The sequence below is a fragment of the Lygodium microphyllum genome, chromosome 21 (genome assembly GCF_053477565.2).
Source record: "Lygodium microphyllum isolate KBCC chromosome 21, Lygodium_microphyllum_v1.1.10, whole genome shotgun sequence".
In the NCBI taxonomy this organism is placed as follows: Eukaryota; Viridiplantae; Streptophyta; class Polypodiopsida; order Schizaeales; family Lygodiaceae; genus Lygodium; species Lygodium microphyllum.
Window position 1 is genome coordinate 48,238,138 of NC_141155.1, and position 144,179 is coordinate 48,382,316.

The window sequence follows — 144,179 nt, forward strand, 5'->3', positions numbered from 1 at the left end:
GATAAACCTGACGTGAAAGTCAGTAACAAATTTGTAAAAGTGGGGGGATTCTATAGGTTTAAGTGGTGGTGATGCTTTATAACAAATGATTGTTTTGTTGCAGCAACAACAACAACAACAATTGTTGTTACAACAGCAGATGCAAACTCGCTAGGAAGCATAAATAATTGATTCCTTAGTTGTGAATGCATTATAGGCAGTGGGACAGGAATTGAAGCTATTTAAGGGTCAAAATGTTTCGGCCTTCATTTAGTTATATGAAGATAAGATGTTGTTTCATGGGGTACCATAGTATGCATGGAGTTGATATTTCTCCCATTCGGCCATGCTATTGAGATTCCCATGTTCAACTAAGTCCAAGGTTTCCCATGGGGAGCTGAACCTAGGGACGATGGTGATAGGAATTTATAAGTATGATACTCTTCCAAATGATAAGGTAAAATATGTTGAGAGATCGAGCTCCACTCGCGATATGCCAGGGTGATCGTTGTGCATTTATGTCACCGACTTGTCAGTTTTGCAGATGCGGTTGGTACACCACCCATGAATAATAGCTACATGACAGCTATCCTTATCTACTCTAGTTCGTGGCTCAGTTAGTATGCCACCTTAGTTAGTTGAGTTTGGTTTGAGACCCATATGTAGGGTTCTTCTATTTCTTTGTATTAGAGTTCTTTTGGCTTACACAACTAAGAAGAGGAAAACTGTTTTCAGCCTCCACCCTTGTGTGTATTCCCCCATTATGCAAGCAAGAAAGCTACAAGTGAGACTCCTTCCTTCTCTCCCACAATCTTGATATGGTATCAAAGCCTTGTTCGTGGTAAGGAGCTCAAGAAAGCAAGCCAAGCTCGCGGTGTTCTGGTAAGAGGAGCAGCGTTGCTTTCATTTTCTATTTTGGGAGCAGATCTCTACAGGTAGCACAGCTGGAAATTGCAAGAGTGCATTGTCTCAGGTTGAGACGCCCTTTGCGGTGAAGCAAGAGGGCAGTATATGCTGCGGGTAAGGGGCTTTAGCCCTTGGTGACCCTATTTTTTTTATTTGAGGCCATTTCCGGGCCTGTTTTGGAGGCGAAAGTTTTCTGCACGCACTCAGGAAAAGACCCTATTTTATGCTGTGCGACCACTGTTCTACAGGTCGGTGAAAAGCTACTGTAGAAATTGCATCATATGCTTGTGCGCAGAGACATTGGGAGTTACAGAATCATCCTTGGTTCCTGTATATGCAAAATCGTCACTAGGAAGTGACTGTGTGGTCAAATACCACTTTCGCCAGTTTTGCAGATTTGCCCTTGTGAGGGTGAAGCTGTGTTTTTTGTAGTGACAGAATTTTTTGCAGTGTTCTGTAATGGCGTCTGATTCTCTCTCACACATTGTAACTGAAAAGCTTGACAAGAACAACTTCCAAGCATGGAAGTTTAGAATGACGAATTTCCTTATGGGAAAAGGATATTGGGAATTTGTTGCAGGAAATGAAGAAGAACCAGTTCTTCCTGATGTTCCCAATCAACAGCAAATGCAGGCATTCAAATCATGGCATGAGAGAGCCAGGAAAGTTATGTACTGGTTGTCTATCAGTATTTCAGACTCTATGATTGTGCATATTCAGGATGCAAGTACGCCAAAGGAGGCATGGGATACTTTGTCAAAAATGTATAGCACAAATACGCAAGCCAGGAAAATGCAGCTCAAGCAAGAGTTGCATAATGTGCAAAGAGAAAGTATGAGCATCAATGACTATCACATGAAGGTGAAGAAGATTGCAGATGCACTTGCTTCCATTGGGTCGCCAGTGGAAGATGATGATTTAGTTTCTGTGACCTTGAATGGTCTAGGAAAGGATTATGCACAATTTCGGACATCCATTTTAGTTCGTGAAAGATTTCTTGATTTTGAGGAGTTGATTGCTCTTCTAATTTCTGAGGAGCAAAGAAATGGTGGTGCATCTTCTTCAGGAGAAACTTCAAAAGAAACTGTCTTCTACTCAAATGCTGGAAGAGGTAGAGGCAGAGATAGAGGAGGCCGATTTGGAGGCCGTGGTAGAAATCAGAATATGCAGCAAACTCAAGAAAACCAGTCCTATGGAGGAGGACGTGGTAACTCTAGAGGCAGGGGGAGCCAAAGAGGTCGTGGTGGATGGCAAAGAGGCCAAAATGCAAACAGTAATGTTGAATACTACTACTGTGGTAAAATGGGTCATATGGCTAAAGACTGCTATAAAAAGCAGAATGACATCATGAATGGAAAACTGCAACAAGGGAATTATGCATCTTCTAGTAGACAGGGTGATGACAGAAATGAGCATTTGTTTATGGTGCAGCAAATGAACAATTCTGTGACAAGTGCAGAAGAAAGCAATGATGTATGGTATATTGACTTAGGTGCATCAAACCACATGACAAGTCATGCAGAATGGATGGAGGATGCAAGGAAAATGGAAAAACTAGGATTTGTGGAGACTGGTGATGATACTGCACATCCTATTGTGCATATTGGAAAAATTCCTTTGTCTATGCAGGATGGGAAAAAGAAATACCTGTCCGATGTATTTCATGTCCCGAATATCACCAAGAATCTGGTTTCTGTTGGTCAAATGGTTAAGCAGGGCTTGCAGGTCAGATTTAATCCTCATGGATGCTTTGTTGAGGATATAAAAAATAAAGGTCGCTTGATAGCAAAAGGAAAGAAGAAGGGCAGAATGTTTACGTTGGATGCAGACATGTCTGAATTAAGTGCAGCAATGTTTGCACATGGAACCGGTGTAGTTACTGATATTGATATCTGGCATAAACGCATTGGTCATGTTAATGTACAACGACTTAAATCAATGCAGGCCCAAAATATTGTTGCAGGATTGCCTAGATTCAAGGTTACAAAAATGCATAAGGTATGTGAAGCCTGTCAGTTTGGAAAACAGGCAAGGAAACCATTTCCTAGACATGTTCAAGAGAGTAAGAAGCCATTGGAATTAATCCACTCTGATGTGTGGACTACTAAAGCTGCATCTCTTGGAGGCTGTCATTATTTTGTCACTTTTATTGATGACTATAGCAGAAAAGTTTGGGTGTATTTAATGAAAAAGAAAAGTGAAGTTTTTGGGCATTTCAAAACTCTTAAAGCTATGGTTGAAAAAGAAACAGCACGCCTGCAAATAAAATGCCTAAGTTCAGATGGAGGGGGAGAGTACCTCTCAAATGAGTTTGCAAGGTTCCTGCAGGAGCATGGCATAAAGCAGCAATATTCATGCAGTCATACCCCACAACAAAAAGGAATTGCAGAAAGGAAAAACAGGCATATTGGAGAGGTATCTCGCGCCATGCTCAACGAAAAAGACTTGCCAGATTTTTACTGGGCTGAAGCAGTTGCTACAGTAGTCTATATAATGAACATGACTCCCACTGCAGCAATACATGGGATGACTCCAGAGGAGAGGTATACTGGTAGAAAACCAGATATTCACATTTGAAAATTTTTTGTTGCATTGCCTATGTACATGTGCCAGATGAGTTGAGATCCAAGTTGGATCCAAAAGCTGAGAAGTGCATCTTTATTGGTTACTCTCTGCAGCAAAAAGGGTATAGATGCTATAACCCTTCTACTCGTAAGTTTACAGTGAGCAGAGATGTTTTTTTTGATGAGATGAGTAGCTAGTATAAACCAGTAAATGTGATTGATGATGTAGATGCACAAAACGGTAATGCTGCACAGAATTCTCAACAGCAGTCACAAGATATTAGTGGACCTGGAGCGTCCTCTAGCACTAGTTCACATTCTTCGCCATGGACAGGCAGATTGAGATCAGGAGAATCTTCTCAAGGCAGTGCAAATAGTGGTATGCAGGTGTCACGAAAAGGAAAAGAGAAGGTAGATCAGCCCATGTTTGATGTGAATGCACGTCACTCTTATGTGGATGGTGAATCTAGTGGCTCAGAACAGAGCATTGATGATGAGTTGGGTATTCCTTCTATTGTTACACCTGGAGTAAGGAAGACCAGGGATGTTTTGAGAGCACCTGGGAGTGAACCTACTTTGCGCAAGTCAACCAGAGTTAAGTATCCTGTGGATAGGCTGAAATATGATGGATTTACAGCCATTCACTATGCATATATGGTCAAAGTGATACAGGAACCAGAACCCACTTCTTTTGAGCAAGCCATGGGAAAAGAAAAATGGGAGAAAGCCATGGATGAAGAAATGGATGCCTTGGAAGCAAATGCTACATGGGAATTGGTACCTTTGCCTAAAGGTAAGAATGCAATTGGATGTAAGTGGGTTTATAAGGTAAAGCACAATGCAGATGGTTCTGTGAACAGATACAAGGCAAGATTAGTAGTCAAGGGGTATGCACAAACATATGGCATTGACTATGAAGAAACATTCAGTCCGGTTGTAAGGATGGCAATCGTAAGAGCAGTCATTGCTATGGCTGCATCAAAGGAATGGTCTTTACATCAGATGGATGTAAAGAATGCCTTCTTGCATGGTAATTTGCAAGAAGAGGTATATATGGAGCAGCCACCAGGTTATGTGCATGCTGTTCATCCTGAGTTTGTTTGCAGGTTGAAGAAAGCATTGTATGGCTTGAAGCAAGCACCTAGAGCATGGTCTGACAAGATAGGACAATATCTTGTCACTATTGGCTTTCAGATTTCCAAGGCAGATTTCTCACTTTATGTGAGAAAAACAGAGAAAGGTATTATGCTACTTGTCATTTATGTTGATGATTTGATTATGACAGGTGACAGTGATGAAGATATCCTTCATGTGAAAATGCTATTGAAGCAGAAGTTTGAGATGAAGGATTTGGGAGAGCTGCGTTATTTCTTGGGCATTGAGGTGATTAAATCACCAAGTGGGATACAGCTCTTGCAGAGGCAGTATGGATTGGACATGCTGTCCAAATATGGGATGACAGGCTGTAAGCCTATTTCAGTTCCTTTGGAGCAGAATGTGAAGCTGAGCGCAGATGCAGGTGAGCTTTTGGAAGACCCTACTATGTACAGACGCATAGTAGGAAGTTTGATTTATATGACTATTACCAGGCTAGATTTGAGCTATGATGTTGGATTGGTAAGTCAGTTTATGCAGGCTCCAAGGAAATTGCATTTGGATACGGCTAGACGCATACTCAGGTATGTGAAGTCCACATTGCAGTATGGACTATTTTATGAGACTAGGGTTCAGATACAGTTGCATGGATACACTGATGTTGATTGGGCTAGTAGCATTTCTGATAGACGATCTACCAGTGGATATGTGTTCTCTTTTGGGAGTGCTGCAGTCACTTGGAGCAGCAAGAAACAGCCTACAGTTGCCTTATCCAGCACAGAGGCTGAGTACAGGGGTGCAGCAATGGCTGCATGTGAGGTAGCTTGGTTGCATAAGCTACTTTATGATATGCATCAGCCTACAGATGGGCCAATTGTCATTTATTGTGACAACATGAGTAATATACACTTGGCAAATAACCCAGTCTATCATGCTAGAACAAAGCACATTGAGGTGCATTATCACTATGTGTGAGAGAGGGTTTTACTAGGTCTTATTGATCTAGTTTATGTCAGCACAGAGGATCAGGTAGCTAACATATTTACGAAGGCATTGGGCGCAGAGAAGCTGCGCACGTTCAGAGACCTGCTTGGTGTGCAGGAATTGGGATTGAGCTCGAGGGGGAGTATTGAGAGATCGAGCTCCACTCGTGATATGCCAGGGTGACCGTTGTGCATTTATGTCACTGACTTGTCAGTTTTGCAGATGCGGTTGGTACACCGCCCATGAATAATAGCTACATGATAGCTATCCTTATCTACTCTAGTTCGTGGCTCAGTTAGTATGCCACCTTAGTTAGTTGAGTTTGGTTTGAGACCCATATATAGGGTTCTTCTATTTCTTTGTATTAGAGTTCTTTTGGCTTACACAACTAAGAAGAGGAAAACTGTTTTCAGCCTCCACCCTTGTGTGTATTCCCCCATTGTGGAAGCAAGAAAGCTACAAGTGAGACTCCTTCCTTCTCTCCCACAATCTTGACAAAATATATATATGCAAATTTTGTAATGAGTAATAAATGGGTGTATTATCAATATACAAAGTTTATTTCTCCCGATATAATAGGATCACCCTTACCGAGTGTGTAAAGCCAAAAATTTATGAGCTTCCAGAGTATCCCAATCTCCCAAAATCTTATCGATTCCTAGAGATGAAGGCCAAACCACCTTGTTTTATAATAAAGAAGTTATGGAGATACATTACTTAACACTTTTACTTTCTTATGATAATAAAAATATCTCTCTTTTTCTTTTGATGAATGTACTATGGTATTTCAAGATTTTGAACAAACTTATAATCAATTTATGGCATTCAAACTTATGTACAATACTGCTTGGCAATCCTTGAACATTGAGTTTCGAGAATCCATAATGACAATTCTTGAGAATATGGCAGACCCTCACTACACCTAAATCCAACAACGGGGTTGGTTTAGAGGAATGCCATGGAGAATAGCTCGCAACTTCTTCACAATCAACCTTAATCATACAAGGAACCTCAAGACCCGATCTCAAGAGAATTCGGTGGCTTGAAGAACTAAAACTAGTTTGATGTTTCTTATTTGAAGGGTAGAGGGTTAATGATACTATGACGATTAATGGGGAGAAAATGACCCTACATCGTTGAGTGTATGAGCAAGTCATCCAAATTATACCTCCTAACCGTTTAGTAGTCTATGGGAGATATGTCTGAAATGGATACTCTATCAGAGGATACCCTCCTTTAACCTAATGTTATAGAGCCTTAGAGATATATAAGAAACCCCCTTACTTTGTAAATGTACCATTACATGAAGTTCATGACTGATCTCCATTGTATTTCTTCTTTTGATAAATAAAGATTATCTTATTTTCTAAAGTTGACTAAGAGAGAGTAAGTACTGTAACTCTTGGAAAATCAAATCTAACATTCATCTTGTGTGGTAATCAAAATCGCCAACTAGTGTGAATTGATTAAACATACAAGGAACTCCAAGAGAAGAAGTTTCTTCTCAAGCAGACACCACCACCTAGTTTTAGCAATTGAAGGCTTGAAGGGAGAGGCAGCTTCAATTACCCCCGACTGTCTGCATGACCCTAACCAAGGGGGTTGTTAAACCGCGTGGGGAAAGTGGACCGAACCCGCCACGAGAGGTCTGTCCATTGAGCGCTACTTGGAGCAGGAGGACGCTTGGGTGCCAGGGGGGACTCTGGCCATAAATCCCTCGCCTTCCGCGCCCTGCACAAGAGGCTAACATGACTCGGGATTGAATCTCAAAGCCCACATACTAGTCTACGGATAGAAACTTGGATTGGTAATCCCTGTGGATTGCTAGATAGCCTTCGAGCAGATTGTGGATAAGCCTACGGGCTGGAATTTTTGTATTTCAAAGATAAATATGATAACCTGTTAATAAGGAACTTGTTTGACATTGTTTTTCTATGTCAAGTGATATGATTATGTGAAAGAATCAGTGCCTAACGAGCTAAATAAAGAAGCTGATTGATACATGTCCAACTAATGTATTAGGTAATTAAATAACTAGAACAACCCGTGAAAAGTGCGGAGGATGGGCCATAGGTCCGTCTTACGAATGGGTGTTCCTGGTTGGCCGGGAACTTTCTCAAATCACGATGGATAGTAGAAAGATCATCAAAGAACACGAACAACAAGTATGATTGATCCCAATTTACACTCTTTTAGGGGAACAGAATGGGACTATGCCTTATGGCAAAGAGGTTGAGCTTTGCATCCCTCTCGTTTCCCATTCTCCTTGAACCAAGTGCAGCGTGAATCCACTTCGGACCTGGCGTTTCTGCGTAATGTAGTTCACTTGGGTCCGACGCTAGTTGTCATTAGGAAATGACCAATAAGGAAAACCCTAATTCAGGTCGATCCTAAGTGGGAATTGTTGAGAGAGAGAGAGAGAGAGTACAAGAGAGATACACAAGACATGCTCCCAAAGAATGATTCATATTGATGTAGAGTTAGTATATATAGGTGAGACCCAAGTCAAGTGAGAGATGATATATATAGTTGTAACATCCCCACTCAAACAAAGGTCTCTGGCTGCGAGTGAAAAAACCCTTGGGGAGAACAAGGGAAAATCCCGAGCCCCTACACATACCTACGATACAAAAATGATTTACTATAAAGTTTTCTTGAATACAATGATACATGCCTCAATGAGTGAGACAAGAACTTGGAACAATACCAAGTGCATGTCTTAATGAGCTAAAGCGAGCTTCACTAAGAGCTTTTGTGAAGATGTCTGCAACCATTTGATCACTGGGACAATGCTCAACCATAATGGAACCTTTCTTGACTTCATGTCGAGCATAATGATAATGAATAGCAATATGCTTTGATTTACTATGTTGTATATAGTCTTTGGTAAGACTAATAGCACTTTGGTTATCACATCGACGAGGTGTACTAGATGATGAAGGATGCCCCAAATCTGCAAGTAGTTGTCGAAGCCAAACTAGCTCGCGAGCTGCTAATGATGCAGCAACATATTCGGCCTCAGTTGTAGAAACCGCAACACATCATTGTTTCTTGCTGGACCAAGAAACCAAACATCCATTTACAAAGAAACAATTCCCACTTCTAGATCGCATGGATAAGTGTGAACTTGCCCAATCAGCATCTGTATATCCAATAAGATCAAGAGAAGTTGAAGAAGATAAAGAAGAATCCTCTTGACGACGATAAATAAGACCAAATTCCTTAATACCCTTGAGGTACTTAAGAATACGTTTTGCAGCACTCCAATGAATAGTGGAAGGGGAAGAAAGATACTGTCCCAAAAAATTAGCTGCAAATAAAATATCTAGTCTTGTGTTTAAACCAATAAATTGAAGACAACCAACAAGATTAGCAAAAGTTTGATGAATGGTTGATTCTTCATTGCGTGTTGTAGATGTACCCTTGGTAGAGCTTGAAAGAATGGGAGTGTTGGCAGAGTGCGCATTTGTCAACCCAAACTTCTTAACAATATCATTAATAAACTTTGTCTGGCGAAGAAGAAGAATGCCTTGTTGTCAGTGTCGTTGAACTTGAATACCCAAACAAGAATGTATCTCACCAAGATCCACCATTTCAAATGCAGTTGATAAAAGCTTCTTCATAGCATCCAAGAAAGCAATATTATTTGACAGAATAGTATCATCAACATATAGAGCAAGAATAATAAAATATTTATCCTCCCTTTTGATGTAAAGATTTGGGTCAGCAAAACATGCAACAAAACCTTTAGATGTGAGGAACTGATCTATCTTAATATACCAAGCACGAGAGGCTTGCTTCAATCCATATAATGCACGATGAAGCTGGCATACAAGATGCTCCTTTCCTGCAATCATAAAACCTTCAGATTGCTCCATATAGATTTCTTCTTCAAGATCTCCATTGAGAAAAGTCGTTTTAACATCAATTTGGTGAATTTCTAGATCAAATAGTGTTGCAAAAGCCAAAATCATACGAACAGTTGTGGAGCGCACAACGGGAGAAAATGTTTCTTGATAATATACTCTTGCAATATGTGAGTAACCTTTTGCAACAAATCGTGCTTTGAACTTATCAAACAAGCCATCAACTTTGGTCTTGGTTTTATAAACCCATTTACATTTGATAGGAACACGATTTGGGGGGAGTTCAGTAAGAATCCATGTACCTTTGGAGATTAAAGAATCGTACTCAGTTTGCATAGCTTCTTGCCATTGATCTCTTTGAGACAAATTGATAGCTTCCATATACGATATTGGATCCTCTTGGACAGACATAGCATCATCAAAGACATCATATTTAATAGAATAGAATCCATGCTCTATCTCAATAGGAAGATCGACATAGATCTCCAAATTTTCATCAATCTTCTTTGGAGGTGAAGGAGGTTTATGATCATCAGAATTAGTAGAATCACAAAGCAAGTAAGGAAATGCACTAAGCAAAGACTGTGTATCATCTGAAACATCTGACGACCATGTGCCACCCATAGTCTTCTCATCAAATATAGCATCACGACTAATGATAACCTTTTAAGTAGAAGGATCATAAAATTTGTAACCTTTGGAATGATCTGAATAACCAAGAAAAATAATCTTCAAACCTGGAGGATCCAACTTATGTCGAGTGTCCTTGGGCACATGAATATAAGCAATGCAGCCAAATATGCAAAAGTGAGATACTGAAGGTGTCTTCCCTGTCCAGATTGTTATAGGAATTTTATGAGCAGGTGCAGTAATTGGAAGATGATTTTGAATAAAAACGGCTGTTAGAAGTGCTTCAGTCCAAAACTTTGGAGACAAACCAGAGTGTATAAGCATGCAACGTATAGCATTAAGAATAGTGCAATTTTTGCGCTCAGCAACACCATTTTGCTGAGGAGAATAAGGAACTGTAAACTCATGATGAATACCTTGATCCTTACAAAAGTCATCAAATAGATTGGATACATATTCACTGCCATTGTCACTGTGAAGCGTCTTTATAGAAAATCCAGTTTGAAGCTCCACACTTATCTTGTATTGTTTAAATATAGATAAAGCCTTAGACTTATGTCGAAGAAGATAGACATGTGTGTACCATGAGAAATCATCAATGAAAGTTATAAAATATCGATATTGAGACTTTGAGGCAGGAAAAGGACCGCAAATATCGGTATGAACCAAATCCAAAAAAGCATAGGAATGTGATGAAGTAGAAGTGTCGAAAGGCGAACGATGGTGTTTTCCAAGTGCACAGTACTCGCATATTTGCATACGTGGATGAGATTTAAGATCCATACCTTGCACAAGACCATGACGATGAAGATCAAGAATTTTGGCAAAATCAGAGTGTGCAAATCGTTGATGCCATAATTTGCAATCTGCATCTCCAGGGGCAGTAACAACATTTGCAACTGTATCGTTCAATGATAGCTCAAATAGATTACCATGTCGAGGAGCCACTGCTATAGTATGCCCGTCTTTCTCTATACGACATTGATTATGATCAAAGCCAACAAACAAACCAAGATCAACTAGATGAGCAACAGAAAGAAGATTTCTTTGCAAATCTGGAACATGAAGAACTCCTCTTAATATTCTAGTGGATGAAACAGTCCCCAAATATAAATCACCCACTCCTTTGACTTGACAAGTTGTATCATCTGCAAGGTAAACAAACTTCTTGATAGGAAGAGAATGATAATTGTGAAGCCACTGCGACTGGTATGTCATGTTTCCAGTGGCACCTGAATCAACGATGAATAGAGAACCATCATGAACATGAAGTACCTTTTCTGGAGAGATATCATGATGGACGAAATTGAGCTCCTGATGAGTATGATCATCATCAGTTGTAGTTTGTTGAACAATATAAGCTCGAGAACGTTCTTCATCATATCTGCGTTTATAACAACGACGAGATGGATGATCTGTATGTGCACAATAATCATAAGGAGGAAAACTTTTGGACGAGCGAGGTTGCTTTGTAGTAACTCCATGCTCCTCATCATATTGACGTGCCCAGCAATCAGAAGCCACATGGCCTTTCTTATCACAATAAGAACAATGTTTGTTAGGATAAGCAAGACGAGAAGATTTATTACCTTGATTAGGGCATCCACCCTACTGAAAACGTGAAGCGGGACGCTTGCGAGCAACAAAAGCAGCATCAAAATCCCCTTGTTCGCGAGTGACCAAAACAGCATCAGATTTTTCCAAATGATGCTCATGACGTTGAGAATATTCAATAAGAGATATACATGCTTTGTCAAAGTGGATATCATCCTTGTTAGACAAAATAGTGATGATATTATCATATAAAGGATCTTTGATGGTATGAAGAAGTTGAGTAACAATCTGATTTTTAGCAACAGGAGCGCCGGCAGCACCAAGCTGATTGATAATGTCTTTAAAAGCCTCGATATGAGAGTGCATAGAAGTACCAACCTTATATTGAAGATTCTTTAAACAAGTTTGGAGATATAAAATTTCGATGACCGATTTCTTCTCAAACGTTGAGATAAGATACTCCCAAATAGCATGAGAGGTTTCCAGATGAAAGACATTCAACATAAGTGAGTCAAGAATTGCAGACAATATATAACAACGAGCTGCTTTGTCATGACGAATCCAATCAGTATGATCAATTTTCCATTGTTCAAATAATGGACCATCAGTAATCACAGAATTGTTATTCATCACATCAATAGGTTGAACTGGGCAAGACAGGTCAACCAAAACAATATCAAATAATTCATCACCTTCAAGAATTAGCATCATCTTTGCTTTCCACCCAGGAAAGCCTTGTCCTTGGAAGAAGGGAACCGAACGTTGGCCAGACGAATATCCATTAACAATTACGCAATTAGCCATGCCTGTATGTCGAGAGAAAACAAATAAGACAAGATCGCAGAATCTGCAAACCATGATCAAGACGAGCGTAGTTGAGATGCATGACAATCAAAATAGGGATATGCATGTAAGAACGACGAAAAGTATTGAGTGACTAAAAAGAAAGCCCGAAATAGAGAGGCGTAACGTGCAAGACGAGATGACGCATATAAGAAAAGTACTATTTCGGTCGAGTAAAGAACGTGAACGATAATCAAACATCGCTAAAAATAGCAAGATGTTTGCTTGTCGTAATCAACATCATTAATGAAGATGAGCAATTAACACACTGTAATTGGGGATTAACGAGCTATAATTAGAATTACAGTTTTAAATAAAGAATCTCAGATTCGAGCAGAATTGCTGTCTTGAATCTTGAACTGTTATAACTTTTGATCCAGAACTCCGATTGACAAGCGATTTTGACAGCATTCGAGAGCACAACGAGAGCTACGCACCTGGACAAGTACTTCTAATACTTCTAATTTGAACAAGTAATACTTCTAATTAACTAATACTTCTAATTTGAGAGAGAGACAAAATTAACTAATACTTCTAATTTGAACAAGTTCATGTATCAAATCATCACTTGTGCAAAGAATTCAATCAAGTATAAACAATGAAACAACTTATCTTCCTTGTTGTTGCTACGCATCCGTAGCTCTGATACCATGTTGAGAGAGAGAGAGAGTACGAGAGAGATACACAAGACATGCTCCCAAAGAATGATTCATATTGATGTAGAGTCAGTATATACAGGTGAGACCCAAGTCAAGTGAGAGATAATATATATAGTTGTAACAGGAATGGCCGGAATACTTCCGCTATGTGGCTAAGTGGAAAGCCCTAGATCGCAAACCCCATAACATTCCATGGGAGTGCCGGGCAGAGCTTTCTAGACATCCTTTCCGATGGACTGCTAAGATGTGTCCTGAAGATACAAGTGGATACGTTACAGTTGGTATCAGAGCGAACCAACGAAGAATTTATTTTTATAAAATCTTAATAAGATAAAGTAAAGCAAATGCTGCTGTCTGAATATTTCCTTACTTCCAATGTTGTCTTGCAGAACTATGAAGCATGGAACAGGTTCTTGGTATTTCGATTCATGTTTATGACCGTGATGCATTCCCCGCCTTACTGACAAAGGGTTGAGATGATGAACATCCTAGAGCGAATCTATAATCCATCGCCTTTGTACATGGAACGAAGATGGACGGGTGCATCAGGAATCTACTATATAGCTGCCCACCGGTTTGCTTATCTAAAAACCAACCTAAAGAGGATCAAGTGGTTGGAAGACTTGAAAGTCGTGAAGCTGTTTATTTTTGTGGAAGCTCATGTAAGCTCAACTTTACATATTCAAGGTCGAAGGGTTGAGATGAACTCATATGTATATGAGGAAGTAACCCGTGTGATCCCTGTCAATAGGATTAAAGTATTGGGGTGCCAAGAGAAGAATGGGTTCCAAAGGAAAGGATACCCTGAACTTCCAATGACTTACCGATTCCTGAAGATCCATGACCCGAAACCATACTATTATACAATTCCTATAGATAAATGTAATACAACATTGTTCTTCCCAAACTAAATGTAACAGTCACTACAAGGGTATACACATATAGCGATGCTAAGTAGCGACTTTTTTTTTGCGTCGGTATTAGCGTCGCTAGAAACATCGCTATTTGCGTCACTAAATAGCAATGCAAATAGCGATGTTTTTAGCGACAGAGATAGCGACGCTAATAGCGACGACTTACCGCAGTAACATTTTGCGGAAACCCAAACATTTCTTTCAAATGAGCGCACGAAGGCGGAGAGAAAGAGAAAGGGAGGTGAGCAAGAGAGGGAGGTGAGCAAGGAAGCAAGCCGCGAGCCGCACGCGAGGAGAGGAGTGTCTCCCGCACAAAGAGGTCGTGGAAGAAGAAGAGAGCACAACGGTATGCCCTGTTTTGGTTTCTTTACAATCTTTGTTTTGCTTTGCAATGTAGGTTAGAAAGTGTTGGTTTCTCTTCGATCTTTGTGTTGCTTTGTGTTGCTTTGCAATGTAGGTTAGGAAGTGTTGAAAGAGAGAGAAATGGAAGTGAGTGTTTTCAAATTTTTTCTTGAGTTGGTTTTTATTCTTTGTAATGTAGGTATGAAAATGTATGTATGTGAGCATAGATTAGAGCCGACCTCAAAGATAGATAAGTTTAGAGACGAACTCAAAGAGATATGTACGAAAATTTTAGAATCGTTATTAAATTATCATTCCATTACATCGTAGTCAAGATGTCTAGCACTCACAACCAACATGGTGGTGATCGTGAGGCTTGGCTCAATCAACGTGCCCCTCTGTCCATGCACGCACGTACTATATGACATGTAATTGATTTAAGTATAACAGTTTGGGGTTATCTTACAAGTTAGCTCCTTAACATCCTTTACAGGGTCAGGGCCATGTCGATACATTGCAGTCCACAGATCTCTTGCGTCCAGCAAGACGGGTTCGTCCGCGCTCGATACAAATGCCGTCCGAGATAACTAATTGTCTCATAGAAGGTGATAACTCTCAACCCCCTTCTATGGGTGAGAATGTTGGAGACATGGATGATCCTCCTGCTTTTTTGGAGCCCGAGTTAGAGGACATGATCGAATCATTACTTCCAACGGACTCGGAATCCCAAGATCCTTTAATTGCGGAGGCTGCCATTCCATTGTATGATGGGAGTCGGGTATCCCGTTTGAAGACACTTCTTGCATTGTTGAGCATACAAACAAAGTATGGATGGAGCGATGCGAGTGTGACAAAGCTATTCAGGTATATTATGATGTGTATGATTCTTTATTGAAAGCCATTAAAATGTGCTATGTAGTACTCTAATAACGTGCTTCATTGCAATTTGTAGAATATTAAAATCTTACATTTTGCCTACCCAAAACATGATGCCTGAGTCTCGTGATGATGCAAGACAAGTGCTACGAAATCTAGGCATGGATTATAATTGCATTCATGCTTGCCCCAATGATTGTGTTCTCTTCCGGGCAAAGTTTGAATTGTTGGCCAAATGTCCCAAGTGCGGTGCGGACAGGTATCAAAATGACTTGCAAGGACAGACTATTCCGCAGAAGGTTTTGAGGCACTTTCCGTGATACCGAGTGTTCGTCACATTTTTCGGACCAAGAGTTTTGCAAATTTGACTACATGGCATGCGGAAAATGTTAGCTATGTATAGTCTGTCTATATATAGCGCCCTAGGTCCCCTCTATATATTCCTATCATGTGTGCTCAGTTGACACACTTCTGGGGTTCCACTTCCGGTGTCTCATATCTCTCTTCTCTCCTCTCTTCCTTTCGTCTCTCATCTTCCTTGCAGTTTCCAACAGAAAATCGATCCATTGATGGTGTACAGCATACACCAGCTGACTCAGAAGCATGGCATCACATTGACGAGACTTTCCCTGACTTTGCAAAGGAGGCGAGGAATCTACAATTTGGTCTTGCCATGGATGGGGTAAATCCTTTTGGTCTACGTTCCACATCCTATAGTGTATGGCCCGTGGTCCTTGTTAACTACAATATACCGTCATGGCTTTCCACCAAGAAAGGACACCTTTTGCTCAGCTTGCTTGTGCCTAGACGATACAAAGTCAAGAATATGGATGTCTACCTCTCTCCACTGATTGATGAGCTAAAGGAGTTGTGGGAGGGAATTGTAGTGGAGGACGTAAGCAAACATATTGGTAGGCGATCCGCAACTATAAGGGCAATTCTTATGTGGACCATGCATGACTTTCCAGGTTATGGAGAATGCTCTAGTAAATCCTGTTTTCTTATTTTGCTAGTTTTCTTTGAGTGATGTTGGTGTTATGACATGCCTCATTGTACATGTGTGTTCTCAGGGCTAGTCATGTCAGGTTACCATGCATGCCCTCTGTGTGGACCAAGGTTGGATTCTCGTATGTCAAAATCTATGAAGAAGATGGTATTTGAGGGACATTGGGTTTTTTGCCAGAGGGTCATGTCATGAGAGAAGGATTTCTTGGTCACCCTCCTGCGAGAATGAACGCACTGAGATGGTTTGATCGCAGGATGGTGGACCAAGTCTTGCTTCCCTGTGGAATGCGATGCTTCTCAATTTTCTATGAGCTGACTTATTGGAAAAAACTATAAATTAACCACCTTTTAGATCCCATGCACATTTTTAAGAATGTGGATAGCTTGCTATGGGACCATGTAATATTTCCACGTGATCGTACCGTAAATATTAACCTTGCGCACGCCGTGTAAACCCTGTGCAAAGGGTATTTCTCGCATTTAAATTATTGACAATATAATATGTGACCCGCGCGCGTGAAATAGGATCCTCCGCTTTGGTAAATCAAGACCGGGAGATAAAAACCGCAAGAACCGCAAAAACACCCTCTTGGGAGGGGCAATTTAATTAAATTAATGCAAAAAAAATTTTTATTTATCCCTTCCCCCAACCGATGCATGGCTGGAGGAAAGGGAGTGTGGGGGGGAGGATGGCAAAGTGAGGGTTGCATGGGGAAGTTCTCCACGTGGGTGGAGACCCCCTTCCCCACCCCCAAGGCCTATAAAAACACCCCCCATCAAGGGGGTGTGCTTAGGAAGAGGAGCAGAGGAGACTCTGTGAGGAGGAGAGGAGACTCTGTGAGGAGGAGAGGCCGTGTGAAGGGAAGGCTGAGAGAGAGAGGGAAGGAAGAGGCTGGGGAGGAGGAACGTGGAGTCGCCTTGCTGCCGTCATGAAGGGAGGAAGCGCCGCCATCGTCAGGAGCCGCCGTGCAAGAGCCGCCAACACCTTCCCCAGTCCGCCGCTGCTGTCGCCCAGGCCGCCAGGCCGCTGACGCTGCCACCATTCTGTCCGCCACGTCGTCCACGACCCCCCTGCCCACATGGAGCTGAAGAAGCAGAAGCTTCTTTAAAGAAGCTTCTTTAGAAGCTTCCAAAGGGGGCCTCATTAACCCCTTTCCCACGACACTTTCCCACCCTTTTCCAAAGGCTCTTTCCCACCACCGTCCCGAAATACCCTTTCCACCACAATTCCGAATAGGTCATTAACACCCCTTTCCCGGGAATCGAAGAGGGCCATAAGGATCCCACTAGACCATCGGAAAAGGTCCCGTAATAAGTCTTTTAAAGGCCCTTCACCGCAAGCGACCTACCGTTAAAGAATCTTCCGCCTACGAGGAGAGGCAAAGGCCGGAGGGTTGCTCGTCAAGGCAAAACAATCCGTAGGCGACGAAAACGAATTCAGAAACCGAACCTACGTGTACGACGGCCCCGAAAAGATCCCAAGAGGCGACCCCGGGAGGCTCGATTCCGAATGTACAAGTGGACATCTCCCCGACTCCACAAGTCCAGGTTCTTCCGTGTTAATTCCGCATAAGGAAATGATTAGGCGCACTTAACCCATAAAAGGAAATTGCATTTTTCGCTTAAATTTCAAAGCATATGGAAATGGGAAAGAAATACATCTCTTGAACATTAGGTAAGATTGAAATTGTCATGAATTTGAACGATTAGAAGGTTAGAGGCATGCAGTTTTGGTACCGTTTCAAGGCAATGAGTCTAAACCTAGGCAAAGAAATGGAATTTATAAGTGCATTATCTTCGTCCTAGACATGCTAGAAATAAGCGTATACTGCACATTAGGTAACATACTTCTCGTAATGATTTCATAGAAAAAGGTTAGCACCATAAGGTATCATTCGGAAAGAATTAATAGGGTACTAAAGTGAACGTATGACTTGCAAATAGCTTGTAAGATGGAATAAATTAACACTAGTTTTGCATGAGTTTCATCAACTACTTCGTAGCTAGGAGAATGTTATAAATTGCGTAATCGTCATGGGAAAAATGTCATTCATTAAGAGCCGCAATTAGGAGTCAAAGCATAAGATGCCAAAGTGTAGACAACAAGGTTGTAGGTACGACTATTGATGTAAGACCTAGAAGGTCCTAGGAAAGTTAGTAGCCAGATTATCGTGCACCAAGGAAAGATAAAGTTATCATGGATCATGTGATGTGTAAAGGCAATGAATCGCATGATTACGCGTGTTGGTGTAGTTGTAAGTATTGTTACTCGTTAGATTTAGATTATTACCCTTGAGAAGGATTATCCTTGTCGCAAGACAAGCATAATTGAATTGATTAAGTAATCTAAACCACAAGGATTCGTATGGACATGACTGAGTCAATATGATAGGAATCCTAAGTGTTAACTAGGGTTTAGTGCAATAATAATTCAACCTAGCTTTAGGCAAATACCGTGAATCTAAAGATCCTACACACATTCACAAATTGTCGAAGCAATTGGATGTTCATGTATGAAATGATCTAAGGTTTTATCCTAAGGATCATTCGTCTTAATGATGGAACTCCGACAGATTTGCATATTCTAGAACCAGGGCCAACCTAATTAGGAATGGGTTGGGGGATACCCTAAAATCCTGTTACTCGATGGAGGTAAACTCCGTGATCGGGAAACGCTAAGCAACGGATAGAAGGATTCCGTGGAATAGATGCAATACTTGTGCACAAAGCCGCAACATTGTTGACAAGTTATTGAAAGAATTTAACTTATAAGAGGATGGGTAATCATCCTGTTACTCACTTTTCTTGGGGGATAACTGCCAAGGAAAAGGAAAGGTTAGGTGTTTGCCTTGAAGTAAATGACCAGACAATAAACTAAAGCGACATGGTCGCTGGATCCTGCCACAACAAAACCTAAGGTATTGGTAGGGTATGACCCTAACCCAAGAATGATAGGAATCTTGCCAAGTTGCAATTGATTCCGGATCGAATGAGGGTTGCATTCGGAGAAAAGGAGTCACTCCTTAACAGTTTGCAGCTAAACGACCATTGAAATTGATTGTGTTTGTAACAGTTTAGAAAGGACTGTTTGCATTGTTTGCTCAATGAACTAAAAGATGAGAATATATCTAAATACTTCAGGTTGAAGGCCTGACCTGAAGGGAGTGGCAACTTCAGTTACCCCCGACTGCCTGCCTGACCCTAACCAAGGGGGTTGTGAACCGCGCCGGGAACGTGGACCGAACCCGCCGTGAGAGGTCTCTCCGTTGAGTTCTACTTGGAGCAGGAGGACGCTTGGGTGCCAGGGGGGGCTCTGGCTGTAAATCCCTCGCCTTCCGGGTCCTGCACAAGAGACTAACGTGACTCGGGATTGGATCTCGAGGCCCGCATACTAGTCTACGGGCGGAAACTTGGGATAGTAATCACTGAAGGATTACTGGATAGCCTTCGGGCGGATTATGGATGCGCCTACGAGCGGGAACTCCTTGTATTTCAAAGATAAAAGGATATAACGATAATAAAGGAGTTGTTTGACATTGTTTTCTTTATGTCCTGTGATAAGATTACGTGAAGGAACCAGTGCTTAACAGGGCTAATCAAGGAAGCTGTTTGTATATGTCAAACTAATGTGGTAGGTAATTACATAACTAAAACAAACCGAGGAAAGTGCGGAGGATGGACCATGGGTCCATCCTATGGATGGGTGGTCCCGGTTAGCCAGGAACTTTTCTCAAAGTCTTCGACGAACAGAAGGTTGATCAACATCACTGAAACAAGTAATGAGAACGATGACTTGGAAGTACCGATTACCCGATTCAGGCTGTTTTAGGGGAACGGAATGGGACTATGCCTTTTGGCAGAGAGGTCGAGCCTTGCATCCCTCCTGTTTCCCATTCTCCTTGAACCAAGTGCAGCATGAATCCGCTTCAAACCTGGCGTTTCTGCGTAAAGTAGTTCGCTCGGGTCTGACGCTAGTTGTTGCTAGCTAATGACCAAACAGGGAAACCCAAATTCAGGTCGATCCTAAGTGGGAACGGCCAGGATACTTCCGCTACGTGGCAGACTCGGGAAGACCTAGATTGCAAAACCCGTAACATTCCATGGGAGTGCCGGGCGGAGTTTTCTAGACATCCTTTCCGATGGACTGCTAAGACGTGTCCTGAATGGTTCTAGTGGACACGTTACAGTTGGTATCAGAGCGAACCAACAAAGGATTTGTTTTTAGGAAATTTTAATAAAAAGAAGTAAAGCAAATGTTGTGTCCCAAACATTTCCTTACTTTGATTGCTGTCTTCCAGAATTATGAAGCATGGAACAAGTTCTTAGTGTTCCGAGTCATGTTTATGACCGCGATGCATTCCACGGATTATCGACAAAGGGTTGAGATGATGAACATCCTAGATCGCATTTACAATCCATCACTTGTGTACGTGGAATGGAGATGGATGGGTGTTACAGGGATCTATTACATAACTGCCTATCAACCTGCGTACCTTCAAATTAACTTGAAGAGAATCAAGTGGATGGAGGATTTGAAGATCGTAAAGCTGTTCGTTTTTATTGAGGCTCACGCAAACGCGACCCTACAGGTTGGAGGTCGAAGGGTTAACCAGAATAAGTATGTGTACGGAGAAGTAATTCAAAGAATCCCTGCCGACCGAATCAAGGTTTTGGGGCGTCGTGAGAAGAATGGATATCAAAGGAAAAGATACCCTAATCTTCCAATGAACTACCGATTCCTGAAGATCAATGACCCCAATCCGTACTACTACTCAGTTCCTGTAGCTGAATGCAATAATATCTTATTCTCCTCGAGTTAATGTATTAACTTGTTCCATCGGCCCAAGAAATAATTGTGCCCCGAAAGGGCTATGTTGATATGAATGGAATAAAACTTTTTCCCGATTGTCTTGACTATGAATATTGATAAAAGTAGTAAAGTAAATTGGTCACTTGGCTGAAGGAATACATGGACGTAGTTCTGAAGAGTTAACAGAACTTCCGCTTTAAAGAGAAGTAGATCTTGAGATCAAGCCAGTAATAGGAGCTGTGCCAATTGAGAAGGGAACCTATAGTATGTCTATATCGGAAGCAATTGAGTTGAAGGAACAACTCAAGCAACTGTTAAAACCAAGGTTACATCCGGCCTAGCAATTCACCATGGGGAGCTCCAGTCCTATTCCAGAAAAAGAAGATGGAACACTTCGACTATGTATTAATTACCGTGGGTTGAATCAATCAATAGTCAAGAACAAATATCATATTCCTAGAATAGATGAGCTTTTTGATCGCCTTCAAGATGCAAAGATCTTTTCCAAAATTGATCTCAGATCAGGCTACTATCAAATTAGGATCAAGGATGAGGATATTCCAAAAACGGCCTTCAATACAAGATATGGGCACTTTGAATTCTTGGTTATGTCATTCGGACTTACAAATGCACCTGCCACTTTCAATAGGTTAATGCAGGATATTTTTAGGCCATATCTTGATGATTTCGTACTTGTCTTCTTCGACGACATTTTAGTCTATTCTAAACAGGAAGAAGATCATGAACCTCAACTACGGATTGTTTTGGAGACAATGAGGTCTCATAAGCTGTATGCAAAAATGAAGAAGTGTGCATTCTTCAAACGTCAGATTGAATATCTAGGATTCATAGTATCATCAGAAGGAATATCAGTAGATCCAGCCAAAGTCAGAGTTGTGCTTGAATGGCCAATACCAGTATCTGTCAAAGAGATACGTAGTTTTCTTGGCTTGATAGGATGGTATAGGATCTTTATCAAAAACTATGCGTTGATTGCAAAACCCGTAACAATCCATGGGAGTGCCGGGCGGAGTTTTCTAGACATCCTTTCCGATGGACTGCTAAGACGTGTCCTGAATGGTTCTAGTGGACACGTTACAGACCACCTCACTGGGCAGCGAGACACACTAGGAGCGAGGATGGATTTGAAAGTAGTGGGAAAGATGGAACCATATTGGCCTGTAAGTGGCGTTGACAGTCGAGTGCAATTGCCCCGCACTCCTTGGGTTTTGTCTGGCAATGAAGTGCGATGAGTAAAGGTAAACATCAAGTCCTTTCGCACGCCGACTGGCCTAATGCGTTCTCTCAAGACAGCATTCACAAAGGATGACCAACTGACAGGACTCAAATCCCATGATTGGCATAAGATGTGTCAGGTATGTACGGTATGAGGCTACGTATGGCATGATTCTGCATATTAGATTTCAGAATCTCCATTTGTTTATACACAATATTAATTACATGGTTTTCACAGTTCGTATTGTCGATCGCAATCGCGGCGTCTCTGACATCGAAGGTACGGACAGCCATTTACAAATTGTCCGAATTGGTTCAGTTTGTCTCCCAAAAAGAGATTCACACATCATTGATTGAATCCGCGAAATGCATGGCAGTAGAGACTCCTTGTCTTTTGGAGAAGTATCTTCCCACTAGCATGCTCACGATACAAACCCATCTTCTAGTGCATATTGTAGATGAATTGCAGGTTGCAGGTCCAGTCCATAGTCGATGGATGTTTTTCCTTGAACGGTTCATGAAGACCTTAAAGGGATTTGTGTGACAATGGGCTCGTCCTGAGGGTAGCATGGCTGAAGGTTGGTTAGTGTCGGAGGCCTTGGTGTATATTTCTGAGTGGTTGTCAATTGTGGACCGGGACAAAGGCTTGATATGGTCACTTAAGGAGGATGATCATCTGAATGGAGATGTCCTAGTGGGAAACGGAATAGAGAAGAAGATGGACGCATCCATGGAGTCCAAGGTGAACCGATTTTGTATGCTACATAGCGCTACCATGGAGAAGTGGCTACAAAGGTATGAGGATGCTCGAGTTGAGCGAGAGTCTGTAAGATCTAACTTTCGACGGAGTATGCGGCAACGGCCCATTCGATATCTGAAGGGCTTAGAGGAGATGCCTCTACTCATGTCCACTAGATGGCTACATGAGGCCCTAACCAAAGCATCTCAAGATGGAGAAACAGTTACTGAAGAAGAGTGGGACTTCTCACGTGGATGAAATCCCAAGGTATGGATGCAATCCCAAGGTATGCAATCCCAAGAAATTACAATCTATATTGCAAATCGCAACAAATATACTTGTTCTTCTCCCAGTATAAGGTCCATAGTGCAGCATGGTCACATGGACGACATTTCAAAGTAGAGCACATCGATAAGTTACGCTCGACAATGGACTGTGGAGTGATGGCAACATTTGAGTAGGAAAGCTGATGACGTGCCACAGATCCAAACCATGTAGTTGCAGAGATGGAGTATTTCGGATGTTTACAGAGTATCCTTGCAGTGGACTATCGAAGTTTCTCCGTGAGCATATTTGATGTGCAATGGTTCAAGGTTACTCTCGAAGGAGTAGGTGCAATTGTTCGGCGAGGGCCAAGTGGCTTTGTTGAGATTGACTCAACGAAGAAGTGGACCGATTTGAGTGATACATTTGTTTTGCCAAATCACTGTGAGCAGGTGAGAGTCCCTAATACTTGACGCGCTGTAGCAATCTCAAAGTGGACTTTTATACTAATCGTAATCTGGATCAGGTCGTCTTTTTCCCTAATCTGCAACAACCTCAATGGTGGTATGTCATTCCCATGACATCTATCCCCATGTTTGCCAGAACCCCCATACCGATCATAGAAGAGACACCTTTAATAGTGGCAATGACAGAAGGCATACAAGAAACTAGGATGAACCGCCTGGAGGACGGCCAAGACATCTCACCTATGGAGATAGAGAATGTGTTTTTTGAAAATGAAGCAGAGTCCTCATTTTGTGGAGAATTTTGTATAGATCTCCCAGTGTATACTGAGCTATGTCAAGATGAGATTGTGAAACCCTAAACAAAAGTGACTCGATCAAAACGTTCCTCCCACTACAGCAATGCCACTTTGTGCAAATCGGTTAGGAGAGTTTGTATATTTTTGGAGTATGGTGTTTTGTATTATCTATTTTTTTATTATTTTAAAATAAAATCTTGCAAATTAAGTCTTAGTTGTATTATGTCTTGCAATTCATTATCTAATTGACTTATTTTTCCTTGTATATGCAGGTTTAGGATTTGGGCACGGACGACAAGATGAGTCGGGATTTTACAGATGACAACATTGACGCAATGCTAGCGCGTTTCTCATCGGAGCAGCTAGCACGGGTCAGAGATAGAGCCGATGCACAGCTTTCCCGTTCCACCTCAGCACGATCGGCAGAAGGTCCGATGCTTCGGTCTCCAGTAGACACAGTCGCAGGTCTCGCTTTGCTTTAGAGTCACGTAGTCGAGGAGGAGGTAGCTCCTATTGTGGGTATACAGATGCAGTCTCTCCCACTCACACTGCCACCAAGGAGTCGACACCATCTTTCACTGGCGGTGGCGGGTAAACGTCTACTGCTTCCACTCCTTCACGCACCCCACCGATCACCCCCACGGCCCGACAAGAAGTACACGAAACCCACTCTTCCAGGTATGTATTTTCGCATCTTTTTTCGTAGTAGCACTTATCAATTCAAGTTGTGTTTGACACATTTGTATTAATGTCATGAAAGTACCCTGTTGCAAAATCTTGCAGGTTACTCGTATCTCATAGATAAGGCCTTTGGCCATTTATACATGAATGATGATGGAAAAGCTGTCATCTCTAGGATACATGAGTTGTGCCAACAAGTATTTCGGCACAACATTACAAACAAGTGGAAGGAGATCCCAGATGCCAACAAGGAGTACATAATCGATACATTGTATCGAGAGTTCCCTCAGCCCTCTAGCAATGATAGATTTTTGAGAGGGTGGATGATGACGCGTATGCGTGACTATCAGTCGCATAGGCGGTCTGATGCACACGAAGCAGTCAAGCAGGGCAAATCAAAGCGGGAGTGGTTGGATACAGAGGACTGGATTAATCTCCAGGATGAGGCGACATCCACTCCAGACAAGTGGAAGTAGCAGAAGGATGCAGCAAAGGTGTGCTTGGACACAAGATCGGTGCATCACCATGGTAGCGGTGGCCACGCAACATTCCTAGCAAATTTCGTAAGTATTAATAGGGTAGAGTACTCTAATTTAATGACATCCATGTTGATGTATGTATTTCGAACATGAATCTCAAGTACGTTGTTTTTCAATGTTTGTGTGCCACAGCAAGGTTTTATGAATCGCGACCCGACTGCACTAGAGGTGACATACGGGGAGAAGCATGGCTTGAGTGCCCTGATCGAGAAGCTCTATGTTCGTGGGGGACCGGTAAGTAGTAATAAATATCATTTCTAATTTGAGAAATCTGTCATTATATGTCAGTTTGTATTTGGTACTCACAATTATATATGTATTTGTTGTTGCAGACTCCCTTCGATATGCCACTACAGCGAGAGGAGTTTTCTGATGCGGATGAGTCGTAGAGAGCATATTAGGCTACGTAGGATTACTCCCCATCTTGTATTATCTAAGGCCTTATGGCCTCTATTCTCCATATGTAATAGCAAAGTGTATATGATTCGGACTTCTATGTTGTAGCATGACTCCATATTTGCTTTGTCGCAGTAGCACTTCTCAATTTAAGTTTTGTTATTTTCTTTATCAATGCAGTGCACATTTGTGTTAATTAATGTCATGAAAGTACTTGTTTGCAAAGTCTTGTCATTATTTGGGATCGATTTCTAACTTCTTTGACAGCAGGAATTGTCTCTTAGCTCTGTGTGGCTCTAACTGTGGCAGGGCTATATCTGCAGCTCTGCCACAAAAAAAATTTATTCTCTGCAATCGTCGGTATCAATGTCAAAAAATAATTCTGCAATCATTGGTATTAGCATCAGAAATTCCTCTGTAACTGTAGCTATTTTCGTTGCTAATTTTGTCGGTATTAGTGTCGCTAAATAGCACGACAAAAATAGCGAGGCAAATAGCGATGGTTTTGTAGTGACGCTAATATCGACGATAGGGATATTTTTTATATATAAAGAAAACGTCATTATAGCATGTATATGTTGTAGTGAGTTGGCTTATCATCGCAAGAAATGTTGTATTCTGAAAGGGGCTATGCCCATATAAATGCAAATAAGACTTCCTTTTTATCAATGTCTGATTGTGCATTAGAATTTATAAAAAGTTAAGTGGTTAGATTGCTTGGTTGATAGCGGAATTGGAGATGTAATATAAATCAATAACGATTATCATGTAATAACATTAAGAAACCTTTATCCAAGCACAACCCCAGGTACAGGTTCCTAGTTCGCCTCCTACATCAAGTACTGTTGTAATCCAAGAGAAGAAGTTTCTTCTCAAGAAGATTAAGGCGCCCGAATTTGATGGGAGAGGTAGTTCCGTTCAAGCAGATACTGAAATTTGGATTGAATCCATGGAGGATTACTTCGAAGCGGTCGGTACTGCACCCGCCAATTAAGCTACACTCGCCAAGCTAAAGCTCACTGGCGAAGCCAGGCTTTGGTGGAAGCAATGGTGCAGGGATCAAGGGATCGCAGAAGGATCCGTTACCTGGGAGAAGTTGAAGAAAGCCGTGCAGGGAAGATACCTACCACCTGCATATCGCACACAGAAAATGAATGAGTTCTACGAGCTAAAACAGCTAGGACTCACCCTTGATGCATACTACTCTAAATTCGTCCCACTTTTAAAGTATGCACCACAGATGGACATGACACAACAGGTGTCCAAATTTTTTGATGGTTTAAGTCCCCCAGTAAATACCTGTCTCGAATCTATGCATCCATCAGATCTTCAGGACGCACTCATTCGAGCTATGCCTATAATTCAGGAGGTGCAATCTAGACCAAGGGGTAACAAAACCTAGTCTTATAATGACCCGAACAGAGGAGTATTTGGGCCTCAAATGAAGAGAGTTCAAGGTCATAATCAAGGATAAAGAAAGAAAGCAAGGACTAATAACGTCAACAACTTTGTTCCTACTCAAAGCAATGGCCAAGACCTCCATTGTTTCCACTGCAACGAGCCCAATCACTTTAAGAGGCAATGTCCCAAGCTTGGTGGAGGACATCGCCAAGCACCTTTCCAAGAAATGGGCCATGGTCAAGGAGCCGCTACCCGAGGCAAAGGAAAAACCGCCTGCGTTGCCAATAGGCAAATGTGCGAAGAAGAAGAAGAAGAAGATCCGACCATGGAAGCAGAGTTTGAAAGGGCAATAGTCCATGCTGCTCTACACAAGAAAGGCTTGAATCGCCAGTTCTCGATGATTCAGACACTGTCTGACTATCAAGCATTAGGAGAAATATGGACTCTCTTTTTTGCCCCTTAAGGGGTTTCTCTCGCCTCTCTCTCTCTAAAAAGAGATTCCAAAATAATATTATAAAAAGAGATCTTCTACAATCAAGCAAATCTCATTTTTGTGTTTTCAATAGATTTCACCTATTATTTTATTCCCAAACTGCAGGATAAGGTCACTTTTTCTCAAAATCCTCATAACTAAAAAAATACAATTCTATTTTTTCTAAAAACGTAGCCCATCATTCTTTAATGCCCTCATGACTCTTTAATGCCCTCTTTAGTGCCCTCATGACTTTTCAATCATTCTCATTCTCGCTTCTTAAAAGGGCGGAAGTTAAAAAACGATATAAAATGACGTACACATCATATTTTAAGATTATTTTTTTACCCAAAGACACCTTTTTGACTCGAGAGTTTCCTTGTAAATTTTCATCTTTTTTGGACAAGTATATACCAATTTCTGGGCATTTTTTCATTTCCTCAAAAAGCTCTAGTTTTGTCCCAAATTTTGTGCATTCTTCTCTTTCCCTCCAGAATATGGTTTCTTGCATACGAGTTCTTCTGAAGCAGCATTGAGGAGTAGTTTTGATACCATTTGTTGAAATCAAAGAATCTCTATCTACAACACACTCTACCCTGCTACAAGCCATCTTCCTCTTCAGAAATATGCAGTAAGAAATCTCCATCTTCAACAGTCTATACTACAAGCAATCCAGTGATAATGGAGGTATCTTTATTTTTTTAATCTTTGTGATGTTATTATTCTTCTCAATTGTTGTTCAGTCCTTAAGCATCAATTCATAGAGAGAGAGAGAGGGGGAGAGAGAGAGAGAGAGGGGGACAGAGAGAGAGAGGAGGGGAGAAGGGGGGGACAGAGAGGACTGTGTGAGATGAACAAAGAAAATAAGTGATTGAGTGACAGATAGTAAATTAGGGTAGAAGATAAGATGATGTTATTGTTTTCCACTAGCCAAGCTTCAGTATGAATGTGTTTAGGGTTTCCTTGATGAATTTTTGTTGAGAGAGAGAGAGAGAGAGAAAGAGAGAGAGAGAGAGAATATTTTGGATAGAACAGAAGATAAGATTTGATGCTAATTAGAGGTAGATTAAAAGCCAAGATTACAGGCTGATTAGGGGTTAATTAGGGTCTATCAAGACTGAAAGCAAGAGAAAGAGACAAGAACCAACTGGGTTTTAAAAAAAACATAGATATAGTGAATGAAAGGGGTGTAGTTCTGCGATTTGAATGTTAATCCAAGTTAACATTTGCATACTTTTTTTTTTGCAGAATGCGGGTGCAGGATGTACCAAGAGAAAGAGAGATATTCACTTTCAATTGGAGGATGAATATGCACCAATGTTCAAAAGAACTATGGAAAGAGATGATGCAATAAGATGCAGGATGCAACAAGAAAGAAATGCAGGGAAAAAAAATGTGGACCTTTGGGTTGATGGGTGCATTTATCCACCCGATCCACTCACTCGAAGGCCACCACAATTTGAAGGGCTTACATCATTTGTAAAGTTTGCTTGTGAAGGCAATGAAGGATTGTATGGATACACATGCAGACTTGTCACACAAGGATTAGCAGGGGCTCATCAAACCTTGACAAATATGCAGACAAGATTACAAGGGAATATGCAGTCTTTGATGGAAAAGGATAGATTATTGGCTGAGAAGGATAGAGAGAACCAGAACCTACAACAAGAAATGTCTGTCATTGAAGATGCTATGCATGCTACACACGTGCAGAATATGGACTTACAATCTAAAGTCAATGACTTGGAGAAGGAGAATCGAAACATAGAGAGGAAGCTCACAAAAACTTTGGAGATTGGGCCCACTTTAAAAACCAAAGAGGCACGTCAGCGTATCCGATCCGTTAAACCAATTGGCCAATTAGCCAAAGGAAGTGGACAATATCATAGACGGATATATGCTCAATCTACTACAATGAGAAATATGTTTCCTCATGTAGAGAATGATACTATTGCCACAGTCCTTAGCAAGAATATGGTCAAAAATGCATTGGAAAATCGTAAATTCAGGGACATTGTGGATGGTGTTGCTAGTGAACGTCTTAGGGATGTGAGCAACTTGTTTACTGCTACAGATGCTCAGGGATTTTGTGACAAGGTGGGAATGAGTTCTAAGTCATATAGTATGCTCTATCAACAATTGGATACAGGTTTTAAGCAAGTCTTCAATACTAAGCGAGTAATGCCTCTGCCAAAACCATTTCACGTGAAGAAGGCTCGAAAACAACTAAATGAGAAAGTTTTAGAACTAATTGGTGAGCCTACGCATCTGGAACACACACACATATTGAAGTATGGTTCCAAAGAAGTTGCCTTTGTATTGAGTGCATCCAACAACTTTGTATTGGATATATGTAGGGTTCAGATTGCTATGGTCAAGTTTTACAATATGTCTATGGAAGAATGTAGAGGCAAGCTTAAGTTTGTCCTCAAACTTGATGAGAGTGAGATTATCAAGGGGCAAAAACTTGAGCGTGTGAGTATAACACTTATGAATCGAGCATTGGATCCCAACATCGATGAAAAACATAATTTATACTTCAGTGTACAATCGAAGAATGAAATATGGTGGCTTGCAGCATTTGAAGTACCAAAGGAGGACCATGAAGTACTTAAAGTTTCTTTTAACCTCACTAATATACCCAGTGTTATTCAACAGCAAAATAATGGAGCAGTTTTACACGTTGAGGGGTTTGGGGACTATCAAGTTGAATGGCATCTTGCAGGTGATTTAAAAACATTGAAGTGTATGTTTGGTTTATCAAATGCAGCAAATGCAAAATTTCCATGCATATACTGCATGCAAACTAGGAAGAAAGGGAAAGATGGAAAGAAAGAATGGCTTGCCAAGGCAGGACAACAGGGTGCTCCTTCGACACGTGATCAGAAAGTCATGAGAAATGGAATGCTAATTCCAGTGGATCCAAACTGGCGCCCTATTTTGGAAATACCACTAACAAGGGTTCACTTTTGCACATTGCATTGTTTGGTTAGAATAATTGAGAAGCTAGTATATGAATATATATGCTTTGCATACAAGATGCAGCCCGTGTCAGAATCTGATGCTACATGCAAGAAGGTAGAACAAGTCCTCTCTAAAGTTGGATTGCACGGAGGCCAAGTAGAAATAAAAAAGGACGAGAAAAAATTGGGGAAGAGTGGAAATGTTCCTTGTAAACCATGCTTTGGTGGACCCAAGGCTAGGAAGTTTTTATCTCCACCTTGAGATGAGGAAGGCAATATACCAATAAAACAACCAGAGAAGTACGAAGCATGGAAAAAGTTGCACCTTGCTGTTTCAGATTGGAGCAATGGGGGACGAACGAGGATTGCGATGTCGTATTGCTGCGCATTCGAGGTGTGTAAACCACCCAAAAGTCGTGTGTGTGATTTGATACTTTGTACATACTTAGTTGTTATGTTTGCTCTTTTATTTTATGCTGAAGACGAAGAAGAACAAGGAGTTTTGGTAGACTGGTAACTCGAGATGCAATCTCATGGCTACACTTATTTCAAGATATGTCGATTATGGGCTTCGTGAGGATGTTTCTAACATCTACAACTGGATGTTCTATGTGTGAAATGGCAGTAGTATGGGCACAGAACCAATTGATCATGATGAGTCTGGAGAGCTTATCAAAGCGTATCCTAGCAAGATGTGCGAATGCCTTCCAAATCTGAATGGAGAGAGTGTTGTGGAGTGTGATCAAGTTTTTTCCATGCTCACAGTGACCTTTACAATAGGAGGGAAACATTTTGATCTTACGCTTGAGTAGTATATCTTGAAAGTTGGAGAGGGTAATGAAATGTAATGTGTTAGTGTATTTATGGGTCTGGATGTTTCTTCAAGGCCTCTATGGATTCTTGGAGATGTTTTTATGGGCATTTATCACACGGTTTTCGATTATGGAAAAACACGTGTAAGCTTTGCAAGGAAAGAGCTTTGTTTTGAATCGGAAAGGGGGGGGGGGGGGGAAAATGATACTCTGTGGCTAATTAGAGGAGAGCCCAAAAGGAGACGATTACGGGAACAGAGGAAGAAAATAGACGAATGATGAGAAAAATAGAGGAAGGGGGAAGAGGAAAAACACGCAGGAAAAACAGGGAAGGGAGCTTTTTCAATCAGAGAGGAAAATAAATGGTACTCTGCATGCCAGACGAGGAAAAAAATAGCTGGAAACGGAAGAGGAATCGTTGTGGGGAAGAAAGATTTCTCTGGGAAGGGGATTGAGGAGATAAGGAGGGAAGAAATGGAGTACTAACGCATCCAAGTGGAGGTATTCTCGGACCAGAAGATGGAATGCAGGAAAGAAGAAGGGTTCAGATCTTTTTTAGATCATCGATAGAGTGCAAGGTTCCAGAAAAACGTTTTGAGGAAGAGGAGCTGTACTGCTTTTGCGCTGCGATGAGTGGAGGGATTAAGACACCATCACCAATGCTTCAACTGAATTCTTGTGGTCACTTGTAGCTGCATTTTCCTTGAGGGAGGATAGATTGGAACAATGTTTGCTTTAACGACTACAATAGAGTGTGGAAAGACAAGTGATGAAACACATGCAGAGAACAAATTCTAAAGGTATATGTTTAGGATGAAGGTTCAGTCGTGAAAATCGTTTGTAGCAACAGGAAAGAAATTTGCAGATTGATCGGATATTGGAGGAATTCTGAGAAGGGAAGACAAAACAATTAGTTGCTTCGTTGCTGTGATGTTTGAAGTGGAATTGGAAGCCTTCGTTTGGGAGTCTCCCAGAGATTGGCCGCCATAGCTAAACGGAAAGATACGAATCGCACAGGATTTTGGAGGGAGCGATACTGCACACGCCACCGCCCATGCAAATTGCCATGTCCTGATAACACTTTTATTCTTACTGATCAATCGTCGGGAAGGAGTATCACAGATTCACACCTTCCCTTTTTGCCATTGTGTCGTCATCAGAAACCACAAACCACCGAACATCTGGCAGACTCAGTTTGAACATCTCCACAAGAATGCGTGCAATGCGGATTCCTGAGGGACTGCCTATAGGATGTGTAATACCCCATCTTGTAAAACATTTCATTGGAATCATACTTCTCAATATTCTCAGCAGGATATCAGTTAAAAAAAAAAAATTTGTGTCATCATCAGATGTTATCTGTGCAAAGAAGTGGCCGAGTGAAATGGCCTAGAGCTCTTTTAAAGAGGAATATGATCTAGAGAAGAGGAAAACTCAAGCCTCTAGGATTCGTGAGAAGTATCCTTACAGGATTCCTGTAATAGTTGAGAAAGCTGAAAGAAGTGACATTCCAGACATAAATAAGAAGAAGTACCTTGTACCAGTTGACCTTATTGTTGATCAATTTGTCTATGTTATTCGGAAGAGGATCAAATTAAATGCAGAGAAAGCAATCTTCATCCTTGTAGACAATGTTCTTCCGCCTACTGCTGCAATTATGTCGCCTATCTATGAGGAGCACAAAGATGAGGATGGCTTTCTTTAAGTTACATACAGTGGAGAGAACACCTTTGGGTTGTGCTGAAACTGTACATATGAAGAACATACAATGATGAGGGTGTTCGCAGGACATTGGAATCATAACATAACAGCATATTCTTGAATTCTTATCATCACCCATAAGTCCAAAACTTATCAAGGGAAAATTGCAAAGGATAGAACAACGATGGAAGATAAAGAGTTAATGGATTTTCTATTTTCTTTCCTGGATTCGGGGAGGATGAACTGAATGAACCGATTTCTTCATCTTGAACCCTTGTTTTGTTATTAATAGAAGTTAAACAAAGACTTGGCATCATTTTCTCATCTTGCTTACTTGCATGATGGATCTTCTATCCTGAAATTTATGAAGGACTTCTGAAGTTGCGACTTTGCTTTCGAAACCCTTCGACATCTTTGGTGAACCCGACGTGAAAGCATCGCAGAAATTTCAGGATGGGAGATACTTCAGCCTCTATTTCAGCTTCTTCTACAATTCTAGCTGCCTCTACTTCAACTCCATCAATGACTGCTGCGTCAAGTACTTCAACGGAGGATCTAAAGCAGATTTTGCAGAATATGTCCATGTATATGCAGCTCCAAAATCAACAAACACAATTGTATATGCAGCAGCAGCAACAATTGCATCAACAGCAGTTGTCTCAGCAAAGGCAACCCTATTCGGAGCAGGATAATGCAAACAGCGCGACTAAGGCTATTGAAGCAGTTGAGAATGAGAAAAAGCTATTTGACGGGCGTAATGTTTCAGCATATTTGAAGACATATGAGATCAAGATGGGGTTTTTCAGAGTTCCAGCTGGACTTATGAGTAAGTACTTCCTTCGTCTTGTCACACCTACTTTGAGGACAAAAGTGACTGATCTTTTTATTCAAAATACACATTGGCAAGATTTTAAGAAGGCCTTGAAAGAAGAATACTTCCTTGAGGACTTTGGTATGGCTACTCGGCGGTCATTCCGAGAGTGGGTCTACATGCCAAACAAAGGTCTCGCTGCTTCGGAGTTGATTCGAGAATTCGAAGAGAGGTATAGTCAGCTTGATGCCATTGAACAAAGAGCATTGGATGTTGAAAAAGTTGACCTTTTCTTGCAAGCTGCAGATCCTGCTCTTCAAGAAGAATTGGGTGAGCTTCTTGAGGATCGCACGAAGCCTATGGGTCTTAAAACTGATTGGCAGGATGCTCACGATGCAGTCTCGACTTTGACCAAGAGGAGGATATGGAAGACTCGCCTACAGAATGGTTCCATGCCACCTACACCATCATCAGCTCCTATGCCTACTTCTATCCCTGTTATTTCTTCTCCTCCTCAGCCAGTTTCTTGGCCTATGCCAGTGCCTACTATTTCCACTCCACCTATTCCTCCTGTTCCGCGACCGATGCCTACACCTTCTGCTCCAAAACCATCCACTCCATCGGTGCCTACCTCTCTTGATGACATAATCAAAGGCATCACAGATTTGACACTGGAGTCAGTCAAAGCGGAGTTGGTGGGAAAGTTGAAGGAGCAGTTTGCTTCGACTGCGCCTACTGCTTCTTCTAGCGCTCCTACTGCACCTAGGAATGCTCCTAATGCACCTAGGAGAGATCCGAGATGTATTTGGTGTGATAGTATGGAGCATCAGCATTGCAGGGATTGTGAATCTTTCCAGGATGCAAGGAGGCAGAATTTGGTATATTGGGGGCAAGATGGTAAGATTTGGTTGACTGAGACAGGAGCTCCACTTGCTACTAACTTTGGTAAAGGTGGAATGAAGAAGTTAGTGGAGGACATGGCTGCGCGTTGTCGTAGAGTTCACGCAAGGGCTGCAGAACACGGGGTTCAAGGTACAGCAATGGAAGAGACTAACAAGAAGAACTCAAAAATTTGATGCCAAAGTTCACTATATTCCTTGTCAAATGAGTTACAAGAAGTTCATGTTCAGAATAAACTGAAGTTTATCATAAACTGTTTCCATTCAGGTGTATGTTGACAGTTGCACTAGGAAGAAAAACATTCTTCACTTTAGCATGTTCATTCATGGCAGTTGCCCTGTTCTTCAATTCAGCATTTATTGTAGTGATCACCTCTTTCGTACATGAAAAGCAGTTACAACAAGTTGTTCATCCTTTGAGTTGTTTAGGAATGACACAAGATTGACAGCTAGTTGTGAGACATTGGCAAAAAACTCCTATTATGTAGCCACCAGCAAAGCTAATTGCAAGCTGTATAGTATCACAAATTCCATCTTATGTTGAATGGATTCATGGCTAAAGAAAAGGGAAATGTCACAGCTAAAAGTTCAAGGCATATGTAGCCGTTGTATCCTACTGTGACTGTGGAAATTAGTTGCTCCTGCTGCAATTTGTGACAGAACAGCTTCTACTTCTGTTCAATATTGAAAGGCTCTTTTCATGATGAAGACCCTAAGCACCTATGCCAACCATACTTTCAGGTTTCAAAATCTGCAGATGATTTCTCAAAGTCTGCGAATCTCATGGAATGCTCGATGCGCAATCATCACGGACAAAGCTTCCAGTTTGGAATTGATTAGGAGTATGTCTCCCTCTGGAATTTGAATCAAGAAGTCCCTTTTTCATGAGAGCTTTAGAGCCCAAAACCTCAATCTGCATTTCTTACTCTGTGACATCAAAACACCAGAATTTAGACGTTGTTTTCTGAATTGGATATAACCATCGATTTCTCTGCTAACCGCCAATGAAGCTTCCTCGCTATCTTCAAGACTGTCCGTTCTTTCATCATCCAATAGCTCGGCTAGAACACATCAAAATGCTGGTATCACTGGAGCAGAACTTCATTGGAACTGTCTATCTCCTTCATAGCAGACTTAATCAGATTGTTTACTTCAGGTGTTGCATGGCGTGATTAAGCATTGGCAAGAAAAAGGACAAGATGCTCCCATTGATTGTTTGCATTATCTCTTTCTTTGTGCCGAGACCAGTTGTTGTTGCCTTTCGTCATCTTCCTCCCGGAATTGTGCATACACATTGCCAACCTTCTTGAATTTGATAGAAAGGGCTGCTTTTTCCATCCGATTGACAGACAACACCCGTTAGAATTAGTCTCCGTCCTCTCCATCGAAAACCATCCCCTTTGTCTTTTTTCCCACAGGCGGCTCCTCACAGTTTCCCCCCCGTAATTTCCCCTTTTTCCATTATCTTCCGATTTTTGCTTTCCTCCTCCTTCATCATCATTTGCAAGCTCTCGTTATTCCTCTTTTATAGTGTTTGTCATCGGCTTTTCTTCAATTCTGCGTTATCATTGTTCCTCCTTCTATGCCTCTGAGAACGTGGAACATGCCCAACGGCCAAGCTGCTCTCATAACACTGTAATGTCCTCCGTACAAAACGAAGCAGCATGTCTTGATTTCATCTGCATTAGTCGAGAGCTCTTATCAGCATGTCTTGATCTCGTTTGCATCAGTCGATAGCTCTTATCATGCTCAATGATTGCAAGAGCTTGACGAATTGGTTTGTCCCCAAACTCCATATCCAACACACCTCGTGATGACAGAAGTCATGAGAAGAAGGCGAGTATCGTTCTGGGACATGACTGATGCATTCATTCTTCTTGAATTTGATAGATAGGAAATCAAGTTCGTGTTTTAGGCCGTCAAGAGTACAGTCTGGTTATGGTTCATAAAGCTGCTCAGGGCCGGCACCCTTTTACGTCAGACTGAGACTGCTCTGGGACATTGCGAAAAAACCTATCCTCCACCTTCAACCTGCATATTCCCTTCCGATTCACAGACGGCCCTCTGTTTTTAGTTTTTCCTTTCTTGTTCACTGCGTGTCACAGTGCCAAAAATATCCAAGGAGAAAATAGAGCCTCTCAGCATCATTTTTAGCCATCGAAATCAAAAACCATTTTCAGTATTGTATTTTATTCCAAAGTCCTCATGAGGACCACCTGGATTGTGACTTGCAGTCAAAATGAAAGCACCATAAGCTTTTTCACCATTAAAATCAGCTCTGTTCCTGATGACAGCTGAAACAGCTGGTGTTGACAGCAGCCCATTTTGCCCAACCCACACTTGGCTCACACCATTTGTTGCAGCAATCTTTATTATGATCTGAATCACTTCTTTCGAAAAGTATCGGCCGTCACCAGAGACAACAATTGTCGACCCTTTTACTTTTTCAGCAGGTAGTGCATTGATTGTTGCTTGCACAAAGTTGTGTAGATAATTTGGTTGCTTGAAAACAGTAACCTTTTTCCTCAACCCTGAAGTTCCTGGTTTTTGACCTTCATATCGAGATGTGTGGCATGTGGTGACCTTAAAGACTGTCATTGCACACGAAACTAGAACAAATAGCAACAGGACAAAGATCCTTTGGCATCAGTTTTTCATATTTCTCTAATACACACACATCATGCATCCAAACAAAATCATACACATGCACTAAGGGAATATGTACACTGGATGCAGATTATCGAAATGCTTCACACAAACAATGAATCACACGCAGAAAATAACACAAATGCACAACAAAAGAAATGGAGGTGTATACGACTCGAATGCGCAGCAGCACGACATCCACCCCCTCTGAACCTGCGCATCCTCCGGATGTGCCAACTATCCAGGATCATTCAAATCCACAAACAAGTCAAGTCCATCATCTATTTCTAGTAGACATGTTTCTCCATCAGCTTCATCATCTATGTTCTCTGTTTCTTCTGCTTGTCTTTCTTCTACCTGCTCTTCTTCTGTCAATGCTTCAAGTGCATATTCTTCATCTTCTCTTCTCTTGAAAATCTTGACTCGTTTTCCAGCAATAGGCACCCTCAATACTGTTCCATCTAATTCAACCAGCTCGTAGGTACCATTGTCAAAAACCTACTTCACTTCATACGGTCCAAACCATCTTTGAACCATTTTTCTCATGCTACTATGCTGATTTTCTAGACTACTGTCGTAGACTAGAACCCAATCTCCTTCTTTTATGGCTCTAGGCCTCAAGCGATGCCTCAAATCAAACCTGTCCTTATTTCTGAGATGGGCTGCCTTCAAACGATCAATTGCTAGCTGCACATCTTCTGTCCTTCTTTCTAGTTGACAAATCCGAAGGGCTAGCAGCTCTTCCCTTGATAAATTCTCATGCCACGGAAGAACACTCCAAGTGAGAGCACAAATTTCAGTAGGCATGACAGGTTTTTGCCCATATATCAACTCCGCAGGCATGTATCCAGTAGTCACACTATGTGTAGAGCGATCAGCCCATAATGCAAAAGGTAGGAATCTTGGCCAATCTCCAATCCGACCTCTACAAGCTTTTGCTAATGCTTTAACTATTGGCGGATGTCCTCTTTCACTTTTGCCATTTCCCTCTGGATTATAGGCAGTAGTAAGAGCCAATTTAATCCCAAGCCGTGAGAAGAATTCTCTAGCCTCATCTGCATCTAGCTCTCCACGATCAGCTATAATCTTGCCTATACATCCATACCTGCAAAATATTTCTTCCAACAAGAATTTACATACTGTAGTGGTGGTCTTCGTCCGCAAAGATCTGCCTTCAACATAGTTTGTAAGATCCTCCCTAGCCAATTAGACAAGATATCTCATCTGCCAAAGTCCCACTGGCAAAGTAACCAAGTCTACTACCCACTTATAATGCATACATAGTGGATAAGTCGGATGCAACTCATCACGATGTCGCACTAAAGAGTAAAGCTGGCAGTCCCTGCAAGTGTCTACAAAGTGAGAAAGATCTTTATACATCCCTTTCCACCAGTATCTTTCTTTGATTTTCTCATAGGTAGCCCACACACCTCTATGTCCAGCCCATGAGCTCTCATGAAACTCTCGCATAATCTGTATTTGCATCGCTACATCACAAACTACTCTCAAGGGCAAGCCTCCTCTCTTCTTTGGATGCTTCCAAAGAAAACCATCTTTCAAGAAATACCCATAAGCCTTCCTTCTGATTTTCTTGAATTCATCATCTGTCCAATCAGCTCTTCGAGTCAATGAACTTAGATACTGTCCAATTTGCAGCCACTCATCAACATAAAGTTCTTCAATAAAGGCTTCAACAATAGATACATGACAATCATGAACAAGGACAGAAGCAGCAAAATCTATCTCATCATCTTCTGCAAGCATTGACTCCTCATCCTCATATCTCGCTCTAGATAGCATGTCAGCAACTGGATTATCTTTCCCTGCTATGTGTCGAAATTCTGGATTCAATGATTTGATATAGGCAATCCATCGAAGCATCGCTATATCTAGAGTCAAACAACTAGTAATCATGCCAAGCAAAGGCAAACAATCTGTTTCCACAATAACTGAAGCTCCAATAAAATACCCTTTGTCACACTTCAGTGCAGTGACTACTCCCCACAACTCTCTTTTAATCTGCGGATATCTCCTCTGTCGCTCATTAAGAACTTTAGCTCCAAAGCGGATAGCATATCTATTTCCATCAGCATCATCCTGTCCCACAGCCCAACCTATGCCAATAGGGCTAGTATCAACTGTCAACATGATCGGCCGTCCACACTGATAATCCGCCTTGCGTAGAGTAGGAGCTGATTGCAACAGCTTCTTGAGCTTACGCATGGCTTTTGAATGCTTCTCATCCCAATGAAATTTATGCCCCTTTCGAAGCAGCTGATAGAGAACATCTGCTATATGAGCAAAATGAGGAATCCAAATCATGTAAAATACACAAGCTCCCACAAATCTCCGCACCTCTGAAGTAGTCGAGCAATACTCTATAATCATGTTTATGGCATCCACCTTTGCAGGAGAAGGCTTTTTGCCATAATATCCAACCATATGCCCAACTATGATGACTTCATTAACACCAAAGACAGATTTCAGCCCTGAAAGTGTCAAATTTACCTCCTCTAATCGTGTCAATATTTTCTCACAAGCAATCAAGTGGTCAGCCACAAACTGTCTACATCCACGCAAATCAAGACTTTCATTCTTTTCTTCTTCCCTTAATAGGCACATCATCTAGAAAAGGCATGGTATACTGCGGAATATAGTCTCGTAAAACTCTGTGCATAGCATTCATCATATGAGCAACTGAGTTTGTGGCACCTTGAGGCAAGGTACACATCCTCACAAGACCAATAGGTGTCCGCATAGTAGTAATATCCCTGCTTTCCAAGGCAAGCTGAAACTGATCATAACCTGAATACAAGTCACCTAGAGAATAGATGGCTCGTCCTGCAAAAGCCTCAGCAAATTCATCCACAACTGGACGTGTTCCCACATTCCTGATTGTCACTTTGTTCACGGGCTGCATATCCTGAATAAATCTCAAAGTACCATTCTTCTTTGGTATAGTAAACCCCCTGTTAGAATAGGGTGCAGAAGAGGGTTCCAAAATCCCCATTTTAATCTTCTCATTCAGCAACTCTATCAGCTTTGGCAAGTGTGCTTTAGGCACAGGTATAGGACGTATATTCCATGGTACATGAGGAACAGTGAAGATGACCATAGGTGCAACCAATTCAGGACTAATGCAACCAATTTCATGTGGAAAGAAAGCAAATGCCTTACCATGACGTCCAAGCATCTCTCTAAAACATTCTTTTTCCACTGGAAGCAAAAATTCATCATTTCCAATCTTCAATTCTGCAAGAGTTTTAGCTGTAAACTTATGTCCAATATTTGCAGGGTCCCTCAACATAGGCTGCTTCATAGCTTTTTCAATCTGTTCATCACTATCAGAAGGAAGCGAGCCTGCAACCGGCTTAACCTTCTTATCAACTGTTTTATATTTTGTGTCAACCTTGGCATCACTCAAGCACTCTTTTCTTTGCTGCAATTTCTGCAATTTTTCAGCAACTTTCAATTCTATTGACTGAAAATTTTCAGCCTTTTGCTCTATGGACTGCATAGGTGCAGCCTGAAACTCTGTATGCAGAAATTTTTCTGCATTCAACTCTGTTGGCTGAATGGATTCACCCCCATCGGCTCTATGGACTGCATAGATGCATCCTGAAACTCTGTATGCAGAAATTTCTCTGCATTCAACTCTGTTGGCTGAATGGATTCAGCCCTCTGCAATTCTGTTAGCTGATCAAGATCAGCCATAAATTCAATTTGCTGAGTTTTCTCAGCCTCTAACTCTGTTTGCAGCATAAAACCAGAAATTTCCTGAAACATATCCAAGGTTTGCACAGGTATGATCTTTGAACCCTTACATACATCAGTTTTCAGCATTGCTCTCATCTCAAACAATGTATCTGCATAAGACATCCCTTCATACAATCCATCTACATGCTCTTCTGCTTGCAAAATACCTGCATTCTTCAACTCTTTCTCCTTAGGCCAATGTACTGCCTGGCAGCTCTAGACAAATCTGAAATTTTCTGATAACTCACTGAACTATCTGAAGAAAAACCAACAAAATTATTGGAGAAAGACTGGCTGCCAGGAGGCGAGATCTCCTCTTTTCTCCGCTCTGTACCACTGGCGTCTCGCAAGACAGCGGTACCTAATGAAAATCCAACTCCTTCGCAGGTAGTGGTGCCTCACGCAAGGAGTCCCTGTTTCTCGGATGATTTACCCCAACAGTCATAAACTGAATAGCTCGCATACCATCTTTATTGCGTATCCGCGCATAAGCTGACCCGTCATCCATCACTTTCGTTTCCATTCTTGCTTCTGTAATGAAAGGCTGTCCAAGAATAATCGGATAAGAGCATGAATCCTGAACAAAGCAATGATAATCCTCTTCAACATTACCAATAGAAATTCTGATACTTGGACAAGCAGCATACATATCACCAGAAGTATTATTGGCGGCTCTCATGCGCCAGCCATGCTCTGCATCCATAGGCCACTTGCCACTCTCATAAACACCTCGAGCAATAAGATTAATCTCAGAACCATGATCAACTAAAGCGACCAATGGAATTTGTTTCTCTCCAATCCTTACCACTGTCTCAGTGGTTGCTCTAGCCCAATGACTTCGTGAAAAATGGCTGCGAGGAATGAGAATAGGGGTCTCATCATCTTCATACTACATAGGCTGCACTATTTTCTCCAATTGCGGATTAACAGAAGCATTCTCAACCATCACTGCATTATCATGCTCTTCCCCAAGAGCTCCATGCCACAATCCCTGTAAAGCAGGTCCTTCCATCGCATGTCGTTTCCTTCGCAAAAGATCTTGCATCTGATCCTGTATTTCTCTTCTAGCAATCCCAAGAGCTTCTCCAAGAGTAAAAGTAACTTCACTATTCAAAATTCTTTCATGAAAAATCTTACTCATATCCGTTTGCATTTCAAGATCTGACAAAAGCTTGAATCCTGGCTCTTTTCTTGGTTGCCTCTTTTCTTTCAACTTGGCTCCCATTGGTTGATCAGAACCTGTTTGAGCTGGAGAATTTGACATAGGTGGAGCTGTAACAGGTGGTGAAACAAAGTCACCCCCTCTAGTCTTTTTGGAGGAGCTAGGACCTTCCTCATCTCTTCTTCTCTTTTCCTCAACCATGGCATCTAAACCCTGCGTTTTAGCCATATAAGCAAAAATAGAATACCTATCAACAGGAGAATCCCATCCTGTTTCTCCTCGGATGCTGGAGCCCACACAAGTCATAGTAGATGCCTGAACTTTCCCTCTTCTCGCTATCTCCAAGGCAGAGGACCATAAAGCAGAGTCTCCATCAGATTTCTGCTCAAGCTGGACTCCAAAAGCTGAAGCATCTCCTCTAACACTCACATAAGCTGATCACACAGCCATATCATCAACAAGCTTCTTTATACCTCCCTTACCAAAGTTCGTGTCAAGAGGAGCGCCAGTCTCTGTCAGCCATATCTTCCCATCTTGTCCCCAGAACACTACATTCTTCTTACGTGCTGCCTGAAAAGCATCACAATCTCTGCAGTGTTGGTGCTCTGTACTATCACACCAAATACATCGTCGCCCTTTTCTTTGACCAGTTGGAAAAGCAGTCGCTAGAGCAGGCGCTACAGCAGGTACTGACATAAGTTGCTCCTTTAACTTACCAACTTCAGCTTTGATTGCTTCAATCGTCAAATCCGCCAAGCCTTTAATAACATCATCTACAGATAAGGGCACTGGAGCAGCAGGAACTGGTGGATTCACAGCAGGAGGAGTAGGCTTAGGCAAAGAAGTTGCAGCAGGGGTAGAAGAAGAAGTCTCCAAGGATTTTTCAGGAACTGATCCTGTGTTTCGATGCAATCTTACTCTCCTGCGCTGCTTCTTAACAAGAGCATTCACAGCATCAATGACATGTCTCCACTCAGTCTTTAAACCTGAATCAGTAGCTTGATCTTCCAAAAGATCATCCAACTTTTCCTATAAATCAGCATCTCCAGCTTGTAAAAATAACTCCACTTTCTATATCTCCAAAGCTTGTTGTTCAGTCCCATCCAACTGATCATATCGGCTTTCAAACTCTCGCAGAAGAGCGGTAACAGAAAGTCCCTTATTAGGCATAGAAACCCATGCTAAAAAATTCCTGCGATTCATAAGACCTGTATCTTCCAGGAAATATTCATCTTTTAATGCCTTCTTAAATTCAGCCCAACCTGCATGTGCTTCTTGAATTTCTGCAATTCGACCTTCAAGAGCGCGCACCACGATCCGCAAGAAGTAGCGGCTCCAAACATCTTGAGAAACCCCAAAAAAATTCATCTTTTCTTCATACAAATGCAGGTAAGTTGACACTTGCTGGCCATTAAACTGCTTCATCTCCTGTTGGACAGCTTTCAAGGCATCCATAGCATCACTGTCTCGTTTTGCATGAGCTTGCTGCTGCATATACATGGTAAATGACTGAAACAGGTTCTTCATGACATTATCATCTGTCATCTCTTCTTGCGAGTCTCCCATCTTGCTGAAAAGTGACGCAGCACTTTCACGTCGGGTTCACCAGAAATGTCGTAGAGTTCACGCAAGGGCTGCAGAACACGGGGTTCAAGGTACAGCAATGGAAGAGACTAACAAGAAGAACTCAAAAATTTGATGCCAAAGTTCACTATATTCCTTGTCAAATGAGTTACAAGAAGTTCATGTTCAGAATAAACTGAAGTTTATCATAAACTGTTTCCATTCAGGTGTATGTTGACAGTTGCACTAGGAAGAAAAACATTCTTCACTTCAGCATGTTCATTCATGGCAGTTGCCCTGTTCTTCAATTCAGCATTTGTTGTAGTGATCACCTCTTTTGTACATGAAAAGCAGTTACAACAAGTTGTTCATCCTTTGAGTTGTTTAGGAATGACACAAGATTGACAGCTAGTTGTGAGACATTGGCAAAAAACTCCTGTTATGTAGCCACCAGCAAAGCTAATTGCAAGCTGTATAGTATCACAAATTCCATCTTGTGTTGAATGGATTCATGGCTAAAGGAAAGGGCAATGTCACAGCTAAAAGTTCAAGGCATATGTAGCCGCTGTATCCTACTGTGACTGTGGAAATTAGTTGCTCCTGCTGCAATTTGTGACAGAACAGCTTCTACTTCTGTTCAATATTGAAAGGCTCTTTTCATGATGAAGACCCTAAGCACCTATGCCAACCATACTTTCAGGTTTCAGAATCTACAGATGATTTCTCAAAGTCTACGGATCTCATGGAATGCTCAATGCGCAGTCATCACGGACAAAGCTTCCAGTTTGGAATTGATTAGGAGTATGTCTCCCTCTGGAATTTGAATCAAGAAGTCCCTTTTTCACGAGAGCTTTAGAGCCCAAAACCTCAATCTGCATTTCTTACTCTGTGACATCAAAACACCATAATTTAGACGTTGTTTTTTGAATTGGATATAGCCATCGATTTCTCTGCTAACCGCCAATGAAGCTTCCTCACTGTCTTCAAGACTGTCCGTTCTTTCATCATCCAATAGCTCGGCTAGAACACATCATAATGCTGGTATCACCGGAGCAGAAATTCATTGGAGCTGTCTATGTCCTTCATAGCAGACTTAATCAGATTGTTTACTTCAGGTGTTGCATGGCGTGATTGAGCATTGGCAAGTAAAAGGACAAGATGCTCCCGTTGATTGTTTGCATTATCTCTTTCTTTGTGCCGAGACCAGTTGTTGTTGCCTTTCGTCATCTTCCTCCCGGAATTGTGCATACCCATTGCCAACCTTCTTGAATTTGATAGAAAGGGCTGCGTTTTTCCATCCGATTGACAGACAACACCCGTCAGAATTAGTCTCCGTCCTCTCCATCGAAAACCATCCCCTTTGTCTTTTTTCTCACAGGCGGCTCCTCACAGTTTCCCCCCCGTAATTTCCCATTTTTCCATTATCTTCCGATTTTTGCTTTCCTCCTCCTTCATCATCATTTGCAAGCTCTCGTTATTCCTCTTTTATAGTGTTTGCCGTCGGCTTTTCTTCAATTTTGCGTTATCATTGTTCCTCCTTCTATGCCTCTGAGAACGTGGAACGTGCCCAACGGCCAAGCTGCTCTCATAACACTGTAACGTCCTCCGTACAAAATGAAGCAGCATGTCTTGATTTCATCTACATTAGTCGAGAGCTCTTATCAGCATGTCTTGATCTCGTTTGCATCAGTCGAGAGCTCTTATCATGCTCAATGATTGCAAGAGCTTGACGAATTGGTTTGTCCCCAAACTCCATGTCCAGCACACCTCATGATGTCAGAAGTCATGAGAAGAAGGCGAGTATCATTCTGGGACATGACTGATGCATTCATTCTTCTTGAATTTGATAGATAGGAAATCAAGTTCGTGTTTTAGGCCGTCAAGAGTACAGTCTGGTTATGGTTCGTAAAGCTGCTCAGGGCCGGCACCCTTTTACGTCAGACTGAGACTGCTCTGGGACATTGCGAAAAAACCTATCCTCCACCTTCAACCTGCGTATTCCCTTCCGATTCACAGACGGCCCTCTGTTTTTAGTTTTTCCTTTCTTGTTCACTGCGTGTCACAGTGCCAAAAATATCCAAGGAGAAAATAGAGCCTGCCAGCATTATTTTTAGCCATCGAAATCAAAAACCATTTTCAGTATTGTATTTTATTCGAAAGTCCTCATGAGGACCACCTGGATTGTGACTTGCAGTCAAAATGAAAGCACCATAAGCTTTTTCACCATTAAAATCAGCTCTGTTCCTGATGACAACTGAAACAGCTGGTGTTGACAGCAGCCCATTTTGCCCAACCCACCCTTGGCTCACACCATTTGTTGCAGCAATCTTTATTATGATCTGAATCACTTCTTTCGAAAAGTATCGGTCGTCACCAGAGACAACAATTGTCGACCCTTTTACTTTTTCAGCAGGTAGTGCATTGATTGTTGCTTGCACAAAGTTGTGTAGATAATTTGGTTGCGTGAAAACAGTAACCTTTTTCCTCAACCCTAAAGTTCCTGGTTTTTTACCTTCATACCGAGATGTGTGGCATGTGGTGACCTTAAAGACTGTCATTGCACACGAAACTAGAACAAATAGCAGCAGGACAAAGATCCTTTGGCATCAGTTTTTCATATTTCTCTAATACACACACATCATGCATCCAAACAAAATCATACACATGCACTAAGGGAATATGTACACTGGATGCAGATTATCGAAATGCTTCACACAAACAATGAATCACACGCAGAAAATAACACAAATGCACAACAAAAGAAATGGAGGTGTATACGACTCGGATGCGCAGTAGCACGACAGCGTACTTCATATGTGACAGCTAGAGGTGATGCTTCTGCATATGGAGTACAGATTGAGAAGGGATCAGAGACTCAGTCCGCACTATGGACTTATGCTATGGAGACTGCAAACAAGGGGAAAATTCAGCAAACTGTTTTGACTAGTGCAGGCTCTAGCATCAGATCAGAGACAGGTTGGGACTCGCCTGTTGAAAGGTACTCTATTTATGCTTATTTGGCTAAATCTCATGGTGCAGATGTATTTGTTGAGGAGAAGCATAAGAGGGATGAAGAAAATCCAAGTGCAGCTAAGAAGACTAGAGGGGGTGAGTTTGTTACTCCACCTACTGTAGGACCATCTTCAAGACCAGGGCCAGATCGACAGATGGAGGATGCTCAAAAGAGAGAAAAGAGGCAAGAGCCTAGAGAGAGAAAGCAGCCAGGATTCAGATTGATGTTCGATATTGAGACATCTACAGATATGAAGAAAATCTTTAATGATAAGATACTTGGTAGCGAGGTGACTTTCACTATTTCTGAGATTTTGGGCATCTCAAAAAGAGAGTTTCAGGATCAGTTTCAGGAGGTCTTGAAGAGGAAAAGACATGCATTGTCTACCACTAATACACAGGGAGTTTTGATTGGGGAGTTGGATGAGGATGAGGATGAGGTTATGGTTGATAATGCTTCTGTTTTTCCGCAGGTAGAGAAGAGGGTTCAGCCTATGCATTATGCTGAAATTGATGAGCCTGTCATGATACCGCGTACTCACTTTTCGTGGAGCCATTAGGCTAGGGCAACTACAGAGACGATGGTAAAGATTGGAGAGAAACAGGTGCCTTATGTTGCATTGGTTGATCATGGTTTAGAGATTAATCTCATAGTTTGTGGAGTTTATGAGAGTAACAGATGGCCTATGGATGTAGAGCATGGGTGGTGTATGAGAGCCGCCAATAACACTGCAGGTGATTTGTATGCTGCCTGTCCTAGTGTCAGGGTTTCTATTGGTGATGTAGAGGAGGATTTTCATTTCTTTGTGCAGGATTCATGCTCTTATGCTATAATTCTTGGACAGCCATTCATTACAGAGATGCGCATGGAAACAAAGGTCATGGATGATGGATCTGCTTATGCACGGATTCGCAGTAAAGATGGTATGAGAGCAGTTCAGTTTATGACTGTATGTGTGAACCATGTTAGAAACAGGGATACTCTCAGAGATGCACCCTTGCCCACTGTGAGGGATTCGGGTTTTCATTAGGTACCGCCGTTTCGCGAGACGACGGTGGTACAGAGGAGAGGAGATTGGAGTTCTCGCCTCCTCGCAGCGGTGTTTTCTCCTCCGGTTTTGTTGGGATTTCAGCAAACAGTTCGATGAGTTATCAGAAGACTTCTAGGTTGCCTAGAGCTGCCAGGCAGTATATATGCAGGAAGGAGAAAATTTTGAAAAATGCAAGAATTTTAGAGGATGATGAGCACATAGATGGGATGTATGACAGTGTGATTTGTGCAGATACGATGACAGAGATGGGAGATATGCTGAAAACTGATATACTGAATTGTCACGGTAATGTATTAGTGTAGTCCGTGGACATGTTTCATGAAATTGCAGATTTTATGTCACAGATTGAGTCAGAGGCTGAGGTAACTTAGCAAAGAGTGTTGAGTGCTGAAGAAATTCAGCAAACAGAGTTTCCAGCTGGTTATGATCAGCTTTCAGAGATACAGAGGGCTGAAAATTTTCAGCCAACAGAGTTTACTGCTGAAATATTTCAGCATTCAGAGTTTGGGGCTGTTTCTATGCAGTCCATAGAGCAGAGGGCTGAGAATATTCAGCCATTGGAGTGCAGAATTGCTGATTTACAGCAAGGTTTATGTAATGCAGAAGAGCATAATGAAGCCAGGGTTGACACGAAATACAAAACTGTGGATAAGAAGGTGAAGCCGGTTGCTGTACTGCTTCCACCTGACAGTGATCAGCAAATAGAGAGGGCTGCTAAACAGCAAATTTTGAGGAATCCGGAGCATATTGGTCATAAATTTTCAGCAGAGACTCTTGCTGAATTGAAAATTGGAAATGGTAATTTCTTGTTACCCATAGAGAAGCAATGCTTTCAGGAGATGCTTGAGCGTCATGGAAGGGGATTTTCTTTTTTTCCGCATGAGATTGGATGTGTGAATCCTGATATTGTTGCTCCTATGGCCATTTTTACTATTCCTCATATCCCATGGAATCTCCGACCTATTCCAGTGCCTAAAGCACACTTGCCAAAGTTGATTGATTTATTGAATGAGAAAATCAGGATGGGAATCCTTGAGCCTTCATCTGCACCATACTCAAACAGGTGGTTTACAGTTCCAAACAAGAATGGTACTCTTCGATTTATTCAGGACATGCAGCCAGTGAACAGAGTTACTATCAGGAATGCTGGTATAGGTCCAGTTGTGGATGAGTTTGCAGAGGCATTTGCTGGACGTGCCATCTATTCTTTGGGTGATTTGTATTCAGGATATGATCAGTTTCAGCTGGCTTTGGAAAGCAGGGACATAACCACCATGAGAACTCCTATTGGGCTTGTCAGGATGTGTACCTTGCCTCAAGGTGCCACTAATTCTGTTGCGCATATGATGAATGCCATGCATAAGGTCCTTCGTGATTACATACCTCAGCTTACCATGCCTTTCTTGGATGATGTGCCCATTAAGGGGTGTGCAGAAGAAGAGAAGAATGAGAGTCTAAATGAGCAGGGATGCAGATACTTTGTGGCTGATCATATTTCAGCATGTGAGAAGATTTTGGCCAGGTTAGAAGAAGTGAACTTGACACTTTCAGGGCAAAAATCTGTTTTTGGAGTGAATGAGGTTGTCATTGTTGGACATATGTGTGGATATTATGGCAGAAAACCCTCACCTGATAAGGTGAATGCTATAGGCAAGATTGCGGAGTATTGTTCTACCACTTCAGAGGTACGGAGATTCATTGGTGCTTGTGTGTTTTATATGATTTGGATACCTCATTTTGCACACATAGCAGATTGTTTGTATCAGCTGCTTCGAAAGGGGCAGAAATTCTATTGGGATGAAGCCATACTAGAGCTATGCGGAAATTGAAGAAGTTATTGCAGAATGCTCCTACTCTCAGGAAAGCGGATTATAATTGTGAAAGGCCTATTGTATTGACAGTTGACACTAGTCCAATTGGCATAGGCTGGGCTATGGGTCAAGATGATGCAGATGGAAATAGGTATGCTATTCGGTTTGGGGCGAAAGTCCTAAACAAGAGACAGAGGAGATATCCGCAAATCAAGAGGGAGTTATTGGGGATTGTCACGGCTCTCAAATGTGACAAGGAGTACTTTATTGGAGCTTCAGTTGTGGTAGAGACAGATTGCTTGCCATTGATTGGTATGATTACGAGTTGCTCTACTCCGGATATAGCCATGTTGAGATGGATTGCATACATCAAGTCATTAAATCCGGAATTTAAACACATAGCAGGGAAGGATAATCCAGTGGTAGATATGTTGTCTAGAGCCAGATATGATGATGAGGAGACTCTACTTGCAGAAGAGGATGATGCAAAAATTTCAGCCACTATGGTTGATCATGTTTGTCATGTCTATGATATTGTGGCTTTTATAGAAGAACTTTATGTTGGAGATTGGTTGCAGATTGGCAGGTATCTTAGTACACTAAGCAAAAGAGATGAATGGACAGATGAAGAGTTTAAGAAGATCAGAAAGAAAGCCTATGGTTATTTTCTCAAGGATGGATTTCTTTGGAAGCATCCGAAGAAAAGAGGCGGATTACCTTTGCGGGTTGTCTGCGATAGAGAGACACAGTTACAGGTGATGAGGGAGTTTCATGAGAGTCCTTGGGCTGGTCATAGAGGAGTGTGGGCTACTTATGAGAAAATCAAGGAGAAATATTGGTGGAAAGGCATGTACAGAGATGTTTCTCACTTTGTTGAGACTTGCAGAGACTGCCAGATGTATTCAGTAGTGCGTCATCGAGATGAGCTTCATCCGACCTATCTGCTATGCATTCATTATAAGTGGGTAGTTGATTTGGTTACTATGCCTATGGGTCTATGGCAGATGAGATACATTGTTTTGGCTAGAGAGGATCTTACCAATCATGTTGAGGGTAGATCTTTGAGAACGAAGACCACTAGTGCAGTGTGTAAGTTCTTATTGGAGGAAATTTTCTGCAAGTATGGTTGTGTGGGTAAGATCACTGCGGATCGTGGTGAATTGGATGCAGATGAAGCTAGGGAGTTTTTCTCTCAGCTAGGAATCAAGTTGGCTCTAACCACAGCATATAATCCAGAGGGAAATGGGAAGAGTGAAAGAGGGCATCCGCCGATAGTGAAAGCATTAGCCAAAGTATGCAGAGGACGGATTGGAGAATGGCCGAGACTTTTACCATTTGCTTTGTGGGCTGATCGTACGACTCATAGTGTTACCACAGGATATATGCCTATAGAGTTGATGTATGGTCAGAAACTGGTTATGCCGACTGAGACTTGTGCTTTGACTTGGTCAGTTTTACCTTGGCAGGAGGATTTGACGAGAGAAGAGCTCTTAGCTCTTCGGATTCGACAGTTGGAGAGGAGACCAGAGGATATTCAGCTAGCTATTGACAGGTTGAAGGTTGCTAGACTAAGGAATAAGGACAGGTTTGATAGCAGGCCTCGTTTGCAGCCTAGAGCAATAGAAGAGGGAGATTGGGTATTGGTCTTTGATAGCAGCCTTGAAAATCAGCATACTGCACTTCGGAAGATGGTGAAAAGATGGTTTGGGCCATACATAGTCAGACATGTCTTTGATAATGCAACATATGAGCTGACAAAATTGGATGGGATAGTGCTTAGAGTGCCTATTGCTAGAAAAAGAATCAAGATTTTCAAGAAAAGGGATGATGAGGAATATGCATGGGAAGAATTTTCAAGAGAAGAACAACGAGAAGAAATTCCAATGGAAGAAACAGATGACATGACACCGGAAATGCATAACGAAGAGATTGATCTGTTTGTGGATCTTGATGATAATGATCATGGGTAGTTGGCCCATCCGGAGGATGTGCAGGATTAGAGGGGGTGGATGTCGTATTGCTGCGCATTCGAGGTGTGTAAACCACCCAAAAGTCGTGTGTGTGATTTGATACTTTGTACATACTTAGTTGTTATGTTTGCTCTTTTATTTTATGCTGAAGACGAAGAAGAACAAGGAGTTTTAGTAGACTGGTAACTCGAGATGCAATCTCATGGCTACACTTATTTCAAGATATGTCGATTATGAGCTTCGTGAGGATGTTTCTAACATCTACAACTGGATGTTCTATGTGTGAAATGGCAGTAGTATGGGCACAGAACCAATTGATCATGATGAGTCTAGAGAGCTTATCAAAGCGTATCCTAGTAAGATGTGCGAATGCCTTCCGAATCTGAATGGAGAGAGTGTTGTGGAGTGTGATCAAGTTTTTTCCATGCTCACAGTGACCTTTACGATAGGAGGGAAACATTTTGATCTTACGCTTGAGTAGTATATCTTGAAAGTTGGAGAGGGTAATGAAATGTAATGTGTTAGTGGGTTTATGGGTCCGGATGTTTCTTCAAGGCCTCTATGGATTCTTGGAGATGTTTTTATGGGCGTTTATCACACGGTTTTCGATTATGGAAAAACACGTGTAGGCTTTGCAAGGAAAGAGCTTTGTTTTGAATCGGAAAGGGGGGGAAAAAAAAGATGACACTCTGTGGCTAATTAGAGGAGATCCCAAAAGGAGACGATTACGGGAACAGAGGAAGAAAATAGACGAATGATAAGAAAAATAGAGGAAGGGGGAAGAGGAAAAACACGCAGGAAAAACAGGGAAGGGAGCTTTTTCAATCAGAGAGGAAAATAAATGGTACTCTGCGCTGGATGAGGAAAAAAATAGCTGGAAACGGAAGAGGAATCGTTGTGGGGAAGAAAGCTTTCTCTGGGAAGGGGATTGAGGAGATAAGGAGGGAAGAAATGGAGTACTAACGCATCCAAGTGGAGGTATTCTCGGACCAGAAGATGGAATGCAGGAAAGAAGAAGGGTTCAGATCTTTTTCAGATCATCGATAGAGTGCAAGGTTCCAGAAAAACGTTTTGAGGAAGAGGAGCTGTACTACTTTTGCGCTGCGATGAGTGGAGGGATTAAGACACCATCACCAATGCTTCAGCTGAATTCTTGTGGTCGCTTGTAGCTGCATTTTCCTTGAGGGAGGATAGATTGGAACAATGTTTGCTTTAATGACTACAATAGAGTGTGGAAAGACAAGTGATGAAACACATGCAGAGAACAAATTCTAAAGGTATATGTTTAGGATGAAGGTTCAGTCGTGAAAATCGTTTGTAGCAACAGGAAAGAAATTTGCAGATTGATCGGATATTGGAGGAATTCTGAGAAGGGAAGACGAAGCAATTAGTTGCTTCGTTGCTGTGATGTTTGAAGTGGATTGGAAGCCTTCGTTTGGGAGTCTCCCAGAGATTGGCCGCCATAGCTAAACGGAAAGATACGAATCGCACAGGATTTTGGAGGGAGCGATACTACACACGCCACCGCCCACGCAAATTGCCATGTCCTGATAACACTTTTATTCTTACTGATCAATCGTCGGGAAGGAGTATCACAGATTCACACCTTCCCTTTTTGCCATTGTGTCGTCATCAGCAACCACAAACCACCGAACATCTGGCAGACTCAGTCTGAACATCTCCACAAGAATGCGTGCAATGCGGATTCCTGAGGGACTGCCTATAGGATGTGTAATACCCCATCTTGTAAAACATTTCATTGGAATCATACTTGCTCAATATTCTCAACAGGTTATCAGTATAAAAAAAAAATTTGTGTCATCATCAGATGTTATCTGTGCAAAGAAGTGGCCGAGTGAAATGGCCTAGAGCTCTTTTAAAGAGGAATATGATCTAGAGAAGAGGAAAACTCAAGCCTCTAGGATTCGTGAGAAGTATCCTTACAGGATTCCTGTAATAGTTGAGAAAGCTGAAAGAAGTGACATTCCAGACATAAATAAGAAGAAGTACCTTGTACCAGTTGACCTTATTGTTGATCAATTTGTCTATGTTATTCGGAAGAGGATCAAATTAAATGCAGAGAAAGCAATCTTCATCCTTGTAGACAATGTTCTTCCGCCTACTGCTGCAATTATGTCGCCTATCTATGAGGAGCACAAAGATGAGGATGGCTTTCTTTAAGTTACATACAATGGAGAGAACACCTTTGGGTTGTGCTGAAACCGTACATATGAAGAACATACAATGATGAGGGTGTTCACAGGACATTGGAATCATAACATAACAGCATATTCTTGAATTCTTATCATCACCCATAAGTCCAAAACTTATCAAGGGAAAATTGCAAAGGCTAGAACAACGATGGAAGATAAAGAGTTAATGGATTTTCTATTTTCTTTCCTGGATTCGGGGAGGATGAACTGAATGAACCGATTTCTTCATCTTGAACCCTTGTTTTGTTATTAACAGAAGTTAAACAAAGACTTGGCATCATTTTCTCATCTTGCTTACTTGCATGATGGATCTTCTATCCTGAATTTTATGAAGGACTTCTGAAGTTGCAACTTTGCTTTCAAAACCCTTCGACAGCGAAGGCAGAAGTGTGGATACACCTAGATAGATTAGCAGCTCTCTTACAGAAGTTGGGGTTTATGGATGGTGATGCCAATGCATTTAAAGAGACAGCTGCTAAATTTCATAAGTCCATGGTGGAGGCATGGACTACAAATAGCATAACACACTACATGGTCAGTATTATCACCATTGCAAAAAAAAATCATCATTTCGAATTACTTTGTGTTTCTAATCTCTTTTCTTGTGCAGCATATACTTGAAGCACATGGTCCATACTTTGCAGATCAAGGAAGTTTGGTAATATGGTCAACTCAAGGCATGGAAATATCTCACTGGCAAGCTCGCTATGCTTTTCAAAAGGCAACTGATCATGGAGGTGGCATCAATGATTCCAATTCTATGAGGCAATTATTCCAATGGTGGTATAGGAGACTAGAGATACGATACGAGGAAAAAGAAAAGAAGTCCAAAACATCTCAATCAGAATCTATAAGTAGGGCAATATATGAAGTGAGAAAAGCAAGATATGAAAACAGCACAGCTAGACAACGGCACGCAAAATGGTTGGCAACCCAAGAGAGAGATGGCAAGAAATGGAGACCTAGATAAAGATAATAGTTTTGATGCATTTAGAGTCCACAAGAGAGCACAAGTCCCAAGGATATGACACATCAATACTCATATCTCTAACATGAGATGTCTTATAAATTTTCTTTAAAATTTCAAAGGTTTGTCAGTATATTTTTCAAAGTCGATTTCGAACTTTGTTTTTTAATTATGAAAAGTCGATTTTGAAATCCTAAGACAAAGATATGAAAATTCTAAACATTGGAACATTCATTGGCCTAGAGAGAGAGGGGGGGCATGAGGGGGGTGTCAGGAGATAGAGAGAGGTAGGGATGGGGTGGAGAAATGAAATGAAATGATAAATTTAAAATTCATTTACACCATAGTAAGTTTGAAAGTTTCGTATTTAAGTCGTCTCTCCTTTCATTTTTTCCCATTGCTCTCCACTCTACCCTCCACCTTTCTATCCTTCATCATCACAGCCATGGCACGTTCCAAGCTTCCTATCAAAAAGGCACCTGCGAGAGCAAGAGCTCAACACTCTTCCGAATCTAGTGAGCGTACTGTGAGTGACAAAGATCCCCTGGTGACCGATAACGGTGGCCCTACTGCAGCCAATAATGGTGGCGCTACTGTGGCCAACAATGGTGGCCCTAGTATGGTCGATAATGATGGTTCACCATTGTCCAGAAATGGTGGTCCACATGCTCCAGCTCCTCCACCTCCCACTACTGCTCCAGCTCGTAATACACGCCCTCCAACACATAAAAAGCAAAGATGGAGACCAGGCACAACTGCTCTACGCGAGATAAGGAAATTCCAGAAGAGTGCCGACTTGATTATTCCTAAGGCACCATTCTCCAGGTTGGTGCGAGAAATAGTGCAAGATCTACAGTCAGGGCATCATCATAAGTTCTTTTCGAGGAACCACGCAAGGAATGTGGGGCGATGGTCAAGCCAAGCCTTGCTTGCTCTCCAAGAAGCAGTTGAAAGCTACTTGATTGATCTAATGAGTGATGGTCAACTTTTAGCCATTCATGCCCAACATATCACTATTAAGCCCATAGATCTGGTTCTTGTTCGCAGGATCCGCAATAACAAGGATGCATTTAATCTTAATGTCAACAATATGCTTTGAGAAGCTACCTTGTAATTGGATCTATGTTTTTAGCTTAGGTTTGGTTGTAGATTGTAAGGAGCTTAGTTTTGGGTTATCTTTCCAGTAGACCTTCAAGTATTTGATAGTAGTGGCCTGCAAAATGGAGCTAAATTTTCCCTAGCTCTAGTTGTAATTGGTGCGATGCACTATCTACCGTGTATTTCATAGTTTCGCAATGCTAAATCCAATATGTGATATTCTATTTTTACCATGTTTCGCATTGTGTGAATTTTCAAGTTTCCAATTTTGTAAGTAGTTTTGTTGAGGATAAATTCAATGTGCAACCACGTACACATCAGTGATCAGTTGTACATGGGCCGATGCACTATATCCTTACTATATTTAGTGGTTTGGCAACAATATATCCGATATGCGATATTCCATTTTACCCATGATTTATTTTTTGTCAATTTTTAAGTTTCCAATGTTTCGCATTGCGAGGTTGACAATACATTTAATCTGCAGTTGCGCACACTCATTATCAATACATTTAATCTACAGTTGCGAGGTTGACAATATATTATCAGTGCAGTATAATGCAGTTAACGCATTTTCAAAAAAAGATTGAACCGTCAAATTTATAAATCGGAATCTGGTGAAACTTCACCCTCATGCTGGGCATTAGAAAACTTATTTATATTAAAAATGTGGCCCCATCAGAAGCCTCTGGGTCACCTGTCCGGAGGCTCGCGTCTGGGGCCCTGAATCTAGGGATTCAGGGCCCCAGACGCGAGCCTCCGGACAAGTGATCCAGAGGCTTCTGTTGGGGCCAAAAAAATTTTGGGTGGTTGATGTGTCCTTGAGGAGCCTATAGGTAAAATTTCATGTGAATCGGAGCATTGGTGATATTTTTCCTAAGCGTGGATTCATTAATTGAAATTTTAGGGTTTTTGAAAAGTTTGGCTATAAGTTTAAAGTTTCACCTCATTTTACACATTTCACTTTTGAGTTCTGAGTTCTCTCTCCTAGAAGACATGGTACGCACCAAGCAAGCGGCCTAGAGATACCCCCTAGAAATTCCATACAGTAGCCACGTCCTCCAGCTCCACCACCACCACCATGACGCCAGCATTGCAAGCGTCGATGGAAGCCAGGCACATTGGCTCTTCGCGAGATCTGCCACTACCAGAAGACCACTCACCTCCTGATACCGAAGGCTCCATTCCAGAAGTTGGTGCAGGAGATCATGGAGGGCATACTGATCAGGAACAACAGGAACCAATTTCCAGATACATCACGCGCGAAACAACCGGATCGCTGGACTGCCCAGGCCCTCCTCACACTACAAGAAGCTGCTGAAGCCTACCTCATCGACTTATTTGGAGACTCAATCTATGCAGCGGTGCATGCAAAGAGGGTCACTGTCACTGACAGGGATCTGCGGATAGTTAGGTTCTTTCGACGATGGAAAGATAGTCCTCGCGGAGGTCAGCAAGGATAGAGGTGTACAAACTCAAAAGCACATGGAATGTAGCTTCTGAAGACATTTTGTAAAGCCTTGGTTGTAATGGACCCCATGTAAAATTGTTATTAATACAAATACAAAGTTTTTGGCGCATCTTATTTTTGTTTAGTCGCTTGATATTTATTTTATTTACGTCGTTGAGTTATCGTTACATGCGTTCGAACAAATACATGTTGCGCATGAATTCGATAAAGCACTGTGTATTAAATTTAGGGTATGAATCGTGTTACGTATAAATTTGACAAATAAACGTAACATTCAAGTTAAAAAAACAGTAAATGACACGTATCACAAACTACATTGCACGCGAATCCAACAAACATCAGTTTTCATTACTTGAAGAGAAGATTACAAAGTGCAGTACATCAGTGATGCGATATCAGTAGGCAATAAGTACATCTATTCTCTCCTAGGCTTCTTGGAGCTAGGCTCCCCATGGTCAGAGCTATTCTTGATCATAGGCAACAATACATTTTGCCCCAATAGTTCCTGTCTAATGACAGTGGGGTCTTCAACACCGGCAACCATGCCACGATCCACCATGGAGAAAAGTGGGCCAGACCTAGTACTCGTGAATAAGTAGAGAAGCTTCGAACGTCGAAGCAACACTACTTTCTCCAGGCTGGAGTTGGTCGGGATGGTCTTAAAGGGCCCAGCCTTTGTTAGTGCCCTCAACTTCAAGAAGTTCTCGGCAAAAGCAGGGGAGCATGTCTTATGAAATACAATAATGTCGTTGACAAGCTGCCCAATGTACTCCTTCAATGCCAAGTCTTGCACCCTTCCTTGGCTACCAGATCGGCCACCCTGCCTAGATGAAAACTCATCTATATAGACAATCTCCTGCAACACACAAGTTCAATATCATACTCACTATGCATGGAGTGTGCTGAAAATATATAAATCATATTCATATGAAACTTAACCAGTAGGGCCTCTAGGGCATCGGGAGCAAACACATGTGTTTTTGTCGGGATCGGGCCCCCAGATGTGCCCTGGCCGGAGGCTCGCGTCTGGGGGCCTGAATCTGCAGATCTGGGGGCCCGATCCCGACAAAAACACATGTGTTTGCTCCCGATGCCCTAGAGGCCCTACTAGTTAAGTTTCATATGAAACCGAGAACATTACCTTCTCTGCATCATCTATCTGCCGCTGTAATGGAGCATCCAGATCTGCTCCTGCCACTGGGCTGCCCTCGTCTCTCTCTTGGGTAGGCACTGCATAGTCGGGTCGAGGACCAAAAAGGCTTTCCTGCAACCTCTCGAACTCCTCATCAGAGATCCGATACTGTGGCGCCGCATCCTCAATCTGCTCCTGGATGCTCACAATGGTAGAGATGTCATCGATGCTCGTGCCATCATAACGAGCCACCTCATCAACATGTGGTGGGGCATCCTGTAAATCAAAATCTATGAAATCACTAGTGCATCACGCACCATGATACAGTATAGTTCTTCTTCCATAAGCTCCAACAACTCTAGCACATCCTGCATGAGTAGATATTCCACCCCCTCGATGGTGATAGCATGGAGAGAAGAGAGGGGTGGCTCTTCGCTCGTGGGCATCTCATCAGGGCAGGGAGGTGGGTGCACAATGGCCAAGCTCTGTGCTGCCTCAACACTCAGATCGAGAGTGATCTCCTCAGGCTCCCTCTCAAAGTACTCTAATAGTGGCCGAGAGGGTGCGTCGATGTCCTCGTCATTGTCCTCTTGCACCTCAGTGCACATAACATATATGGCAAAGGCAGCATCCCTCTCAATGAGATCCATCGTGACCTGGTCCTGTGACGAGGTGGGCACTGCTCTAGCACGGAGATGTTGCCCCACATGCACCAGGGCTCGACTTATAACCTTTGCATGGCTGGATCCGGCACACAAACTATACAAAAAATCCATGGGAACCCACCTGAGAGTGGAGTCGGGAATAGAGCAAGTGAGAGGGTTCACTGCATCACAAAACGATGCTAGTATACTAGAGTCAGGGTCTACAGCGGAAAGCGAGCTCTCTAGACTCAAGGTCACGCAAAACCTAGGGTATATCTGGTCCCCTATGTGCGCATAGCATGTGGAACTGATCCATGCGGCGAAGGCGGGAGTGGTAGCCATGGCACACAAAGAGAGAAGGAATGAGAGCACAAGTGTAGGGAAGTGGAGAATGAAAGTGAAAATGAGTTTGGAGTTATAGCTTTTATGTGTCTAGGGTTTTAAATAAAGGTTCTTTATAAAGTTATTAACTCTAAAGTTTCAAATTAAAACTCTTACCTTAGTTTCTTTATTTCAGTACTTTAAAGTCACTATTAAAATTACTCATACAGACAAACGCTTCGTTCTACATTATTATATCCTCGAATATGTTTGGGTCGCTGAGTATATTCAAGTCTAACGAGAGAAAATATATAATTTTTTAAAGAAAATAAATCTAAAAGGACTTGAAATTCCCTTTGGATCCAATTTAATATTAAAATGTAAGAAACGAGCAGCAGAGATGCGCTACAATATATCATTGTGCAAAGACAATATTCTCTAGATTATAGACCTCTAACCTGCAATTTAATTATGATTTTTAACTGCATGATTGAGTAATTACAGTATGTATTATCGCACGCTTGGATCACAGTAAACTAAAATTTAAAGTACTCAGAAGTTCAAAAAAGGTATGTATTCGCTCTTTATAAAGTTTTTTTTACAAGGATTCCACTATCTCAAGGATATGTGGAGAAGCACATTGTTTACATGTCATGGATTGCTCACTACGAGTCCTGACTTTTCTATTATCTAACTTGAAATAGAAGTTGTAGAGGGGCTCACTGGACATTAATTGGATTTCTTGTCTCAGAAAATAAATGGGCCAATGACTCTCTGCACTGACTACGAAAGGATTATGACCACTCCACAAGATTACCACATCTACGAGCGCTGTATGTGTGTCATCTCGGATATCTTGATCCAAGCTGATCCACTCCCCTCGCAAAAGTCACCATCTTCTATATTGAAAGCGAATGCACAGAGTTTGTCTAGCAATGAAATACCTGTAATAAAAACAAAAATAATGGTAAGTGATCAATGCGACTAACATAACAATTCATCTAAGCGAGACCTATGTTAATTAAATCAAGGTATGCAAAGTAGTAAAAAAGTTTTACCTGAATGTAATATCAGATTGGTTGATCCTGCACTCAATCATCTCATCAAAATGTGTTCTTTTGACTTCCCAAGACTCACCCAATAGCTGACTCATCCATTCCTCGGATGGACACTTGCATTGATAAGTAATCTTTGTTTTCTTCAAAACATCACATGAACCAAACAAATGTGCAAACAATGAGAATGGAATAAACCAACTAAGATGCACATCTTTGGAGCCTGTGGTGGGTTTCATAGCACTATTGATGTCAGATTTTATCTTCGATTTTCAAGCTCCTGACAACTCCAAGCTACCAATGAACCATTCACCACTAGACAGCGGCGGCAATGGGACATGCTGCAATCTCTGGCTTTCTACCACATACAATGAATTATAAAAAAAGATATTTTGAGTGGCAAGTTGACTTGTAGAGGTATTATCATAGATCAAAGAACCTATCTCTTCATGCCAAACATGTATCTTGCCGCTTAAACATTCCACATTCTGCCATTCATGCAAAGTCGATGGATATAGAGCTGTCAATCAAACAAGAATGAATTAGAATACTGCAAAGACTTTTAAAAACAACTCTGATACAAAAGAATAATCAATGATAAAATTTAACAACTTACTGTTTTGTTTATAATTTGCAATGTTATTCTCGTCGTGTACAGAGATTTGTTTATGCGTATAAACATGTTGACAAAACACTTCCGTTACTGCACTTGTGCCATTAAACACTTTTCTGAACTCTAGAATTCTATCTTTCCAATGTTTGCTAGGGTTTGCAACATCCTTGCACTTGACCTTGAAACTCCCTCGAGTACTTGGGTGCATCAAAATCCAATCCAACTTATAATACTTATCACAAATCCAATTACCGCCATTATCTTTCCTGTTGAAGACCTCCACTGCAAGTATGCTACTGATATTTTTCCTCCGTGAAGACATCTGTAACAACCAAATACAAAAGTTACCTATCAACATGTGTATAATTTGTAAATGTTCTCTCCAAATGAAATTAAATTTAAATGGATCAATTTAAAAAAGAAACATTGTACCTGTAATTTCTTTCACAAAGATTCCTAGATATGTTGAACAAGAAGTTGACTTATAGCAAGACCATTGTTTCTTCACTAACAGATTCCTGTAGTACAAAAACAAAAGAAATATTGGGTCAACGCATACATATAACTTATATAGGCTTTGTCCAAATGCGTTGAAATTTAACCATGGAACAGTAGTAAAAAATGGCAATATACCTGTGGCTTTCTCTGCAAAAAATCCCAAAGATGTTGTAGAAGTTGAGTTCTTAATAAATCATTGTTCTTCACCCTCGGAGATTCTTGGAGTAAAAAAACAAAGAAAAGCTCAGTATGCATGTAACTTGTATACATTTTGTCTAAACGAGATAAAATTTAACAGTGGAGCAACAAAAAAACAAGACAATATACCTATAACTTTGTTTACAGAGAAACCCTAAGATGTTGAAGAAGAAATTGAGTATTCAAAATCCCAAAGATGTTGTAGAAGTTGAGTTCTTAATAAATCATTGTTCTTCACCCTAGGAGATTCTTGGAGTAAAAAAACAAAGGAAAGCTCAGTATGCATGTAACTTGTATACATTTTGTCTAAACGAGATAAAATTTAACAGTGGAGCAACAAAAAAACAAGACAATATACCTGTAACTTTTTTTACAGAGAAACCCTAAGATGTTGAAGAAGAAGTTGAGTGTTCAAAATCCCAAAGATGTTGTAGAAGTTGAGTTCTTAATAAATCATTGTTCTTCACCCTTGGAGATTCTTGGAGTAAAAAAACAAAGGAAAGCTCAGTATGCATGTAACTTGTATACATTTTGTCTAAACGAGATAAAATTTAACAGTGGAGCAACAAAAAAACAAGACAATATACCTGTAACTTTGTTTACAGAGAAACCCTAAGATGTTGAAGAAGAAGTTGAGTGTTCAAAATATCACTATTCTTGACTGTAAGAGACTCCTAGAGCATCAAAACAAAAGAAATTGCATGTCAGAGAATGCACATAACTTGCACAGGTTTTCTCCAAACGAGATAAAACTTTACCATAGAACATCTATGGAAGAGAAAAATATACCTGTAGAGTTTTGAGAAGAGAATCTTAGGGCTTTGGTAAAACAAGCTCTGCTCTCATAAAACACATGAAACTCTCTCTGTTCTTGTGCAAAGCAAATGAAATTTTACAGGGTTACAGACAGGGCAAGAAACAGTGAGGCTGTAAGATTTCGTCAGGAAAGAAGAAGCGGGGAAAGAGATATGACAAATTTGAGTTCCGCCTAAGAAAGAGGGGGAAACTGAAAAGGGGAGAAAAGAAAAGTCAAACATAAAAAATAAGAAAATGAAAATTCGAGGCACAAACTTCCAAGAAGTGACAGCTTTGTACTCCCCTTTTCCCTTATTTTATTGCTGAGGGAAGATTTGGTCCAAGATATGGCTAGAAGATTCATGTTACATGAATCTGGAATCCCAGCTCTCTCATTGGTTAGGCCTATATTTGTTTATTCACTCCTTAAGGGGAAAAAAAGAGAGTCCATATTTCTCCTAATGGTAAAAGTTTCAAGACCTTGATTGATTGTGGCAGTACACATTCCTTTATCTCACCAGCTTGTGCAAAAAGATTAGGAATAACCACAGTAGAAGCGCCTACCTTGCTTATGGAATTAGCAAATGGTTGTGAGGTTACTTGTACCCGACAAACTGCTAAGGTGGAATTCTTTCTGGAAGGAAAGAAGACTTTAGTCAAATTCAGAGTCGTGAATTTAGGTATCCATGAGTGTCTACTCGGAATGGATTGGCTTAAGCCTAACGACGCCCACATTCATTATGGGAAGGGCCAAGTTTCCTTTCGGAACTTTGAAAGGGAATTAGTCACAACTCAAGGTGAGGCTGGAGTGCCAAAAATCCAATTGGCCAAAGCATCTCGGATCATAAAAGGAGTTAGAAAAGGATTACCTGTCTACTTAATTAAGCTCAACAAGCTAGATCAGAAGCAAGAGTCTAGTGAAGGACCTTCTTGGCTAAAGGAATTTGCGGATGTATTTCCTGGAGAGTTGAGAGAACTCCCGCCTCAAAGAGAAGTGGATCATGAGATTAAGCTAGTACCAGGAGCTGCGCCAATTGCAAAGAGACCTTATAGAATGTCCATACCAGAAGCAATTGAGCTGAAGGAACAACTCAAGCAACTGCTAGAATAGGGCTACATCTGTCCTAGCAGTTCACCATGGGGAGCTCCAGTACTGTTCCAGAAAAAGAAAGATGGAACACTTCGACTATGTATTGATTACCGAGGGTTGAATCAATCAACTGTCAAGAACAAGTACCCTATTCCTAGAATAGATGAGCTTCTTGATCGTCTTCAGGGGGCAAAGATCTTCTCCAAGATTGACCTCAAGTCACGTTATTATCAAATAAGGATCAAGGAAGAAGATATCCCAAAGACAGCCTTCAACACAAGATATGGGCACTTTGAGTTCCTAGTTATGTCATTTGGGCTTACGAATGCACCTGCCACCTTTAACAGGTTAATGCAGGATATCTTTAGGCCATATCTTGATGATTTCGTGCTTGTCTTCTTCGACGACACTTTAGTCTATTCCAAACAAGAAGAAGATCATGAACCCCAACTTTGGATTGTCCTTGAGACAATGAGGTCACATAAGCTGTATGCTAAAATGAAGAAGTGTGCATTCTTCAAGCGTCAGATTGAATATCTGGGATTCATTGTATCAATGGAAGGAATCTCAGTGGACCCAGCCAAGGTCAGAGATGTGCTTGAATGGCCAATACCAACAACTATCAAAGAAATTCGCAGCTTCCTCAGATTGACAGGATGGTATAGGGTCTTCGTCAAAAACTATGCTTTGATTGCAGCACCTCTAACGGACTTACTGAAGAAGCAAACATCCATTGCATGGTCAACTCCCGAACAAACTAGCTTTGACAGACTGAAGCAAAGTTTGATATCAGCACCCATCCTAAAGCTTCTAGACCTCAATAAGGAGTTCAAGGTAGTAACTGATGCTAGCACACTTGCATTGGGATGTGTGCTCATGCAGGAAGGTCATCCTGTAGCATACTCTTCAAGGAAATTGAAGCGTCATGAGAAGAATTGTGCTACGCATGATCTAGAATTTCTAGCTATCATCCATGCTCTAAAGCTTTGGAGACACTACCTGTTGGGTAACAAGTTTACCCTAGTGACTGATCATAAGAGTCTCAAGTGAATCTTTACCCAGAACGAGCTCAACATGAGGCAACGTCGGTGGATTGAAGTACTAGAGGAGTATGACTTTGAAATCAAGTACCGACCAGGAAAAGAGAATGTAGTTGCAGATGCACTCAGTCGCAAGGCATTCCTTAATTCTCTAATCTTGCAGAATTCATCAACGGCTAGATCTCTAGCTACAAAATTATCTATGCCAAACAATCCAATACTTGAGCTAGCTAGAGAGGATGCATGCCATGATCCAGCTTATCAAACGATGCTAAGGGAAATCTCTATCAAGGATCAGGACCAAAATTTGCAGGCTAAGTATCATGAATTTTCTATCAATAGCGGACTTGTCTACTATAGAACAAGCCTGTGTATACCGGAAAGCTAGTCACTTAAGCAGAAGATATTGTGGGAAGCTCATGATTCCCCTTTTTTAGGACATCCTGGCTATGCCAAGACTCTCAACACAGTTAGGAAGAGCTACCATTGGGAGAGGCTCAAAGGTGACGTTCTCAAGTATGTCACCGAGTGTTTGTCTTGCAATGTATCAAAGCCGAACATGTCAAGATGCCAGGGAAGCTGCAACCTCTTAACATCCCCCAAATAAAATGGGAATTCATCAGTATGGACTTTGTTGTTGGCCTACCCCAAGTTCAAGGAGGATACAAGTCCATCATGATTGTGGTTGACATGCTAACTAAGGTTGCACACCTTATTCTAGTAAAGACAAACTATAAAGCCTCGGACATTGAAAGATTGTTTATCAGGGAGATATTCAAGCTACATGGGCTAACAAGAAGAATAGTTAGTGATCCCGATTCTCTTTTCACATCACACTTATAGAGAGCCATCTTTGGAGCCATTGGAACCCAACTCTGTTTCAGCACAGCTTACCATCCCCAAATGGATGGCCAAACAAAGCGAGTCAATCAAATCATCGAGGATATGCTTAGGGCATACTGTTGTGGTGAGCTAAAAAGGTGGATTCAATACTTACCTTTGGTTGAATTTGCCTACAATGCTTCTTACCAACAAACCATTTAGATGACCCCTTTCCAAAGCATTGTATGGTCATGATTGTCGAAGCCCCCTAAACTTCTCAAATCCAACCTTGAGGGTTGAAGCTTCAAGGCAAATGTTGGAAGAGATGGATGACCAAATAGAGTCAATAAGACAGGACATCCAAGCTGCCAAGGATAGACAAAAGGCCTACACGGATTGGAAGCGTCAATATAGAGTCTTCGGAGAAGGAGACATGGTCTTCATTCGCGTACGCCCAAAGAAGAGTTCCCTATCCTTAGGAGATTGCAAGAAGCTAAGTCCAAGGTATTGTGGACCGTACAAGATCCTCAAGTGCCTAGGACCTAATGCTTATAAACTGCAACTCCCTGAGAACCTAAAGGTTCACAATGTATTCTATATCAGCCTATTGAAGAAGTATGTACCTAATCCTAACCATGTACTTGATGGCCAACAAATCGTAATGCCTAGTCAAGGAGTCCTTGAACTAAGGCCTGACAGGATCTTAGATGTTAGGGAGAGACAACTAAGATCTAGAACCTTGAGAGAATGCCTCGTCTAGTGGAAAGATTATCCTGAAGAGGATGCCACTTGGATAGATGAAGGCACTCTCAACCATCAATATCCCCAGCTTATCTCAAGATGAGGACATCTCGATTCCTCCAAGGGGGAGAGAATGTAGCATATCGAGCACTACAAATCACGCATGAACCCCCCCTTTTATAAGTAGTGGGGATAATAATAGTACATTTTTTATCATTTAGTAGGATATGGAAAAAAAAATTTCCTTATCCCCCCCCCCAACCGACAGTCATGCTGGAGGGGGAGGGGAATAGAATGCATGTAAAAGCTCCTCGGTGGAGCTCACTAGCAACGAGTTGCCATGGCGTGGCCATGCAAGGGAGGGAGGATTCCCACCCCCTTACCTATATAAATGGGGGGGATACAAGTGGAATGGGAGAGAGAGGAGGCACTGCCTTACTCCCATTAGGGGAGTCTGCCAGGAATCGTGAGGGAGGGAGAGGCCCTTCAAGTTTTCCCCTAAGGGCCCTTAGGCCCCTTTCCTATAGCCTTAAAGGCTACTTTTTTCCCCCTTTGAAATTCCTCTCTAAGGCTCCCTTAGGGCCTTTCCCCCCCATAAAAAGTTACCCCAAAGGGCCTTTTCCTCCCCCGTTTTTTAAATCCCCCTTAGGCCCTTTCCTATAGCCTTAAGACTACCCCCCCCCCTCTGAATTCCCTCCTAAGACCTCCCTAAGCCTTTTTTCTCCCACCCCCTCAAAATCCCTCCCTAAGGGTTCCCTTAGGCCTTTCATGTCTTTTTTTTCTTTTCCCTCCTAGCCGAGGTTCATGAGGGATTGTCAAAACAACCCCTACCCCCTCGGGAATTTCAAAGCCTTCATGTGCCCTTGCATATAACACCCCAACCACGAAATTTCCTCCCTAAGGACCCTTATACTCCCTTTTGTTTTACACCTTTTATTCCCTCTTCATGTGAATCTTTATAAGGCCATTAAGCCCTTTCCATGGCTTTAATGGATCTTATTCGCGAAAGATCTTGAAACACCCCTTTTTTGTTGAAATCCCTGCTTCAAGGAAGAAGCCTTTTAAAACTGCTTTCGACGGACGGTGCAAGTTATCGCAAAAGGGAGCCACGGTGGAATTTCAAAAAGGAGTTGTAAAGCTGCATCCACAACGGAAAGACTACAATTGTGATGCCTCCTAAGAAAGCCCAAGGCACAACCGCAGGAGGATCGTCTCCTAGCATCCACGTGGACATCTCACCCCAAGTCCAGGTTTTCATTCCTAAATTTTTATTTGGTATTGTTATAATCGTGCGAGGATAATTGTTGGAAATAAGGATGCATTTTTCGTCTTAAATGCTTTAGGAAATTGATAAGCATTTAGTCCATATTTACAAAAAAAAATGGAATTAAGATAGCGTACTTCGTTTAAACATGGAAGTATAAACTGCATATCACATTATTAAGCCATATCTTCTTCGCAATGAATCATCATGGGAAGTGCTAGGAATCCATATCTTCTTCGCAATGAGGACTAGTATCATAGATGCCACACTAGTCCATCTCTGTATTTCCAAAATCATCTGTAGAACCTTGCTCACTTTGATTCTCCATTGGTTCCCATGCTTGAACATCCAAACTTTCTTGCATGGTAGGTCATTTCCTACATTGAGGGCAAGGGTTGCACACTTACTTCTTCAACTTTTTGCATGGCTTGTCTTCTCCCCCCTCTTTCAAAGAAAGGACGTGCTCTATGAATGCTATTGCTGAAATCATCATCTAATCGTTGCAATGGAATGCAAGGATAACCACCAATGTTTGGGAGAGATGCCTTATATTGATCAATATCATTCTTCACTTTCTCGAGAAAAGTTTTTGCATGATTAAGTAAGATTGGTTGGGCACAGACAGACTCCATTATGGAATAGCATAAGGAATGCAAATTGTCCTCTGCATCGAAATCATCATAAAACCATCAATACTTATCAATGTTTATATAGAAAATAATGTTTTGTACCTATGGCTTGTATGAGGACAATGTCTTCATGAGCATCCATGTTATGAGTTTGTGGTGAAGGGGGTGAAAGCTCCCTTGTAATATTTGCATCCAATCATAGCTCTCATACTGTAAAAGGACAACAAGTAGCATTGAAATACAAGAGTTTTATCAAACTTAGTTAGAATCTAAATAAACTTATAAGAGAAATGTCTTAAAACTCGTGTTCATGGCTATTCATTTGTGCATTATAAAGTCCACCAATTTCTCTATGACAACATGAATTTGTAATTCATTCATTTCCGTAACTTTGATTTGATGCTTACACATATTTCCACATTGTGCCCAGTCACAATCACAACAAGCCCACTCACAATTTGCATTGTGAACATGATACCAATGAGATTCATAAGTGCAACTACAAACATGTGCATCAGATCGTGATCCATTTGCAAATTGCACATTCTCATTGGGGATGCTTGTAGTGCTTTCTATAGAGTTTTGTAGAATATTCAAAACATTGAAAAAAAAAATGAATCTGACATCCTTGAGCATGTCCTCATACCAATAATAGGAGTGGCAATGACATACCAAATTTTGATTAACCAATCAACCCTTCTACCATGGATAGTCCAATGACTCGATAGAAAACGGCCTTTCAGCAATGCATGATACAACTCCACACCACCATTTGTATCTTGATTTGCATATGGAAGCATCCTTATAGCACAAATCCACATATCTATAGGACATTACAAATGCTTTAGATTATAAAATTAGTAAATTTCAAATATATACCTATGCAGCAATGTCCCATTGGTCTTTAAAGTACTTTAAGAATTCTATCTCTATCAAATACACATCATAGAACTCTCGTAGAAGTTGCATGCCTTCGTCTTCTCTATTCTATGTCCTAACTATGGGTGAACCACGCATATTAATGATGTATCCAAGGTGGCAAAACATAGCTGCTCAAGTGCTTGGATCAAGTACTTTTTTAATCAAATTCTTCAACCAGCTCCTACGAACATGCCATATATAGGTATATTGGCACACCAAACACCTCCCTACAAATAGATAAAAAACTATTGGATTTCACATTGCAAATGATACTTAATGTAATGTGTAGTGGAAAGGAACTTATTGGACTACATTGATTTTTGCTTGGGCATCATCGACCATGAAAGCATTTGGCTCCCAAGACTTATTGTGATCAAGCACTCGATCACGTAGAGCCCTAATCCATGAGTTGATTGATGGGGTATCATTGCAAGAAGTGATAGCCCATGCAACTGGCACACCATTCATGAAGGTGTCAAATACAAGTACTATATATAAGAGAAACTACAACATAATAAAATATTTTAGAAATAAAAACAAACAAAATCCCACAAATTGAATTTGAAATAATTCAATCTCCAATGGTACCTTATATTTGTTTGTACCAAATGTTGCATCCATAGCCAAGACACTATTGTGGCCCCATTTTCTCATCATTTTGAATTGCCATTCTATTTGAATACCGAGTATGAAAGGTCTATTAGCCGCTCCACCAAATTGATGGTAAATGAAGGTGTAACTTTGATTACTTAATGCCCAATTATGGACATTTTTTGCATCATCTACATCTGTTTAAAATGTGAGAGAGTCCAACTTGCTTGCTAATATGATGAGTCAAAACTTGTAAAGGTGTAAAACCCTTGTGTAGTGTTTCGGTTATCCACTTCTTCATGTCAATGGATAACCATGGTGTGAAATATGTTCTCTCACCAAAAAAAGATACATCATGGCATATCTTGCCAACTGTGTCTATGTGCTCATATTGGATATAGCTTATCTGAGTGACATGGGGCCATAGATATAGTTGGCTAATACTAAAGTGGCATGTACATCCTCGTGCATTTATGCCTGATGCACGCCATCTCTTACGTACCATGAGGGGCTGAGATACTTGTTCACGTGTATCTTTAGGACCATATGCACACCCATATCTAAGCATGAACATGACATTGTTTACATAAAACTCGTCAAGACTTCCTTATCTAGTAGATAACATAAATATACTTATGAAAAACTTACATAGTCATTTGCAAATAGCTCTACTCATTTGGTTTTGGCAAGGATCGCATTACTCTTGAGCTTATTCAATGCTTTCGAAAATTTATGGGCATACCTTCTCTTTGTTCCTCCCCATTGACGAAGTCTTGAACATGATCCCAAGGTATATAAGTAATATATATAACATTAAACCTTGAGTGGGGGTCAATTATGTTTTCCCAATGCAAGGAAGAGGCTTGTATAGGACCAGGAGGTGGTGTTTGTACTTTTATGCATCTCATGGTGGTCATATGAAGAGCCTATATGCATCACATGACATGATAAAATAAAAATAGATTTAGATCTAGAAGGCACCTAGAATTTGATATGATGAAAGTAGCATTATGGGGTGTTTTATGATGTTGATGTAGTTCCAATCCTTAAATCTATGTTCAAACTTCATATAATGTAGATTATAATTGCCACATATGAAGCTGATTGGAATTAAAAAAGAGAATGAGCTCACCATCATGGGTTTAAAAGTAGACGAGATGTGAAGAAGTTGTAGATTTGTATGTGATGAAGTTCAAATTTGGATCCACATTTCTTGTTAGCTTGGAGACAAAAGGGGGTGTCACAAAATGGGATGAAAATGCAAAGCTCTTTATCTGTTGAGTATTAAGCCCTAACACATTAGTTACAATATCAATCCATTGCTTAAGCGGTAAAGGGTGCACCTTCCCCAAACACATTAGTTACAATATGTCCACTACTTAACGAGGTTAAGGGCTACATCTCCATGTTAGTTTTGGATGAGCAAAGTAGACACTCAGGGACGTTACTATATGTATATCTTCTACATCACGTGCGTTCAAGGCCTATTTATAAATATCCTTATCTATGAATTTTTCTTGAATAAAACATGACCCTTTTCTATTCAATCTGTAAATAACCCCTTTATATTACACCCTATGTATAAAAATGGTATTTTAAAAATACTTATTTTGAACCCATGTGATGTACACATATATTCATGAGTAACTTATCCGAGAGTAGACATAACATTGGATTTGGGTTGATAAGATGAGTTTCCCATTAGTAAAGTAGAAAAAGATGTACAACACTTAAGGACACATCCCCAAATAAAAGAGTACTACACATAGAAGAGCTGCTGAAGTAAGTCCAATAGTAGTACAAAGACATGCTCAGGTAGGTCCAACAGCAACACATAGAAGAGCTCCTCTCTCTTTGCCACTAGGGGAGGCGAGAGGAGACAAACACCTTCTTCTTCTTCTTCTTCTACTACTACAAGGATATGAGGCTATAGCGATGGGCGTTAGCAACGACAAATAGTGATGCAAATAGCGATGGTACCCAGAGTAAAAAAACACAGGCCGAAACCCGAGCGCGTCATTTTTTGCGCATTCACAAAAAAGAGAGCGAGAGGGAGAGGGAGAGGAAAAGCAACCATCTTGCTGAGAGAGAGAGAAAGAGAGAAAGAAGGCTTCTCACCGCCACCACTGCTGCCACCGCCACCGTTCGCGAAGAAGAGGAGGTGTATGGAGGGCGAAGAGGAGCCCCCAAACCCTTCTTCGAGTCTTTACGGTGAGTGCATTGTCAATTCTTGCTTTTCTTTTGTGTTTTCTCTCTCTCTCTTACTTGTTTTTGGTATAATTCATGTATATCGAGAGAGGAAGAGGAAATGAGAGAGAAAGAGAGGGAGAGGGAGAGGGAGTGAGAGGAAATGAGAGAGGGAGAGGGAGAGGGAGGGAGAGGGAGAGGGGGAGAGAGAAAATGAGAGAGGGAGAGGGAGAGGGGGAGAGAGAAAATGAGAGAGGGAGAGGGAGTTTTCTCTCTCTCTTTTACTTGTTTTTGGTATAATCTATGTGTATTGAGAGAGGGAGAGGAAATGAGAGAGAAAGAGAGGGAGAGGGAGAGGGAGAGAGAGAGAGAGAGAGAGGGAGGGAGACATTAAACATAATAGGGAAATGAGAGAGGGAGAGGAGAGAGAAAAAATGAGAGAATGAGAGGAGAGAGAAAAGATGTTCAACATAATAGGGAAAGAGAGAAAGAGAGGGTGAGGGTGAGGGAGGGAGAGGAAATGAGAGAGGGAGAGGAGAGAGAAAAAGAGAGAAAAAACATTAAACATAATAGGGGAAGAGAGGGTAGGGAGGGAGAAGAAATGAGAGAGGGAGAGGAAGAGAGCAAAAGGAAATGAGAGAGGGAGAGGAGAGAGAAAAAATGAGAATGAGAGGAGAGAGAAAAAGAGAGAAAGGATGTTAAACATAATAGGGAAAGAGAGAAAGAGAGGGTGAGGGTGAGGGTGAGGGGGGAGAGGAAATGAGAGAGGGCGAGGAGAGAGAAAAAGAGAGAAAAAAATTAAACATAATAGGGGAAGAGAGAAAGAGAGGGTGAGGGTGAGGAGGGGACAAAATAGAGGCAACACGGGGACCTTGTTACTACCACAAAAGGCAAGGATACATGTGAGGACCTAACTACAAGTTATGGTGGGTATGCCATAGTATGAGAGAGGGATATAGATTCAGAATCAACAAGAGATGCAATTAGCAAGAGCATCTCAAGCTCAATAACCATTGACACCCATAGTAGCAATCTTAGTGGAAATTCTTATAGAGATTGCAAAAGAATAGTTCGTAGGTTACTAGTTGAAGCAAAGAATCAAGAAAATTATGATTACAGAGGTGTCATGTGAAGAGAAGAATTGTATAGACTAGTAGGTGTTGGATAAACATATGGGGTGTGATTGCTCTAATCGCATCATAGTTGAGGATTTTCTAGAGAACATTGAAGTCTTGGCCATTACAAGAGCCTAAATAAAGAAAAATATTGCTAGGGATGTGCAACTAGAGAAAGCTAGAGAAGCATAGGTAAAAGAGGTGGCAAAATAGTAAAGAAAGCAAGGGCTAAACCAATTGAACCGTGCAAACCCACTGCAAGACATGGAAGAGAATCAAGTATTTGAGAAAGAACAACTAGGACTATAGGAGATTTTGTAGTAGCACAATGGTAATGAAGAAAGTTTGGATATTCATGAGCAGTAGTAAGGCTTTCATGAACTATTTATAATATTAGCAAAGTCTTCTTTATAACTAACCTTAGAACAAATCCTTAATCTCACTCTAAGTTTCAAATAGAAGTTGTCGTTAAGATTTATATCTCAACAAGGACAAATATGAAGACAACATGTGAGCAATGAGCTAGGTATAATGGGGTGTTAAGCCGTAATACTGACTCAAATAGAGGTGATGGACTACAAGGTACACACTATCCACATGGAATAGTTACGCATGAAATTTGATAATGTTTTGTTGAATGCAGAATTAGCGGTGAACATAATCCCCAAAGAGTTATATTTGGCTCACAAACTTCAAGATTTAGTACAGCTACTCTTCCAAGTCAAAATATTGGACCATAGGAGACTTCAACATTAGGGAATTCTAAAAAATCAGATTATCATTAAAGTGGAAGGTTCTAAATTCAAGATTAGTTTTGTTGTCCTTGGAATGGAAGGATTAGGAGATTCTTATCATATGTTATCTCGAAGTCTATGGTTCATAATTTCTAAAATAAAGCAAGATTGGGGTGCAAACACAATTATCATTCCATAGAGTAAGAGGTCAACTTTCTACAAGTAACTAAGTTGTTTCAAAACCCAAAATTTGATAATTAGTGGCTCAAACTATAAATCTGGCACCTGAAATAGGAGATGATAAAGTGGAGTTATTTTAGAAAGGTAGCCCTATTGTTGTTGTAGTATCTAAGGTTGATATGGAGTAGATTTTATCAAAATACAATGTACTACTAGAAATTCCATTGTAGGATGCATGAATTCCCCTATAAGAAACATGCAATCCATTGTGGAAAATCGCAATCCCACTATATGAAACCTCAACCCTATTCTAGGAACACTACAAGATACAGGCCTCATACGGACGTTCAAAGCGATGAAAATGTTAACAAAAAAAATTGCCCCTCTCATCGCTAAACATGTCCGTATTATCGATGCCATAGAACCCTCGCTATCCATGTCACTATCAACGATGCTATTTGCATCACTATTTAGCAATGCAAAAAGCATCGCTAATAGCGATGTTTTGCGATGTAGACTATGACACTAATAGTGAGGCGTGCAATAAATTTACGACACTAATAGCAATGGTTACAGAGATTTTGTTTTTTGTGGTAGGGCAACACATGTTGCATTTGGGCTATACAAAAGGGTTAAAGTAAGGTGTACAATGGTCGTCAAAATGAAGGCAAAGTGTACTTGAATCCACAACTAGTGTGATACATAAAATAAATACAAGATCGCTTAATGAAAGTGCTCATGGAATCATGGCAAGATACAAAGGATGATAATAACATAGTGCATAGAAGATGCCTACATAAATCATAGGACCAAAAAAGAAGAGGATGTGTGCTCCACGCATCCAAGTGCAAGCTTTAGATCCTCGCCATCTGAAAGGTTGTCCCACTGCAAAGGAGCATTGAACGGAATCTGCACAAAAAAGAAACAACTACACATCAGTCCACCATACAATAATGCATTTTAATTAAAATTAGTAACTACTGACAAGAAAGATGAGTGACTTAGAGGGCCGCCCCGTGCATACAATCTATCGATCAATGTCGTGAGACCATGTCTCTCTGCATATTGAGTCTCTAGGCGGCCGATGGGATCGTGGTTTGTAATGGAGTGTTGCAAAGAAAACAAAATACAACTATTAGAAACACAATTGTAAGTACAAGAGATATTGCAAAGAAATAAGCGAGAAGAACAAAAGAAAAACTTACAAAGTCCTCCAGATAAGTGTTGTGGCCACCACTCCCAAGATGATAGACCACTCTTGCCTCCAGTCGTGCCCTCGTTGCCTCGCGCTGCTGTCTCTAATATCCTAGAGAATCTGTAGACTCCTCCCTAAGTTGGCGCCAGTCATCTATGTCTAGCCACTCAGGCTTTGAGGCCCCACTCTTAAGCGCCTTGCGTACGTTTGATCGTTTGTGTGACATGTATGCATGCATGCACTCCATCATCCAGCCTGCGGAGAACTTATCTCCTGTAGTGGATATCAGAAACTCCTCATGCAAGGATGGTACTAGGTAGTCCTTGCTCCCATCTGGTATGTTCTTCCAATGATCCAAGATGTGCTGAAAAACTTGTTGGCACAACTTTCTCATACGAGTCATCACCCTCCTCCCCTCATCATTCATGATGACGGCTTCTGTCCTCTCATCTATAAGGTATCCATACCCCTTTGGGGTATGTCTAAGATGTGTCCTCTCCCACCTGCGATCGCGCTCTTGGGCATATCTAGGAGACCCTTATACATCTAGTGTACCCATGGGGGTAGTATCTCTTGGAGTAGCACCCATAGGGGTGCCACTTGTAGACAGTTGTGAGAAAAAGCTTGAGTGACTGAAGTAGACGTCCCCACAGGTGTGACAAATCCCATAGGTAACACAAATCTAGTAGAACGATGAGACAGAGACACTACGTTGGTACCTCCACAACAACCACTTAAGCTACCCTCTCTCAAACACCTGCACGAGAGCAAGGAGTAGCACCTGTATCTCAACCTGACTTCGGGCTCACCGCATCCATGTCTCTACAGTATCTCCTAAAACCACTCCCTCCATTCGGTCCAAGTCTATAGTATCGACCTCGTCTACTGAAAACCGAAGCATCAGAGCATGCTAAAGTAGATTGAACAGAATGGCTTGATAGTGTCTAAGATAGCTTTTGGTCCACCATATCCCTGAATCAAGCCATCTGATCTGGAGACATACGTATGAAGATCTCCTGTAGCTCCTCGTCGATCATCCCTCGACTCATCGTGCTGTCCAAATATCCACAAAGGTCACCTGCACAGACACAAATTAATGTTAGCATAATCCATATAGAGATTCAAGCAAAGCACGGTATCAACGGGTTTTTGAAAGCAAAGTCGCGTCCACAAAGGACCTTGACAAATTTAAAGATAGAAGATCCATCATGTGAATAATCCTATTGTCCAATTTCCCACACAGCAACAAGTTCTGGACAGCTCTGTTTTATGGTTGTGGGTGTACGTTCAAGCTCTAGGGCAAAAGCATCGTGCATAAGACATCAAAGTACAGCAAAGTATATTTTAGAGTCAAATAATCTGAGGAAATTCTTTGGCTATATGGAGCTTCCAAATTCTGATGTGCAATTAGATGCTGCTGCATCCCTGTCTTTCTGAGCAGTAGGTCAAACAAAGGAGCAAAGAATCCTAGGAATGGATTAAGTGGCAACCCAAAACATGAGATTTGATATTAAGTTGTATGGTCTTCCTTATCAATAACAGGCTCCATCACGCCTTGTTTTTCATTCCTCTTCTGTCCATACGTATTTTTATGGCTTTATCAAACACTTTCATCAAAGTGTCCATATCTTTGTACTGCTCCCCATTAGGTAGGATGACATGCTCAACCATAAAAATGGGCACCGCCATGTTTAACAGTAGCAGTAACCTTGTTCAAGTATAAAGGTGCAACACTTGAATTTGTCACAATAAGAACTCTTTTTTTCTTTTGATGTGCCTTGCTAGCAATGCTTCCATGTTTTTCTCCTGCCATTCAAAGAATGGAGCATCTCTAATCAGCCCATATTTGATAATTTCTGTAATCCCTGAAGCAAGTTCTCGGTCAAGAAGAGTGCCCAGTGTATCTGTATCTACAAGAATAACTTGAGGCTGGTAAAATGCACCGATCAAATTCTTCCCCCCTAGGATGATTCACCCTAGTTCTTCTTCCAACTGATGAGTCGACTAGCATAGCAATCTCGAACACTTGACAACTGTTAAGAAAGTATGGCTCTCATTGATTTCTGTGAGATGAAACCACCAAACCTGTGCCATGATAGTTGTAGGAATCTGTATGAAATTCACCCCTTGTAAAAATGCAGCTTCGTAATTCTCAGCCTCAAGGACCTCTCTAGGACCATCAATGCAGTTGGCGCGCTCCATAATGGCATCAATCCGATCGAGCGTGGCCTGGACCCACGATTGCGCCAGCTCCCTATCCCTGTTTGCTAACGGCCTATTTTTTTTCTCTTGCTTTTTCTCTCCAGGCGGCCTACAACACGCCTCTTTCTAACCAGAAAAGAGGCCCCTCCCACAATAGCAGAATTCCCTGGTCCCCATCACCAAACATTAGGGCAAAAAGGAACGGGAATGTCACAATTGTGAACACGGCTGGATTAACTTCTTGGTACTTTGCTATTCCATAAGCATCTACTATCTCCTGGAAAGCCCCAGCAAACTTGTTTGTTTTGAAGTACGTTGGAGGCATCTCTCTTATGTAGATGACTTGAAATATGGTTGCCAGTTGAGAGTTACTATCGAAAGTAGCACGCTGCAATGCATATCGAATCCGAGGCTTAGCAAAGACCGGACACCAGCCCTCAACCACCAAACATTTCCTTGTGACATCTATGCTTAGCATATTCAATGTATGATAAACAGCTTTTTCTTTGTACACCATATAAGTCCACAACTCAACGTTGTCGTAGAGTTCGTGCAAGAGCTGCAGAACACGAGGTTCAAGGTACAACAAGGAATTAGGCTAATAAGAAGATCTCAATAACTCAATATTTGATGCCAAAGATCACTATATTGCTTGTCAAGTAAATTACAAGAGGTCCATGTTCAGAAAAATCTGTAGTATCTCATAACCAGCTTTGCATTTAGGTGTTCAAGAACAGTTTTGCCATTGGCACATAGGCTTGATGAGTTCTGTTGGGCAGCAATCCTTGTGATCAATTCTCAGAAATCCATACAGTGCCAATACAACGAAGTTCTGTGAGCAACTGGTATAACATATAAAACTGCATTCACTGCAAAACTGTGGTATCAAAGTACAACTAGTACAACTGAACCATCGGCCATACTTCAATTTGGTCATTAATTGCTTCAATTTTCCCTCTAGTGCATGAACCAGAGTACACCCAATCAATCTTCACACTGATACATTCTCTTGCAAGAACATAGTTCTCTGAAAAATGTAGCTTTGCATCAATAAGTTTTAGTTTAGAAACTTCAAAATTGTATTCAGCAGCAAACCTGACTGACTCTTCTGTATATAATGACTCAAAAGTATTGGTAGCTTTTCAAAAGCTATGATTTTTTGTTCCACAAAAGCAGCAATTTTTAAACTGGTTTCCATCAAGGTGATTCCTGCAGTTGGCTTAATCAACTTCATTGACAGTTTCATCCAGATAGAATGTGGCTAGTAGATCAAGCGACAGCAACTTCCTTCAAGTTACGATCACTCCTCCGGGACTATATTGACAACGGAACTGCCTCTTCCACGAAATTGTCTATTGCGTAATACCCCTCACTAAAAACATGTAGACAGGGCTTGTTTCATCGGCCCACACTACCACCAGTATTGTTGTAGACATGCTCCCATCAGTATTTCTCTTCGAATTCTCATTGACAACTCAGTACACAACTATGGACCTTCAACAACCTCTATCCAGGATAGCAACCTCTTGCTTAGCTTCACGAATAAACAAGTCCTGGAAGATCCTTTTGAGATAGGCAAGATCCGGCTTATCATCAAAGCGTATCGCATATTAGTAATGGAAATATGTCACAAACTCTGATCCAGGAAAAGACCTGCAAAGCGCCAACTCAATAGGAGTTGATGTTTTTCTTGCACAAATCCTCTCTCTTATCTCTGCTTTTTGATTCCAGCTTTCAAACCCCATCATGGAAGACTTGTTTGCAGAAAATACATCAGCACGTAGCCAGCCAAGGGACTCCAAATCACCATCCCACCTGCTTTGTTCTCTTCCCAAGTGTGTGTTAACTTTCTGGTCGATGACATCAACAATGACAACCAGCGCTTATCCCTCTAATAATGGACAGAGTGGAGTCTTTCCACAGTGAGAACGAGAGGAAGATAGCTCGAATTGGTACCGTCCGCGGCTCAAGGCTCACTTCGATTTAGGATCGAGAGGTCCAGTCAAGGCTGATAGCTGTATTGTCCTACCTGTTGTTGAAATCTCAGCAAATCTCGTGTATGCATAGGGAGGACGAAGACATTTTTGCCAGTTGATGATGCCGGAAGAAGGAGAAATGTATGATGACATTGATATTTAGTTTGATCCATCAGACCATTGAACATTGGAAAAGAGAAGCTGACTAAATCATCCGACGCCTCCTCTGATCAAGTGGTAGGCACCACTGCATGTGGTACCCGAAATTGCCAGAGCCAAAGATAGGCTATGGTGGTCCCGGGAAACAGGGCGTATCCGAGAATAGAGACTGTAGTCTCCGCGCCTCCGTAAATTTCTAAAATTTTCCATGTCAAACGGGCAGACCCCCCCCCAATCTCAACATAGCATTGGTAAGGCTATTTTGAGAATGCAAAGCTTTTTATCTTTCCTCCAACTTTCGAAACAGGAAGCCTAACCCACCTCTTACACTTGTTCTAGACACTTGTCTCTTATCTCCCCCAAGACTGTTTTGACAGAGAGAACAGAACCAATCTCCCTCCGGTATGCAGGATAGACCAGCACATTCTATGTGTTATGCTCCTGGGCATCCATCACAAAGAATAAGATCTCCCCCCATCGCCACATTTCAAATACGGATTTCGTCGAGAACCCCAACCAGCATGAGCTTCAAATGATGAACAGCTAACCACTTCATCGCAGCATCCACAGTGAATTCCCGAGCCTTCCTTCGATTCCACGATATCCTGCACTTTTCTTGGAATTCATCATTGTAATTGACAACATAATATTACTGTTTGGCATCATTTTTTCATATTTTTTTGACACACACACAACATGCATACAAACTGAAACACACACAAACACAAACACACAAGTGGAGTATGTACATTGGATGCGGGTACTGAAAGGACGAGAAGATAATGCAGCAATCACACACAATGAAACACACGCGAAAAGATAACACAGATGCACAACAAAAATGGAGGTGTTTACGGCTCGGATGCGCGACAACATGACATCCACCCCCTCTAAACCTGCGCATCCTCCGGATGAGCCAACTATCCAGGATCATTCAAGTCCACAAACAGGTCCAGTCCTTCATCAGTTTCTAGTAGACATGTTTCTCCATCAGCTTCATCATCCATATTCTCTGCTTCTTCTGCTAGACTTTCTTCTACCTGATCTTCTTCTGCCAATGCTTCAAGTGCTTACTCTTCATCTTCTCTTCTCTTAAAAATCTTGACTCGTTTTCTAGCAATGGGCACCCTCAATACCGTCCCATCCAATTCAGCCAACTCATAGGTAGCATTGTCAAAAAGATGTTTCACCTCATACGGTCCAAACTATCTTTGAACCATTTTTCTCATGCTACTATGCTGATTCTCTAGACTACTGTCGTAGACTAGAACCCAATCTCCTTCTTTTATGGCTCTAGGCCTCAAGCGATGCCTCAAATCAAACCTGTCCTTGTTTATGAGTCGGGCTGCCTTCAAACGATCAACTGCTAGCTGCACATCTTCTGCCCTTCTCTCTAGTTGACGAATCCAAAGAGCTAGAAGCTCCTCCCTTGATAAATTCTCATGCCATGGAAGAGCACTCCACGTGAGAGCACAGATTTCTGTAGGCATGACAGGTTTTTGCCCATACATCAACTCTGCAGGCATATATCCAGTAGTCACGCTATGTGTAGAGCGGTATGCCCACAATGCAAAAGGTAGTAATCTCGGCCAATCTCCAATTCGACCTCTACAAGCTTTTGCCAATGCCTTAACTATCGACAGATGTCATCTTTCACTCTTGCCATTCCCCTCTGGATTATAGGCAGTAGTAAGAGCCAACTTAATCCCAAGCAGTGAGAAAATTTCTCTAGCTTCGTCTGCATCTAGCTCTCCACGATCAGCTGTAATCTTGCCTATACATCCATACCTGCAAAATATTTCTTCCAACAAGAATTTACATACTGTAGTGGTGGTCTTCGTCCGCAAAGATCTGCCTTCAACATAGTTTGTAAGATCCTCCCGTGCCAAGACAAGATATCTCATCTGCCAAAGTCCCATTGGCAAAGTAACCAAGTCTACCACCCACTTATAATGCATACATAGTGGATAGGTCGGATGCAACTCACCACGATGCCGTGCCAATAGGGCTGGTATCAACTGTCAACATGATTGGCCGTCCACAGTGATAATCTGCCTTGCAAAGAGTAGGAGCTGACTGCAACAGCTTCTTGAGTTTACGTATGGCTTTCGAATGCTTCTCATCCCAATGAAATTTTTGCCCTTTTCGAAGCAGCTGATAGAGAACATCTGCTATGTGAGAAAAATGAGGAATCCAAATCATGTAAAATACACAAGCTCCCACAAATCTCCGCACCTCCGAAGTAGTCAAGCAATACTCTGCAATCCTGCTTATGGCATCCACCTTTGCAGGTGAAGGCTTCCTGCCATAATAACCAACCATATGCCCAACTATGATGACTTCATTAACACTAAAGATAGATTTCAGCCCTGAAAGAGTCAAATTCACCTCCTCTAATCGTGTCAATATTTGCTCACAAGCAACCAAGTGTTCAGCCACAAACTGTCTACATCCTCGCAAATCAAGACTCTCATTCTTTTCTTCTTCTGCACAACCCTTAATAAGCACATCATCTAGGAAAGGCATGGTATATTGCGGAATATAGTCTCGTAGAACTCTATGCATAGCATTCATCATATGAGCAACTGAGTTGGTGGCACCTTCAAGCAAGGTACACATCCTCACAAGACCAATAGGTGTCCGCATAGTAGTAATATCCCTGCTTTCCAAGGCAAGCTGAAACTGATCATAACCAGAATACAAGTCACCTAGGGAATAGATGGCTTGTCCTGCAAAAGCCTCAGCAAACTCATCCACAACTGGACCTGTTCCCACATTCCTGATTGTCACTCTATTCACGGGCTGCATATCCTGAATAAATCTCAAGGTACCATTCTTCTTTGGTACAGTAAACCACCTGTTAGAATAGGGTGCAGAAGAGGGTTCCAAAATTCCATCTTAATCTTCTCATTCAGCAACTCTATCAGCTTTGGCAAGTGTGCTCTAGGCACAGGTATAGGACGTATATTCCATGGCACATGAGGGACAGTGAAGATGACCATAGGCGCAACCAATTCGGGACTAATGCAGCCAATTTCATGAGGAAAGAAAGCAAATGCCTTACCATGGCGTCCAAGCATCTCTCTAAAACATTCTTTTTCCATTGGAAGCAAGAAATCATCATTTCCAATCTTCAATTCTGCAAGAGTTTCAGCTGTAAATTTATGTCCAATATTTGTAGGATCTCTCAACATAGGCTGCTTCATAGCTTTTTCTATCTGCTCATCACTATCAGGAGGAAGCGGCCCTCCAACCAGCTTAACCTTCTTATCAACTATTTTATACTTCGTCTCAACCTTGGCATCAGTCAGGCACTCTTTTCTTTGCTGCAATTTCTGCAATTTTTCAGCAACTCTCAACTCTGTTGGCTGAAAGATTTCATCCCTTTGCTCTATGGACTGCATGGGTGCAGCCTGAAACTCTGTCATGGACTGCCATGATACAGCCTCATACTCTATATGCTGAATTTTTCCAGCATTTAACTCTGCTGGCTGAAAGGTTTCAGCCCTCTGCAACTCTGAAAGCTGATCAAGATCAGCCATAGATTCGATTTGCTGAATTTTCTCAGCCTCTGAATCTGTTTTCAGCATAAAATCAGAAATTTCCTGATACATATCCAAGGTTTGCACAGGTATGATCTCTGAACCCTTACATAGATCAGTTTTCAGCATATTTCCCATCTCAAACAATGTATCTGCATAAGACATTCCTTCATACAGCCCATCCACATGCTCTTCTGCTTGCAAAATACCTGCAATCTTCAACTCTTTCTCCTTACGACCAATGTACTGCCTGGCAGCTCTAGACAAATCTGAAATTTTCTGATAACTCGCTGAACTATCTGAAGAAAAACCATAAAAATTAGTGGAGAAAGACTGGGTGCCAGGAGGCGAGATCTCCTCTTTTCTCCGCTCCGTACCACTGGCGACTCGCAAGACAACAGTACCTAATGAAAATCCAACTCCTTCGCAGGTAGTGGTGCCTCACGCAAGGAGTCCCTGTTTCTCGGATGATTTACTCCAACAGTCATAAACTGAACAACTCGCATACCATCCTTACTGCGTATCCGTGCATAGGCTGAGCTATCATCCATCACTTTCGTCTCCATTCTTGCTTCTGTAATGAAAGGCTGTCCAAGAATAATCGGATAAGAGCAAGAATCCTGAACAAAGCAATGATAATCCTCTTCAACATTACCAATAGAAATTTTGATGCTCGGACAAGCAGCATACATATCACCAGAAGTATTATTGGCTGCTCTCATGCGCCAGCCATGCTCTGCATCCATAGGCCACTTGCCGCTCCCATAAACACCTCGAGCAATAAGATTAATCTCGAAACCATGATCGACTAAAGCAACCAAAGAAATCTGTTTCTCTCCAATCCTTACCACCGTCTCAGTGGTTGCTCTAGCCCAATGACTGTGTGAAAAATGGCTGCGAGGAATGAGGATAGGGGTATCATCATCCTCATACTGCATAGACTGAACTATTTTCTCCAACTGTGGATTGACAGAAGCATTCTCAACCATCACTGCATCATCATGCTCTTCTCCAAGAGCTCCATGCCATAATCCCTATAAAGCAGGTCCTTCCATCGCATGTCGTTTCCTCCGCAAAAGATCCTGCATCTAATCCTGTATTTCTCTTCTAGCAATCCCAAGAGCTTCACCAACAGTAAAAGTGACTTCACTATTCAAAATTCTTTCATGAAAAATCTTACTCATATCCGTCTGCATATCAAGGTCCGACAAGAGCTTGAATCCTGGCTCCTTTCTTGGTTGTCTCTTTTCTTTCATCTGCTTGTCTCCCATAGGTTGTTCAAGACCTGATTGAGCTGGAGAACTCGTCATAGGTGGAGCTGTAATAGGTGGCGAAACAAAGTCACCCCCTCTAGTCTTTTTGGAGGTGTTGAGACCCTCCTCATCTCTTCTTCTCTTTTCCTCAACCATGGCATCTAAACCCTGTGTTTTCGCCATATAAGCAAAAATAGAATACCTATCAGCAGGAGAATCCCATCCCGTTTCTCCTCGAATGCTGGAGCCCACACAAGTCATAGTGGATGCCTGAACTTTCCCTCTTCTCGCTATCTCCAAGGCAGAAGACCGTAAAGCAGAGTCTCCATCTGATTTCTGCTCAAGCTGGACTCCATAAGCTGAAGCATCTCCTCTAACACTCACATAAGCTGATCACGCAGCCATATCATCAACGAGCTTCTTCATGCCTCCCTTACCAAAGTTTGTGTCAAGAGGAGCACCAGTCTCTGTCAGCCATATCTTCCCATCTTGTCCCCAAAACACTATGTTCTTCTTACGCGCTTCCTGAAAAGCATCACAATCTCTGCAGTGTTGGTGCTCTATACTATCGCACCAAATACATCGTCTCCCTTTTCTTTGGCCAGCTGGAAAAGCAGTCGCTGGAGCAGGTGCTACAGTAGGTACTGACATAAGTTGCTCTTTTAACTTTCCAACTTTAGCTTTGATTGCCTCTATCGTCAAATCTGCCAAGCCTTTAATAACATCATCTACGGATAAGGGCACTGGAGCAATAGGAACTGGTGGATTTACAACAGAAGGAGTAGGCTTAGGCATAGAACTTGCAGCAGGGGTAGAAGTAGAGGTCTCCAAAGATTTTTCAAAAACAGATCCTGTATTACGATGCAATCGTACTCTCCTGTGCTGCTTCTTAACAAGAGCATTCACAGCATCAATGACATGTCTCCACTCGATCTTTGGACCTGAATCGGTAGCTTGATCTTCCAAAAGATCATCCAAGTTTTTCTGTAAATCAGCATCAGCAACTTGCAAATATAATTCCACTTTCTGCATCTCCAAATCTTGCTGCTCAGTTCCATCCAACTGATCATAGCGGCTCTCAAACTCTCGCAGAAGGGCAGCAAACTGAAAGTCCTTTATTAGGCATAGAAACCCATGCTAAGAAATTCCTGGGGTTCATAAGACCTGTATCCTCCAGGAAGTATTCATCTTTTAGTGCCTTCTTAAACTCTGTCCAACCAGCATGTGTTCCTTGAATTTTTGAAATTCGAACTTCAAGAGCGTGCACCACGATCCGCAAGAAGTAGCGGCTCCAAACATCTTGAGAAACCCCAAAAAACTTCATCTTTTCTTCATACAAATGCAGGTAAGTTGAAACTTGTTGGCCATTGAACTGCTTCATCTCCTGTTGGACAGCTTTCAAGGCATCCATGGCATCACTATCACGTTTCACGTGAGCTTGCTGCTGCATATAGGATGTAAATGACTGAAAGAGATGCTTCATGACATTGTCATCTGTCATCTCTTCTTGCGAGTCTCCCATCTTGGTGAAAATTGACACAGCGCTTTCACGTCGGGTTCACCAGAAATGTCGTAGAGTTCGTGCAAGAGCTGCAGAACACGGGGTTCAAGGTACAGCAAGGAATGAGGCTAACAAGAAGATCTAAATAACTCAATATTTGATGCCAAAGATTACTATATTTCTTGTCAAGTAAATTACAAGAGGTCCATGTTCAGAAAAATCTATAGTATCTCATAACCAGCTTTGCATTTAGGTGTTCAAGAACAGTTTTTCCATTGGCACATAGGCTTGATGAGTTCTATTGGGCAGCAATCCCTGTGATCAATTCTCAGAAATCCATACAGTGCCAATACAACGAAGTTCTGTGAGCAACTGGTATAACATATAAAAACTGCATTCACTGCAAAACTGTGGTATCAAAGTACAACTAGTACAACTGAGCCATCGGCCATACTTCAATTTGGTCATTAATTGCTTCAATTTTCCCTCTAGTGCATGAACCAGAGTACACCCAATCAATCTTCACACTGATACATTCTCTTGCAAGAACATAGTTCTCTGAAAAATGTAGCTTTGCATCAACAAGTTTCAGTTTAGAAACTTCAAAACTGTATTCAGCAGCAAACCTGACTGACTCTTCTGTATATAATGACTCAAAAGTATTGGTAGCTTTTCAAAAGCTATGATTTTCTATTCCACAAAAGCAGCAATTTTTAAACTGGTTTCCATCAAGGTGATTCCTGCAGTTGGCTTAATCAACTTCATTGACAGTTTCATCCAGATAGAATGTGGCTAGTAGATCAAGTGACAACAACTTCCTTCAAGTTACGATCACTCCTCCGGGACTATATTGACAACGGAACTGCCTCTTCCACGAAATTGTCTATTGCGTAATACCCCTCACTGAAAACATGCAGACAGGGCTTGTTTCATCGGCCCACACTACCACCAGTATTGTTGTAGACATGCTCCCATCAGTATTGCTCTTCGAATTCTTATTGACGACTCAGTACACAGCTATGGACCTTCAACAATCTCTGTCCAGGATAACATTGACCTCTTGCTCGGCTTCATGAATAAACAAGTCCTGGAAGATCCTTTTGAGATAGGCAAGATCTGGCTTATCATCAAAGCGTATCGCATATTAGTAATGGAAATATGTCACAAACTCTGATCCAGGAAAAGACCTGCAGAGCGACGACTCAATAGGAGTTGATGTTTTTCTTGCACAAATCCTCTCTCTTATCTCTGCTGTTTGGTTCCAGCTTTCAAACCCCATCATGGAAGACTTGCTTGCAGAAAATACATCAGCACGTAGCCAGCCAAGGGACTCCAAATCACCATCCCACCTGCTTTGTTCTCTTCCCAATTGTGTGTTAACTTTCTGGTCGATGACATCAACAATGACAACCAGCGCTTATCCCTCTAATAATGGACAGAGTGGAGTCTTTCCACAGTGAGAACGAGAGGAAGATAGCTCGAATTGGTACCGTCCGCGGCTCAAGGCTCACTTCAATTCAGGATCGAGAGGTCCAGTGAAGGCTGATAGCTGTATTGTCCTACCTGTTGTTGAAATCTCAGCAAATCTCGTGTATGCATAGGGAGGACGAAGACATTTTTGCCAGTTGATGATGCCGGAAGAAGGAGAAATGTATGATGACATTGATATTTAGTTTGATCCATCAGACCATTGAACATTGGAAAAGAGAAGCTGACTGAATCATCCGACGCCTCCTCTGATCAAGTGACAAGCACCATTGCATGTGGTACCCGAAATTGCCAGAGCCAAAGATAGGCTATGGTGGTCCGGGGAAACAGGGCGTATCCGAGAATAGAGACTGTAGTCTCCGCGCCTCCGTAAATTTCCAAAATTTTCCATGTCAGACGGGCAGACCCCCCCAAATCTCAACATAGCATTGGTAAGGTTATTTTGAGAATGCAAAGCTTTTTATCTTTCCCTCCAACTTTCAAAACAGGAAGCCTAACCCACCTCTTACACTTGTTCTAGACACTTGTCTCTTATCTCCCCCAAGATTGTTTTGACAGAGAGAACAGAACCAATCTCCCTCCGGTATGCAAGATAGACCAGCACATTCTATGTGTTATGCTCCTGGGCATCCATCACAAAGAACAAGATCTCCCCCCATCGCCACATTTCAAATATGGATTTCGTCGAGAACCCCAACCAGCATGAGCTTCAAATGATGAACAGCTAACCACTTCATCACAGCATCCACATCGAATTCCCGAGCCTTCCTTCGATTCCACGATGTCCTGCACTTTTCTTGGAATTCATCATTGTAATTGACAACATAATATTACTCTTTGGCATCAGTTTTTCATATTTTTTTGACACACACAACATGCATACAAACTGAAACACACACAAACACAAACACACAAGTGGAGTATGTACATTGGATGCAGGTACTGAAAGGATGGGAAGATAATGCAGCAATCACACACAATGAAACACATGCGAAAAGATAACACAGATGCACAACAAAAATGGAGGTGTTTACGGCTCGGATGTGCAGCAGCACGACTACGTCATATGCAATCCCTGAGAGCATGTTGTCTCGATGTCTATTACCAGCTTCTATGGTAGCTTTAAGTTCAGCTAACCTTGTTGACACCTCCTCTATCATTCGAGCTCACCGCCCAATCTCCTCAAATAAGAGACTGTTTCATGTGCAGATTCCAAGGGAATAATTAATTATCTGGTAGGTTTCCATACTTGGCATACATGCCAACTAGAGCATTACAGATAAGTTCCTCTTGCTCCAACCCCCTCTCCAATATACTTTCCACGCAGAACAAAAATGCAAATACAACGACTAAGTATGTACAAAGTAACAAATGTCACATACGCAACTTTTTGTTGGATTCCACACCTCGGATACGCAGCAGTACGACATCCACCCCCTTTGATCTTGTGCATGCTCTAGATGGGCCAACTACCCATGATCATTGTTGTCAAGATCCACGAATAGATCAATCTCTTCATTGACTATTTCTGGTATATCATCAAGAATATCTATCATATCATCTGTCTCTTCTACTGGAGTTTCTTCCTGTTGCCCTTCTCTTGCAAATTCTTCCAATGCATAATCCTCATCATCTCTTTTCTTGAAAATCTTAATTCTTTTTCGTGCAATAGGCACTCTAAGCACTGTCCCATCCAATTCTATCAGCTCATATGTTGCATTGTCAAAGACATGTCTGACTATGTACGGCCCAAACCGAATAGCGTACCTATTTCCATTTGCATCATCTTGACCCACAGCCCAACCTATGCCAATTGGACTAGTGTCACCTGTCAATACAATAGGCCTTCCGCAATTATAATCCGCTTTCCTGAGAGTAGGAGCAATCTGCAATAACTTCTTCAATTTCCGCATGGCTCTAGTGTGGCTCTCATCCCAATAAAATTTCTACCCCTTTTGAAGCAGCTGATATAAACAATCTGCTATGTGTGCAAAATGGGGCATCCAAATCATGTAAAACACACAGGCTCCAATGAATCTCCGTACCTCTGAAGTGGTAGAACAATACTCCGTAATCTTTCCTATAGTATCCACCTTCTCAGGTTAAGGTTTCTTGCCATAATACCCACACATATGTCCAACAATGACAACCTCATTTACTCCAAAATCGGATATTTGCCCTAATAGTGTCAAGTTCACTTCTTCTAACCTAGCCAAAATCTTTTCACAAGCTGAAATATGATCAGCCAACAAAGTATTTGCATCCTTGCTCATTTAGACTCTCATTCTTCTCTTCTTCTGCACACCCCTTAATGGGCACATCATCCAAGAAAGGCATGGTAAGCTGAGGTATATACTCACAAAGGACCTTATGCATGGCATTCATCATATGTGCAACAGAATTAGTGGCACCTTGAGGCAAGGTACACATCCTGACAAGCCCAATAGGAGTTCTCATAGTGGTTAGGTCTCTACTTTCCAAGGCCATCTAAAATTGATCATATCCCGAATGCAAATCACCTAAAGAATAGATGGCACGTCCAGCAAATGCTTCTGCAAACTCATCCACAACGGGATCTATACCAACATTCCTGATAGTAACTCTGTTTATTGGATGCATGTCCTATATAAATCGAAGAGTACCATTCTTCTTTGGAACCGTAAACCACCTATTTGAGTATGGTGCAGATGACGGCTTTAGGATTCCTATCCTGATTTTCTCATTCAACAAATCAACTAACTTTGGCAGGTGTGCCCTAGGCACTGGAATAGGTCTAAGGTTCCATGGAATATGAGGAATAGTAAAGATCACCATAGGGGCAACAATATCTGGATTCACATATCCAATCTCATGCGAGAAAAAAGCAAATCCCCTTCCATGTCGCTCAAGCATATCTTGAAAGCATTGTTTCTCTGAGGGAAGCAAGAAATCACCATTTCCAATTTTTAATTCAACAAGAGTCTCTGCTCAAAATTTATGGCCTATATGCTCTGGATTCCTCAAAATTGGCTACTTGGCAGCCCTCTCTATTTGCTGATCACTATCAGGTGGAAGCGGTCCAGCTACCGGCTTCACCTTCTTATCCAAAGTCTTGTATTTTGTGTCGACCCTGGCTTCATTATGATCCTCTACATTACTCAAATCATGCTGTAAATCAGCAATTTTGCCCTTTGGTGGGCTGAATATCCTCAGCCCTCTGCTCTGTGGACTGCATAGGAATAGTCCTAAACTCTGGATGCTGAAATATTTCAGCAATAAACTCTGTTGGCTGAAAGTTTTCAGCCCTTTGTGTCTCTGAGGCTGATCATAATCAACCGAAAACTCTGTTTGCTGAATTTCTTCAACACTCAACACTTTTTGCTGAGTCACCTCAGCCTCTGACTCTATTTATGACACAAAATCTAAAATTTCATGAAACATGTCCAGGGACTGCATTGATACATTACTGTGACAACTTTGTATATTAGCTTTCAGCATATTCTCCATCTCTGTCATCGTATCTGCACAAACCATACTATCATATATTCCATCTATATGCTCATCATCCTCTAAAATACCTACATTTTTCAAATTTTTCTCCTTTCTGCATATGTACTACCTGGCAGCTCTAGGCAACTTAGAAATCTTCTGATAACTCATCGAACTATTTGCTGAAATTTCAACAAAATTGGAGGAGAAAACACTGCTGCGAGGAGGCGAGAACTCCAATCTCCTCTGCTCTGTACCACCGTCATCTCACGGGACAGCGGTACCTAATGAAAACCCAAATCCCTTACAGTGGGCAAAGGTGCATCTCGAAGAGTATCCCTGTTTCTAGCATGATTTACACACACAGTAATAAACTGGACTGCTCTCATACCATCTTTACTGCGAATCCGTGCATAAGCAGATCCATCATCCATCACTTTCGTCTCCATGCACATCTCTGTGATGAATGGTTGTCCAAGGATTATGGGGTAAGAGCATGAATCCTGCACAAAGAAATGGAAATCCTCCTCTACATCTCCAATAGAAATCCTGACACTAGGACAGGTAGCATACAAATCACCTGCAGTGTTGTTGGCGGCTCTCATATGCCACCCATGCTCTGCATCCATAGGCCATCTATTACTTTCATAAGCTCCACGAACTATGAGATTAATCTCTGAACCATGATCCACCAAAGCAACATAAGGCACCTATTTCTCTCCAATTTTTACCATTGTTTATGTAGTTGCCCTAGCCCAATGACTCCGCGAAAAGTGACTACGCGGTACCAAGATAGGCTCATCAGTTTCAGCATAATGCATAGGCTGAACCCTCTTCTCTATCTACAGAAAATCAAAAGCATTCTCAACCATAACCTCATCCTCATCCTCATCCAACTCCCCAATCAAAACTCCCTATGTATCAGTAGTAGGCAATGTATGTCTTTTTCTCTTCAGGACTTCTTGGAACTGATCTTGAAACTCTCTTTTCGAGATGGCCAAAACCTCAGAAATAGTAAAAGTCACCTCACTGCCAAGTATCTTATCATTAAAGATTTTCTTCGTGTCCATAGATATCTCAATATCGGACATTAATCTAGATCCTAGCTGCTTTCTCTGTCTAGGCTCTTGCCTCTTTTCTTTCTTTTGAGCATCTTCCATTTGTCGTTCTGGCCCTGGTCTCGAAGATGGCCCTGCAGTAGGTGGAGTAACAAACTCACCCTCTCTAGACCTTTTAGCTGCATTTGGATTCTCTTCATCTCTCTTATGCTTCTCCTCAACAAGTACATCTACTCCCTGAGACTTAGCCGAGTAGGCATAAATAGTGTAACTGTCAATAGGCGAATCCCAACCTGTCTCAGATCTGATGCTAGAACCTGTCCTTGCTAATATTTAACCCAAAATTTCATTTTTTGCCCTTCTTTTCCCTGTTTCATCCTATTATACAACAGCAAAAAATCTTACTACGTGCTCCAATGTTTTACTACTATCCTACCTAAATGCAAGAAAAAATCATAAGGGAAATACTTATACTACTCCAACATGCTTTTCCAAGTCCAAAAACCAAAAACCTTCTTGCTAAGGAGATCGAATACCTCTTCAAACTCCCTCGCTTCCTACCTATCTACCTCAAGCACTAGTTCGGGAAAAACCCTACTTCAATGCTCAATTCGAAGCACACAAGCGCTCAAGGCTTGAATCTGTTGGTCCCGACAATGGAACCAAAATGTAGCGGGGATCAATCGCCAAGACCCATGGACCGCTTATTTCTTCAAGCGTTCCAAGCTAAGCACTAATGGCTACCTCTCACATAGTCGATGGGCCATCCATCTCTACGGGTGTAGTGAGCTTCCCTCCATGCCCGATCAAGCTACCTCCTCTCCCGAGCACTCCAGTAGCTCCACGATCCTCAAGCTCCATTGCCGCAAGCAAGACAAGAGAAGAGAAGAGAAGAAGATGGAGAGCTTCTCCTCCCCGGTCCCTCACCCTCACACACTCACTCCCTCACACTCTCACACTCCCTCTCTCAAGCACAAGCTCAAGCAAGCAAGAACAAGAAGAAGAAGAAGAAGAAGAGAGCCACTTTTGGCCACACATCAAAATGAGCTTCTCATTCACTTTTCAACTTTATATACAAAAACCTAAATCCCTTTTGGGTGGTCATCCCCTTATCCCCTTTTTTATATGGCCGGCTGTGACCTAGGCCCTTTTTCCCGTTGTCCTCCTGTCTTCCTAGCTTCCTTTCTACCGCCCATCTACCTTTACAAATTGCACTGGTGAGAGCCCGAAACTCTTAAAATAAATCATGGTACGCCACTCTGTGCCTTTTTTAGAAAAGTATTGACTTGTGTTTTTTCTCATTGTGCCTTTCTCCCTGATTTAGGACTTTTCTACACTTCTTATGTTTCCAAATTCTTCTTGGCGCGCCTTCGACTTTTGTTTCACTTTTGCCTTGGCCTTGTCTTCTGCTTTATATTTTTTGGCTTTTCCACCTTGTTTGTTTGAGGGTTAACATTTTCTCTGCGTTCATTGAGTACTTTGTCTTTCTCCACTTGAGGTAGACGTCATGCCAGGGTTTTCACCCTCCTTTCATTGCGAGTTGCCCACTCTTCTACTCTCTTCGTCATCTCCCTGGAGCTCTCCCCCTACCTCTGTGTTAAGGCTGTTATTGTCGAATCCTATTATTTTCACTTGTGAGTGATCACATCCTTCTCCTTTTCCAAGTGCTTGATTTCTCTCTCTAGTCTCTCGTGCTCATCTATCTCTAGGAACACCCTAACTACCTAGTCTTCGACCTCTCAGTGATGCTCCTCATATTCCTTCTCTCTTTTTGCTTCTCTTGCAACAAGCTCCTCCATGCCCAATTGGACTCTCTTTAGCTGAGCTTCCAGGCCCTCTTGCTACATTATTAAGAGTTTGTATTCGCGTTGTAGAGCAACCAGCTCTTCGTTCTCGTCTTCGAGTTGTTGTCTCTAGGTTTTCTCCTTTTCTTCCTTGGTACTGAGCTTTGCCTTTAGCTCACTAACTTCTTTTTGGTACATGGCCACCTGTCGAGTTTTTCCAACTAAAAGGCTACCACCGACTCTTTCTCAGCTTCCAATTTAGCCACTACTATTCTCTTTTCCTCCTTGGCTTTCTCCAGTTGAGAGAGTAGCTCCACGACATACTCGACCTAGTTAGTGAGTGGCGTCACAGCTGTGGGGATGGGAGTTGTGGAAGTTCCCACTTTTTTCTGTTTAGTGTCCTACCTTGACTCGGCATCTGCTATTGCCGGTCTTTTTTGCCCTATAGTCAGGGTTTCCATGCTCTTTGCCTAAGCGAATTCCTTATTAACGAAATATTGCACCCAAGCCATAAGATTAGTGGCATCGACCATGGCTGGGGTGCTCTAGGTGGGCGTTGCTATTGTGGGGGTAGGTACCGTGAGGGGTGGAATCAGGTGGACGGGGGCTTTGCCCTTGCCCTCCTATGATGCGGTTGGCGTGCCTTCAGGTACCTGAGTGCTTGAACCTGGGCCCTCCTCTCTCCTCGAGCTCAAGGTGTCCATCTTGCCTTATTCATCTTGTTGATCCATTGACCTGTGTTTGGCCATTTCAATGTCTTCCTCTTCCTTCTTCTTCAACTCCTCCTTCTGTTCAGTGGCCTTTCTCCTCCTCTCTTCCTCAACTCTTTCCGACTCTTTCTTGGCTTTCTACAAGTTTGCTTCCTCCTTTTTCTTTCTTTCTTCCTCCTACTTTCTCTACGTCGTCTTTTTCTTAGGATTTTGTGATTTTCTTCTACTGGAGTGAGCTTCTTGATCTTCCTTCTCTTCACTAAATGTCCTCTCACTCAATTGTTCTTTATCATGATGAGGAAGTGCCCTGTCAGGTGTTTCATGCGCTCTCTCCTCTCCATCCTATGCCTCTTTTATCGCTTCCTAGATAAGAGTGGTTAAGATTCCTCCATACCCAATGAATGCAGCTTTGGCTAAGGGCTTCTTCCTCTTGGCTCCTTTTGACACTAGGGACTCTCCACCTGCCAATCTACTTCCAAGGGCTAGTGTTGTAGTAGATTGGTCAATAGTTTTTTGCACGCATCCATTCCAATCCACCTCATCCAGAAAATGAGCTGCTACGCTCTCTAGCACAGGCACAGTAAACCTGTGCATGATTGAGTTGTACCTTTGACTGGAGAAAAGGGAGTGGATCACCTTGGCCTGCAATTTGACTTCCGAGTCAGGGATGTCCTGGATGCTTATGCCATCGTTCGTCAACACGTTCTACTTTTTCATCCTCGGCATGGCATAAACGTCTCTCTTTTGCCTCTTTTCCACTTTCGGTTCCAATCCCATTACCTTCTCTACCAAGGCCTTACTGAGTGGGACCTACACCTACTTGGTTCCTTCTATGCTCCCCATAATTACTTTCCCACACTCCTTATCGAGGTCATATGTCCTTAAGAATTCCACACACTTAGGGGTGTGGTCAGCTCTTGTCCAAACTTTTAGATGTACTTGACAAGGCTACATTAGTCTACAATCCTCTTGACAGCCTCCTCATTGACCACCACCTCTTCAATGTTGTGAATGCTCCTAAATTTGAGCTAGTTGTAGGCTTGATTTTCAAGGGAGAGGCCGTACTTTGCTCTTTCCTCTTCCATGAAGGGAAGGCGATGGGCTCGGTCTTGCTGCGACATCTTCAACTTCTATCATGAGCCATGGTTTGTCATTAGTGCTTTCCAAAACAGTTACTTGTTGGAAGAAAAAAACTTCATGCTTGCTGAATTGAAATGTTTTTAGTACAAAAATAGACTTCCCTTTTAAGCTTTATTTCAAAGTTTGTGACATTTTCCTCAATCACTAGTTAATGTTTTCCTTCCTTTTCTTAGATGTGGATTGAGGCTTTTAAGGTATGTTTTTCCTTTTCTTATTTCCTTAGGTGTTTGATTTGATTTTGATTCACCTTAACCCTTTATCCCCTCCTCCTCAGAAGCAAGAAGAATCCTTCCTAGGATTGAAGGCTAAAAGGTAGAGGGCATTCAGCACATGGGCATAGTGTTTTACTTTTGAGCCAAGCATAGAAGTTTGGATTATATTCCATATGAGTGTATTGGTCCTTATCGAAAGGTCAAATGCCTACTTGGGTGATGTAAGTAAGGACATTGAGCAAGAAGTCACCAGAGTCTAAGTGACTAGCAATGTGCAGTTCCTCCTCGATGAGGATACAATCTAAATAGGGATATCCCTAAATGTGTTCTTCCATAGGTTGGTCACGAATGGTCGTAAATATCCTATAAGAGGTTGGAGCGACATAAGTTGGGTCATACTCTGATGTTTTGATTGCATGTCATTGCTTAGTATTGATCATGATCTAACATCCTTCGAGCTCCCATTGAATGAGAAGAGAATACCATTTCTTCAAGAAAGGGGTGTCGCTAGCAGCACGTTGTTTCAAGTTTCTCTATCTCTTGATCATTGACATAAGCTGTGCACTTGTCATATGGGGTGAAAAGGCGTTGTTTATGTGCTTGTTCACAGGAAACATCGATGGCAATCAACTCCTCAGCTGCCTCGAAAGCCTTGATAAATACAGATTCTGATTCTTCCCAAGAACAAGGGAGTGTCCTTACTTCTGTCATTATAGGCTCATCCAAAAGTCCCAAGTCTAAGCAGTCATAACTTTTAGCGAGTGACATGAAGGTGGCATCTAAGCATCTAAGACAGGCACCCAAGTCATCCCCTGTGTTCTCCACTAAGTCTAGGGCTACAATCAGAATCGACCATTGCTCATAAGAGGGTCGAAGGCCAGCATGGGGTTGGGGTTTGATAGAACTAGAGAGTTTAGCAGTTGATGGTGGCCCCTTTGGTTGTTCATGAGCTTGTGGTTGGGTCTTTTGTACAATAGGCTGGGGTTGTGGCTACGAACAGTGCACTGTGACACTCGATTGATGTTCCATGAGCTATAGGACTAGTCATCGTATGAGTGTGAGTGGTAGGCTATGGTTTCGGCCTATAGATTCGCTTAGTCTTCATTGGTTTGTGTGTTGGTGATTTGGAATTCTTTGAATCTAGAGGCATTCATAGCCTTGGCCTTGGAAGTGGCATGTGGGTTTGTGTGGTCAAGTTTGAGGGCAGCATTTGATTAGTGCCTTCAAGTTGGGCCGTTTTGGCCTTAGGAATCCATATCCATGAGTTACTCTCATAATAGCCTTGCACTTGAAATAGGGTCTTAGGGACTGACCGTACGTCGATGTTGTCTATAGTTGTGTTTTGGACTTTTAGGGCACGAGATGGGGTTCTTAGCCTTGCGAGGTTGTGAGTGTCTGCTCCCAGGTGACAGTCCTTGCAGTTTAGGCATCCATTGAAGGTTTAGCTTACGGGCCTTAGCTTTGACTTCAATGATTTGCTGGTCTTGAGGCTTGGTGGGTTGTGATGAAGCATTGCTCCCCTCCTTAGACTTGGCAGTAGGTTTCTCTATCAGTGGCTTTGCGGACTTGGAAGGAGTCACGTAGCCTAGTGAAGGTTGTAGCTATGCAGATATTGCCCATGGCTAGGTGGATACTCTATGACTTGTAGTCAAAATTGCAATGAACTTGCTTCTTAAAGGTTTGTCCTAACAGTGACTCCGTGCATGTATCTTTAGTGTTGGGAAACACATAGAAAATCATCAGTATGCTTTTAGACTCGATAGAAACTACAGTTTTGCACTTTCCAAAGAGTGCATATGACTGGCCCCCGTATGGGCTGAGTTTGGCGTTAGTGGGCTGTAACTACGGTTTGCCAATTTGGATCCAATGATCATGAGTTAAGATATTAAAGTCAACTCCTTCATCAATCAATGCATTGAAGGTGTATATGCACTTGGCAATGACCATTATGCATAGGTAAGCTAGTTCTACAGCTTCCTCATCCTCATCGTCCATCTCAGTGATGGTGGCTACTCGTACATTGACAGGGGATGCTAGCATTGGAGGCTCATGTAGTGGGCATGTGGGGAGGGAAGTACTTCTTTATGCGAATGACATTGAAGAAGCCTATGCCCTCACCTTCGAGGGTTTTGAGCTCTATGTTGCCAGTTCGGCTGATGGCCCAAACTTTGAAAGGACCTAAACCCCTAAACTTCATTTTTTGTTTATGTCCCTTTAAATCAGCTTTTGCGTTTTGCCTTCTCACATATTAGCACATGGGTGGCTAGAAGCCAAGTTTCTGATAAGCGTTCGAGGTCAACCAGGTGTTCCATCCATGCCTCCTTCCCATCCCATCTCTCATGAAGGGCTATCCTCAAGCTAGGAACAAAGAATTCTAAGGGTAGAATTGCCTCTGTTCCATAGGTCAACCTAAAGGGAGACTTACCTACAGCCATTTTATAAGCCGTATTGTAGGCCCACAAGACGGCCATCAACTTGTTATCCCAGTCACTACGCAAAGTAGAGACTACCTTGTTCAGGGCATTCACCAAGATTTTATTTGTGGATTCAGCTTGGCCTTTTGCCTAAGGGTAATAAGGCAAATACTTTCAATGGATGATTAGGAAGATGGATAGGAGATGAGCTATCATTTTGTTGATGAAGTGTGTGCCTTGGTCACTAACAAGTTTGATGGGGTAGTCAAATCGTGAGATCACTTGCTCCCATAAGAGCTTGGCAGTGATCCTAGCATCATTTCTTCTTGTAGTGCGTGCTTCTGTCCATTTTGTTAGATAATCAGTGGCAACAATGGTGTATTTAGCTTGTGAATACTCTGTTACGGGACTAATGGGTCCGATGAAGTCAATCCTCCATTTCTCGAAGGCTTGTCATGCAATGATTGGGGTTAGCTCCATGTGATCCTTACAAATAGGGACCTTAGTCCATTGGCACTCATCACAATTGCTTTACGAATCATGTTTCATCTCGGAAAAGAGTGGGCCACCACAGCTAGGATTCTAGCACCTTGCAGGCTATCATATCTCCACTAAAGTGTCCTTCTACGATTCCACCGTGTGCCTCTATGAGTACATCATGCATTTCATGCTCACACATGCATCTGTGCAGCAACCCATCTTGCCCCAACCTATAGAGTTGGCCTACTATCAACTAAAAGGGTTGGATCTTCAGGATGAGTCGCCTAAGTCGGCATGGCTTTTCTATTGGTCATCTGGATAGTCTGTGCTCAAGCACTTGAACTGTGTCATCCTCCCAATACAGCATCATGTCAGCTCTAAACAAATATATTTTTTTGGACAAGCTAAATAGATGTGTGTCAGGAATTTTGTCTACAATGCATTGTCCAGCAGCTTCTCCTGTGGGGATGCAAGATATATGGCTAGCCATGTAGTGCTACTTCCCTTACCACCATGAAGAAGTCAAACTCTAAAAGCAGAATTAGCCATCGAGCGATGCATCCTGTAGCATAAGGTTTATTAACAAGATATAATAAGGCTTGATGGTCAACAAAGAAGGTAAAAGGTGTAGCCAAAAGATAGTGCCAAAATTTCTTTACAACAAATACCATGGCCGCCCTCTCTCTCCATTGTTGAGTAATTTATTTCAATCTCAATGAGTTGTCTACTAGCAAAGCTCACTAGGTAATCTAGGTTGTGTTCACCAGGTTGGCACAACACAACTCCTATGGCAAATTTTGAAGCCTCAATGTGCACATGGAACATGAGTGTCCAATCTGGGGCTCGTAGAATTGATGCAATGGTCAGAGCCTTTTTCAGTTCCTCATATGTGTGTTGGCATTCCTCGGTCCATTTGAATATGATCAACAGCTTGTATAGCAGTCTAGCAATCAATGCATAGTTCAACACAAACCGCTGATAATACCCTATATGGCCTAAGAGGCACTGAACACCCTTGTAATCAGTTGGGGGTGGAAGATTGACAATGACCCTGACCTTCAAGAAGTATATTTCAATGTCGTTATTTGACGCTATGTGCCCTAGGATGTATCCATGCTTCACCCAAAACTGGCACTTCAAGGGGTTCAATGAGAGACGATATAGTCAACACCATTGAAAGACGATATGCTCGGAGTCCTTCTAAGTGTTTCCTCCAAGTAGAGTGAACACACAAGTCATCCACGAAGACCTCTAACTCCTTCCTAAGCATATCCTTGAATATAGTGCACATCAGTCGTTGAAATGTAGCTGGTGCATTAGCCAACCCAAAAGGCATGATTATGTAGGCAAGATGCCCCATTCAGTGGGGAAAATGCAGTCTTATGACTATCATTAGGATGCACTTGCATCTGATTGTATCCAGAGAATCCGTCCAAAAAATTGTAGGCCTCTTTGCCAGCCACTCTCTCGAGCATGTGCTTGGTGTATGCCAATGGATAGTTATCTCTCTTCGTAGTCGCATTTACCTTCTTGTAATTGACGTGCACTACCCTGCCACCAATATCTTTCTTTGATCTTTGTAAAAGTACCCCAAACACCTCTATGACCAGCCCACAAGCTTTCATGAAATTCTTGCATTACTTTTACTTGTGAAGCTCTGTCACCCAAAACTTGCAATGGCATACTCTGTTTCTTTTTAGCATGTTTCCGTAAGTATCCATCTTTTTAAAAAAACCCATACACTTTCCTCTTGATTTTCTTAAACTCCTCATCTAACCATTCATCTCTCTTTGTTAATGTACTGAGGTATTGACCAATTCTCAGACACTGTTCCCCGAGAATTGTCCAAATGTTAAATGTGGCATATGTGGGAAGTCCAGCCATTTAGCTAGTACCTGTTGGATTAAGATTAACTCTCTCCAGCAAGGATGTAAACAACCATGTCCACTTAATCATCGAGTGCAAGGGAATAACCTCCAACAAGATGAAGGACCGAAAAAAATATAACAAAGAGGGAAAGCTATGGTAGAGGAGCTACCTAGAGGCAGTGGAGTTAGCCTTATAGAAGCTTTTTGTATCAATGGCACTGAAGCTTCTAATCTACGGGTTATTATGAGAGGTCAAAAGGGTAAAGAGGTCAACAAAGCCAAGGCAAACCCTATCGAGGGAAACCCCAAGCAAGATGATAAGCTGACGCAAGTCCTTAATCCCAATATGGAAGGCGGATGTCTCAAGGCTGTAGATGGTAAAGCCGACCCCAAGAAGGATAAGGAGTTGCCAAAGAAGAAGGCAAAAGCCAGTGTGTATTTGGAGTGCCCTATGGGTTGTTACTCAACCATGTGGTTAGTTTAGCTGGTATTGTGACTGACCCTAAAAAGATAAAGGTTATAGTCTCTATGAGCCTGCCGTATACTCCAAAAGAGGTGCACATTCTTCTATTATCAATGGGATATTATCAAAGATGTGAACCTTCTATCTTTTAAGTGTATGTTTGAGTGGAATGAAGTCTGTCAAGTATCTTTGAGGATGTGAAGCAAGAATTAGCAAAAGCGCCAATCCTAAAAGCACCTAGAAGAGGTGAATTTTTCTATATATTTTCAATAGCCACAATGCATGGTATCAGTTTTCTGTTTAGCTCAAATTTGGGAGGAGAAATAGTATCATCCAATAGCCTTTGCTAGTAGTAAATTGGGGATATCTGAAGTTAACTATGCACATAAATGGAGAAATTATGCCTTGAAATGGTCTTTGTGTGAAGAAATTTAAGCATTATATTCTCTATGAGAAGGTAGTATTCTTTACAAAGGCAGAAAGACTCACCATGCTGTTGAACAAGTTGCAGCCACCTAACCGTTTAGCAAAGTGGTTAATTACTTTGTAGGAGTTCAATCATGAGATTAGGAGCAAGCCACTGAAGCTGCATGGTATTATAGAATGTCTTGTGGATTTTGGGGAGCCAATGGAAATTCTGGCTTAGGAAAGTGATATTGAAGGTCTATTTAAAATCCATATAGCTTCCATGCCTTCCTAGTATATGGCTATATTGCATTATGTATCTACAGGAGGATTTGGGGCTACTTTATCAAAGTCTAAAAAGAGAAAGATCAAGCAACAAGCATTGCGCTTTTCAAATATAACAGGTGTCTTGTATTAGAGAGGAGTAGATGATATTTGTCTTCATTGTGTAGTACCCAATGAGGTACCATTTATTCTTAAGGAGTGCCATAATTTAGCATATGGGGGACATTTTTTTGGCTGACTTACCGCCCAAAAAGCTCTCCATGATGGATATTGGTGGCCATCGATTTTCCAAGATGCTTTGAGTTATGTTAAGCGTTGTGATATATGTCAAAGACATGATGCGAGAGAAAATCATAGGCAAACTCTAAATCCCATTTTGGTTACGTTGCCCTTTGAAAAATAGGGTATTGATTTTGTGGGACCAATATAACCTTCATCAACTATGTGAAAGCGGTATATCATTGTAGCAACAGACTACTTTACAAAGTGGTCTAAATCTCAAACAATGGTGAAGGACAATGCTAAGGAGATGGCAAGTTTCATTATGGAGAAAATTGTTTGCCACTTTGGTCCACCAAAGGAGATTATGTCTAATTGAGGGACACACTTCTTGAACAAGGTTATAGTGGCCTTGACTAAAGCTTTGAAAATTAAGCACAACAAAACTACCCCATATAACCCTCAAGAAAATGATTAGGTTGAGAGTACAAATAAACAGTTGGTGGGAATCTTATCCAAGATAGTTTCAAAAAGCAAGCGTGATTGGGATAAGAAATTATATGCAGCAATGTGGGCTTACAACACGGCATTCAAGAGATCCACGAGTCACACCCCATTTAAGCTAGTGTTTGGGGAGGAGTGTGTTTTTCCATTAGAAATAGAGCTTCCCACTATGTGTTTTTTCCTCAATGGGAAAGGAAAAAGTGTTACATGAATGGAATATGTCTCTGGCACATCTTGATGAGATCTAGTTGCAGGTTTTACCACATCAGGAAGTAGGGAAGAGGAGAATGAAAGCCCTTCATGTTCTTCGGGCTAAGAAGTAAAAATTTGTGAAAGGTCAAATAGTGTTTTATTATGATGCTTGTCGGGAGCTCTTTTTAGGAAAATTAGAACCCAAATGGGATGAACCATATGATTGTACATTTAGGAAAGAATGGCTCTACCACCCTTCTAGCAGATTTGCAAGAGGTAGAGTTTAAGACTAAACTTAACTTTAGTAAGCTGAAGTCTTACTATGTGTAAGGGCTAATGTTGGGCTTGGTGTCTATGCAGGTCCTTCAGGTTTTAGCTTTAATGTGTAGTAGGTACCAAGACAAGCGAATGGGGTGCATCATTCTCTATCGAGAGCATCCGTATCTTGAGCAACATTATCACCAAGGTCGAGTGATCTATTGGAGCAATCAGGTTATTGAGTAGCAAGACGGACCCTTTACATGGGAAATTAAGGTCTATTACCACCATTGTCAACAACTTCTGACTAGCATTCCTATCGAGTTTAGCAAGGAAGGAGGGATTGTGCCTATTACACATCCTCTCTCTTGGCTTGATTTTGATTGTCATACATATGAGTGAGATGATTATTATGGCATGGCCTATCAATGAAGCCTGGGTTTATACTCTGTATTTTGACAAAGCTTCCAGAGGGCCCACTAAACACGGAGCGTTGGTGTGGTCATAAAAGATCCCCAATGTAGGGTTATCATGAAGATGGGAGTCTATTTCGGACCCTCTTTTACTAATAATATGGCAAAATACAAGGCCTTTTTCATGGGGATAAATGTAGGTGGATGTGGTGGTATCCACCAATTATTAGTTAAAGGTGACTCCCAATCAGTACATATCTTTGAGACTGTGAGTTGTCAGTTAGTTCCTCGACAATGGAATCGCTTGCGAATTCCCTGGCTAACTATGCTTTCATGGAAGATCTTTTTCAATTGTGGTCTAGGGGAGCCCTTAGAATTATCTCCTAACATTAGCCCTAGACTACTTTGGTGTCTTCTTGCTAACACGTCATATTTTGGTTGTTGATGGTTAATTTGGGTTATGAGTTAGGTAGCAAGTGAGCACCTTCCTACTCTGTCATGGACACATAGGATTGTGTATCATCATATTTGTCAAACACCCCTTGATATTTATGCAGGGGGTTAGCTAATAGCCAAATGTACTTAGTGTAGGGCCTAAGAAGCCTTATCCTTGGTCAGTTTTGTGCTTTACTCGAGTAACATTAGGACCAAGGGATTGTTTTAGCAATACATCGTACTCATTGGTAGTAAAATATTTTATTTCATAAGACCAAGAGGGTCGTCACTTCATAAGGCCAAGAGGGTTGTTCTATTGATTGTGAAATGTTATATCTCTTTACGCTAAGAGGGCCATACGTCTGTTTGGCACAGGTACATTTAATGGTTTTCTGTTTTAGTGATTGCATCAAACATGTTGGATGAAGTGCTTGGAGAGAACCTTTGCTATGCAAGAGCTTCTTGTGGCCATTCCAAGTGGTATTGTCGCCTTTCCAAGTTTTTCCCTTAAGCTAATAATGTTATATGTGTATAGGGGGGTTATTTTCTTTTCACTTGTGGGGACCAACAATCAAGGCATGAAGTCCTAGGGTTGGGTTAGGTATATCTAGGGGAGATTTGAGTAGTTGTCTACCTCCTATTAGGGCATTTTCACTAAATACAAATTATCACACCATATGGAGAAGTCCCATCAAATTATCAAACCATACTAGGTACTATAAGATCCTAATACGATAGATATTGAAACCATACATCTATTATATATGTGCTCCCAAACCAACGTAAAGATCATCATATCTTTCATTAAAGGCAATCTTATTCACCCTCAAGGAAAAGGTGGCAAAATTACAATAGGATCAACCAGAGCCTCCCACAAGGAAAGTAAGAAAGTGCTTGCAGGATTACTCCAAACACAGAGGGAGAAAAGGAAGTCACTCAACCAAGATCTCTTAAACAAGATAAAAGAGAGTGCTAAGTGGGCACTTGAGGCTACTAACCACAATATAATGACCCTAATTCCAAGCCTATCAAAAGGAAACATCAAGAAGCCCCATCCAAGAAATCCACTAAATCAATATCTTTTTATTGTAGGTATTAATGGAGAGTCAACTTGAGATAGTGATGGGTTTCCAAAGCCCTACATCATTCCTTAATACTAATGTGTTGGAGATAGATTTCTCTAGTTGCCTATATCATCTAAATTGACTACTCCGATGCCAAATCCCATACTAATTGCAATCTCAATAGGAGCTTCTTCAAAAACAAAGAACAAGTGGTTTAAGTCTAAATCCAGGACCAACACCATTGGCTAAGCCAAATAAAGAACCAAAAATGCCAAAACCAAGAAAGTTAGAGCCTAAATTCTCATTTTTTTAAATTAGAAAAAGATATCATAGCCAATCAACATTAAAGTGCAATAACCCAAGGGAGTTACTAGTCCATACAAGAAAAAAAGTCGTTTAAGAAACTATATCTACCATGCAAGAAGCAAGACATGGAACATGAGTAGTCCCATGATGCAACTCAATGCAAAATTTTGGATCCAAAAGAAAAGGTAATACAATAATCCAATGCAAAATATTAATGGCCTGTGGAACTTGTGAGTCCATTTGAATAGGTGAATGTATTTAAAGAGCATGCATTGCCAAATCAAAAATAGGAAATTGGTTCCTAAAAGGGAAAACAATTGAAACACTAAATGTCCAATAATAGCAATTTAAGATTTCTAACAAAGCAATACTCCAGACTTCTAAGAAAACATGTATTTCCAATCCATCTAACAACCCAAGTAAGCAAAATCCTTGACTATAGGCATTACCAAAACCACTAAACCAATACTACTACTTATAAATCAATATCAAAGTAATAGTTGTAGCTCCTAATTGAAATAAATCTCATCAAATTAACCAAAGAATAAGATCCCAATGCTTCAATGGGAATGGATATGAAGTCCAAGTTAGAAAACTTAAATTAACATAGCAATTACAAACGTGTGCTCTTCTTAGCCAAATGCCCCAATAGGCTGGAAACCTAAATTGATCATAAGACATCTTATGCAAATGTCAAAAGAAATTATACAAAAGGAAAATTGACATGTAACTACATGCTTCAAGGAAATTGATGACATGATGATGATGCTTGCTCAATTTTTTGCTCAAGCAGACATCAACATTGTGAGGACAATTTTTGGGGATCCCAATGGGAATAATGTGAACTCAACTCATGTACTTAGCCACAATGAGAGTCAACACATCAATGGTTTTGTGCCTTCAATGCAAGAGGAAATTGGATGATTTTATGACTTTGGTTTTGGTTTTCTAGTACAATGCTCCATTGTTTTTTTCCATGAGTAATGTGATTTATCCTTAGTATTGTAACCACTATAGTTAGAGCTAAGGCTATGTGGTACTAACGTACACAAATGCTTGAACTTTGATGCCTTGAAGATGAGAGAAAGAGTATTATCATCCTCTAATATATGATGTGGGTTGGAGATACAAAGCTAGATACACTTACTGTGTGTCTAGGTGTACTTTGAGGTACCTACCTAAGAGGATCATGTGAATGGCAGCGGCAGCGATGAGAAGCTCTCCTTCTCCCTCTTTCTCTCCCTCTCCCTCTCAAACACACGATGCAATTAGCTTCCTCTTTCACGCAAAATGCCGCACTCGAGATTTGGCCCGGTTTTTTTCATCTAAGTACCATCACTATTTGCGTTGCTATTTGTGTCACTATTTGCGTTGCATTTGTGATGAAATAGCAACGCAAATAGCCCAATTGCTAATTTGTGTCGAAAATGGCAGTCACTATCCTCTTATATCCTTGTAGTGCTCCAACCTGCCGTCTCTCTCCCTTCTAATATGTTACTAATCCTTCCTAATCTATCACTACTTTGTCATGAATCTCTCAATAATCTATCACTAATTGTTCCTAATCAATTTTCCCTCCTCTCTCATCTCTCTATAATCTCTATTACTTCTCTCTAGCCTTGTTTTTCAAGCTCATAATAACCTACTATTGTTGCTCATTAGAAGGCTATAACACAACAAGAAAGTTACTAATCGCTAATCTAAGTTTTCATTTAGGAATATTAATAATATTGATTTTTACTAACTAGTTAACTTAACAAATAAATTTTCAAAAGCGACAAGGTAGAAGAACTTACTTGGTTAGATAAAGTGTGTGCCGTTTTTGCTTGACAATTATTGCTTTCTTCCAATGTTTTATCTTCTCAACTTCTCTAGTTTTTAGGATAATACAGAATTGGCATTATGTTGAGAAGCTTCCACAGTATATGAGTAACTCAAAATCATAAGTGTGTTCCTCTACTAACGTAACATAAACTAGAAAGTGAGGCTTAAGCCTATGTATGAGCCTTAATAACGAATTGCAGCTATTAAGGGACAGTAGCTCAAATATAAAACCTAACTTTAAATCTACCAAAGTCTCAACATTTAACTTTAAGTTCAAGCCTCACTCCATGTTCTAGTTAAACCCTAGTAAGTGAGCCACTTAAGTTAAAGCCTCACTTCAATTGTGAGTGTGAATCTAGCAAGCGAAACTTGTCCAACCTTGAGGCTCAAATTGAGCCTCATCTTCATGTGCAAGGGTAGAACTAGAAAGTGAGGCTAAATCTTAATATTAGCTAAACCAAAATTAAACTTAATCCTCACGAGATGCAGCCTCCATTGAAGCTGTCTATTTTGAGATTTCTGATTCAATTAGAGAGTTTTCATAGCCAATATTTTTAAGCTTGAAATACTTCTTTCTTTTCATAGGAATGGATTCTAGTGGTTACCTTGGAATCACATGGAGAAGTATTTACATTGGATACTCTTGAAATTGTAAGTACCATCAAAAGCATCGCTCCTAGAATCAAGGTGGATAAAACTTACAAAATAACTAAGGAAGAAGAAATGAAGTAGTTTGTGGATAGCTATGATATCAATGGAATCTTCAAAGGTGACCTTCATCTCTACCTTTCTCAACACCTAATATGATATATGGAGATATGGGTGTTGTTGTTATTGCCAAAGACAACTTGGATGGGACAACAATCACATGCCTTACATGCAATATACTATGAGCAAGAGAGATCATAAAAGTAAACAAGTTTGCTTATCATTGGATACTTTCAATCCAATAGATATGAGTGGTAGTAAATAAGGGGAAAAAATTTTCTATAGTAAATCTAGGATTGAAAATAAATAGCTTCTCCAATGAAGAAGGTTCACGGGTCAATAGTTTGGAAGACCTAGTGAAAGTGGTGAGGCAAGCAAAGTGGGCCCTATATTTACAAAAGAAGGATCTTCCTGCTAGGGAGACTACAGAAACTCAAGCTAGGAAGGCTTTGGAGAAGAAAGGTAGAGCAATCACAACCAGAGCAAGCTCTTCAAAAGCATAGTGCAAAGGAAGGTGAAGAAAATAATGTGCTTGATGTCCCTCATACAAGTGAAATTGAAGGTGATGCCAAACCACATTTCCCAGAGCAAGAGGTGCAAGTGCTCATGATTAAGAAGAGAAATGAAAAGGATCCCCTAAGTGCAAGTGGTTCAAAAGATCACATTCAAGAAAAGTTATCAAAGATGCAAAAATCCAAGAGTGCAAGTGCTCCAAAAGATCAAGTCCAAGAAAAGTTATCAAAAAGCCAAAGAGCCAAAGAGCCAAAGAGCCAAGAGTTCAAGTGGTTCAAAAGATGCTAAGGTTTCAGATGAGTTAGTAGCAGTGGACGCTTCAAATCAAGATAACAAGGCAATGACTTTCTTAGAAATCAGGTAGGTTTATTATCCTTTCGTTGTAGAGGATGTCTTCTCTCTACATTGATCTGATGAGATGTTTCCTTGCTCCTTCAAACTATGTGTATAGATTATTAAATATGGGTTGGGTTAAGATTCTAACACTAAATTTTATTGAAGACACAAAGCAAGATGATATTTTGGCAATATTGACTCTCCTTGATCGTGCTAGTAAACTTTCCCTTTACAAACTTGCCATAGAAGATATACCTAAGGTTGACTATTGGATAATCTCTAGTCAGCACTCCATTAGTGATAAAAATGGTTATAAAATGCGAATTTTCCAAAGGTGACTCCTCAATTGTGTCATCAAGTTAGTTATAGGAGATTTAAGATAATTCTCAACTATCCTCCCAAGATCACACAAGGAATCTTCAAAGATGCAAACATATATGTTGCCAAGTCAATGCAAAAGGAGCGCTTTCTCAATTAGTTGATGCAAGCACGAGCACAATTGAATGCAAACGATCGTCCTTCTAAACCTCCACCTAGTGTCAACCAAATAAGCGAGACTTCCAATCTCTGAATTTACTATTTTGGTTCTTTGCTAGATCTTAGAAACACACATGTACATGTTTTCTTACTCATCTTAATGTGTGCAATAAAGCAATCTTTGCAAGCATGAATACTAGGCTCTCTTCAACTAATCTTAAATGTAAAGAAAGTGATGAAGCTCACCTCCATATGCTAGTTTAATCCTAGAAAGTGAGTCTCAATATTAAGTTTGAATCTCGTTTCTGTATGGTGTTGTAACATTAGCCAATGAGCATCAAACTCAAGTTTGAGACTCACTTCCATACCCTAGTGTGCACTAACAATTGATCATAAAAACCATAGATGCATGTTTATCATACCATTTTATAGTGAATAACATGAGATGTTCAACTTGAAACCCTACAAGGATGAATGCTAACCGTTGTTATACTGATCTATACTTGGAAGTGATTTGTACTTTTCAAATCTATAGGCCTTTGTGGTGACCATAGAGCACACATTGCAAAAGGGATTTATAAAAAGTGATTAGCATTTCCTTTTATGTGAGGATGACGTATGGAGGAATTGGGTAAAGATCATGAAGCTATATGCATGAGGCCAACTTCCAAATACAAAACTAGAAACTCGATGAGAAAGTTCACGTGAAAGTTCAAGAACCCGGACTCTAAAGGGTGGGCAGATTCAACAAGCACTGAGAATAGTAACATTAGGGTCCATGTTGTTCAAGTGAATTTCAGGCCTCCAGAAGAGTGAAATCCTAGAACTCTAGGCAACACTCCTAAACAAGGAAATTTTGCTTAAGAAGGGAAGGCATACTCATTAAATAATGGACATGAAGGAGATGGCTTGGGATTTGAAGATAGATTCAATACTAAAAACTACAATAATTGCTTTTATTTAAATCTAACAAGGGAAAATCTAGATTGGCAACAAGTGTGTAAGAAATATAACCCAGTGGATTACCAATACAATTAAATGACAATTTAGTCCTTATTAGGGACTCTCAACTAATTAAAAAAGAATCCCTCTCTTCCAAAAAGTGCAATGACCTTGCTCAATCACCTATATAGAATAGCTATGGGCATTGTACCCCAACAGGACTATATTCCTTACACAACATAAGGGGTAGATATGATATCATAAAAATTAAATGTTTTTGGTCTAAAGCACATGTACTATTCCAAGTAGTAGTACTAGATGTATATTGCACAAAAGAGCAACTCTCTATGGAATTTTTCTCTAGCTTGGCACTTTCCGTGAGCACACTCAATTCATAGTATGAATATGTTCTAGTGTGCTTTATTAATTTTATCACCATTAGGATGCTTGTTGAAGGAGCTATTAGACAATCAACAAAGGTGCATTATAAATTTGGTGTGATACACAAACAAAAAGGTGATGCATAGATAGTTGGAACAATTGAGATTCCACCTATGGTTTTTTTTATAGGAAAGATTGAGAAATTTGAGACCACTGATAAAGTGGTGACACAGAAGGTTGAGATTGCACTTATGGTTTTTTTTGTAAGAAAGATTGAGAAATTTGAGACCATTGATAAAGTGGTGACACAGAAGGTGTCTATTTCAGGCTTTTAGAGTCAAAATCAATACTTAGGGTATATAAGCCTTATTGATGGCCTCATTATAGGATTTTTTCCAAAACACAACTACATTCTTGAGATATATTGTAGTGGGGTTGTGTTGGAGCAAAGCTTACGAAAGAAATGATGTGTATTGCTCTTTGCAAAGATGATTTTGAAGCCATGGCTTTAAAATCAAAATGCTCTACCCTTGTCGATAGCAACCCTTTCTTGCAAGAGTGGTGTGGTGCAAGTGGAGCTCTTACAAAGCCCAAACTAAAGCTAGATGAGGCAAAAAAAGAAGATCTTGACAATCTTGAGATTGATGAATAGCCAAGCAGAGAGGATGAGGTTAAAGATGATGTAGGTGATAATGAAGGTGACATGCATGATAAGAGAGAAATTGGAGATGCTGAAGATACTAGAGATGATGTGGATAATGAGAATGTAGAGAATGAATCTCAAGATAGTAGCAACCATACTAGAGCTTCTAGGGACTGTACAAATTCTAGGAAAGGTGGAGCTATGGTTACTATAGAACTTGTGGATGCTAGGAGTATCAAGGTTGCTAGGAATGTTGAAATTTTTGGGAATACAAGGGTCAAATATGCTTTCCAAGAGTGAGAAAGGTTGCAAAGTTCCCTCTCATCCTAGGATGTAGAAGAAGATCTTATCAAAACAAGCTTACTAGATAATATCATCATGTATCTTCTTTAAAGTCTAGCTAATAAATTAAGTCTATAGTAGATTGAATGCTAAGTTGGCTTGCTCACTTTCATTTTGGTTCTTGTTACGTTAATTGAATTCTTGTTGTTCCATACATCCTAATAGCTAATACTAGGCTAATCCATGTGGGAATCCATAGTGAGTCATAACCCTTCTTAACCAAACGCTTACAAAATGCTCAAACTTGAATTTGAACGCTTCAGATTTAGTTCTTTTGAACTTCACCCATACACTTTAGCTATCTAGAGCTAAAAAACCCCAACCTCTATAAACCTAGTGCATGTCTATGATGCTCAAGCTTGGGTTTGTCGAGCCTCACAACCATATTCTACTATTAGCACTAGCAAGTGAGATCTCAATGTAATGTATAATTCCTCCAAGTAATAGCTAATAGAGTCTTATTGTGCCTCACAGAAAAAGACAACAAAAGAGAGGAGAGAGGCAAAACCCCTCAAATAGAACAACATGTGCCACCTAGTGGAGAAATGGGGTGCCATGATAGTGATGCTAGAATTAATGAAGAAGAGGTGGGGGAGATTGAACACACATGTGAACTTGCTCCACAAGCATCTCCAAAACCTTCAATTGATTTAAGTAGAGAGACTGAGAACATGCCTCTAAAGAGAGTTGGTGTAGATCGTATTGAGAATAAGGATAAAGGTAGTGAAGACCTTTAACAACAGACTTGTGTGACCAACAAGATACAGGAAGAAATTGGCAAAGGGAGAGAAAAAGCTGCATATGAGATAACGAAAGAAGACAAACAGCTCTAAGGAAGGGAGCAACTGGTAAAAGTCTCAAGTTACGGGAGCTTCAGCTCGGCTGTCACTCCTTTCTGCCTAAGCCAATTAGCTGTTTTCTTAATATATATGGTTTTTAACGCATTCAAGTGTCGCGTAAGTATGTTTTTTTTCGAGTTAAGAATATGACAATAGATGCCGGCATTGGTTGTCTACATACTTGTGATGGATGTGCAAACGTATATTGATAATGGATGCCGGCAGAGGGTCCTGGTGATCGTCGCCCTCCACAATCATTACAAGTAGCTAAACCTGATGATCGTATAAAGCAGTACGTGGGTGGAACCCCTTCTAGCGCATCCATTACGATGGGTAATCTCAGTGTCTCAGTTCTGATTGGACTTGCGATGATGCTGCGATTACACCACTTGATAGCGTCGGCCAGCTTCGTATTCCCGCAGACTGCCGGACTACCAGAAACTGGCGATATAAAAGAGATGAACAAGGTTCACTTTATATGCAACATGAAGTAGCAAATTGATCATTGAAGCCGGGGAGATGGGCTGATCTCATAATACTGTGTAATTGGATTGGAATGTCTTGTTTCTTTCTTAATTCAGCTCCATATCGTGTACCTGGGAGGTGTGCCTCGAGGGTATACGAGCGAAGCTGAGATTAGAGAGTCGCACATCAAATTGCTCTCCTCTGTCAAGCCGAGGTAACTAGCACATCCAATTGCTCTCATCTGTCCAGACGAGCCCATTTTCTAAGGCCAGAGCCGAGGTAGCTAGCCCATCTAAGACCAACATGAGAGTATCACGCATGCATGGACAACTCACGGACAGGAAGTTTTAGACATTCTTCTGTACATGAACCTTCATGTCCTAAATTACGTTTATATACATCTCTCTCCGTTCTTTAGACTTCAGAAACTTGGGACACATCACGAGATTGTGCAAGGGAGCTAACACAGACCTAGTTTGTTGTAGAGGAACATCAAGAATAATTCCCCTCCATGCTGATGATCCTCGTACTCCATTGCAACAGCCTACGTGTGGAGTGGCCTCCTTTTCCCAGAAGCTCTTAATGTTAATAATTCTACATGGGGCTTCTCCAATGGAAAATCACTACAACTTCTTGCCTTGAAATGCATATTCTTGTTATAACATACTAGCACATGCCATTGCACCTTATATAAGAGCACCAATTTTGCCTCAACTTTTTAAAGTTCATAGACTTGCCAAATCCTTTTAGGAAGCATATGCACATCCAGTATAGGACATATCAATCTCTAGGTTTAGGGCGAACTTTTCAAAGGGTTTTCCTCATAACGAAAGGTTTTCTAGGACTATATTTGCATCCAAAGCACCTAGCTATGATGTTGAAGGTGTGAGCTGAACTTTACTAAGGATTGATTTAATCCTTGCAGGGAAGATGTCGCTCGTGCATCCCACGTGGTTAGTTACACCAAAAGCTTCAATGGATTTGCTGCAATCCTTTCTCTAAAGGAAGTCAAAACCTTGAGAGGTGATTAACTACTTATTTGTTTCGTTGAGAACTTTCAATATTCTTAACAATCTTAGAACATAGATCACAAGAATCTTTTTATTGAATAAACGTATGAGCTATTATGTACAATAACGATCAAATTATCCTTCAAAACATGCAAAATAAATCATTTACAAGCATTGTCACTCATCATCTTTCAAATGTATTAGACATTTGGGATTTTAATATCTCAAACTTAATCATATAACCTTTTAATGCAACTATATAAATTTTTTACCTTGTATGAGTGCTTTAGACATGCTAATGTTTTTCGTTTTTTCTCCATATAGAGACAAAAGGTGTTATTTCTGTTTTTGAAAGCAAAATTAAGCATCTCTTAACTACAAGATCATGGGACTTTGTGGGCCTCACATCTACAAGTCCAAGAAATGCAACCGGGGAGAGTAATGTTATTGTGGGGATTATTGACTCAGGTGACCTCTCTTATGAGTTTATTAGAATACATCATTACTACGCATCATAGAAGGAATATCTACTTATGAGCATTTGATTAGAAGATACAGAAACATTCAAAGTAGACCTACACAAGTATTAGTGATCATAATGAGTTTTGTGTAGGGGTATGGCCTGAAAATCCAATGTTCAATGACACTCATTTTGGACCCATCCCAAGAAGTTGGAAAGGGGAATGTGTGGCAGGAGTTCAATTCACCCCAGCAAATTGTAACAAGTGAGTTCCAAAAAATGAAGGCCATGAATGTGGTAATAACATCTATAGTTATATAGGGGTAGACCTCAACAAAATTTACTTTGAGGACATTATGCAATTTGACTCCCATTTATTATAATATGCTCTTGTTGAATGAATTTATAAACAAAATATTTTTTGACAATGAATATTCTACTAAGCACAAAGCCTCGATGAAAAGATCCACCTTTCTTTAGGTAAAGGAGGCAATAAGATGACACCCCCCAAAAGGCAAAAGGCAGCACATCCTAATTTACTAACAATTTAGCAGAACAGCTACACACTTTAAGGCCATTTGAAGCTAGCATATTATCATAGATTGTTATGTATGCTATACAAGTTTAATATCAGGCCAACGCTAAAACCATGTAAATGTCTGTACAGCTCTATGAATTTTTAATACAATAAAATGCTCATTTGTCACTCTATTAGCTGCCCCTTTGTTGTTGATGTAATGAGGAGAGAAAATGGATTGCCCATTATGTGCATTTTGATGGGCATCTAAAATGACCTTATATGAGCACATCGACCCTACAAAGATCAGAAGAGGTTCTAGAAAAATCACCACTACAATGTCCATTGTGAATTATGGCGATATCATAGGATAGTAAACACTATAGAGGCAAAACAAAAGGGAGAGCCACCCCTTTTTCCCATATGGGCAAGTGTTTGAAGACTTTTTTGTGTAATTTATGGCTGTGCAGGAAAGTGATAGGAGCAAAGTATTTCTACAAAGGGATAGAGGCGGCGGGGCTGGTTTTAGGCGACACGGAAGTAAAGTCGGCAAGGGACACGGACGGCCATGGAAGCCACACGAGCTCGACGGCGGCGGGGGCGGTGGCGACGGGGGCGAGCCTGTATGGGCTAGCGGAGGGGAACGCGCGAGGGGGGGTGCCTGGGGCGAGGGTGGCCATCTACAAGGTGTGCTGGCTGGGGGGCTTCTGTAATGACGCCGATATCCTGTCGGCCTTCGACGAGGCCCTACACGACGGCGTCCACCTGCTCTCCCTCTCCATCGGCGGCCTCATCCCGCACGACTACTCCGTCGACACCATCGCCATCGCCGCCTTCCACGCCACCCAGCAGGGCGTCCTAGTCTCCTGCGCCGCCGGCAATGCCCACCCCAGCTTCCCTGCCGTCAACATTGCCCCCTGGATCCTCACCGTCGCTGCCTCCTCCATCGACCGCAGCTTCTTCGCCCCCGTCCTCCTCGGCAACAACCGCACCATCACGGTCCGTTTAACCTTTCCTTTCATGCGTCACTTGCATTATCTTCCACACTCATCATGCATGCACGAGTTTAGTCACTATACCTCACCTTCGATATCATATTTCCAACACATTCCAACTAATTCAGCTTAATGCAATAATCCTATCGTCGACATATTCAAATCAATGTAGATCACTATCATTAGCCTTATATCATATTCTCAACACATTCTACAAACTCATTTAGGTTCACATCACTAATCAAGCAAAAAGAAACAAAGGCCTCGTGATGTCTTTATTGTTGTCACTACTAATTTTTCAGTAAAACATTTGGAGAGTGATACATAAAAATTAGATGTAAATTAAACTTGCTAACTTCCGTTGGGAAATCCAAGAAGTTTCCATAAATTCCTCCTTACCTATGAACTAGAAGCAATCTATTGCTCCATAATCCACCAAAACAATCCTTACAATATCTTGATCACATAAGCCTCGTTCAATACCGCATGCTTATCTTACTTGGGTAAAACAATATACGTGACTAGGTGATACTCCTAGAGTGCATCATATATGCCCTAAATCATTAGTGATGCACCGAATAGCAACTTTGTACAGATGCATTTATTTACACATCTAAAAACATGGGAATAAAGCATGTACTACAATTGTAGCTAATTAACCTTTTCAAGAGACCAGTTTCTTTAGCACCTAATATTTTCATACAATATTTCATAACTTGAAAATCAAGCTTTCTTGAGAGCTTTTGTATGCATTCCTACTCTAATCTTCAACTATTTTTGTAGGGCACATGTCTCAATACATACACAGAGGATAAATGGTTCCCCTTGATATCCGGAGCAAATGGGGACTTTGAAAATTCCACTTATGACCTTAGGTAAACATTGGAGTTAAACATCTCACATTGTCATGTGAATTGAATGTAAGCAATGTTTAACTAATGATTTCTAAAACTACTTTGTCTTTTCATCCAATAGCTTTTGTGACGTTGGAGTATTGGACCCTCATAAGGTGAAGGGAAAAATAGTTTATTGTGAGGAAGGAGGTAATGGAAATGTCGATGAAAGTGTGCGAAAAGCAAAAGGTGTAGGTCTCATCTATTCAATTGAGGACCCTTCTGTGGCATTCACTCTTTTGGTGCCAACAAGTATTGTTGGTACATCAGAGGGAGCACTTGTTGCAAGTTATATAAATGAGACCAGGTAAGGATACTCTATAACATGGGTGACTCATAGATTTTACTCATGTATTTTTTAAAAATGATGAGATTTTGGAAAGCATCCTAATGGTAAAGAATTAGTAGACAAGAACCATTACATTTTCCGTCTTGGGTGCATTCAAAATTTCTTATCATGTTTGATTAAGCCTTAAGTGGCATATTGGAAACCCACACTTGAAAGAAAAATGAGGGCATGTCACTAGAAGTGCATGTGGTGGTATGGATGAATTGCCAATTTCCTACAATTGACCTAAAGCTATTTGTTTGAGTTTTCTATAATAGTTGATTTATTGTACTTAGAAAGCCCTTACATCCTAATATGACCTCATCATGTCATATATTATATGTCTGTAGGAATCCCACCGCCAAGATTTTACCTTGTGAGGCCTCCTTTAATGTGTCAGCCCCAACTACAGCATATTTTTCATCAAGGGGTCCTAATATCATCTCGCCTGACATTATGAAGGTATGGTGATTTGAATAAGTGGTGAAGTCACGAAATGGTTTTCAACTATGATGTAGTAATCCAACACTAATATAGTTCGAAGTATGCTACATCTTGATAGCTCTAAAAATAAGCAAAAAGGGATACCCCAAATGCACTACCATTAGGTGTTTAGTCTATAACTTATATAAAAAGAAAACAAGTTGAAATATTGATTTGCACATATCTTTATAAGATAACATGAAACCAATTGTTCAAAACTTTTTGTAGCCTGATATAGCTGCACCTGGAGTGGACATCTTAGCAGCATGGTCCTTGAAGGATACTATTACAGATAATTTAGATTTGGACAATCGCTTCTCCATGTTTAACATTATTTCTGGTACATCCATGGCAACACCACATGCTGCTGGAGCGGCAGCATACGTGAAGTCTTTTCACCCAGAATGGAGTCCGGCAGCTGTTAAGTCAGCACTTATGACCACAGGTTTTGATCTTTACAACAGATTTCATAAGAAAAGTTCTCTCTAAATCAAAATGAAAACCTAATCTCATGTAGAAAAAATCCACATAAGGTTTTTCAGTTAACATGCTAATAATTTTCAAGGGCACATGGATGCTTAAATAGAACAACAATCGCATGTTGTGAACCTAAGAAGAAGTTTCAAAATTACAATCTATTGATCTCACACAATCAAAAGTGAAGAAAGTTTGTAAGTCAACCACTACATGACGACATGAAGGTAAATAACTAGAACTATAAAGAATTAAATATCATTGTATGGGTATCATCTTATAGTCTTAGAGGAGGGAAAGTTTTATTAAATTATTGGAAAGACATGTTTGTTGTTGTTGTTTGTTTTGGTGATATATATACCATGTACATGGTCATGATGTGCATCCTCTACTAGAGTCACATATTAACAACTGTGCATGACCCCATGAGCAAGCTGATTAAGCGAGTGTGCTCTTTTATTTGTAATTTCTTTCAGTCTAAGGTTGAGGGAAAGGTATATTTATTTAAGGATTGAAATGAACTGTAACCGTTTGATAAATTCGCTGTCGTTTTGTTTTATCGGCACAGCAAAACCATTCGATCCCAGCCTGCACCACAATGAGGACATGGAGTTCGGGTATGGGGCGGGACAGATCAATCCGACGGCTGCGATCGACCCAGGGCTGGTGTACGACGCGGGGTGGCTAGACTATGCATTGTATCTCTGCACGCACGGGTACAACTCCAGCCAGCTGGCGGTGATCACGGGCGTCGACAGCGTCCGCTGCCCGGCATCGGACGGTAGCGATGCTCCCGCCAGCCTCAACTACCCCGCCGTCGTCGCCGCCTACCCCATCGACCTCAAGAACTCCTGGTACACCACCACGCGCACGGTCACCTACGTGGCCACGCCATCCAATGCCACCTCTACCACCTTCGCGGCCACTCTGCAGGCGCCACCTGGCATGGACGTCCAACTGTCCACCTCCCAGCTCACCTTCACGTCTGCCGGCCAGCAGCAGTCGTTCCAAGTGTCCGTGAGAGCCCCCGGCCTTGGCTCCGTCACCACCTTGTCGGCGTCCCTCGTCTGGTCCAGTGCCTCCCACTCCGTGCGCACCCCCGTCTTGGCCTACCTTTTGTCTGATTAAAAACGTCCATATCGCACTCCTTCGACATGGCCACATGCAGTTATAATGCTCCACCATGTCTTTTTGTCCGAATAACCATCTTTGCCTCATGCCATGGGAAGAGCCATATAGAAATATTTCAGGCTCAATTTCCAATTGACCCAATTCCCAATTATCACGTAAAAGCATAGAGTTAATTAGTCTTGAAGGTCATGGCCTAGGTGCCCACACTCGGTTGAAGCACTCTGGCACCTATCTTCACATGGTGTGCTCTAAGGACTTGCCCACTTCAACACTTTCTTCAATAGAGTCACTATGGAGAAGGGTTCACACTGGATCAAGGAGTGTTGTTCATTCCACTTGTCATGTACCCTATCTACACACATGAAAAACGGTAGTGGTTGTCATGTATCCTATCTACACATGAAAAATTTGACTAGTTATTGCCCACTCTTTCATCTAATATTTACAGGGGAGTTGGACAATTCAATTTGTGTCTCTTACCCCCCCAAAAAAAGCATGCTTCTAGATTAAATGGAAATAACTTTTTCTACAAAAGTTAATAATTGTTTTTTAGGACTATTCATTGGGATTAATATAGTCCAATCATTCACAAGGCTAGTTTGCTTAATATCGACCATAACACTCATAAGAGAGGTCTAGTCAATATCAAGGGAGGTTTGTTAAAAATATAAATTTGTTTAGCAACTAATGGTCAAACTCCATTTGATAGATTTTATAGGTTTTATACTATCACTAAGCAAATGGGTCAATCAATGTAGAAGATAACAATATGGCTATTAAGAAAAGTGAAAGAGCTAACAAAAGAGAGTTTTTAATATTTCTAGGCCGAATGAAAAATATACATTCTTTCATCATATTATTGTTAAATGAAATCTGAAATCAAGTGAATAATAGCTTGTTCTAGGCATGAGCTTGGGATTGTTGAACAAAATATCCGTCTGTATACACACAAGTTTAGATTATTGAGCACAAAAATTGCACCTACCTTGATATCTCTAGTGGTTTAATAAAATGTCAAAAATAAAGCAATAGCAACCTCTCTTTATTCTCCAAAGCATTACTAAGCTCGAAATCTTCCAATCATAAAAAATATCATCCACTGTAGGTTTTCAAAATTGTCAATATTTTTTGTGCTACTACTAATAAATAAAACTTTCACTACAAGATACAGGCCACATACCGATGTTCAAAGCAATGCAAATGTTCATTAAAAAAATTTGCCCTATCATCACTAAAAGCGTCGGTATAGGTATCTCTACAAATTTGTCGCAAATAGAGTCGCTATTTGCATCACTTTTGTGACACAAATAGTGACACTTTGCGACACAAATAGCAATGCATGCAATAAATTAGCAACACAAGTAGCGACGATTACAGAGGAAAAAAATTTGGTGGTAGGGTAGCACCATGTGCTATATAATATTCTGCAAAAGTAATTGCATATTGGATACTCAATCATCATCAAGATGGACACAAAACTAGTTAAAATCACAAGACTGATAACTCATTAAATTAGTACAAGATTGGTGATGATATCCCATGAAATTACATGGAACCATGGAGAGGAGAGCCAAAACAAAGATGAAAATCTATTTGTAAATATCGCAAAGTATAATTTTATACAAAAGATTATAAGTATATTTAAGGAATGCTACATGGAAGAGGCCTGCACAGATCACACAACCAAAAATGAAGATGTTGTGCACTCCACGAATCCAAGCACATGCTACAAATCCTTGCTATCTGAAAGCTCATCCCAACATAAAGAAGCATCGAATGGACTCTACAAAATGAACAACTATACATTATTCCACCATACATAATACATTATTAAAAAAAACTAGTGACTACATACAAAAAAGAAGATTGACTTAGTGGGCCACTGTGCACATACAATCTATTGATAAGTGCAATGAGACCATGTCTCTCTGCATATAGAGTCTCCAAACCTGTGGGATTATAATTTGTGATGAAGTGCTACAAAGAAAATAAAATAGCATTGTTAAAAACAAGATTGTTAGTACAAGTGATATTCCAAATTAGAAAACGAGAACCAAAAGAAAACTTACAAAGTTTTCCAAATACGTCATGTGGCTGTCACTTTCCAGATGACACATGACCCCTACCTCCAACCATGCCCTTGCTGCCTCCCGCTCTACTGCCACCACCATCATCTTGGAGAATCTATGGCCTCTTCCCTAAGTCTCCACCAATCCTCTACCTCTAGTCGCTCGGGCTTTGAGGTGCCACTCTTGATTGCCCTGCATGTGTCTAATCATCTATGTGACATGTATACACACATACACTCTACCATCCACCCAATGGAAAACCTCTCTTCCGTCGTAGGTACTAAAAACTCGTCATGCAAAGATACCACTATATAGTCCTTACTCCTCTTGGGTATATTCTACCAATGATCCAAAACATTGTGCATGAATACTTATTGGCACAACTCTCTCATGCAAGAAATCACCCTCCTCCCCTCATCATTCATGATCACAACACCTATCTTATCATCTATGAGGTATCCATACACTACTAAGGTATATCTAAGGTGTGTCCTCTCCCACCTGCAACCACACTCATGGGTATAACTAGGAGACCGCTATATGTCTAGCGTACCTACGAGGGTAGTATCTCTCAGAGTAGCACCCATAGGGATGCCACCTATGGACGATTGAGCGAAACTTGGAGTCACAAAAGTAGATGTCCTTACAGGTGTGAACACAATATTAGTGAATTTGGGAATCTCCCAATTCCCATTTTTTAAATACTAAAAATGTGGCACACGGATAACATGCCCATAAGTTTTTCAAAACCATATGATGTGACCTATCATTGGAAAGCACTTGAAAAATGAAATCTATTGAGCTATAGAGCGCTCAATTTGGAGCTATAGTGTTCAATTTATGACAAATTCAAAAATTTGACCACGTATCCCAAACTTATGGGAAATTTCCATATTCCCTAATATAATGTTTGTGAAAAATCATGGAGGTGACAAGTATCCACCAGATCAATGAGATGGAGACATTGCATTAGTGCTTCCCACAACACCCGCTTGAGCCACCCTCTTTGGCACTGGTATGAGAGTGAGGAATAGCAACCCTCTCTAAAACTGACCACTATGGCTCATAGCATCCACATCTCTGCAACACCTCCCAAACCCACTCTCTCTATCCAGGGCTAGTCTAGAGTGTTGACTTCGTCTACTAGAAATCAAAGCATCGAACCGTACTAAAGTAGACCTCATAGAATAGCCTAATGATGTCCATGACATCTCTTAATTCGCCATATCTCTAAGTCCAGGCCATCCGATCTGGAGACATATGTGTGAATATCTCCTCCTACAACTCCTCATCAGTCATCCCTTGACTCATCTTGCTCTCTAAATATCGTCAAAGTAACCTGCACAAACAAAAAATGATGTTAGCATAATCAATATAAGGATTTGGGTAAAGCACGACAATATAACTCTGAAAAAAATGATACTAATTAAAATGCATACACTAAAGTATCCTTAAAAGTGAATCATCAATGAATTGAGCAAGCGGATGCAAATATGACTCGGCCTATAGCCTCATGTCAATCTCCTCACAAAGCTCGACATATACTGCAAGGTCTATACATAGGTCACCACAGAAAGAGGGGTCCACTTTATTTTTAAAAAATTCATGGCCTCTTGTCTCTTCATCTACATTACCTGTGCATGTCTCCTCTGCACACTTGAAGCCCTCTTCACCCTCCGCCCTCCACAATATTGACCCCTCAACCTACATAGTCTTCTTGTCTACACGGGAACATTGCTTTCATCATACACTCGCACATTCCAAGAAGTTGATGGTACAACATACCACCATTGATTTTGTTGCAAATTTGGATAGGAGATTACTTGTTCAATATCACCTATAAGAGTGAATCAACATTTGTGATTGTTTTGTGTCATAGAAAAATTAAAAAAATAGATCATGCACCTGTTCATAATGACCCGACAAGAAAAACATGTTGCGTAGATCCATTCATCTTTTCCCAAAATCTATTTCCAAAAATCTATTTCCAAAAATCTAGATGGGTCTCACTGAGAAGAATGGTTGCCCAAGCTTCTTCCAATACCACTTTAAATCACTGTATATCAAATATGATCATGGAGAAGCTATGGGAATCCATTGAGATAACATTTTCCAAGTTTTCAAAATACTCCATCTCATCTACTACGATATTTAGAGATGTGGCTTGCCATGAGCTCTCTTGCTCAAACTTTGCCATGACACAACAATCAGTTGTGGAGCACATTTTGTCGATGTGCTCAATATGGGAATATCATCCATGTGACCATGCCACAATATAGAATTTGTATTGTACATTGAAACAATTAGATTAGTTGTTGTGTATAAAATCTAGATACGAGAGCAAATAAAACATGTAGTCACCTTCGGACTACATTCCCTCGAGAATTTCCACTTCTAGTAGAGAACTCTACCACTTCGAGAATATCTGTGATCAAAGCTCCATTTAATCACCACATAGACATAAACTATGATATCTTCTCCATACCCTCAGGATATTGAATCGTTCGATGGCATATGTTGTGTCGAAATTCTAATTGTACTTCTTCCTGGTCTTTTCTGGCCTACTCCTACCTAGTGAGCCACTTCTCCATGGATGCATGATGCAACATACAAAAATGATTCACTTTCTTTTCCATGGCAACATCCATCCTATAATCTCCACTTTATCTAGGAGGTATACCCAGTAGTGAGTTTATATCGTGAGCATGCTCGTGGGTAGGTACTTCTCAAAGAGACAGACTGTCACCACCGCTTCCTCCACCTTGCAGATTCGATAGAGGATGTCTTGCTCTCCTTCTATGAGATCCATTGCACTAAATTTGATAACCTATAAATTGCCTTATATATTTCTAGAGTGAGGCACCCCCCAATCATGATCGGTAGTACAAAATAGTCAGAAATGGAGAAGCATTACGAACATCGAGTAAACAATAAATAATGAAATATTGGGGCTACTTGCAATCAAGGTCAAGACAAACATAACATATCTTATTCCAATCATAGAATTTTAGCCCCGATTAGCACACCATCTTTAGAAAAAATGTAGGAATGCATCATACCCATCGAGGTGTAGATAAACCTAATAATTTTCTTGACAGTGCACTCTTCTTTAGTGGACAAGATCCAAGGAGTGCAAGGTAGTTGCAAGCAACCATCAGTGCTTGACTATGGCCAATGACTATGGCCATTGCGCCTCCATCTTACCTACCTCCTTCAAATCCATTCGTATCCCTAGAGTGTCTCTCTTTCCTATGATATAGTCCCATAATAAGCTGCCCACATTCTTGAAAATATGCATGGGATCTAACAAATGGTTGATCTATAAGTGGGTCCAATATGACAACTTGTAGAAAATTGAGAACCATTGCATTCAGCTTAGATGTGACTCCTTGTGGACCATTTTCAACTCAGACCGACTTTGGGCATTCATTTGTGCTGGAGGTCCTCGAAGAGAACCTTCCCTTAGTTTATGACCCTCCAGCAAGAAAGTAATGTATCCTTGATATACCATCTTCTTCATGGTCCGTGACCTTCAAGAGTCTAATTATGGCCCACACAATTGACACGAATGACAACCTAAGGTAAGTAGACTTATCACAATACTCCTATCTAGTCAACACAAACTTAAACAAGCTATGTTAGATATCACCAACAAGAATGGAAGCCCACTTATCTAAGCACTTCTCGAATCTCGAAAAGTCATGCATGGTCCATATAAGAGTGGCTCGTATATTAATAGACCATCAACCATCATACTTGTTCATGTCTTCCATAGTAACCCCCTCCTGCCACAAAATCTTGAGCTTATCAACTAATGGAAAGAGATAGACGTCCATGTTCTTGACTTTGTAGCACCCAGGAATGAGCAAGCTAAGGATGAGGTTTCCTTTCTTCATAGAAAGCCATGGCAAGATGTTGTAGTTAACAAGGACCACATGCCACACATTGTGAGAAGTTGAGCAGAGATCAAATGGATTCAAGCTATCATAGCAAGACCAAGTTGAAAATTCATTGGCTCGCGTATAAAGCTTGAAAACATGGAGTTAATGTGGCTCCATACACATGAATCTGTTGATATTCATTGGACTCTATATGTGGATCTATTCTGCCCATATGCCACATTGTCAAGCTTGCCATGTCCAACGTATGAAACATGTGACGTATACATGGTATGAGTAAAAGTTTCTAAGAACCTTCTAAGGGATGATTTTCCCTTGCAAGTCCTATCGATAACTCTGAGCACTGCACTTTAGACATGTCTCCATAGTCCTGTAGTCTCCTCAAAATAGCACACAATCATTGACACGCATGGATGCTGTAGTCCATGCAAGGCTTTCGTAACACCAATCGTACATCATCATGTTGTCATGGTGCTACATGGACATAGTGTGAAAAACTCTAGAGTGCATTGTCATTCGGCTTTCTTATTGATCTAGAGAGTTAATGCTATATTAGTCATTAGTATCAATGTTCGTAGTGTGGATGGTTCAAAAATACTAGATTTTTAGACAAGTTTAGCCTTTTTTTAATATTTTAGATATTATTTCTTGTAAATATCCAAAATATGTAGACAAATTCTAGAACAGGATGACATGAAATCATCAGATTGGCAATCTAAGCAACAAAGAGGAAGCTATTGTTTTATGCATATTTTTTGTCTACAAGAGATTTATCTTCTCAAGATGCAGAAATAAATTGTCAATCTTCACCTCTATGAGTATTCTTGTACATCTTCTATTCCTTTAAACCCCTTCTCTTCTCTCTACTCCTCTTCTCGAATCTCCCTTCACCCTATTGTCTCTAACCCCCGTGATGGTAGAATTTCGACCCCAAATGCTCTAACATGATAAACCTGACGTGAAAGTCAGTAACAAATTTGTAAAAGTGGGGGAATTCTATAGGTTTAAGTGGTGGTGATGCTTTATAACAAATGATTGTTTTGTTGCAGCAACAACAACAACAATTGTTGTTACAACAGCAGATGCAAACTCGCTAGGAAGCAGAAATAATTGATTCCTTAGTTGTGAATGCATTATAGGCAGTGGGACAGGAATTGAAGCTATTTAAGGGTCAAAATGTTTCGGCCTTCATTTAGTTGTATGAAGAAAAGATGTTGTTTCATGGGGTACCATAATATGCATGGAGTTTTTTTTTTTTCATTCGGTCATGCTATTGAGATTCCCATGTTCAACTAAGTCCTAGGTTTCCCATGGGGAGCCGAACCTAGGGACGATGGTGATAGGACTTTATAAGTACGATAATCTTCCAAATGATAAGGTAAAATATATATATGGAAATTTTGTAATGAGTAATAAATGGGTGTATTATCAATATACAAAGTTTATTTCTCCCGATATAATAGGATCACCCTTACCGAGTGTGTAAAGTCAAAAATTTATGAGCTTCCAAAGTATCCCAATCTCCCAAAATCTTATCGATTCCTAGAGATGAAGGCGAAACCACCTTGTTTTATAATAAAGAAGTTATGGAGATACATTACTTAACACTTTTACTTTCTTATGATAATAAAAATATCTCTCTTTTTCTTTTGATGAATGTACTATGGTATTTCAAGATTTTGAACAAACTTATAATCAATTTATGGCATTCAAACTTACGTACAATACTGCTTGCCAATCCTTGAACATTGAGTTTCGAGAATCCATAATGACAATTCTTGAGAATATGGCAGACCCTCACTACACCTAAATCCAACAACGGGGTTGGTTTAGAGGAATGCCATGGAGAATAGCTCGCAACTTCTTCACAATCAACCTTGATCATACAAGGAACCTCAAGACCCGATCTCAAGAGAATTCCGTGGCTTGAAGAACTAAAACTAGTTTGTTTCTTATTTGAAGGGCAGAGGGTTAATGATACTATGACAATTAATGGGGAGAAAATGACCCTACATCGTTGAGTGTATGAACAAGTCATCCAAATTATATCTCCTAACCGTTTAGTAGTCTACGGGAGATATGTCTGAAATGGATACTCTATCAGAGGATACCCTCCTTTAACCTAATGTTATAGAGCCTTAGAGATAGATAAGAAACCCCCTTACTTTGTAAATGTACCATTACACGAAGTTCATGACTGATCTCCATTGTATTTCTTCTTTTGATAAATAAAGATGATCTTATTTTTCTAAAGTTGACTAAGAGAGAGTAAGTACTGTAACTCTTGGAAAATCAAATCTAACATTCAGCTTGTGTGGTAATCAAAATCGCCAACTAGTGTGAATTGATTAAACATACAAGGAACTCCAAGAGAAGAAGTTTCTTCTCAAGCAGACACCACCACCTAGGTTTAGCACTTGAAGGCTTGAAGGGAGAGGTAGCTTCAGTTACCCTCGACTGCCTGCCTGACCCTAACCAGGGGGGGTTGTTAAACCGCGCCAGGAAAGTGGACCGAACCTGCCGCGAGAGGTCTGTCCATTGAGCGCTACTTGGAGCAAGAGGACGCTTGGGTGCCAGGGGGGGCTCTGGCCATAAATCCCTCGCCTTCCGCGCCCTGCACAAGAGGCTAACGTGACTCGGGATTGAATCTCGAGGCCCACATACTAGTCTACGGACGGAAACTTGGATTGGTAATCCTTGTGGATTGCTAGATAGCCTTCGGGCGGATTGTGGATAAGCCTACGGGCTGGAAGTTTTGTATTTCAAAGATAAATATGATAACCTGTTAATAAGGAACTTGTTTGACATTGACATTGTTTTTCTATGTCAAGTGATATGATTATGTGAAAGAATCAGTGCCTAATGGGCTAAATAAAGAAGCTGATTGATACATGTCCAACTAATGTATTAGGTAATTAAATAACTAGAACAACCCGAGAAAAGTGCTGAGGATGGGCCATAGGTCCCTCCTACGGATGGGTGGTCCTGGTTGGCCGGGAACTTTCTCAAATCACGATGGATAGTAGGAAGATCGTCAAAGAACACGAACAACAAAAGCGTTGACCTAGAGTTATGATTGATCCCGATTTACACTCTTTTAGGGGAACAGAATGGAACTATGCCTTATGGCAAAGAGGTTGAGCTTTGCATCCTTCTCGTTTCCCATTCTCCTTGAACCAAGTGCAGCGTGAATCCGCTTCGGACCTGGCGTTTCTGCGTAAAGTAGTTCACTTGGGTCCGATGCTAGTTGTCATTAGGAAATGACCAATAAGGAAAACCCTAATTCAAGTCGATCCTAAGTGGGAATTGTTGAGAGAGAGAGAGAGAGTACGAGAGAGATACACAAGACATACTCCCAAAGAATGATTCATATTGATGTAGAGTTAGTATATATAGGTGAGACCCAAGTCAAGTGAGAGATGATATATATAGTTGTAACATCCCCACTCAAACAAAGGTCTCTGGCTGCGAGTGAAAAAACCCTTGGGGAGAACAAGGGAAAAACCCGAGCCCCTACACATACCTACGATACAAAAATGATTTACTATAAAGTTTTCTTGAATACAATGATACATGCCTCAATCAGTGAGACAAGAACTTGGAACAATACCAAGTGCATGTCTTAATGAGCTAAAGCGAGCTTCACTAAGAGCTTTTGTGAAGATGTCTACAACCATTTGATCACTGGGACAATGCTCCACCATAATGGAACCTTTCTTGACTTCATGTCGAACATAATGATAATGAATAGCAATATGCTTTGATTTACTATGTTGTATATAGTCTTTGGTAAGACTAATAGCACTTTGGTTATCACATTGAAGAGGTGTACTAGATGATGAAGGATGCCCCAAATTTGCAAGTAGTTGTCGAAGCCAAACTAGCTCGCGAGCTGCTAATGATGCAGCAACATATTCGGCCTTAGTTGTAGAAACCGCAACACATCGTTGTTTCTTGCTGGACCAAGAAACCAAACATTCATTTACAAAGAAACAATTCCCACTTGTAGATTGCATGGATAAGTGTGAACTTGCCCAATCAGCATCTGTATATCCAATAAGATCAAGAGAAGTTGAAGAAGATAAAGAAGAATCCTCTCGACAACGATAAATAAGACCAAATTCCTTAGTATCCTTAAGGTACTTAAGAATACGTTTTGCAGCACTCCAATGAATAGTGGAAGGGAAAGAAAGATACTGTCCCAAAAAATTAGCTGCAAATAAAATATCTGGTCTTGTGTTTAAACCAATAAATTGAAGACAACCAACAAGATTAGCAAAAGTTTGATGAATGGCTGATTCTTCATTGCATGTTGTAGATGAACCCTTGGTAGAGCTTGAAAGAATGGGAGTGTTGGCAGAGTGTGCATTTGTCAACCCAAACTTCTTAACAATATCATTAATAAACTTTGTCTGGCGAAGAAGAAGAATGCCTTGTTGTCGGTGTCGTTGAACTTGAATACCCAAACAAGAATGTATCTCACCAAGATCCACCATTTCAAATGCAGTCGATAAAAGCTTCTTCATAGCATCCAAGAAAGCAATATTATTTGACACAAGAATAGTATCATCAACATATAGAGCAAGAATAATAAAATATTTATCCTCCCTTTTGATGTAAAGATTTGGGTCAGCAAAACATGCAACAAAACCTTTAGATGTGAGGAACTGATCTATCTTAATATACCAAGCACGAGAGGCTTGCTTCAATCCATATAATGCACGATGAAGCTGGCATACAAGATGCTCCTTTCCTGCAATCATAAAACCTTCAGGTTGCTCCATATAGATTTCTTCTTCAAGATCTCCATTGAGAAAAGCCATTTTAACATCCATTTGGTGAATTTCTAGATCAAATTGTGTTGCAAAAGCCAAAATCATACGAACAGTTGTGGAGCGCACAACGGGAGAAAATGTTTCTTGATAATATACTCCTGCAATCTGTGAGTAACCTTTTGCAACAAGTCGTGCTTTGAACTTATCAAACGAGCCATCAGCTTTGGTCTTGGTTTTATAAACCCATTTACATTTGATAGGAACACGATTTGGGGGGAGTTCAGTAAGAATCCATGTACCTTTGGAGATTAAAGAATTGTACTCAGCTTGCATAGCTTCTTGCCATTGATCCCTTTGAGACGAATTGATAGCTTCCATATACGATATTGGATCCTCTTGGACAGACATAGCATCATCAAAGACATCATATTCAATAGAATAGAATCCATGCTCTATCTCAATAGGAAGATCGACATAGATCTCCAAATTTTCATCAATCTTCGTTGGAGGTGAAGGAGGTTTATGATCATCAGAATTAGTAGAATCACAAAGCAAGTAAGGAAATGCACTAAGCAAAGACTGTGTATCATCTGAAACATTTGACGTCCATGTGCCACCCATAGTCTTCTCATCAAATATAGCATCACGACTAATGATAACCTTTTGAGTAGAAGGATCATAAAATTTGTAACCTTTGGAATGATCTGAATAACCAAGAAAAATAACCTTCAAACCTGGAGGATCCAACTTATGTCGAGTGTCCTTGGGCACATGAATATAAGCAATGCAGCCAAATGTGATAAAGTGAGATACTGAAGGTGTCTTCCCTGTCCAGATTGTTATAGGAATTTTACGAGCAGGTGCAGTAATTGGAAGATGATTTTGAATAAAAACGGCTGTTAGAAGTGCTTCAGTCCAAAACTTTCGAGACAAACCAGAGTGTATAAGCATGCAATGTATAGCATTAAGAATAGTGCAATTTTTGCGCTCAACAACACCATTTTGCTTAGGAGAATAAGGAACTGTAAACTCATGATGAATACCTTGATCCTTACAAGAGTCATCAAATAAATTGGATACATATTCACCGCCATTGTCACTATGAAGCGTCTTTATAGAAAATCTAGTTTGAAGCTCCACACTTATCTTGTATTGTTTAAATATAGATAAAGCCTCAGACTTATGTCGAAGAAGATAGACATGTGTGTACCATGAGAAATCATCAATGAAAGTTATAAAATATCGATATTGAGACTTTGAGGCAGGAAAAGGACCGCAAATATCGGTATGAACCAAATCCAAGAGAGCATAGGAATGTGATGAAGTAGAAGTGTGGAAAGGCGAACGATGGTGTTTTCCAAGTGCACAGTACTCACATATTCCCATACGTGGATGAGATTTAAGATCCATACCTTGCACAAGACCATGACGATGAAGATCAAGAATTTTGGCAAAATCGGAGTGTGCAAATCGTTGATGCCATAATTTGCAATCTGCATCTCCAGGGGCAGTAACAACATTTGCAACTGTATCGTTCAATGATAGCTCAAATAAATTACCAGGTCGAGGAGCCACTGCTATAGTATGCCCATCTTTCTCTATACGACATTGATTATGATCAAAGCCAACAAACAAACCAAGATCAACTAGACGAGCAACAGAAAGAAGATTTCTTTGCAAATCTAGAACATGAAGAACTCCTCTTAATATTCTAGTGGATGAAACAGTCCCCATATATAAATCACCCACTCCTTTGACTTGACAAGTCGTATCATCTGCAAGGTAAACAAACTTCTTGATAGGAAGAGAATGATAATTGTGAAGCCACTGCGACTGGTATGTCATGTTTCCAGTGGCACCTGAATCAACGATGAATAGAGAACCATCATGAACATGAAGTACCTTTTCTAGAGAGATATCATGATGGATGAAATTGAGCTCCTGATGAGTATGATCATCATCAGCTGAAGTTTTTTGAACAATATAAGCTCGAGAACGTTCTTCATCATATCTGCGTTTATAACAATGACGAGATGGATGATATGTATGTGCACAATAATCATAAGGAGGAAAATTTTTGGACGAGTGAGGTTGCTTTGTAGTAACTCCATGCTCCTCATCATATTGACGTGCCCAGCAATCAGAAGCCACATGGCCTTTCTTATCACAATAAGAACAATGTTTGTTAGGATAAGCAAGACGAGAAGATTTACTACCTTGATTAGGGCATCCACCCTACTGAAAACGTGAAGTGGGACGCTTGCGAGCAACAAAAGCAGCATCAAAATCCCCTTGTTCGCGAGTGACCAAAACAGCATCAGATTTTTCCAAATGATGCTCATGACATTGAGAATATTCAATAAGAGATATACATGCTTTGTCAAAGTGGATATCATCCTTGTTAGACAAAATAGTGATGATATTATCATATAAAGGATCTTTGATGGTATGAAGAAGTTGAGTAATAATCTAATTTTTAGCAACAGGAGCACCGGCAGCACCAAGCTGATTGATAATGTCTTTAAAAGCCTTGATATGAGAGTGCATAGAAGTACCAACCTTATATTGAAGATTCTTCAAACAAGTTTGGAGATATAAAATTTCGGTGACTGATTTCTTCTCAAACGTTGAGATAAGGTACTCCCAAATAGCATGAGAGGTTTCCAGATGAAAGACATTCAACATAAGTGAGTCAGGAAGTGCAGACAATATATAACGACGAGCCGCTTTGTCATGATGAATCCAATCAGTATGATCAATTTTCCATTGTTCAAATAATGGACCATCAGTAATCAGAGAATTGTTATTCATCACATCAATAGGTTGAACTGGGCAAGACAGGTCGCCCAAAACAATATCAAATAATTTGTCACCTTCAAGAATTAGCATCATCTTTGCTTTCCACCCAGGAAAGCCTTGTCCTTGGAAGAAGGGAACCGAACGTTGGCCAGACGGATATCCATTAACAATTACGCAATTGGCCATGCCTGTATGTCGAGAGAAAACAAATAAGATAAGATTGCAGAATCTGCAAACCATGATCAAGACGAGCGTAGTTGAGACGTATGACAATCAAAATAGGAATATGCACGTAAGAACGACGAAAAGTATTGAGTGACTAAAAAGAAATCCCGAAATAGAGAGGCGTAACGTGCAAGACGAGATGATGCATATAAGAAAAGTACTATTTCGGTCGAGCAAAGAACGTGAACGATAATCAAACATCGCTAAAAATAGCAAGATGTTTGCTTGTCGTAATCAACATCATTAATGAAGATGAGCAATTAACATACTGTAATTGGGGATTAACGAACTGTAATTAGAATTACAATTTTAAATAAAGAATCTCAGATTCGAGCAGAATTGCTGTCTTGAATCCTGAACTGTCATAACTTTTGATCCAGAACTCCGATTGACAAGCGGTTTTGACAGGATTCAAGAGCACGGCGAGACAAAATTAACTAATACTTCTAATTTGAACAAGTTTATGTATCAAATCATCACTTGTGCAAAGAATTCAATCAAGTATAAACAATGAAACAACTTATCTTCCTTGTTGTTGCTACGCATCCATAGCTCTGATACCATGTTGAGAGAGAGAGAGAGTACGAGAGAGATACACAAGACATGCTCCCAAATAATGATTCATATTGATGTAGAGTTAGTATATATAGGTGAGACCCAAGTCAAGTGAGAGATGATATATATAGTTGTAATAGGAATGGCTGGAATACTTCCGCTATGTGGCTAAGTGGAAAGCCCTAGATTGCAAACCCCATAACATTCCATGGGAATGCGGAGTGGAGCTTTCTAGACATCCTTTCCGATGGACTGCTAAGACATGTCCTGAAGATACAAATGGATACGTTACAGTTGGTATCAGAGCGAACCAACGAAGAATTTATTTTTATAAAATCTTAATAAGATAAAGTAAAGCAAATGCTGCTGTCTGAATATTTCCTTACTTCCAATGCTGTCTTGCAGAACTATGAAGCATGGAATGGGTTCTTGGTATTTCGATTAATGTTTATGACCGTGATGCATTCCCCGCCTTACTGACAAAGGGTTGAGATGATGAACATCCTAGAGCGAATCTATAATCCATCGCCTTTGTACATGAAACGAAGATGGACGGGTGCATCAGGAATCTACTATATAGCTGCCCACCGGTTTGCTTATTTAAAAACCAACCTAAAGAGGATCAAATGGTTGGAAGACTTGAAAGTCGTGAAGCTGTTCATTTTTGTGGAAGCTCATGTAAGCTCAACTTTACATATTCGAGGTCGAAGGGTTGAGATGAACTCATATGTATATGAGGAAGTAACCCATGTGATCCTTGTCGACATGATTAAAGTGTCGGGGCACCAAGAGAAGAATGGGTTCCAAAGGAAAGGATATCCTGAACTTCCAATGACTTACCGATTCCTGAAGATCCATGACCCGAAACCATACTATTATACAATTCCTATAGATAAATGTAATATAACGTTGTTCTCCCCAAACTAAATGTAACAGTCACTACAAGGGTATACATATATAGCGATGCTAAGTAGCGACTCTTTTTTTTTGCGTCGGTATTAGCGTCGCTAGAAACGTCGCTATTTGTGTCACTAAATAGTGACGCAAATAGCGATGTTTTTAGCGACACAGATAGCGACACTAATAGCGACGACTTACAGCAGTAACATTTCGCGGAAACCCGAACGTTTCTTTCAAATGAGGGCGCGAAGGCGGAGAGAAAGAGAAAGGGAGGTGAGCAAGAGAGGGAGGTGAGCAAGGAAGCAAGCCGCGAGTCGCACGCGAGGAGAGGAGTGTCTCGCGCACGAAGAGGTCGTGGAAGAAGAAGAGAGCACAACGGTATGCCCTGTTTTGGTTTCTTTACAATCTTTGTTTTGCTTTGCAATGTAGGTTTGAAAGTGTTGGTTTCTCTTCGATCTTTGTGTTGCTTTGTGTTGCTTTGCAATGTAGGTTAGGAAGTGTTGAAAGAGAGAGAAATGGAAGCGTGTTTTCAAATTTTTTCTTGTGTTGGTTTTTATTCTTTGCAATGTAGGTATGAAAATGTATGTATGTGAGCAGAAGAAGATCATGAACCCCAACTTCGGATTTTCCTTGAGACAATGAGGTCACATAAGCTGTATGCTAAAATGAAGAAGTATGCATTCTTCAAGCGTCAGATTGAATATCTGGGATTCATCGTATCAATGGAAGGAATCTTAGTGGACCCAGCCAAGGTCAGAGATGTGCTTGAATGGCCAATACCAACAACTGTCAAAGAAATACACAGCTTCCTCAGATTGAGAGGATGGTATACGGTCTTCATAAAAAACTATGCTTTGATTGCAGCACCTCTAACGGACTTACTGAAGAAGCAAACATCCATTGCATGGTCAACTCCCGAACAAACTAGCTTCGACAGACTGAAGCAAAGTTTGATATCAGCACCCATCCTAAAGCTTCCAGACCTCAATAAGGAGTTCAAGGTAGTAACTGATGCTAGCACACTTGCATGGGGATGTGTGCTCATGTAGGAAGGTCATCATGTAGCATACTTTTCAAGGAAATTAAAGAGTCATGAGAAGAATTATGCTACGCATGATCTAGAATTGCTAGCTATCATCCATGCTCTAAAGCTTTGGAGACACTACCTATTGGGTAACAAGTTTACCCTAGTGACTGATCATAAGAGTCTCAAGTGAATCTTTACCCAGAACGAGCTCAACATGAGGCAACGTCGGTGGATTGAAGTACTGGAGGAGTATGACTTTGAAATCAAGTACCGACCAGGAAAAGAGAATGTAATTGCAGATGCACTCAGTCGCAAGGCATTCCTTAATTCTCTAATCTTGCAGAATCCATCGACGGCTAGATCTCTAGCTACAAAAGTATCTATGCCAAACAATCCAATACTTGAGTTAGCTAGAGAGGATGCATGCCATGATCCAGCTTATCAAACGATGCTAAGGGAAATCTCTATCAAGGATCAGGACCAAAAGCTGCAGGCTAAGTATCATGAATTTTCTATCAATAGCGGACTTGTCTACTATAGAACAAGGCTGTGTATACCGGAAAGCCAGTCACTTAAGCAGAAGATATTGTGGGAAGCTCATGATTCCCCTTTTTTAGGACATCCTAGCTATGCGAAGACTCTCAACACAGTTAGGAAGAGCTACCATTGGGAGAGGCTCAAAGGTGACGTTCTCAAGTATGTCACCGAGTGTTTGTCTTGCAATGTATCAAAGCCGAACATGTCAAGATGCCAGGGAAGCTGCAACTGCTTAACATCCCCCAAATGAAATGGGAATTCATCAGTATGGACTTTGTTGTTGGCCTATCCCAAGTTCAAGGAGGATACAAGTCCATCATGATTGTGGTTGACATGCTAACTAAGGTTGCACACCTTATTCCAGTAAAGACAAACTATAAAGCCTCGGACATTGCAAGATTGTTTATCAAGGAGATATTCAAGCTACATGGGCTAACAAGAAGAATAGTTAGTGATCTTGATTCTCTTTTCACATCACACTTCTAGAGAGCCATCTTTGGAGCCATTGGAACCCAATTCTGTTTCAGCACAGCTTACCATCCCCAAATGGATGGCCAAACAAAGCGAGTCAATCAAATCATTGAGGATATGCTTAGGGCATACTGTTGTGGTGAGCTAAAAAGGTGGATTCAATACTTACCTTTGGTTGAATTTGCCTACAATGCTTCTTACCAACAAACCATTTAGATGACCCCTTTCCAAGCATTGTATGGTCATGACTGTCGAAGCCCCCTAAACTTCTCAGATCCAACCTTGAGGGTTGAAGCTTCAAGGCAAATGTTGGAAGAGATGGATCACCAAATAGAGTCAATAAGACAGGACATCCAAGCTGCCAAGGATAAACAAAACGCCTACACGGATTTGAAGCGTCAATATAGAGTCTTCGGAGAAGGAGACATGGTCTTCATTCGCGTACGCCCAAAGAAGAGTTCCCTATCCTTAGGAGATTGCAAGAAGCTAAGTCCAAGGTATTGTGGACCGTACAAGATCCTCAAGTGCCTAGGACCTAATGCTTATAAACTGCAACTCCCTGAGAACCTAAAGGTTCACAATGTATTCTATATCAGCCTATTGAAGAAGTATGCACCTAATCCTAACCATGTACTTGATGACCAACAAATCGTAATGCCTAGTCAAGGAGTCCTTGAACTAAGGCCTGACAGGATCTTAGATGTTAGGGAGAGACAACTAAGATCCAGAACCTTGAGAGAATGCCTCGTCTAGTGGAAAGATTATCCTGAAGAGGATGTCACTTGGATAGATGAAGGCACTCTCAACCATCAATATCCCCAGCTTATCTCAAGATGAGGACATCTCGATTCCTCCAAGGGGGAGAGAATGTAGCATACCGAACACTACAAATCACGCATGAGATAATAATATTGCATTTTTTATCATTGAGTAGGATATGGAAAAAAAAATTTCCTTATCCCCCCCCAACCGACAGTCATGCTGGAGGGGGAGGGGAATAGAATGCATGTAAAAGCTCCTCAGTGGAGCTCACTGGCGACGAGTTGCCATGGCGTGGCCATGCAAGGGAGGGAGGATTCCCACCCCCTTACCAATATAAATGGGGGGGATGCAAGTGGAATGGGAGAGAGAGGAGGCGCTGCCTTACTGCCATTAGGGGAGTCTGCCAGGAATTGTGAGGGAGGGAGAGGCTAAGAGGTTGCCGCAAGTCTGCCCTGAGAAGCCGAGCTGCTGCAGAGGCCGCTTCCATCCGTCATTCAGTCGTCAATCCCCTATGACAGCCCTCGCTACTGCCTGAATCAGTAGGCCGCGCTGCCCTGGCTGCCGTGTCCTGGGGGAGTCATCCCCCCCCCCCCCCCCCCCCCATGTGCCTTTCCAGGGAGCCTTGAAAACTTCCAGGGTTGGGCTCCCTTAGGCCCCCTTCCTATGGCCTTTGGGACTACCACCTCCCTTCAAGTTTGCCCCTAAGGGCCCTTAGGCCCCTTTCCTATAGCCTTTAAGGCTACTTTTTTCCCCCTTTGAAATTCCTCTCTAAGGCTCCCTTAGGGCCTTTCCCCCCCATAAAAGGTTACCCCAAAGGGCCTTTTCCTTCCCCATTTTTTAAATCCCCCTTAGGCCCTTTCCTATAGCCTTAAGACTACCCCCCCCTCTGAATTCCCTCCTAAGACCTCCCTAAGCCTTTTTTCTCCCACCCCCTCAAAATCCCTCCCTAAGGGTTCCCTTAGGCCTTTCATGTCTTTTTTTTCTTTTCCCTCCTAGCCGAGGTTCGTGAGGGATTGTCAAAACAACCGCTACCCCCTTGGGAATTTCAAAGCCTTCATGTGCCCTTGCATATAACACCCCAACCACGAAATTTCCTCCCCAAGGACCCTTATACTCCCTTTTGTTTTACACCTTTTATTCCCTCTTCATGTGAATCTTTATAAGGCCATTAAGCCTTTTCCATGGCTTTAATGGACCTTATTCGCGAAAGATCTTGAAACACCCCTTTTTTGTCGAAATCCCTGCTTCAAGGAAGAAGCCTTCTAAAACTGCTTTCGACGGACGGTGCAAGTTATCGCAAAAGGGAGCCACGGTGGAATTTCAAAAAGGAGTTGTAAAGCTGCATCCACAACGAAAAGACTACAATTGCGATGCCTCCTAAGAAAGCCCAAGGCACAACCGCAGGAGGATTGTCTCCTAGCATCCACGTGGACATCTCACCCCAAGTCTAGGTTTTCATTCCTAAATTTTTATTTGGTATTGTTATAATCGTGCGAGGATAATTGTTGGAAATAAGGATGCATTTTTCGTCTTAAATGCTTTAGGAAATTGATAAGCATTTAGTCCATATTTACAAAAAAAAATGGAATTAAGATAGCGTACTTCGTTTAAACATGGAAGTATAAACTGCATATCACATTATTAAGCCATATCTTCTTCGCAATGAATCATCATGGGAAGTACTAGGAATCCATATCTTCTTCGCAATGAGGACTAGTATCATAGATGCCACACTAGTCCATCTCTGTATTTCCAAAATCATCTTTAGAACCTTGCTCACTTTGATTCTCCATTGGTTCCCATGCTTGAACATCCAAACTTTCTTGCATGGTAGGTCGTTTCCTACATTGAGGGCAAGGGTTGCACACTTACTTCTTCAACTTGTTGCATGGCTTGTCTTCTCCCCCCTCTTTCAAAGAAAGGATGTGCTCTACGAATGCTATTACTGAAATCATCATCTAATCGTTGCAATGGAATGCAAGGATAACCACCAATGTTTGGGAGAGATGCCTTATATTGATCAATATCATTCTTCACTTTCTCGAGCAAAGTTTTTGCATGATTAAGTAAGATTGGTTGGGCACAGACAGACTCCATTATGGAATAGCATAAGGAATGCAAATTGTCCTCTGCATCGAAATCATCATAAAACCATCAATACTTATCAATGTTTGTATAGAAAATAATGTTTTGTACCTATGGCTTGTATGAGGACAATGTCTTCATGAGCATCCATGTTATGAGTTTGTGGTGAAGGGGGTGAAAGCTCCCTTGTAATATTTGCATCCAATCATAGCTCTCATACTATAAAAGGGCAACAAGTAGCATTGAAATACAAGATTTTTATCAAATTTAGTTAGAATCTAAATAAACTTATAAGAGAAATGTCTTAAAACTCATGTTCATGGCTATTCATTTGTGCATTATAAAGGTCCACCAATTTCTCTATGACAACATGAATTTGTAATTCATTCATTTCCGTAACTTTGATTTGATGCTTACACATATTTCCACATTGTGCCCAGTCACAATCACAACAAGCCCACTCACAATTTGCATTGTGAACATGATACCAATGAGATTCATAAGTGCAACTACAAACATGTGCATCATATCGTGATCCATTAGCAAATTGCACATTCTCATTGGGGATGCTTGTAGCGCTTTCTATAGAGTTTTGTAGAATATTCAAAACATTGAAAAAAAAATTGAATCTGACATCCTTGAGCATGTCCTAATACCAATAATAGGAGTGGCAATGACATACCAAATTTTGATTAACCAATCAACCCTTCTACCATGGATAGTCCGGTGACTCGATAGAAAACGGCCTTTCAGCAATGCATGATACAACTCCACGCCACCATTTGTATCTTGATTTGCATATGGAAGCATCCTTATAGCACAAATCCACATATCTATAGGACATTACAAATGATTTAGATTATAAAATTAGTAAATTTCAAATATATACCTATGCAGCAATGTTCCATTGGTCTTTAAAGTACTTTAAGAATTCTATCTCTATCAAATACACATCATAGAACTCTCATAGAAGTTGCATGCCTTCGTCTTCTCTATTCTGTGTCCTAATTGTGGGTGAACCATGCATATTAATGATGTATCCAAGGTGGCAAAACATAGCTGCTCAAGTGCTTGGATCAAGTACTTTTTTAATCAACTTCTTCAACCAGATCCTACGAACATGCCATATACATAGGTATATTGGCACACCAAACACCTCCCTACAAATAGATAAAAAACTATTGGATTTCACATTGCAAATGATACTTAATGTAATGTGTAGTGGAAAGGAACTTATTGGACTACATTGATTTTTGCTTGGGCATCATCCACCATGAAAGCATTTGGCTCCCAAGACTTATTGTGATCAAGCACTCGATCACGTAGAGCCCTAAGCCATGAGTTGATTGATGGGGTATCATTGCAAGAAGTGATAGCCCATGCAACTGGCACACCATTCATGAAGGTGTCAAATACAAGTACTATATATAAGAGAAACTACAACATAATAAAATATTTTAGAAATAAAAACAAACAAAATCCCACAAATTGAATTTGAAATAATTCAATCTCCAATGGTACCTTATATTTGTTTGTACCAAATGTTGCATCCATAGCCAAGACACTATTGTGGCCCCATTTTCTCATCATTTTGAATTGCCATTCTATTTGAATACCGAGTATGAAAGGTCTATTAGCCGCTCCACCAAATTGATGGTAAATGAAGGTGTTACTTTGATTACTTAATGCCCAATTATGGACATTTTTTGCATCATCTACATCTATTTAAAATGTGAGAGAGTCCAACTTGCTTGCTACATTGAGGATGTCTTGTAGGGTCAAGAATGTATCCCTAATGGGATGAAAGTGACCTTGCATTGCAGTTTGAGACACCAACGTAATATGATGAGTCAAAACTTGTAAAGGTGTAAAACCCTTGTGTAGCGTTTCGGTTATCCACTTCTTCATGTCAATGGATAACCATGGTGTGAAAGATGTTCTCTCACCAAAAAAAGATACATCATGGCATATCTTGCCAACTGTGTCTATGTGCTCATATTGGATATAGCTTATCTGAGTGACATGGGGCCATAGATATAGTTGGCTAATACTAAAGTAACATGTACATCCTCGTGCATTTATGCCTGATGCACGCCATCTCTTACGTACCATGAGGGGCTGAGATACTTGTTCACATGTATCTTTAGGACCATATGCACACCAATATCTAAGCATGAACATGACATTGTTTACATAAAACTCATCAAGACTTCCTTATGTAGTAGATAACATAAATGTACTTATGAAAAACTTACATAGTCATTTGCAAATAGCTCTACTCATTTGGTTTTGGCAAGGATCGCATTACTCTTGAGCTTATTCAATGCTTTTGAAAATTTATGGGCATACCTTCTCTTTGTTCCTCCCCATTGACTAAGTCTTGAACATGATCCCAAGGTATATAAGTAATATATAGAACATTAAACCTTGAGTGGGGGTCAATTATGTTTTCCCAATGCAAGGAAGAGGCTTGTATAGGACCAGGAGGTGGTGTTTGTACTTTTATGCATCTCACGGTGGTCATATGAAGAGCCTATATGCATCACATGACATGATAAAATAAAAATAGAATTAGATCTAGAAGGCACCTAGAATTTGATATGATGAAAGTAGCATTATGGGGTGTTTTATGATGTTGATGTAGTTCCAATCCTTAAATCTATGTCCAAACTTCATATAATGTAGATTATAATTGCCACATATGAAGCTGATTGGAATTAAAAAAGAGAATGAGCTCACCATCATGGGTTTAAAAGTAGACGAGATGTGAAGAAGTTGTAGATTTGTATGTGATGAAATTCAAATTTGGATCCACATTTCTTGTTTATTTGTCTTCCTCTCCTAGATATGCATTCTACTTTTAAAACCCACACATATAAGATATAAGAGCCATATTCAAGCATGTGTTGTTGTTAGCTTGGAGACAAAAGGGGGTGTCACAAAATGGGATGAAAATGCAAAGCTCTTTATCTGTTGAGTATTAAGCCCTAACACATTAGTTACAATATCAATCCATTGCTTAAGCGGTAACGGGTGCACCTTCCCCAAACACATTAGTTACAATATGTCCACTACTTAACGAGGTTAAGTGCTACATCTCCACATTAGTTTTAGATGAGCAAAGTAGACACTCAGGGAAGTTACTATATGTATATCTTCTACATCACGTGCGTTCAAGGCCTATTTATAAATATCCTTATCTATGAATTTTTCTTGAATAAAACATGACCCTTTTCTATTCAATCTGTAAATAACCCCTTTATATTACACCCTATGTATAAAAACGGTATTTTAAAAATACCTTATTTTGAACCCACGTGATGCACACATATATTCATGAGTAACTTACCCGAGAGTAGACATAACATTGGATTTGGGTTGATAAGATGAGTTTCCCATTAGTAAAGTAGAAAAAGATATACAACACTTAAGGATACATCCCCAAATAAAAGAGCACTACACATAGAAGAGCTGCTCAAGTAAGTCCAATAGTAGTACAAAGACATGCTCAGGTAGGTCCAACAGCAACACATAGAAGAGCTCCTCTCTCTTTGCCATTAGGGGAGGCGAGAGGAGGCAAACACCTTCTTCCTCTTCTTCTTCTTCTTCTTCTTCTTCTACTACTATAAGGATATGAAGCTATAGCGATGGGCGTTAGCAACGACAAATAGTGACGCAAATAGCGATGGTACCCATAGTAAAAAAAACACGGGCCGAAACCCGAGCGCGTCATTTTTTGCGCATTCACGAAAAAGAGAGCGAGAGGGAGAGGGAGAGGAAAAGCAACCATCTTGATGAGAGAGAGAGAAAGAGAGAAAGAAGGCTTCTCACCGCCACCACTGCTGCCACCGCCACCGTTCGCAAAGAAGAGGAGGAGGTGTATGGAGGGCAAAGAGGAGCCGCCAAACCCTTCTTCGAGTCTTTATGGTGAGTGCATTGTCAATTCTTGCTTTTCTTTTGTGTTTTCTCTCTCTCTCTTACTTGTTTTTGGTATAATTCGTGTATATCGAGAGAGGAAGAGGAAATGAGAGAGAAAGAGAGGGAGAGGGAGAGGGAGTGAGAGGAAATGAGAGAGGGAGAGGGAGAGGGAGGGAGAGGAAATGAGAGAGGGAGAGGGAGAGGGGGAGAGAGAAAATGAGAGAGGGAGAGGGAGTTTTCTCTCTCTCTTTTATTTGTTTTTGGTATAATCTATGTGTATTGAGAGAGGGAGAGGAAATGAGAGAGAAAGAGAGGGAGAGAGAGAGAGAGAGAGAGAGAGAGAGAGAGAGGGAGGGAGACATTAAACATAATAGGGAAATGAGAGAGGGAGAGGAGAGAGAAAAATGAGAGAATGAGAGGAGAGAGAAAAGATGTTCAACATAATAGGGAAAGAGAGAAAGAGAGGGTGAGGGTGAGGGAGGGAGAGGAAATGAGAGAGGGAGAGGAGAGAGAAAAAGAGAGAAAAAACATTAAACATAATAGGGGAAGAGAGAAAGGGAGGGTGAGGGTGAAGAAATGAGAGAGGGAGAGGAAGAGAGCAAAAGGAAATGAGAGAGGAAGAGGAGAGAGAAAAAATGAGAGAATGAGAGGAGAGAGAAAAAGAGAGAAAGGATGTTAAACATAATAGGGAAAGAGAGAAAGAGAGGGTGAGGGTGAGGGTGAGGGGGGAGAGGAAATGAGAGAGGGAGAGGAGAGAGAAAAAGAGAAAAAAAATTAAACATAATAGGGGAAGAGAGAAAGAGAGGGTGAGGGTGAGGAGGGAGAAGAAATGAGAGAGGGAGAGGAAGAGAGCAAAAGGAAATGAGAGAGGGAGAGAAGAAACTCATCTTCAACTATCAATTTTAATGAAAAAATATAATATAAAATCACTTGCAAGGAAGGATACTCTTTTATCATTAACCCTCTTTCATACTTAGAATAGTCTTAGGAACAAATTTCTGCTCTAACAAGCATATATTTGAGCATAATAACTATTTTAACGTTTCTTCCATGAGTAGTAGTAGCATATATGCAACCATCAAGCTAGAGATCATGCTTTGGTATCTGTGGAGATCCCAATCTCATGCTCTCATAGAGATTGTAGTGTGCAATAGTGTGGAGAGAAGGTGGGTGAGTTATAAATGGCAAAGGAAAATTCTATTGATGATGGAGAGAAGATGAGGTGAATCACCAATTCTATTCTTAGTGAGTGCAACCTACCCATAGTATGGCATCCATGACCGATTGAAATCAGTAAGACTTTGAAATCCTACATCAAGTATTATAACTATTGTTTTGTGGTGGATTCTCTTGCCATAATTCAATGTCAATTTGTGCTTCTGTTCTCCACGGTGTGTTGGCTATGGG

The 144,179-nt window shown here is 40.9% G+C and overlaps 1 protein-coding gene and 4 pseudogenes across 1 annotated transcript; 3 read left to right on the forward strand and 2 right to left on the reverse strand.

Annotated features, from left to right (window-relative positions):
- The first annotated feature begins 32,677 nt into the window (after positions 1-32,677).
- On the forward strand, positions 32,678-33,037 carry LOC148017977 (autophagy-related protein 8C-like pseudogene; annotated as a pseudogene).
- A 3,830-nt stretch (positions 33,038-36,867) lies between these two features.
- On the reverse strand, positions 36,868-37,302 carry LOC148017978 (putative phosphoglucomutase, cytoplasmic 1 pseudogene; annotated as a pseudogene).
- Positions 37,303-45,954: 8,652 nt separating this feature from the next.
- Positions 45,955-53,445, reverse strand: LOC148017979 (putative phosphoglucomutase, cytoplasmic 1 pseudogene; annotated as a pseudogene).
- Positions 53,446-53,536: 91 nt separating this feature from the next.
- Positions 53,537-76,627, forward strand: LOC148017980 (autophagy-related protein 8C-like pseudogene; annotated as a pseudogene).
- A 35,734-nt stretch (positions 76,628-112,361) lies between these two features.
- On the forward strand, positions 112,362-119,195 carry LOC148017981 (subtilisin-like protease SBT4.14). The gene is made up of 11 exons (XM_087661951.1): positions 112,362-112,461; positions 112,576-112,673; positions 113,385-113,482; positions 113,794-113,937; positions 114,083-114,194; positions 114,917-115,445; positions 116,225-116,316; positions 116,417-116,641; positions 117,013-117,124; positions 117,374-117,590; positions 118,188-119,195. Exons 1-11 carry the CDS (start codon positions 112,363-112,365, stop codon positions 118,745-118,747), a joined length of 2,286 nt encoding a protein of 761 aa, XP_087518077.1. The 5' UTR covers position 112,362; the 3' UTR covers positions 118,748-119,195.
- The last annotated feature ends 24,984 nt before the right edge of the window (positions 119,196-144,179 follow it).

Excerpts from the sequence above, each read along its gene's own strand:
- LOC148017981 (XM_087661951.1), top strand. The coding sequence starts at position 112,363 with ATGATGCTGCGATTACACCACTTGATAGCGTCGGCCAGCTTCGTATTC. Across the intron at positions 115,446-116,224 it reads GCAACAACCGCACCATCACG|GGCACATGTCTCAATACATA; the intron begins GTCCGTTTAACC and ends CTATTTTTGTAG. Across the intron at positions 117,125-117,373 it reads TCTCGCCTGACATTATGAAG|CCTGATATAGCTGCACCTGG; the intron begins GTATGGTGATTT and ends AACTTTTTGTAG.